The sequence below is a fragment of the Amphiura filiformis genome, chromosome 4, assembly GCF_039555335.1.
Source record: "Amphiura filiformis chromosome 4, Afil_fr2py, whole genome shotgun sequence".
NCBI classification, from domain to species: Eukaryota; Metazoa; Echinodermata; class Ophiuroidea; order Amphilepidida; family Amphiuridae; genus Amphiura; species Amphiura filiformis.
The window spans coordinates 83,819,596-83,960,356 of NC_092631.1; the positions used below are offsets into that span (position 1 = coordinate 83,819,596).

Here is a 140,761-nt window from a genome sequence, read left to right on the forward strand (position 1 = left end):
ACTCAATGTGCTGAACTCTGCACCAATGGGATTTGCATGGCTGAATGATCAAGAATCGATACACATTACAGTAAATGTTCACTTGGTGAGGAGTTTAAACTGCACTCAAACACATGGGGTTTTCCATTAGTAACAAGCCATGAATCAACTTTTGTGACAAGCATAGGCCTACTTTGTGACTTTTGATAAGGGCAGTTTTGCCTTCAATTTAGGCTCATTCAGCCCTGAAATCATGGAAATCTCTCATTTTCACACAGCACTTAGTAAACAGTCATATAATTATTTCAAAGTTAGTTTTATTGGTACAAAACGAAACCTTACAATGTTATGACGACATGTTCAGAGGGGACTTATTTCTTTGATGTGTTTACATTGCAAGAACAGTTACACTCAACAATTAGCCATCTACATTACTAAATGCCCATGTCTTCATGTAAGCTGCTCATATATTGGGCTATTCCACTTGAAATCCATACACCCCTATATATGACATGACCTTTATCTCCCACACAGTGTGCATTTCAAATAACGTTAAAAGGTGAGCTGTTGTAAACTGCTTATCCACAAAAATAGCCTGTTAAGTAAAATTTCAAAGTTTTAGGGGCCTGAGCTTTCGATCCTAGCAGGATCTTTATCAAAAGGCAGAGAATTTGAATTTCAAATAGGCGATTCCATTTGAAATCTACACCTTTGTGGGCTTATTCAGGTCATTTATCTCCCATTGGGACTCGGGGGACCAGGAGTTTATGGAATTCAACTGGGATAGCCCAATCATAACTGTCAATTAGCCACTGTCTGTTAATTAACCACTTGTTTTCTCCAACAATATTTTTCTTGACACACAATATTTCTGTTTAATTAATATATCATGAGCAGCTCTTTCCCACAAAACCTGATAAGTTAAGTAGAACCAGGAATCACCACACATAGCACTTATATCAAAGCATTAAATATCAAGAATTAAATGCCAACTTGAATCTCCTCTACACTATATATTTTTATATTAGATTTAGAAGTATACAATGTGGACTTTTGACCTTTTATCATGTATCAGAGAATCTTATTGTGCCAAATTTCTCAACATCATACATTCACTACATGGTTTAGACATATTACATAAGATGTGTCATATATCCCTGTTAAAACAAGCACTTTTACCAACAGTACACAATAACAAAACTTTACAAAAGCTAATATTAAAGGCCTGTGATCTGATCAACAGCCTCACCCCCCCCCCCTTAATCATATCCTAAACCAACATGGTTACCCCTTTTAATGGCAATCTAGTATTATATCACCTTTGACAGGTAACCTTAGAGAATAAACAAAACTGTTACTCTGTATGACACCAGGAGTCCATTTCAATAAACTTAACGAAGCTTCACAAGTCTCAAATCATTCAGTATCTTACTACGAAGTCGCAAGTTCCATTTCACTAAACTTACTTACGAACGGTACCCTTCATAAGTAATAGGGATTTTCTACAGGGGCCCTTCATAACGTTACGTCTAGTATTGGGTATTCGTAACTTTACGAGCAGTTACGAAGGGTTAAAAGTTTAGTGAAATTGACCCCATGTGGTTAAATACAAGACTGCCATATTTATATTAATTAACATCTAAGACCTGCAGAAGACAACATTTACAAAAGATGATTTGACATAAATATACATATATTTTATAATTAGAGCTCTTATATTATATAGGCAAACACACAAACAGATATATATTTTGTCCACATAAAATTTACATTTGGAATGCTAGTATAAAAAGTGTAAAACGTTCACAGACAGTAAGAGTAAAATGGAATGTTCTAGATGAAGATGTATCTATTATTATATTATTATTAGACTTGATTTCAACACAGTCTATTAGTGTATTTCAAACACATGACAGTATAAACTGGCAGGAATAAAATTTGAATCTCTAACATCAATTCATTACTGTGCAAATATTAAAAAAATTATGTTCAAGCCTACGGCATGTGTACATTCTTTAAATCTGCAGAGAACTAGAAACGTCGCGGTTTTCGATGCAAGGCGTCGACTGGGATGCCTCCACCATGGGGCGATTTAAATTTATTATAACAGTTATTAAATCCTTGGATACCACCAATACATGAGGGTACCCATAATGCAGCATTGACCCAAGTTTGGTTGCATTAGGAATTAAACTGTTCATATGAGACCAAATTTACAAAAGAAAATCCCAAAATTTGGCCCTGAATGTTGTCTGTACCCACCAAGTTCGGACACGGAAGCTCGGACATTGCAAAAACAGTATGCCTCGCGGTGGAGGCATAAAAATGAAGAAAATATGCTTAGTGCATTAAAATTGATAATCTGTATATTTACAAGCACTGCATGTAATACATTTTCTTGTAAATCATTGCAATAGTACTGCTACTGGTTCCAATTTTCTGACCCATTCAAATTAATGAATAAATTAATACTGTCATTGGTATAGTTTAAGTATATTTACCTTTGACAAAACTCAAAGCTCAGACTAAATTGACTTGACCTTGGAAAAATCTAAAATACCCACTCACTCATCCAGAGCTTGACCTTCCTCGAGTCACTGTCAGTAAAGCAAAATCAAAGTTACCAAACAAATGTGCATGTTAATATTTTAAGATATTTAGTAAACAGTTTTTTCACAGTTCTGTTACAGCTAAAATGTTACATTAATTGGTAAATAAAACTACCAAGATACTCAATTTAATTAGTTTGAATACTTTTTTGTAACACACAATACAATTAAAACAACACACTCATTTATTTTTTTTAAGTAGGATATAAAAGGGTTACAATTCTGATTGGCACACTACACTATAAGTATAGGTGGCACAACTTAATACAAAATCACTTTGTTAATTTTTTTTTTGAGTGAAAATGCTGATATATGGATTCTGTGTTTCACTACCAGAAGTCAGTCAGTACAGAAATTCCTTCCCACAAAGTAATACACCGCATACAGCTATTGCCTTTGCAAAAACTATGAGCATAAAATAGGAGGTTTCATAGCACTTAACTAACCATAATAAAACCAATACAAAAGATACATAAAAAATTTTAAAATAGAAAATACAAGGAGAAAGCGAATGCAAAAGTAAAATGAATAAGCTCAAGAGTTAATCCATCTCATTCGTATTACAACATGCATGTTGTATTGTGGGAAGGAATTCTGGTCAAATTGAGTTCCAAAGGAGAACCGCAGGATCCACATATTTCTGAACACAATATGCCTTTTGTTTGCAGACAAGGGCGACATAGACACTATTGCTGTTTTTAATGGAATTAATAAACCAATTTAGGTTACTCCTTCATGTAATTATACACAAAATTAGGGTTAGGGTTAGTTTAGGGTTAGGATTAGGGTTAGGATTAGGGTTAGGATTAGGGTTAGGATTAGCTTACACGAAATAATTACATGAAGGATCGACCAAGTTTTATGTAAATTGCTTACAATTGATTGGAAGTCATAAATAATGATGACAAGTCCCTATATTAATATATTAATACAACTACACTAAAAGGGAAGTGATTACTCCTTAACAAAGGAATAAGCAACACATATAATGAAAGACAGAGATAAAAAGACTAGTTCGCATCTGAAATTCTGACAACCAGACAGAAAATGCAGTACAGTGCAGGTCGGCAACCAATCACGGAGCGCCTTTGCCATTCCATCAGATGCGATTTAGTCTTTTTTATCTGTCTTTCATTATAACTGTACAGCAATAATTGGAATTGTTTTACAAGTCATGTGTCATCATTTCTTCACTGGATTCTAATCTATACTAAGTATTTCTTGGCCAAACTGGAACGCTATAAACACTGTTGGTGCCGCGATAAACACACACGAATATAGCGCGGTACAGAAGAAAGCATACACGCGCCTTACATTGCGTACACGCTTAAATAGTACGCTACATGGATGCAATGCGCATGTTCCAGTTTGGCCAAGAAATACTTAGTAGTTTCCATTTGCAGCTGAATGCTTCCATTAAACACACACAAAATTATACTTGACTTTCAGAAAACTGCACACCTATAGAGTTTTCATATAATTAGTCCCTTCCAGCCATTGATGATGTTTTGGCTAAGCTAACTACAATTAGGCCAGATCAATTAGAAAAGTGGAAAACTGAGAGCAAGGCAAAAGTTGTTAGTTTCACCTTCACAGTATTCAAAGTTACTTCTATGCAGATTAAAATGAGCAAAACACTGAATGTAAATTGCTTGCATTGTACCACTTTGATATTCCTTTTAAGTTATAGTTACTTGGCTAAGTAACTTTTGAATACTGTGCAAATGTAGTTTGCGCAACTTTTGCCTTGCTGTCAGTTTCCGCTTTGCTAATTTCAGCCTGATTGGAGTTAGCAGAGCCAAAATGCCATCAACGCCAGGAAGGGGTCAAATGCCAATTATATGAAAACTCTATAAAATAGTAAGTATGATTTATGCAGCATATGTATACATGTACATAATATTACTCTTGTAAATATACAAAAATTGAATTCATGTAGGAATTACATTTTCAATTTTTCATCAGAATAAATCGCAAATAATTAGACAAATTCACTTCCACCAAATTCTGCAGCACATCAGATCTGCCTGACTAGCAAGCAATATTTAAAAGTATCAATGTATCGTACAAGAATCTTAAAATGATGCAAGTAGATTAAGAACATTTTAGGAGAATCTAAAATGATGCAAGTAGATTAGGGATGGGGTATGAGCGTTTGGACAGTATTTATTGTGGGACATTAGAGCACATCAGACATATCGAATTGCATTCTGAATACATAGAATGTCTTTCTGATATCAAATAATTTTGATTTTTTAAAATTTGCAATGTAATACACATTTTATGACAAATGATTAAAAATTGATATTTTTGATATTTAACAGTACTCGAAGTAAACTTTATAAATCTGATGATTTATACTTCAAGTGTATGTTAGTGGGATGAAAAGCCAACGATCAATTGAAAATTTTGACCTTTCGTATTGAAGATATGGATTTTTTTCCCAAAACACCAAAAAAATAGGTCTTTTTGGGGAAAAAAGCCATATCTTCAATATGAAAGGTCAAAATTTTCAATTGATCGTCGGGTTTTTCCTCCCAGCTACATACACTTTACTTAATATATCATTAGATTTATAAAATTTACTTTGAGGACTGTTATATATCGAAAAAGTGAAAAATATCAAATTTTAATAATTTGTCATAAAATTTGTATTATATTGTGAATTTCAAAAATGAAAATTATTTGATATCAGAAAGACATTCTTCGTATTCAGAATGCAATCGATATGTCTGATGTGCTCTCATGTCCCACAAAAATACTGTCAAAAACGCTCATTCCAGATCCCTTAAGAACATTTTAGGAGCATTTAAAATGGTCCCAATGAATTTCAATTTTATAATTTGATTGCACTTGACATGCCAAAATATCAATTTTTATTATACAAATGTAAATAAGAAGTATTGCAATTATGTTAAAGTAAGAATTATGGAAAAGATGTGTATGCATTTTTCTGGAGATAGACTTAGTAGATAAAATCTGTACATTTTATTGCATATCAATAATTTGAATTTTTTGTTCATTTGGGGAATTATTTCTTGGTGTCTTTGAGAACCCCTGAGAGCCAGTCAAGCCCTTCATATAGACCGTCTCCACTGGTAGCACATGTAGCCTGGATGTACCATTTACGATGTCTCAATGAGTGCAGTCCTAATTTGTCAGTCACTTCAGCAGCATTCATGGCATTTGGTAGATCCTGGTAGCAGATGAAAAATATGAATAGTTAAATAGCTTATCAAATTATGATTTGAAACATCTTTGTGTTTTAAGAACTAAACTTTCCTTTTGAGACAATATCAGAGGGCTGAGCTTTCCACTGATACTCTAAAGACATCATCGGTCCATAAAAGGTCACCCCATAACAATGTTGATCACCCTCCACCAATATCAAATCAGCGGCGTAGCTGGGAATAGACACATTTTGCCAGGCTTATTGATAATAATCGTATGATATTGCATATATCGTATGGATTCCCCATCTCTCTGCCCTCCTCTCCCTCTCTCTCTCTTTTTCCTCTTTCTCCTCCTTTTCCTCTTTTTTTTCCTTGCACTAGGGGCGGGGCATAAATCGGCAATTGCCCCCCCCCCTGCAGCTACGCCACTGTATCAAATTCATTCATCATTGCATTATAGGTACTGCAGTCAATAAATGAAATTTCAGTCAAAATATGCAAAATGCATGTAACATAATATTATTGTCAATAATCATATGCAGATAATATAATACAAACTATTCAGCAACAGAGGTCATCATACTCTATCACCCTACAAAGTTTGAGATTAATCCGCTATTGATGAAGGAGGAGAGCTATGATGTACTTATTGACACATGATGAAAATTATTTATTATAATTTACAAAGTACACTGACATTTTCTATATGTCACAAATAAAAACATTACTTACTAGAAGTTGGTTTCATTTTTTCAATAATCATGTTTTTCATAATCTTTAAAGTTTCATGTAATAATCATAACGATAATGAGCCTAATATTGTATACATGCAAATCGAATGATCCTTTAAACTTAAATTTGCATAATATGCAATGTTAGGCACATTCTCATTTTAGGATATTTAAAGAAAGATTTGATCTTTCCCACTTCACTATACTTTGATCAGCTCGTAATCGGCGGGAATTTTAACATCGCGGATAAATATCAACATATTTTATTTTGAGAATTGTCTTGTGACACCTCGCCAGAAAAATCACAAATTATTAATTCAAGTCCTATACTTGTCTACTTTCTTTAACATGCACATTTTAGATCTTCCAGATGAAAAAATATAACTCTTAACGTGGATCTACTTTTTCGGCGTAGTGGCAAAAGCCTAACAATTCCTGCCGATTACGAGTTGATCAAAGTATAGAGAAAGATCTTAGGCGATCAAATGTCATTGTTTTTATTTTAGACAAACAAAAAAAGAACCACAAAAAAAACCCCAAGATATTCACAAAAGCTAACCTGTTTGTTGGAGAGTACTAGAAGGACAGCATCTTTGAGTTCATCTTCTTGCAGCATTCTGTTGAGTTCATCTCGGGCTTCCCCTATTCTCTCTCTGTCGTTACTATCTACCACAAATATCAAACCTGAACAATAAAAGAAAACACATAACAGGTGAATGCTTGAATATCAAGAGTGTCCAACATTACTTTCACCATTGTGCCAATCATTGAGCTGAGGAACCTGCACACCATTTCTTGTCAAATCTCATACAATAAATTATTAGGGCTATTGTCGACAAGGCAATGTTATGAGTCGAACAAACTTTAAGACTCACCCCTTAGGTTATGCAGGGTGACAACTTATGGAAAGTGGAGGCCTACATACCTGGCCTCACTTTCCTAGGACAGGAAGCAGTGAGTCCAGGTATGTAATAGAACTGAACTGAAGCAGTACATTCAGAAATACTTGACATTGGTAACAATGAAAAGTGCTAGTAGTAGTAGTAAGCCCCATCTAATCATTAAGTACTGTGAGGATATTACTCTTAAAGGAAATCTGTACCATAAACTAATCAATGGCTATATAGTTGCAGTAATAATAAAAACAACAAACAGTAAAAGTTCCAAGCTTATATACGTCCAAATAAATTCCTTACGACGATCAGCGGTCAGTTTACAATCCATGGTGGCTGCCAGATGTATTTTTTATTACGCTGTAACGGAAATCCGTGCCACAAGCCTCGTCCCTCGTGAACTTTGGTGACACGAAGCGAATACTACCAAAGTTCAGATTTAACATTTGTTCAAAAGAAAACGCAACAATTTTTACCTATAAAACTACAGAAGAACATAAAAAAATGTATTTTAAGTAATATGATCACTGATCATTTGATCAGTGTAAAAACAGCACTAAAAACCAAAATTCGCTGTGGGGGTCGCGAATGCCATAAGGCAACACACGCTCGAAGGTAGCCGAGGGTCTGTGTGAAAGGTTACACTACCGCTTGTGGCAGAAAGGATTCGCAAGCAGCTATCATGGTGGCTTCCTTGAATCGCAGAAACGAAGGATTAATGGTGCTTTTTCTTTGTTAGGACTTAGGAATATTCCTAAATTCATATAGACCGCCTGGTATGTTTAATTTAGGGGTACCGGGTATATAACTATATTAGCCATTGATTAGTTTATGGTACAGATTTCCTTTAACCTACCTTGTGTGTTTTGGAAGTAATGTCTCCATAGCGGTCTGATTTTGTCCTGACCACCTACATCCCATACTGTGAAACTGATGTTTTTGTATTCCACTGTCTCCACATTGAAACCTGTGAGGATTATGAGGAATAAAAACATAATTTAATGAAGTCATTCAGTCGTTTGGGGGAATCGATTATGGTGATCACTTGTTTCTTAAGCATTTTAAGGTATCTAGGACAATTAATTTTTGAGGACATAGATCTTATTAGTGCATGACCAATATGTTTGAAGCACATATTTGCAATTGAATGCCAATTTTATGAAAAACAAATTGCATTTTTTTTTACCACAAGCCTAAATCTGAATAAAAACTGAAGTAGTGCCCTCAAGTACCACTCTCTCCATAGACTAGCATGTAAACCGTGACGTAAAACCCATTTTACAAAAATGCCTGCCCATCTTTGTTTTCATAAAAACTGCAATATCATGTTTTTCAAACATAGGGGTGTGTCATGCGATTTAATTCTAAAATTAAGACCTTGCCCAAAATTATAACTTTGAATTCAACAAAAGTTTTTGTTTGTTTGTTTGTTTGTTTGGTTTAAACGGTCGCTCGTGTGGAGACACGCTTGGGTCCTGATGGGACCAGGCTCAAACACAATGTTCAAGCCAGGCTAAAAAGCCTATAGCATGCTGGCCTGTATGGAAAGAGAAGTGAGAAACAGATTTGAAGACAAAGAACAAGGAAAAGAAGGCTACTCCCAACAATCAAGTTAACAATTTTACTGTCAGCCTTTGAGCAAGAATTTAAGCAAGAATTTAACGTAGATCAGAGAAAAGGGACCTTGAAAAACTCTTTCAGTCACTGTACCCTTCTCAGCCAGACAGAGCTGTATAACTGCTACACTTGTGCAAACATATTTGGCTACACAAACACTTACCAATGGTTGGGATGGTGGTGACAATTTCTCCCAGTTTAAGTTTATAGAGGATTGTAGTTTTACCAGCAGCATCCAAACCCACCATCAATATCCTCATCTCTCGCTTACCAATCAAATTCTTGAATAAACTACTGAAGATTCCTCCCATGATGAATGTAATTATTTACTTGTTGTTCCTTACTATAAATCTATAAAAAAAACAGTGAAAGAATTTTTCAATTTTAAAATACAGCAGAAGCAATACCGGTAGTCCCTGGTGGGGTTGTAACCTTGAATGGTGGTTATGCAAAAAACAAATTGTTTGGTTGCCTTGAGTACACTTCTGTCAGGCCTTGCTGTTAGAGGTGAGCGATCGCTCTCACTCGCCACCGCTCGTCCATACTCAATTTCTAGCGAGTAATTTTACACTCGTCATAGATACTAAATATCGCTCGGACGCTCGCTGCGAATCACAATTTTACCCAATTTGCATTCAAGTTTTAGCACATCAATATTATTCATTTGGTATATATTGTAATGAATGAGCCTTAATTCCTGAAGAAGAGGTTAAATTCAACACCCGTATTTCATATTGGTATGAATGATCTGTCAGACTTAGAGAGTGATTCTACCACTACATAGTACTACAGAGTGATTCGACCACTCGCCTAGCATCATGCTAGCGAGCGATTGACCACTCGCCTTTAAAATCTAGACGCAAGGCCTGTACTATACCTGGTCCCATGTACCCATACCTAGTGTATGGGTACATGGTATTACTATACCTCATAAATATTTATTAGGTAATCCAGACATCTTATTGGTTAATAACGCCAGCGTCCGAGTACGGTATTTTGACTACTTCCGGAAGTTCCCGCGCCTGTGCAATTACGCGCACGTGGGGAAGTAGTAAAAACTTCCGCACGCCTACTACCACACGGTATCTCGACCCCGCACGTCACCGTTCCTTCAAACGTGGCATTATGCTACACAACGGCGATTCTGCAGATGCGTTTATCATGTTTATCGTGAAAATGGCGTCTGCTGCGGTTCTTTTGCCGAGATTACCGATGGATAATAACACGCGAATTTGACGTTTTATGAAACAAATGTTATTTATGGAATATTAAAAGGAAAATTAGAATAATATAGGTCAAAATGTGAATTGATGACACAGAAATCCTTCAATAAAATCAGGTAAGCAAAATATTAAGCTCATTTTACCATGCCGGCCGCGCCGGCACGTTGACTGGTGTGTGTTTTGACTTTTGTTTACAATTTTACCCTGATAGTGAAAATATTTATGAGGTATAGTAAAACAAATTGACGCGTCGGGAAGTAGTCAAATCATCCAACACCTCGGGACCAGTAGTTTTGACTACTTCCCCGAAATGAAACATGTTGTATTTGTATATAACCATGCATTCAAACAGCCACGGATAGAGCTGTCAAAGAGTGTATATTTCAAAACATGATAACTGCACCAGTTATAAAAATTCCCACACACATACCACTTTTAAAATGCACTCAAAGTCCTTATTCCATATCTGAAAAATATGATCCCCAGTTTACTTTATTGATAAAAGTTTAAATCCACATGACAAATTCAGCTGTACATGTCCATTGTATATGTTCACAACATGACCCAAAATCATAACCTTTCAGACCTTAGACACATGCACAAGGCCTTGATAGCACTGCCATGTGCAGTCAATAGCCCAACATGCTGAACAAGAGACTGGTTGAGAGTCCACGTGTTCATTGACCTGCACATGTCAGCACATGCTTCAACTGCTGATGTGTCATATTTAGCAATGTCATGATATCAACCTCATAGTCACAGTCTCTGACCGTTCTGTGGGGTATTGGTAGAATAACACATGTCTTTATGAAAGGTCAAAAGTTAGGGATTGTTTTGTCAGACATTTTGAGAGCCAGATTTGATCAACACCATTTGAAGCATGTTGTAGCTTACAAGCAGGACACATAATTTCAGGATTGACTACAAATTTGGACCAATAAATTTCCAGAGACATAATAAATACAACCACACCAAGGAAGCTTACTTCAAAAAGTAAGTGAAATAGTTAGGGAAGAATACCTTGGTGTACATTTGAAATGTAATTTCTGGTTTTTGTACATGGACTTCATGTCTCCCTATTCCACACATATAGTACTGTATACATGTAGGCCTGTACTGTGGAGGATTTTTTTTGTTAAATTTGTTGGTACTTCACAACATGTAAGTGTGTAACCGCCCATGAAACTCAATTGGAATGCTCAAAAAGCCATACATTGTAAGGAGTGTGATCGGAAATTAGGTAACATTTGGCCAAAAACTAAAATTGTTATAAATTTGTGCACATTGTGCATAATAATTATCTCAAAACATCATATTTTACTAATCCAAAAGAAAAAGTAAAATTTTGCCGTGACGTTCTCATGTAAACGGAGTCCTTAAAGTTAGGTCAACAAAATTACACTGTGAGGGACGGACATCACAGTACATATTTAAAAATAAAGCTTTAAATAACAAGAAGAGTTCCTGTTGCTTATTTTGTTTTGCAAATTAACAACAATACACTTACTATCAATAATACAATTTAAGTGAATAAAAAATGTGTCCCTGTTAAGGAAGAAGGGATGAAGTTGACGCTATCAAATTTTGTCCGTCCCTCACAAAATTAATCGTAAAAAGTTTTTTCTCGTAAAAGTTCTTGAATAAATTACAATAACACATACCCCATCTATTGACATTGATGCCCAGGTATCCTGATATAAAGTTACAAAAGTTAGAAACATTTCATTCCAGAGTTACGTAAGCTTAATTACATAAAAGTGTGAGGGACGGACATGCTTTTTTTTACCAAATTGAAAGAAAACAAGCATGTCCGTCCCTCACACCCAACTTGTCCGTCCCGAGTGACGTCACGACTTCGACAGCAGATGAGCAGCTAGTACTGTGCTCCGTGCTTGCACCCTCCATCTGGCGATGTTAGCACGATTTTATTAAAACAAGTTCTGTCAAGTTAATATAGAAGTTCCAGAGAACATTTTGGTGTTAAAACTGTTTCGTCAAGATGAGTCCTAAGCCGAAAAGACTGGATTCGAGTCCAACAAAATCGCCGTCAGCAAAAAAGCAAAAGCTTAAAGGCCCACGAGATACAACCGAGGTCGAAGGTCAATCGGATCAAAACATGGATGCACCCATGGGTCCACGTAAACGTTCGCTGTTGTCGGAACTAGATGCAGCGAATGCTATTTCTCAACAAGACAAGAACTCGCCGCCACAGTGGTTCATTGAGTTTGAGATGCGTTTGGATAGTCGTCTTGAGAAATTGAATTCCTCGATTTCAGAGAAGATAAAATCCTTGGATTTTGATATTGAAACTCTTCGGGAAGATATTACATATTTGAAAAAGGAGAATATTGCTTTGGTTGATAAGTTGGAATAACTTGGTCATATTTGGGGTCCCAGAACCCACAGATGGTGGTAAAGAAAGTTGTTGGAAAACTGTTGAGACTTCTTCAAGTTTGCTGAAGCTGAAGAGCAGGATTTTCTTTGTTTGGAAAGATGCCACCGTACTCCAACTTATAAACCAACTAATCAACAAGACAAGCCAAGGATGATTCATGTGAACTTTTCATCATTTGTTGCAAAGGAGAACATTCGGAGAGCATGTTTGCAGAAGTTGAAAACTGAGCAATACAAAGGTAAAAAGATCTTCGCTGGTGATGACTTGTCTCGAGAGTCCAGGATATGCGTAAGAAGAAGATGGATCAATTCATCAAATTGAAGAAAGAGAACAAGAAGCCCTTCTTTGTCTACCCTGCCAAGATAAAGTATCGTGACCAGCTGACTGGTAGAGTTACTACTGTTGATTAAACTTTTATCTAGGCCCTTTTAAGAGCATGGTTCATGGAGTTGACTGACATTGACTGTTTAAGAAAAATGAAAACACTTTCTTACCATGCTTTTCAAGTCTTTGCATTACAATTGTGTTTGGCTCAAAATGTAGATGACATTTTGCATTTCATCTCTGGACATTGACTTTAAGTTTTCAAGTAAAATGACATTTGTGTTTTAAAAAGAAAAACAATCCTTTTTGGACTGTTAATCATGTTGAAGTTGTTTTCCATCACACAGGACTTTGAAAACAAATTTGGTATATTGCAATGTTTTTACATCGCTAGATTTTGGGTTGCGTATGTACGATGTTGCCATCTTTTGCAGCGCCTGTCTGGTCGTCCCAATTTGCCAGGTCTGGTTTTCTGATCTGAAGGCTTGGCTTTTGTTTTTGGTGCATCGCGCTCAGCGTTTTCATCGGTTAATCATGTCGCTTTTTGTTTTTTCTTTTTCCAATCATTCCAATCACTTCCAATTTTTTGGCAGCATTTGACACTTTAAATCTAGTCTTTTTCTTGGGTATTATTATACATGTGCATGTTTTTATTTATGAATCCAATTGTGTTTCAATACATGATCATGCAGCCATATATTTACTGTTCATATTTTTAATTATCGGTATAATTTGTAGGATATCTGTATGGTGCGTCAGTAAGATTATACATGTTGTGCATATTTATATTATGTATGTTGAGTTTTGAATACACTGTACATTTATAATAAGAGTTGCCATGTGTGGGTATTTTTGATACATTATCATGCCGCATAAATTAAGTACTTTTAATTGTAGAGGGATCCAAGATTATGCTAAGAGAAGAAAGGTGTTTCATTATTTACGTTCTATTGATTGTGATATTATCTTTCTTCAAGAAACACACTCTTCTGCTGATGATGAAAACATGTGGAAAAATCAATGGGGCGAGCTAGCTTGGTTTTCCAGCTATGCTTCGAATAGTAGAGGTGTTGCCATTTTAATTAGTAACTCTGCATCCCCTGTTTTTCATTCCCATTATAGTGACCCCAATGGCCGTTATTTGATTGTCGCAATTGAAATTAATGGCTTATCTTTGGTTTTGGTCAATATTTATGCCCCTAACACTGATGACCCAGATTTTTTTCTTGAAGTGTTTGCCAAAATTGACCAATTTAATTATTCATCTTTAATTGTGGGTGGTGACTTTAATGCTGTGTTGGGTCCAATGGATTATCAAGGTGGTAGACAAAAACATTCAAATGCTAAATCTAGTGAAATGATTTCTGTTTTGATGGAAGAATTTAATTTATGTGATATTTGGAGAAGTTTCCATCCTAATCTAAAACAATATACCAGGCACCAACGTAGCCCAAAAGTTTTATCCAGGCTGGACTTTATCCTGATTTCTGACAATTTTATGAATAACTGTCTCCATTCAAAAATTGTTCCAGGTGTACAATCTGATCACTCGATTGTTACATTGCAATTTAATGATGGTCATCCTATTAAAGGCCCTGGGTATTGGAAACTTAATACCTATTTTTTACACAATGATGCTGAGTTCATTAAATTGGTGAAAGAGAAAATTTAAGAATTTAAGAATATTCATCAAAATGCAGAGTGTAATCCTAACATTTTATGGGATACTCTCAAGTGTACAATTACAGGTGTCTGTATGGAATATAGTGCAAGGAAAAAGAAAGAGAGAAATGCTCAGAAAACAAAGTTAATGGATGAAATTGAAAAGGTTAAAATTCAGATTAATAATACCAATAATCCATCCAATGATTCCTCTTTTATCCAGTTGGAGGATCTTGAAGCTCAATTAAATAAGATTTTGGATTTTGAAACGAAAGGTTTGATGATTCGTTCCCGAATTCGATGGGTGGAAGAAGGTGAAAAGAGCACTAAATATTTTTGCAATTTAGAGAAAAGATCTTGGGAGAGAAAAAATATTCATAAGATTAAAAATGATTGTGATGCCTTCATTTCTAACCATTCTGATATTATGAATGAAATCCAAAACTTTTTCCAGAATCTATATACCAATCAAACTGTTGGGCAGAATGTTGACAATGACACCGATAAATTTCTTGATAGTATTGAAATTCCTAAATTGACTGATGAATGTAAACAATTATTAGAAAATCCTATTTCAAAAAAAAGAATTGTATGATACTCTTACTTCTATGAAACATAATAAGGCTCCAGGCTTTGATGGTTTTCCTTCAGAATTTTATATTGTGTTTTGGCCTGACCTTTCTGATATGTTGATAAACTCTATTAATTTTTCCTTGGAGAGTGGTCATTTGTCACAATCACAAAGAAATGGTATTATTACATTACTCCCTAAGAAGGATAAAGATCCTCTCTTGATTTCAAATTATAGGCCTATTTCTTTGTTGACTGTGGATTATAAAATTCTTGCTAAAACTTTAGCAAACCGTATGAAAAAATATTTGACCACTCTTATTGACCCGGATCAATCCGGGTTTCTAAAAGGGAGAAATATTGGTACTAATATTAGATTAATTATCGACATTATTGAATATACCGAAACTAACAAAATACCAGGGGCAATTCTTCTCCTAGATATTCAAAAGGCATTTGATAGTGTCAACCATGTGTTTCTTCTGCAAGTATTAAAACGCTTTAATTTTGGTGATAACTTTATCCATTGGATCAAAACACTTTACTGTCAAAGAAAAAGTTATGTTATGAATAATGGTTTTCTTACAAAGGCCATTGATATGAATAAAGGTATTTTTCAGGGTTGCCCGATTTCGCCATATTTATTTTTGATGGTGATTGAAACGATGGCGATTGCTATTCGTCAAAATGGAAATATTAAGGGCATCCCCATTGAAGACAGAGAATTCAAAATTTCTTTGTTAGCAGATGACTCAACCTGTTTCTTGGATGGCTCACCCGATTCTTTTCAAAACTTGTTTGATACCTTAGATGCATTTGCCAAGTGTTCTGGCTGTCATATTAATCTTTCTAAATCTGAAGCAATCTGGATTGGCTCCAAAAAAGGTTCCCAAAATTTTCCCCTTTCTGAACAAGGTCTGTCCTGGAAAACAAATCAATTTAAAACCTTAGGTATTAATTTTTCCCTGAATATTAAATCTATGTTTGATCTCAATTATAAAATTAAACTTAAGCAGATTGAAGGGACTTTAAATTGTTGGAGAGGTAGAAACCTCTCGATGATTGGCAAAATTTGTGTCATCAAATCTCTCCTCCTCCCGCAACTTCTTTATCTTTTTTCAGTTTTATGCATCAAAATTCCAAAATATTATTTTAAGGAGCTTAATAAATTGTTGTATAAATTTATTTGGAATGGGGGCAATGATAGAGTCAAAAGAAAATGTTTATGTAATGATTTTTCAATGTGTGGCCTGCATGATTGACCCATATATACTTTTTTTGCTTTGGCGCAAAAAATGTCCTGGGTTAAACTGTTGTTGGATAATGGGTATGTTAGCTTATGGAAAAAAATTGAATTATCTGTAATGGATCATTATGGTGATATGTTATGGATTTCATATGCTCCTGAAAGTATTTTAAATAAGTTAAATTGTAGTCAATTAGCAGATTCTCTTAGAACTTGGTACATGTACCGTGAAAGTGCTGTGAAAGTTAATTTTGATGTCAACTTTTTTGACCTTGGTGCTTGTCAATGTTTATGGTATAATAGAAATATAAGGTCAAAATCTAAGCAGTACTTTTATTATGAAGAATGGTGTGACAAAGGTATTTTGCTGGTAAATGACTTACTTAATCCCCCTCCCAGGTAGTAAACTTTATGAGGAATTAATTTTGGATTTTGATATTTCTCCTCGTGGCAGACAAAAATACAATTTTCTGATGAAAAACATTCCCAGTTCTTGGCTTGATAATCCAAACATTGGAATTTTAGATGTTTTCAATCGTGTGGTTGATAATCTTCTCAGTTTTCAAAAAATTCCAAAACATGCTTATTCCATCATGATTGAAAATGTATTCCTGAGAAGCGTATTGGTGTTTGGAATTCATTGGTTGATGATTCGCAGGACTTGGACTGGGAAGAAATCCACTTACGTAATTTTAAAAGCTCCATTGATTCTCGTCTCCGTTCATTTTACTTTAAAATTTTTCATAATGCAATTGCGTTTAATGATTTTCTGTACAAAATTAAAAGGCAGGATTCACCATTATGTACTTTCTGTGAAAAGATGCCTGAAACAATTACTCATGTTTTTTGCGATTGTGAAGTGGTTCAACCTATTTGGAAGGATTTGCTTATCATCATTAGAAATAAGCATGATATTAATTTTTCCATTTCAGTTTTTGACAAAATGTTTGGTGTCCCTGATGATCAATTCTTAACTTATCTATTTTTATGTGTTAAGTATCATGTTTTTGTGAGCAAGTTTCAAAACAAAAAACCAAATGTTATTAGCGTTAAGGCCTACATTAAGAATAATAGGGAAACAGAATATTTAATTGCGAAAAAGAAAGGTAAACTCAGCTCCCACTTCCGTAAATGGAGATTTGACCTGTAATACTTTCTTTTATGTTAGGTAATGGCTGCATGATCATGATATACATGTATATTTTGAATTACCCAACAATGTACAGATGTGTACATCCATATCGGGGCGATGCGCTTGTCGGGTGCTGCATGTGCCTCATTTCGCATGGCGGCTGGGGGTGAGTGACGGACTCGTCTCGGGTGGGGGACATTTCAGGTCATCCCCAAATGACATTGTTATGGAATGTTCTCTGTATTAATAAGCCATGCGACTTGGGGATGAAGTGGGGTGACCCCCGCTTGGGATGACTCTGGTATTTGTTACCGGTTGTTGTGTGGAGTGGGGACGCATGTGGCGGCCGACAGAAATCCTTTTGATGTGGATGTGCGTAAATGTACTTTCATGTTAAAATTTGTTGTCTGCTGTTGTTTTTTTTTTTTTTTTTTTTTAATTTTTTTTTTTTTTGTGATTATTGTAATTTGTTGATAATTGTTTTTCTCATAATAAAAATCTAATAAACATTGAAAGACAAAAAAACTTGTCCGTCCCTCACAATCACTTGCTATGGTAATTTACACACACTAAAAATAATCAAAGCAACATTATATTAGTTAAAATAATACTGTAAGAGGCCAAGGGACAGATTTTGAGGCAATTTGAAAAAATTCAACTAATTTCAAAATGGCGTCACATTTTGTCCGTCCCTCACGCAGAAAATGTCCGTCCCTAACGTAAAGTTTATGTTCCGTTTAAAGAACCACTCAAAGTAAATTTCAGCTGTTTCTTGTATTGATATGATAGAGGCAACATTCAAATTACATATTATATGTTACAAGTGTAATTTAGACCAAAAGTTTCAATAGAAAAAAGAAAGATGTAACTATTGCCATGGTTTATCAAATCTATTGATTTCCGTCCCTCACAAGCCAAAATGCGACATTACGACAAAAGTACATGTAACACCTTTAATTCATTCAAGTTTAATGGAATGAAAATACTCCTTAACTTCTCAGGGCATCTATTTATCTATTGATTTCCGTCCCTCACGTGAGGGACGGATTCTGATCACACTCTAAGTCTGACTGCAGAGATGTTGTCATGTGTAATTCAAGTAAGAAAAATAATTATTAAATATAAATTTTAAAAACTTTGCCATGTTGCGCTGCAAAATTTATAAGGCTTGTGTAATACGGTTTTTAATTAGGCCAATTTGTAGGTATGCTAGGTGAATTCAAATTTGCCATCAAACTGCATCATTTTATATATCAAATTAAAGCCCTCGAGTAAACAAAGCCAAAACTGAAAACCCTTTTTTCGTAGCACTTTCCGTAGCAAAGTCAAATCTTGTCAAAGATTGACTTTCATCAAACAATGTCAAAAAGATTCAGCTAGCAAAATTCCCCAAAACGGCATTTCGGGGGTGTTTCTAGATCTTTTGTCTCATTAGACATTATGATAGCAGCTTTTTTTAATGGAACTGCTATCAAAATCCCTCTAAAATTCCATGAGCGAGTGTCTTATCACCATAAAAAATCATATATTTGGGTCAAGTGAAGTATAGAAAACATATTTATGTAGGTTTCCTTCTTCGCCAGTTGTTTTAAATTTCTACGTAAAAATGCATTGACATTTTCGGCGAATTTGGCTGACTAGCAAATGTGTTTGCCTGGCATACCTACAATTTGGCTGACTAGTGACTAGCAAATGTGTTAACTAAGGTTTGCCTCTCCCAAACACTTCAGCTAAGATACATAAATGTTAGCCAAGCTAACACATGAACAAGAAATCGGATATCATTGCAATGCAGGAGCATTGGCTCTTTAATTATGAGCAGAGGGTCTTGGATGAAATTGATCTCCTCTTCAACTCTTCTGCCCGCTCCGTGGACGACCTGCAGCCTATTAGTCCTTTTCAGAAGCCCAGAGGGTATGGTGGGACAGCTTTTGTTTGGAGGAAGTCCTTAGATGATAGGATAAAAGAACTCCCTGATGGCAATGATAGAATTCTCTGCATTGAAGTTACAACCAACTCTAAAAAGCTTTGTCTTATCTGTGCTTACATGCCCTGTCGTGGAAGAGGTATAAACAGTGAGGCAGACTTTCATGAGGCTTTGGATACTCTACATGAAATCTACATCAAATATCAGGACTCTCATACCGTTATTCTTATGGGAGATCTTAATGGCTCCATAACCAAGGAGATTCCCAATACTAGGGACATGTCACTTACCAAATTCTGCAGTGATCACAATATCAATGTCAATGTTCCAAAGCAAGACACCTTCTTCCATGTCAATGGGAAGGACTCCAACCAGACTGACTACATACTTTTTAGGAGTGATGCTCTTCTGAAATTTACTAGCTATTGCACATTAGATTATGACTCCCTGTCAACTAATGTATCTGACCATGTGCCAGTCAAAGTATCCATTGATGGTTCACTCAAGAGGAGAAAAACCAAGACTAGATCCTGTTCTTTTCACCAGAAAATCTCATGGAGAAAAATTGACACTGGGAAGTATAGCAGCATCACTTCAACTCCGTCAGCTACAGATATTAGAGACAATTACCAGCTCTCAATTGCTGTTGACAACCTTATTGATCGACTCAACGATGCCACTACAGACAGCTACCTTGTACCTCCAAGGAAACCAAAGAGATCAAATAAAGGACTTGACCTATGGTCCCCAGAAATTGCAAGGCTGGTGAAGGCCAACAAAGAAAGTAATCATGCCTGGGCACAAGCGGGAAAGCCTAGATCTCTTGAACACCCAACGGTTGTAGAAAGAAAAGAGACCAAATGCAGACTCAGATCAGCTATTAGAAAATCAAGAGCTATCTCTAGGAAGAGGGTCTATGAAGAGATCATGGAAGCTGATGCTGATAACAAGCTATTGTTCTACAAGTTGATAAAAAGGCAGAGAGCAGCAAAATCTACTGATACTGACACCCTTATCTTAGATGGTAATAGTCCCAAACAAAAATGTTTGGTAGACTCATAACCGGTGCGATCTTACCTTTCCGATGTTGATTAAGATACTTCTTGCATCGATCCGAGATGCGGAAAAACCAATAGTCATTTTGTCCCACATAAATGAATAAATAACAAAAACCCCGATCCCCGGTGGACTCACCCAAAAGGTGACGTCACACCATATGATCGCCCCTTATCCGACTTGGGATCCCCTACCGGACCAAACTTGTAGGGGGTGGCCGGGGTCCGGGATAATCAACATCGGAAAGGTAAGATCGCACCGGTTATGAGTCTACCAAACATTTTTGTTTGGGACTAGACTCAGTACACCGTCGATCTTACCGCTTCGATGTTGATTAAGATACTTCTTGCATCAACATCTGAAAGATCGATCTAGCAAGTAACCGACGGATGGAGGTACAAGATTGGTCAGCATCTGATCAGGATCGGGAGCGGTAACGATGGTTTTCGCGAGGTCAGAAAATATTTTCCCCAACGGTCGGGAAACAAAAAGACCACGCGATCACAGACATAAACCTCCTTACTTAATAAGTTTGGTGGTTAAGAATAGCGACACTGGTTCTTACCATGCTGAGTATTCTGTATAGTCTGAAAACCTGGTACCCGACACCACCGTATTATGATCGCCCGGACAATGTCCCGGTAAACCTCCCGCCCCGTCTCTGATTACTAACGTAAACGGAAGTATCGTAGAGAAGGGCGAAGGTGGCTTCCGGGACACCGCCTGCTAGATCTCCTCAAGGGACAACCGAACGGTATACCCAAGATGATGAGATAGCTCGTGTCGAGTGGGACGTGGGACGCGAAACCTTCGCGATCCCCCGGACCCCACCAACACCCGGACCAGCCATTGCGACAGCGGCTGGACCGAAAGGCTCTGTAAGGGTGATGAATGCGGGCGTGAGACCCTCGCAAGGCTTGTGTTCGGAAGAAATAGTGCTGCAGCGCCTTATCGGACACCCCAGCCTATCTTTGGCTTCAGCCGAACCTTGCCCAACCCTGGGGATTGGAGAGGGACGAATGTCGGTATGCACCGCGCCCGTTCAGTAGTCACGAGAACAGAGCGCCCGAAACAGTGTCGCCCAGTGTTTGTGAACACGGAAGCTAACCTCGAGACCGTGTGCAACTCAGCACCGCCGTCCCGAAGCCAACGCCAAACCGGAAAGCCATCTTGAGAGTTACGTATTTAAGCGCCGCTTTTGACGGAAGGTCAAAAGGGTGACCCTTAAAGTAATCTAAGACTGTGTTGGGATCCCTTAGGAGGATCACTTTCCTTTTTGGTAGACACTCGTTGAACATACCGTCGAGGCGTAGACTAATAAGGTAACCATCGGCTATGATAGTCGACCCCGGTGAATGGAGAGGACAGCTGACTTATAGCTGGCCCCAGTGGCCCGCTGAAGTCTTGCTTGGAACTTTTCTGTCAGAAACTCCGGAACTAGCAGCACAGAGGCTTAGCGGGAGAGCTATTTGTCTCATTGCACCAAGCGTAGTATGGAGCCAGACTCTGGCTATACGCACGGAGGGTAGACTTCCGTCTAGCCCGGCGATGAGAAAAACAGCTTCTGATGAAAAGTATCCCTCCGCTGCGTGTTCCCTGGTAAGGGCCATGCAGCTAACTGCAGGTGCTCTAGTGATAGACTGGGTACCTCCGCTCCGGGCATCCGGAGTAGATCTGGTACTGGGAGTGCCAGCGGCCTTGCCGCTAGCAGAATGACAATGCAGTCTTCCCACCCGATCTTGGCCACCACCCTCATGAGTAGTGAGATCGGAGGGACTGCATAAGCTGTCATCCTCCCCAGTCTATGGACAGAGCGCCCACGGTGAATGCTTGGGGTCCGTGACCCTTGAGCAGTACACCGGCAGTAGATGATTGCGATGAGATGCGACCAGATCTTTCGAGGGGTGGTACATCCCCTTGAAGATCGTCTGAGCGACCTGCGGAGCAAGGGACCATTCTGCTGGTCCCGACACCCTTCCTCGTGACAGATTGTGCGCGAGGATGCTGGTGACGCCCGCGATGTGTATCGCTCTCATCGTAATCTGCCTGAACCTGCACCACCCTATCAGGTGTCGTGCATGCAGGCTCAATCGTGGCGGCCCGGAGTCCCCTTGTCTGTTGGGGTAGGCTACCACGGTTGTGTTATCCGTCAGGACAACGGTATGTGATTCCACGATCACCTCCTCGTAAGCGAGGGAGGTTGATGTGAAACTCTGTCTCTATGGCCCCCATAGGCCCGAGACGGAGTCTCCGTGGATGTGGACCCCCAGCCCGTTTTGATCGCTATGGTCGTCACTACGTGACATACCGGGGTGCAGGAAACCTGACACCCTGGGTCAAATTGGGCTGATGGGTCCACCACCAGAGTTCCTCTCGCGCGATCTCCGACAACGGAACCGCGAGGGATATTGGTGACGACTGGGCCTGCAAGCAGGCTAGAAGGTGTAGTTGGGTAAGCCTAACGAGAAACGGCAGTACAGTACGAGGTCTACCATACTGGCCATTAGGCCTACCACCTTCATCCATGCCACAGCGGGTTTTGCCCGAGACTCGGCCAAGAGTCAGGCACACCGCACCATGTTCGTCACCCGCTCGGGTGAAAGCACCGTGAACCCCTCCGTGAGGGTGATCTGGGCCCCTACAAATAGTGGTGACTGCGTCGGGACCACGCTGGACTTTTTGAGCTGATCAAAAAATCCAGGGTCCGCACCCCACGGACTATCAACCCCATGAGACCCGTAGTCTTCAGTGGAGTGCGTCCAAGATATGAGCCAAACGTCCAGGTAGCAACTGATGTTGACACCCCTGTGCTTCAGGTACGCTGCCACCGCTCTGACCAAGAGTGTTAAACACCCTGGGAGAGATGGACAGGCGGATGGCGGTATCAAAACTGGTAATTTTGATCCTGTACCTAGAAGCGCAGATGCCTCCGATCTTGAGAGGCGATTGGCATATGCAGATAGGCGTCCGAGAGATCTAGCGATGCTGTTCCCATGCCCCTGATGGAGCAGGCTAGCACCGAGGCGAGAGTCCCCATTCTGAACCTCTTGGGCCTGAAGAACGTGTTCAACAGCCTGCGGTTCCGGATGGGGCTCCCGTCGCCGGTCTTCCTTGGAGCCAATGGCTCCAAGATCACCCGTAGAACGGGGGGTAGACCGGGACAATCGCCCGCTTCGTGAGAAGCTGTGTGATCCCTGTCAGTAGTGCCCGACGCTGGGGGCCGTCTGACGGTACTACTGTGGACCTCTGAAATGTGCAGACGAATGTGGGGAGACTGGGTTGCCAGTCTGTAACCCCCACTCACCACTGACCATACCCAGGCGCTCAAAGAGATGGTTTCCCACCTCTGGGTGAAAGCCATAAGCGGTCGTCACTGGGAGATCCCCTGTGGAAAAACCGCTGAGCCCCCCAGGAATGCTCTGCCTAGCTTCCCTTGGAAGAGCGCTTGCTCTTCTTCGGGCTTGCCAGCTGTTCCTGTGCTACCCTTGCGCCCCAGAAATGGGTGCTGCAGAGGTAGTGGGCGGGTACTGTTGGTGGTGCACGGCCTGCTGAAGTCGGAGCTCCTACCCATGGTAAGGGCAGTTTTCGACCTCTTCAGAGTGCTCCCGTTGGTAGCTTCTTTGCACGGTCCTCCACCGTAGCGCAGAAGCATCCAAAGAGAAAAAGGACCCTGCCTTTCCATCGCGTTGAGCGATTGGAGTGGCAGGCCCCCCCCCCCCGGCGCTGAGTGGACACCCTATGGGCTAGGCCCATGGAGCTCTCGTTGAGGCTAGCTGTTAGCACCGCTAATAGGCTCACCTCGCGGAAGAGCTCGGATGTTGTCTGAGCGTGATACGCTTGACGACATCTGGGTCCCTCTCGGATCCCCTCAGGTAGGTCCCGTGGTCCTCCCGCGTTACACGCAGAGGAAGCGTGCAAGCACGCGCGCCATAGCTCTACTGAGCTCGACAGCCCCACGATATCTACCCGTGAGGTTTGCCGGGAATGAGAGTGCAGGCGCCCCTGTGAGGAAGCAGCAGCTGAGCATCCTACTGAAAGGATCCCTGGTCCTCCTCCATGGACTCCCCTTAGGGGGTGTCCGGAGGAAGATCAGTGCTGTTGCTCCCTCGCGGGCAGCGGGGAAGGAGACTGTAGTGATGTCACTACCGGACTCAGCTTCCGACTCCTTTCCTCGCCCACAGTATCCGTATCATGCTCGATGATGACGGTAACTGAGGACGGGCATCTGAAAGCGGGTAAGAAGGCATAACCACTGTGTGGCTCGCCGACTACCTGCCAGCAGAAGAGGGAGTACTCCCGCAAGACCCTGAGGTATCCGCCATGGCACCACTGGGTCCGCATGCTCTCGCAGCCGTCGTCCTAGCGCTAGCAGCACGGGCCTACCCTGATCAAGATCTGGGTTAGCTCCATGCCGGCTGGCCTGGTCAACAGCTGATGTTGGTACTGCGTGGCCATCGCTAGGCGACACTTGCCACGGTGCTAGGCCGTGGAAGAAACACCCTGCGGCGGGTACCACGGGCATACCCAGCCGGCAGCTGACCCTGAAAGGATCCGCCACCAGGGTAACCCCATGGTACTGCAGTACCAGCACCGCCTCCCCCTTGTTGCCACAGAGACTGTGGCGACTAAGCGAGTGCTGCGGTACCGGTGCGGTATCAGCGTGGGTACCCGTGAGGGTTCCCAACTGTGGACCGCTGTACCTCGCCACACTGCGTTCCCTGTTTGGGGGATCAAGCTGTGTGTGGGCGTGGTACCTGCGCGGTACTAGCGTAGGTGCCCGTGAGGGCTCCCGGCTGTGTACCACTGTACCCATGCCTCACTGCGTTCCCCGCAAGGGGATCAAGCCGTGTGTATGGGTTCCCCGCTATCCCTGCTGTCCCTCGGCTAGAGGGAGCTTGCCTAGTACCACGGGTAGCTGAGCGTGCATGCCCCCGATCAATCACCTCGCCACCTGAATAGGCAGCGTCAATCAATGGAGCTATGCCCTGTTGATTTGACAGTGATCGATCAAGAGAGGGTAATTGACCCATTGACGGTAATGGATCACCCACGCTCCGCTGGCTCTCGAGGACATAAGTGGGTTGTTGATCAGCTAGGCTGTTCAAGCTACTTACTGTACCCTCTAGAGCTTCGCCTTAAGGTCGCTGTGTGTGGCGGACCACTCACGGCAGCTATGGGCGGGTGCATAGCGGCTACCACTGAAGTCAAGCCGTAGCTCGCCTTTGTAGCTGCCACCGAATCGCACCTGGGTCGCTGTCCCGTGAGAGACTGCGAGCCCAACCCCTGAATAATCGCCAGCCAGTCCCTGTGGACAGCCAGCAGCTATTCTAGGGCCCAGGGTATCACTCGGGCGGTCCCGCCATGGAACGCTGCCGTGTGACAACCCCAGTTGGTTCTGCTAAGACTACACCCACAGCGTTAGCAGCGGTATCGCCTCTGCTGAACCCATGCATGCTAGGGTTCAACCCAGGCAAGCCCGGGTACCTTTTTGCATGCTGCCCGTCGCTGGCTACTACTGTGGCTGTTTGAGCCTGTAGATATGCCTGCAACAGACGGGTGTCCTCCTGCTAAAAACCCGTGAGGATTTTCGCTAGAGGACTGGTATCCTCCTGCTACAAACCCGCTAGGGTTTTCGCTGGTGGTTACCGCTCTGCTGCCTGCTACTTTGCTCCGACGTATAGTCAGTGCTTTCGCTGGCTGCTGAGCCTTTGGACGCGCTAGCAGTCCCCGAAGGAACCGCCTGCTTGTCCGGGGACCGGAGCCCCTTAAGCAGACCTGCCATGACCCATAGGGGCTGTCACAGCAGAATCTACCGTGATCGACTGGTATCCTCCTGCTGCAAAACCCGCTAGGGTTTTCGCTGGTGGTTACCGCTCTGCTGCCTGCTACTTTGCTCCGACGTATAGTCAGTGCTTTCGCTTTTTGTTTTTAATGATGCGGCGCCCGCCGAGAACCGCCTGCTTGCCCGGGGACCGGAGCTGCCTGTTGTTCACGGGTCATGACCCATAGGGGCTGTCACAGCAGAATCCACCGTGATCGACCTTACCAGTGCCCTTGGTAGATTTCTTCTTCGCGTCTTATGGCGATGGACGGAGCCTATCCAAATCGTCAAGCTGGAACTCGGAGAGTCCTAAGCAAAAGAAAGACATCTAGAAGATCGTGAGCACTCCCTGTGGGTGAAACAGAGCGGTGTGGGTCCCGCTCCGTCACCAGGGAAGGGCAAGCCCGACAGGGCCGAGGCGAAGCGAGGAGAAAGGGAGGGGGCACTACCCCCCCAACACGCCGACTCAAGCCCAGTAAGCAAACCTGAGCACGGAGGCTGGTCGCTAACGTTAGTGGTAAAGTAAGGACTGGCTAACTTTATTACTAAAATGTCAGACGGGTCCCTACCAATCCCCACCGTATGAATATCTGATTAACTTCGTCTTTATTGGACGGTAATGAAGACATAACGATAGAGTAATCACCCTAACATAGCAACAATAACCTACCGTACATGAAATACAATGTGTATGTACAAACATCTATTGTAACTTACAGGCTGCAATGGTTGTTTTACGTGGGAAACAAAATGAATGGCGCCAACGAAGCGGCCATTTTGAATTGCTCGTGTGTCCCGTATACAAACGGAGGCACGATATGTAGCTAAGTTTTGGATCGTTTTTTGTCACTTTTTCGCCAGAAAATGCAGTCAAAACTATCCTCAGCCGAACAATACCGGTTTGGTTTTACCTAAGGTGTGAAACTACAACCGTATATCTCGCCTTGGTCGAGAAATTGATACACAGTGCTATGAACAATCGATAGGCACGTCTGTGTCAGTCGGAGACCAAGGAGGATAAGGGACGATCATATGGTGTGACGTCACCTTTTGGGTGAGTCCACCGGGGATCGGGGTTTTGTTATTTATTCATTTATGTGGGACAAAATGACTATTGGTTTTTTCCGCATCTCGGGATCGATGCAAGAAGTATCTTAATCAACATCGGAAACGGTAAGATCGACCGGTGTACTGAGTCTGTGATGACTGGCGATGAGCAAGTGATGATGGGCTTCAAGGAGTACTTTGAAGACTTGGCTGTACCGAAGGTGAATGATGATTTCTGTGAAAGCTACAAGGCTAATGCTGAGTACATGGGAGTTCTTCATCATGATATGTATCAGGACACAAAGAATAAAATCACCATTGAACCACTCAATCTTGACAACATCAAGAAAATTGTGAGCTCATGTAAGAACCAGAAAGCTCAAGATAGTGATGATATAACAGCTGAGCATTTCAAATATGCTGGCAACGGGGTTCTTCAAGATTTACTGGTCATCATTAACTCCATTCTGAAATCCAAATACAACCCACCTAGATTGATGCATGGAACCCTTACACCAATTCTGAAGAAGGGTAAAGATAAGACAAATCCCTCTAACTATAGAGGTATTACTGTGACATCAGTGATTGGAAAGTTGTTAGAGAAAGCATGGCTTCTGAGAGCTAACCCTATTATCATGAGCAAGCAGAGCAGACTCCAGAGAGGCTTCACTGCTAGATGTTCTTCTACAAATGCAGCCCTTATGATCACAGAAGCGATTGCTGAGTCCAAAGACTGCAAGAAACCACTGTACATCACTTTTCTTGATGTGACCAAAGCTTTCGATGTTGTACAACACTCAATCCTCATGGATGAAATTCACCGCATGGGAATCCGAGGTGATCTCTGGCTTGTACTGAAGCAATTCTACAACAGACCTACTACATCACTGAAGTGGAAAACATCAGTCTCAGAGTCGTTCACAATACAGCAAGGTGTTCGACAAGGTGGTGCTTCGTCGGCTCCAGTGTACAAATGTTACACAAATTCACTGTTGAACCAGCTGCAGGAACACCATACTCATAGGATTGGTTCGGTGGATGTGTCAGCACCCACATGTGCAGATGACATGGCAGTGCTAGCTAATCATCCTGAGGATATGCAGGCAGCCATCAACACCGTCAATGTGTATGCAAATGAGTATCATTACGGCATCAATCCCTCAAAGAGTGCTACCTTATCATATAATACTCTGCTTCAAACATCCTTCTACATGAATGGAAATGCTATCACCTATCCGGAGGAGTACACCCATCTAGGAATAGTAAGAAACCAATCAAGCATGCTGAATGTTGATGAGAGAATACAGCTTGCTAGGAGGACAGCTTATGCTCTCATGGGCGCTGGCTTTCATGGTAAAGATGGTCTTTCACCTCAAATTTCATACCATGTTTGGGCAACTTATGTTATTCCAAGGATGCTCTACGGTTTAGAGGTTGCTACCTTCAAGGAATCTGACTTATCCAAGCTGGAAGCTTTCCAGAGGAAGACCCTGAGACAGATACAGTTCCTTCCAGAGAAACCCACTCCTAGTAATGTAGCTGTTTATGGGCTACTTGGCGCCAAATCCATTAGAGCCACTGTTGAACAGTTGATGTTGATTCACTTTGGTAACATTATCCGAAGTGAAGGTACTATAGAATGGGATATTGCAAATAGGCAGTTAGCCATGAAGGATGGCAAAAGCAAGAGCTGGTTTGTACGTATCAAGCATCTCCTGAACAAATATGACCTTCCATCTGCGTATGAATTACTTGAGGACCCACCAAAGAAAGCAGAATGGAAAACTCATGTGACTACATCAATCAACAGGTACTGGGATGAGCAAGGTAGAGACGAGGCTGGAACAAAGAGTTCTTTGAAGTATCTCAACACAGCTACTTTCTCCACTGGTGCAGTCCATCCTGTATGGGGAACACTATCTGGGAACTGTCGGGAAATTGAAATGGCGGCAGTTAAAGCTAGACTGCTCACTGGATCTTATGTTCTTCAGGCGAATCGTGCGAAGTTCAATCAATTTGAAGTGGACCCAACATGTACTATCTGCAATGATGGACCTGAAGACAGAGGGCACTTCATACTTGGCTGCAGTAGTCTCGTGAATACTCGCCGTTACCACATCGGAAGGATTTTCCGCCTGCTTCAAAGAATATACTCTTGCAAAACAGCCGAGACTCTCATCAGAAACCAAGACATCCTTCTACAGATTATACTCGACTGCACACATGGATTGTTGACTAGCCTGGAGATTCAGCCTCCGCTCTCAACATTGTATGAGGATATAGAACCGATATCCAGAAACAGAATTATGTGCTTCAGTCTTCACATGAAGAGAGCATCCTTGCTCAATATTTTTGTGAGATAGTTTTTGCATCAGTTAACGCGAACCTGTACCAACTGCTACTGACCTTGTTTTCGCTGCAGTTTTTTAGTATGTGGCATGTGGCATTTTTGTGGCATTTATCGCTAGCTGCTTTTTGCATGTATATATTGTGGCTTTAGAAACTGTGCTGTTTATATTGTGGCATATATGCAGTCTAATGCAGTGATCTTTTTGCCTGCTGTGGCATGAACCTTTTTTGCATGAGCTGCACTGAGATCTGTATATATTTATTTGCATTGGATACATGTGTGGTGGCGGGAAAGTGCTTCATTGAACTTTATCAATGGAATCATCATTTGTGCTATCAGCTAGTGGTGGTGGGAAACAGATGTTAGATGTACCTTAACTTACGCTTTTATGCGGTGCGCCTGTTTACAGAGGCGGAATTTCCAAACCAACCAACCAACCAACAGTGATGCCAACGCCGCGCCTTAGGCGCACAATTGGGCTACTTGGCGATCACTTGCCGCTACTCAAAAAAGCATGCCGCTACTTGTCTAAAATTGGAGTTATGTACGTCATCCACCAGTGGAGCTCCTGCGCCCCTCTGCAGAACTTCCGGTAGTGGATGTTCTGCGCTCGGGGGCGCAGAACATCCACTATCGGAGTTGATGCGCCCGGGCGCAGTCCCTTATATGTAACGGTGGATCATTGCTGCGCTCGGGTGCAGAACATCCACTGTCGGAGTTACTGCGCTCGGAAGTAAAATAATAGATTTTCGTATTATAATAACGGTGGATCATTTCTGCGCTCGGGCGCAGAACATCCACTGTCGGAGTTGCTGCGCCCGTGCGCAGTCCCTTTTATGTAACGGTGGATCATTGCTGCGCCGGCGCAGAGAATCCACTGTCGGAGTTGCGGCGCTCGGAAGTAAAATAATAGATTTTCGTATTATAATAACGGTGGATCATTTCTGCGCTCGGGCGCAGAACATCCACTGTCGGAGTTCATGCGCCTGGGCGCAGTCCCTTATATGTAACGGTGGATCATTGCTGCGCTCGGGCGCAGAGAATCCACTGTCGGAGTTGATGCGCTCGGAAGTAAAATAATAGATTTTCGTATTATAATAACGGTGGATCATTTCTGCGCTCGGGCGCAGAACATCCACTGTCGGAGTTCATTCGCCCGGGCGCAGTCCCTTATATGTAACGGTGGATCATTGCTGCGCCGGGCGCAGAACATCCACTGTTGGAGTAACTGCGCTCGGAAGCAATATAATACATTTTCTTATTATAATACTGGTGGATCATTTCTGCGCTCGGGGCGATAACATCCACTGTCGGAGTTGATGCGCTCGGAAGCAAAATAATACATTTTCTTATTAGGCCTATATTAATAAATATACATGCGTATAATAACTAGTATTAGGCCTATTATAACTCCAAATTGAAAGCAAAATAATACATTTTCTTATTGAAATTACGGCGGACCATTGCTGCGCTCGGGCGCAGAAAATCCACTGTCGGAGCTTCTGCGCTCGGAAGTCAAATATTTTTCTTATTTTATTAATAAAATATAATTATGCATGCGTATAATAACTAAACTCCGAGAAGTTTATTGCTATTAGTATAACCGAATTGACAGCAAAATAATAGATTTTCTTATTATAATAACGGTGGATCATTGCTGCGCTCGGGCGCAGAAAATCCACTGTCTGAGCTTCTGCGCTCGGAAGTCAAATAAATTATTTTCTTATTTTATTAATAAAATACAATATGCATGCGTATAATAACTAATATTTTCTTATTATATTAATAAAAAATAATCAAAATAATAGATTTTCTTATTATAATAACGGTGGATCATTGCTGCGCTCGGGCGCAGAACATCCACTGTCGGAGTTGATGCGCCGGGCGCAGTCCCTTATATGTAACGGTGGATCATTGCTGCGCTCGGGCGCAGAACATCCACTGTTGGAGTAACTGCGGAAGCAAAATAATGGATTTTCTTATTAAAATAACGGTGGATCATTTCTGCGTTCGAGCGCAGAGAATCCACTGTCGGAGTTGATGCGCTCGGAAGCAAAATAAATTATTTTCTTATTATGTTAATAATATATTTTTTATTGTAATAGCTCTACGGAGAAGTTTATTTCTATTAGGCCTATGCATGCGTATAATAATAACTATAACTCCGAGAAGTTTATTGATATTTACTATTAGGAGCGCATCAATGATCCACCGTTATTATAATAAGAAAATCTATTATTTTGCTTCCGAGCGCATCAACTCCGACAGTGGATGTTCTGCCCCCGAGCGCAGCAATGATCCACCGTTATTATAAAAAGAAAATCTATTATTTTGCTGTCAATTCGGTTATACTAATAGCAATACACTTCTCGGAGTTTAGTTATTATACGCATGCATATTATATTTTATTTTACATAATAAGAAAATAGCGTTTGTGATTTCCTTGATTCGTCTATATATCGTGAGGCCTTGGTGTAGCCTAGATGCGGCGACATGAAACCACGTTTATCGGTTCCTTTAATCTCTAACCACAAAATAACGGCGCATAATTATCCTCTGCCGTGGATTTAAAATTGACATTGATCTTCGCTTATGCTAATTTTTGGACCCCCTCCGCTTGTTTGGGAATCCAATGGATTACACCTACTTATCTGTTGACTAACAAAGGCCGAATTGCAACTGGTCATGTGTCAATCAGAATTATATTTGAATAGGAATTATCTGAAATAGCATTTGCGGTTACATGAAAAGTACCGACAAGGAAACGTGAACGGCAAAAAAAGGAAAGAAAAAAAAAGACAAAAGAAGAAAAGAATGTATATAGATGAAAGAAAACAGAAAATAAATGTAAAATGAGAAAAAAAAACCAAAGCAAAACTAAAAAACATATTATATTATACTCTAGACTTTTTTTTTTACTTCCGAGCGCAGTTACTCCAAAAAAACAAACAGTGGATGTTCTGCGCTTGAGCGCAGCAATGATCCACCGTTATTATAATATGAAAATCTATTATTTTGCTGTCAGTTATTATACGCATGCATAATTATATTTTATTAATAAAATAAGAAAATAATTTATTTGACTTCCGAGCGCAGAAGCTCGGACAGTGGATTTTCTGCGCCCGAGCGCAGCAATGATCCGCCGTAATTTCAATAAGAAAATGCATTATTTTTGCTGTCAATTTGGAGTTATAGTTATTATAATAGGCCTAATACTAGTTATTATACGCATGGATATTTATTAATATAGGCCTAATAAGAAAATCTATTATTTTACTTCCGGCGCAGTTACTCCGACAGTGGATGTTCTCGCCCGAGCGCAGAAATGATCCACCGTTACATATAAGGGACTGCGCCGGGCGCATCAACTCCGATAGTGGATGTTCTGCGCCCGGCGCAGAAATGATCCACCATTATTATAATAAGAAAATATATTATTTGCTGTCAATTCGGTTATACTAATAGCAATAAACTTCTCGGAGTTTAGTTATTATACGCATGCATATTATTTTTTATTAATATAATAAGAAAATATTAGTTATTATACGCATGCATATTGTATAGGCCTAATAAGAAAATGTATTATTTTGCTTCCGGCGCATCAACGCCGACAGTGGATGTTCTGCGCCCGGCGCAGCAATGATCCACCGTTACATATAAGGGACTGCGCTCGGGCGCATCAACTCCGATAGTGGATGTTCTGCGCCCGAGCGCAGAAATGATCCACCATTTATTATAATAAGATAATATATTATTTGCTGTCAATTCGGTTATACTAATAGCAATAAACTTCTCGGAGTTTAGTTATTATACGCATGCATATTATTTTTTATTAATATAATAAGAATACGCATGCATATTGTATAGGCCTAATAAGAAAATGTATTATTTTGCTTCCGAGCGCATCAACTCCGACAGTGGATGTTCTGCGCCCGAGCGCAGCAATGATCCACCGTTACATATAAGGGACTGCGCCCGGGCGCATCAACTCCGACAGTGGATGTTCTGCGCCCGAGCGCAGCAATGATCCACCGTTACATATAAGGGACTGCGCCCGGGCGCATGAACTCCGACAGTGGATGTTCTGCGCCCGGCGCAGAAATGATCCACCGTTATTATAATACGAAAATCTATTATTTTACTTCCGAGCGCAGTAACTCCGACAGTGGATGTTCTGCTCCCGAGCGCAGCAATGATCCACCGTTACATATAAGCACAGAATTAGAGAAGGAGAACCGGGCCTCCCTATACCGCCACGTACAATCGCGCCGTCAGCTATGGGGAGAAAATTGGGGGTATTTGGGTCCTTGCCGACCGTCTTGCGCGAGACGAACGAAAACAATCATGCGTCTCATCTGAAGCGTTTCGTACTCGCGTGCTGGTCGCATCAAGTGCGTCTCTCAAATCGCCCATCATCCATGTCGGCGCTTGCATGACAACGAATGCCTCGGCGCATTCCGAGGGAAACCGAATACCCCCAATTTTTGCTCCATGCCTGTATCAATATGGCGGTCGAGTCCTGGTTCTCTGGTTTTAATTCTGTGCATATAAGGGACTGCGCCCGGGCGCATCAACTCCGATAGTGGATCTTCTGCGCCCGAGCGCAGAAATGATCCACCGTTATTAGCTGTTATTATAATACGAAAATCTATTATTTTGCTCCGGGCGCAGCAACTCCGACAGTGGATTCTCTGCGCCCCCGAGCGCAGAACATCCACTACCGGAAGTTCTGCGGAGGCGCAGGAGCTCCACTGGGATAAGGGCCTGCGCCCGGGCGCATCAACTCCGATAGTGGATCTTCTGCGCCCGGCGCAGAAATGATCCACCGTTATTAGCTGTTATTATAATACGAAAATCTATTATTTTGCTTCGGCGCAGCAACTCCGACAGTGGATTCTCTGCGCCCCCGAGCGCAGAACATCCACTACCGGAAGTTCTGCGGAGGGGCGCAGGAGCTCCACTGGTGGATGACGTACATACATGAAAATTGGGCTACTTTTGCCAGTCTCAGGCCGCGGCAGTAATTTGATGTATTTTCCTTTCAATTTAGCCGATTTATAAAGGTTTCGAGTCTTTGAAGCGCCAAATTGAAATTACAATGGGTTTTGTGACCATTTATTGATCGGTCAGTAATTTCACAGGAAGTACCGGAACTTAGTTTCAAAGTCAAGTGGCTTTCCGCCCAATTGGGTGTTTTGCGTTCTAAATTCGGGTAAATCCGCCCAAATATCCGTATTGGGCGCTTTTTGGAAGCTTAAAAATTGGGCTACTTGAGAATCCTTTACCGCGGCCTGGCGAGTCAATGCGCCGCGCCTTGACGCTGAAAAGTTTTGGCAACACTGCCAACCAACCATGGCTAATTGAACTTTGAAGCCAAACTGTACAATCTAAAAAATTGTTTTGCTGCGTTTTAAAACTGAAGACGCTACGATGACTGACCGTGTTATATCAGCAATCTCTATCTTCTATCCACAGTGTGAACCACACATTAACTATCGTGTCGTCGTGGATAGTAGATAGATTTCTCGATCAAGGGAAGACATGTGAATCCGGGTGAATGCATGTATACATGCTGTCGAATTCTGCTACATGTACATCGTCTTCGTCGACTTCGAGTTTTCAAGTCAAAAAGTGACGTTTAATCATCATCATGTCATATGAACAAGTTTGTGGACAGACGAGTTCAAACCACATATAGCTATCTAAAGTATCGCAAAAACAAAAATAAAGCTGATACATATACTCACTATTTATTCAAAATAATGTACATGACATACACATGACATATACAGTCACGACATCAACATATTGCACCAGTAATCTCGGTACCGGAACACACACACCGGATCACCCTGACGTGGAGTTTTTTTCGTGGATGACCGCTTACACAAGTTGCTTCATCCACGCTTTTTTTGCAGTGGTATAATTACGTACGGGAAACAGTCATTGTGTGATGAGTAAACAAAGAAGCGAGTCGGCGAGGGCAGGGTGCGGGTTTTTGGCGAGCCCAATTGTATGGGGTTTATTGTGCAATAATTATGTGTAGGCCTACCCCCGGGGTAGTGAATTCTCAAAGTGGTTTGCCAAAAATCGCCTGGCCCTTTGGCTGTGCCAAAAAACCTTTGCCCGCCCGTGCCAAAAAATTTTTGCCCCCCCCCCTCACTCTTTGCCTACTGGGGCCTAAGTTCCAGCCCCCCGCACCATGATTAGGCCTATTGAGGTAATCGGATTGTTAGCTATTGTTATAGATTAGGCCGATGCACGCTTCAGGTTACGCGCCAGAAATGGGGGGGGCCTTTGGGGCAAAGCAAATTTCGGGGGGGGCATTGACAACTTTTGTACAAAAATGTCACAAAAAGTGGACATTTACGTAATTTTGGGGTTTTGCCTCAAAAGGGGGGAAACTGGGGGTAACGGAAAACTATAGTCTCCAAAACTATATGATATTTAAATTGGGGAAGAATTCCCCTATCATCCCCCCCGTAGCGCCGCCAATATTTTTGGTATAGGCCTATGATATATTTTTATGATCCCAAGTATAGGCCTATTAATACTAAAAGGCCTACTGAACCCTGACATTCTAAAGCGAAGATAACGACAGCCCCTAAAACCCATTTTAGCCCATGTTATAAGGGAAAAGGGAGTGTTCATAAATACTTTAGTGGGTGTGGGCAAAAATGGAGGGGATCAAAAAAGTTTTAAGTCTGCATGCAGTCAAAAACTTGAGTTTTTGCTCTTATATTGGGGGGGGGGTCAAAAAGTTGTTAATTTTTTTTCAAAATAATAGTACACAGACAAGATGATGACTAGAAAAAGTACCGGTACAAAATAGATTTTATATGCTATTCACATAGACCTAGTCTATGTAACTCAAGTGCTCTCGGGAAGGGTGTCAAAAAATTTTACGGTACTGTGAACTGTATTAAAAGTTTAGAACAGCTACAGGCCTACTTGATTCTGCAACATCAGTAGGCCTATGGTGTACGGTATAGAACTATAGGAATTTGGGTCTTGGGAGCAAAAGTTGCCTGGGGGGCCTGGGGGTACTCAATCTTTCACTGTAAATACCGTAAAATGGGGTAACTTCGGTCAGCGGGGTAACTTTGGTCGGTCAAATATATTTGTTTAAATGGTCATATTTTCGTACAGCAATATTGTTTTTAGTCATATTTGGTGTCAATTTGTTAAGAAATATGTTTGGAAGAAATAATAGTCGCTCATGTGTAATTTCCTTGAAATTCACGAAAAAAGCAGGATTTTGACCAAAAATCAGCATTTTTTACATTTTTTCAGAAAAAATAAAATCGATATTTGTGAGCAAGGATGTGTGTTTGATTAATTTTGCAAGGTGTCAAATGTCACAAAAACAACAACTTGCCCATATTCAGCGAAGATCAATTTTTTGATTTTTTTCCTTCATGGAATGTAATACTGTGACCAAAGTTGCCCCCAAAGGTCATTTTGAACCCCTAGGGCACCCTTACAAAATTATTAAAAAATCTTTTTCAACTTCAAGGTGTAGAAGGAACCCTAATGTCACAAAAAGAGTTAATTAGAAATATAATTGGTTTTGTTTGGAAGCAGTGGTTTAAAAACTCTGAAAAGTGCCCAAAGTTACCCCTTTTTACGGTAGGCCCCTACGTGGTGTGACATACAGCATATATCCCCCCCCCCAGTGGCGGCGCCAATGCCCCGGAAAAAAATTCTGTGGCACCGCCACTGCCGCCCCCACCACCACTGCGTGCTCCGACTGCACTGGGCCTCATCTGAGAGCTTCTGAGACTAGTATGGGCCGGATTGGACCCATGGCCCCATGAATTAGAAATCTACAAAAAATCGGACAATCCACCTTTAAATTGTATCGATAAAATAACGATTGTGTAAGAGACTGCTCATGACATGCCCACATAATGACGTCATTAGCAGGATTGCCTAACAGCTTTTTCTATTGGCCCAATAGTTAATTGATAGAAAACTGACCAATAAAATACGCTGTTAAAAAGTGGGTCGGTTTACTCAGCCACGTTCGCCATTTTGTAGAGGAAGAAGTGTGGATGGTGGTTTCGTCAAAAGTGGCGTATTGTTTTCACGAAATTTGACCAATATACAGAGGAAAATCATAATTTGTTACAAAGGATTGGTAAGCTTGATATATTTACAATGTACTCATTATATAATGGTATCGCCATTTCGATCGCAATCGGGAACATAAAGGCTCCGTTGGCCAGCCGGAAAGTTGCACTCTCTCTATCTGCTATCGATATTCGTGCACGAACAGTGCATAAATGTGAATCTGGAAGTGTGACATATTTCGTACGGCTGTCGAAGTCGAAGTGGAAGCTAGTTTTTATACTATTGTCGATGTCCATTTCCTTGTAATTTATGTTTAACCCCGAGTTCAGTCATCAAGTCAGTTAGAAACTATATACTTCCGTGACTGACACTGACTGACTCACTGCACTGGATTATGTTTATGGTCTCGGTACGGTTCTACATGTATCCATATCACTGACACTGATATCCAGTGTACTTACCCATTTCTCACGGCTGTCAAAGGGTCCTCTCGAAATCCGTATTGGTTTATACAGGGCCTTTCAGTTCCAGTCAGTTTTCTCCGCACAGAAAACACCAATTTGCTACAGATTTGCTTTTCCCTTTGTAATTTATGATTGGGAGCTTGTTTAAGTTGTATTCCCTGTCCTGATAAAGAAATCAAATTATTTTTTGAATTTATTCGTTTTCACCAAAAAGAAGGTTTTTATTAAATTATGACATGTTTTGTGATTTGAGAACAACGGTGAGTATCCCATTTGTGTCCAAGTGCGCAAGATGGAACAGCCGACTGACAGAATGAGAATCATGACATGATATATAAAATTAAATTAATCATGAGTGACATTGATTTGTTTAATCTCTGATGATGAAGATGAATTGAATTTGAACAATTAGCAACACATGAACTAATTGCACAACTACACGATGCAATGAGTTGTTTGCGCATGTGTACGGGAACAGAATTTTGGCAAGAATCCGAGAATCGATTCTCCCAAAAGATTCTGGTAAAACAAATTTGTGTGAATCTTAGACCTAGTTGATTTACAAGAATCAAATGATTCCCACAAATTTATTCTGCAAGAATCAAGATTGATTCGTGTACAAATACTGCAAAACAAATTCTGGCCCTGGTGTACCCCTATACGCGGAAAATGGTATCAATTAACAATCCACATGGAAAGTAGGAAATCATGCTTTCCATGACATGGCCATGTGCATCAGGTTTTTTTTACAACAAGTTACTTACTCACCAATGTCTTTTGTTGCTAAACTTGATAAGGAGAAGTCCTTCTGTAAAAATATCCTTTTAAAATAACAATTTGGTTGAAATTTGTTGCCAAAAATGATGTATAAATGTTTTAATTCCATCACATAAATTCTTCTGATCAAACTTGCCACCATTTTCATTTGGCAAACTGCAGCCTGTAGGCCTTTATGTACAGCATGTTGCCTAATAGTCTGTATCAAGTCTTTTGAAACAATTTATTTCTTTGATGCACTTCACCGAACATGTGCTTTTCAATACACTGGTAACAGAGATTTCATACTCACTGAAAGAGCTTGGCTTAGGTCTACCATGTTTATCACATGTTTGGTGTTGGCCAATTAAAACATGACATGCTGTCATCTAGCCTTGAGAAGATTAAAGGTGTTGCTGGGTCATGCTTCAAAACACATTATGGATGGGGAAGAACAGCCTAATCTATAATGTGGTTGGTCAAACTGACTTCTTGTAATATCATTTGCTCCACATGAGGGGTTTAGCACTGACACTTGGGTGCAATATATGGAAACATTTATCAGTCTACAAAATATAAACATTCTGAGACATGAATTTGACAAACTGGAATTTGGTTTTTGCTGAACAAAAGTATAAACATTAGGGATCATATTTTTCAAAAATGGAATATAGGGTTTCAGTGTATTTTGAAAATGATGGGTTTGTGTGAATTTTCATAATGGGCGCAGTTATCCTGGTTTTGAAATGTGTAATTTTTGACAGCTCCTCCATGGATATCCATGTGCACTGTCTTTGGATACTACTTATTTGTACCCATGCTGTGCATGGGTACGAAGCATTTGTATAGTGTACCCCGGCCCCGCTAGTTCAACAAAGTTTCTGTCAAATCTGTCCTTTTGTGAACATGAGTGAAATAGTGAAATAAAATCGATAAAAAATGCGGTGTATTTTATTTTCATTCTGAAGTACCGGTAGGTAAATAATATTCTCCTACTTTATACTCTCTCATTTATGAAACATTTTCACCAATTTTCATGATCAAACTTTAGCGCAATCGATCGTGATTTGTGCTTCGGTGACATCTCGACTTCTGTTTACATTCTATTTTTAACCCGGAGCGGGACTCCTTGAGGGTTATCGCAATTGAGCACTAGCGGGACCCCTGAATAATTCCCATGCAGCAGTAAGCACTACACACGCTCTTTCTGCTATATTGCTGTGTGATGTTGGCCAGAAGAATGATTTGGGGTTTACCAATTTGGATTTTCTCTGCTTGTATTTACGCAAAATATTTCAAAGTAGGCCTACATTGTACATAAAAAAAAATTATCGAAAGAAACAACGAGTCCCGAGCTATCGAAGAATACCGTAGTAGAAGTGGATGAAGCATGACACCATGTAAAGCAATGGAAGTTTATAAAGTAAACACAGCGGATCATTGTGGCTGATCGCATCAAAAATGTTACTAGAATTGCAGTCTAAAAAAACTTAATTGTAGTCTGTCCAAAATATATGGGCAACCTTTGCTAAAAAGAAGCAAAACGTTGACTCATCAAGTGATGAAAATAACTATCATACAAATTTAAACATCATCACCTATCATGTGCAAATTCAGAGCTGTCCAGAGTTCTTAAGTAACCAGTAAGCACTGCATAATTTCTGAGTGACATATGTATACTACTTGTACCATACAGCATATCCCTATAAACTGTAAATTTTCTGTGATGCTCCCCATATGCCATTAATTGACTCTGATGCTCCCCTCTTAAAGGTGACCAAAATGGATTAAAAATCAAGGAAATCCTTTGAAATCAACCAGATTCAAGATGGGTGTTAAATTTTTTTTTTTTATTTTTATCAGAAGGTTTTCAAAGTTCAGAAATTTGAGGCGGCTCCTAGGGATAGTATAAAGTTCAAATTTTGCACCAATTGAATTTGTTTTGTGACAGCTGCATGTTGTTGTTTTCGGGAAAGGGTCACTCAAACATAAAAGTGCTACAGATCATGTATCCATGCTCATTAATTAATCAAACTTCAAAGCAGAACCTAAATGACGTAACAAAACGTACAACATTATACTCAAAAAGGGTCACTTTCAAATCATGATTGTATAAAAGACTATTTTAACACTTGGTATGTTTCAGTCTTAGAAGAGCTTGCAAAGATTTTTAAATAATTGTCACAAACTTATTAAAGTGAAATCACACTTGTTCCAAATGTTTTGTTACGAAAACCAGAAAATGTAAACCTAAATGGCAATTTTTGAGGTTTAATAAAACATAGCAAAAAATGGGCCCTAAACGGTGACATAGCTAAAATGTAAACTCTGTAATTTATATGCTCAAAATCCTACCCTTTTTCTACATTTTAAAACAAGGATGCATAGCACTTTTATATTTGAGTGATCGCTCATCTATGGTTTTTGGCTGCAACAAAAATGTGCCGCAGTGAGAAGGACAAATGCCACAAATATTGCAGCCAATTGAAAAATTGCAGTGCCCATCCTGCAAAACCAAGAATCACAACTGAGTGTGAGCACTATAAGGAAGGCAAAAAAGTGTTTCAAATGCATGCACAAACATTGGACTTTTTACTGCCCCCTATGTACATGTGTGCAATGAACCAGTTTGAATCCTCTCTTTCCACCCCCATTCTGCATAATTATTTATTTCTTAGCGAGTTGGAAAATAAAATTGTAGTTAGTAGTGTAGAACTATAGGTTAAAATACTAGTGCAGGGACATAGTTCAGAGATTAGTTTGCAGTTTGTAGCAAAGTAGTATAGATTTAGTGGTGTGGTGGTGAGAGTTTGCAAAGTCTGACATTGCCATGTGATCATTGATGACCCCTCAAAATTAATCAAACTTTTGAAAGCATTTTGTTGTGATTATTAATTGCAAGACTTTGGAACTAACATGCAAACTACATTAGATTTAATTTAGCGAGGATAAGAAAACTAAGGAACTTGACTGCAAAGATATGCAAGTTGCATAAAGACATTTACAAACATAACTTTCAACTTGGAAATACAAAATATAAAGGCATCATGCGACTCTTGAAAGCAGAAAAATTGTTGATGTCCAGTTCGGGGGAAAATGGCATCATAATGAGCTTGAACCGTTAAAAATTAACAGTGCGCTGGCAGCAGAGGCAACATTCAAGGAAAGTGAAAAAATTACTGTGCATTGGCAGTGTGGAAGTCGCAAATATATCCTATCTTGGTTTGACTATGAAAAGGCTGGTAAGTTGAAAAATAAATTTGACTTCAATTGTTTGTGTCGCATGTGTTTGATTCTAACTAAATCTAATTGAACTATGTAGATGTAGCATGCATGTTAAATCTTTTGTCACTGAGTAATTAATAACTTTTCTTGTGTGTTTGATAGTAACAACTTAACACTCCATCTCCATACTCATTATTCATTGAACCGACTTGATGTGACTCCTGTTAGTATAAAGTGTATTTTCACCACCATCTCTCATCACCACCACCACCATCACCAACTATCAAATCTGTAGATGTTGCACACACACTGTACTATGAATTCATATAAGCTCTTAAATGGTATAGAGTCTAAACTTATAAACTCTTAAATTATTTTCTGTGGAAATTGCCAATTGGATGGGCTGGTCACAATAGTTAACCCCTGAGTTTGTGTGTAAATTTGTTCTCTCAAGTTTTCTCTTCATGCTCAGGGCTCAAATGCGTATGTCTGTGGGCTTTTTTTTTTTTGAAGGAGTCATAAATCCAACATGTTAATGGACCATATCAAATATATTTGTACTGATCAACATAGTCTTGGAAATTGGAGGTCTCAACTCAATCAAGAGTGTGTTGTGGGACTATTATGCTAGTATATTTAGTTTTGAAAGTTTGAGTGATCTTGATCATTTGATAAAGTCTATAATAAACTTAAAACTTTACGTGTTGAGTACTAGTTTACAGTTATTGAAAGTAAAATGAGTATTAACAATGAGTTAGCTACCTGAGCACTGAGCAGTAGTCACACATTTTTGAAATGAAAATATGGATGTATCATTTATATTTTGTGCAAGGTTTCTTGTACATGGTACCTTACATGAGTATGAAAATACTTTGTCTATATCTCTCTATGTTTGCCTCTTTTTCTGTGTACGGTATGTTTATGTGTTGAGACAGCACATTTTGTTCACATTGTCGCTGATCACATTGTATCATTTCTATCTTACAGTACTTTACAGCAAAATTCATCATAATTTTGAGATACCTTAATTTATAACAATGGGTGGAGCATTCACATCATTGTTTTCTAAATTGTTTGGGAAGAAAGAGATGAGGATATTGATGGTTGGTTTGGATGCTGCTGGTAAGACAACAATTCTCTACAAACTCAAGTTGGGTGAAATAGTCACAACCATTCCAACAATAGGTGAGTAGACCTGACTTTTGTGTGTCTCCCATTAATATTCCAAGTTAAATTTCAACTCTAGAGATGTATGTACGGTCATGCGCCATGATTTGGGGTATAGGAAAAGGTGGCGGTGTTACATTTTTTTATTTTTTCACAAACATTTTGTCACAGATCTCAAGAATGGATAGGTGTACTGAACTGGTTTTGGTCTTATTTTCTAGCTAATTTATCTGGCTAAAATTGTGGAAGGTAAAACTTTTATACTATTTGTACTTTGCGAGATATTGCCAATCAAAGGATGTTAAGTCAGGGGTGGTGGAGCCTACGGATGAGGAGCCTACGGATGAGGCATGTGTTAAAGTATAGGGAATATTGTCTTTTGGTGACTCTCAAATATATTTTTACTGTAACTTCATAACCCAGCATGGTATTGAGATGGATTATGTACCATTGTTTTGGTATTTATGTCTAGTAGGTAATGTGACCAATTTTACTTTAAGCTAGTTTAATTTGTTGTAAATGTGCTGCATTTTGTGTCATGGGTTCTAGGCTTTTCCTATACGTTACTGTACTAAGCATGCATTTATGCTCCGAAATGTTCTGAATGTCATATTTCTTGAATAAGTTAGGCTACCCTACTTCTGTAAAAGATATCATTTCTTAGAAGGAAATTTGATGAGGAATTCAAATATGCCATTGGTTTTTGTGAAGGGCATGAAGGAAAAAATTTTTGATTGAAAATATAATAAAAATCATAAAAATTTTGTACAACTTTTGAACACCCTGTATCTCAGTAAGGCAACATAACTCATCTTTACAAGTTTGCTTTTTTTGAAAGTCTACAATGTTATTAGCACATCTAAAAAGGTTTTAACAGACCAGGTGTTTGTGTTAGTAAATAAGAGAGGAACAAAATTGTATACTTTTTGAACCGAAATTTAACTTGTCCACCCTATATGACATTTGCGGCACCCTGTATATTGACCAAATATTTGTATGTGTGTATTCCTGGTACTCTAAGCTTTACAGTGATATATAATTTTATAGGGTTTTGATGAACGGAATATGAATTAGATCAGTTTAAGTACAAAAACATGTAAATTGTTGAATTTTTTAGTATGTAACGCATTTGTCCCCCAATTCATGGCGCACGACCGTACATGTAAATTGAGTTACAGCACCAAATGCAATATAGCTTGATAGTAATTTATTCTTGAGTACGAACAAGATGTGATATGCAGATGACACTGCTATTGAATTACTGTTAAGTCTGTTTTCCTAGCATTTTGATAAATGTGGTGTGCAGTGGTATACTGCAGTATGAACCAATGACAATGAAACTACATAAACTTTAACTCAAAAATTTTGTTTTTATAATGCCCCAAAAAAAAGGTTTGTCTCAAAGCTTGCGCGCGCGTTTGTAAAATCGCACGATTTGACAAAAAAGAAATGCGGAAATTTTTTAATAGTTTTTCCAGAAAAAATAGGTGAAAATCAGAGAATTATTTTCTCAAAATACCATGAAAAAAAGTCGGAATAAAAATAAAAAAATCGCATTAAGCGTTTGTTTTTAAATTTCTCGTGAGCTTTGAGACGAACCTTTTTTTTTTTTTTTTGCCTAATATAAATTATTTTATTTTTATTTTTTTGTTAAAAATTCTCCAACCATAAAATTGTTTCTTTGTATCTACAGGTTTCAATGTAGAGACAGTGGAATACAAAAACATCAGTTTCACAGTATGGGATGTAGGTGGTCAGGACAAAATCAGACCGCTATGGAGACATTACTTCCAAAACACACAAGGTATGTAAAAAGCGCAAATAGATTCATCAGGATTGTCCATTAACATTATATGAAAATGTTCTTAAACAAATCCAAATAAAGATGATGTTAACATACCTCAATGACGTTTCGTGCTGTGTCGCAGGTACTCATTGGTGGTGATATGCACATCCCCTTATGTATTGTATAAATTGTTTTAAAGCTGCACAGTACCTTGCAATGAGGTAGAATCAAAGAATACCAACTTCGCCATGTTTCACAGGTCTCTATACGCTTGGTTCAAAGTGTGTGGTTTCAATATAATGGTTCATCACAAAGTTTTACCTGCCACTAAAGTTTGTTTGGCTTATCGCGAAAGACTCAAAACACTGTGCATTGATATAGAATGGTGTGCACACTGTTGGGCGCAGTGCTTACGCTAGTTGTGCGTTGCGTAATGCGTGACTAGGGCACACTTATGTGAATTTACGCAAGCGTGAGTTGGGACTTTATTGACACACACAGTAACAAAAACAATTTTATGTGTGTTTTGTATACAGGTCTGATATTTGTGGTAGACAGTAACGACAAAGAACGTGTGGGTGATGCCAGGGAGGAACTGATGAGAATGTTGAATGAAGATGAGCTCCGGGATGCGTGTGTTCTTATCCTAGCCAACAAACAGGTATCAATTTTATGTTACCCATAAAGAAGCTACTTTAATAGTTGGAACTTATAATTTTCACACACATTATCTTTTCATTATTAATATTATGGTATTCTGTTCTGCAAATTGTGGTGTGAGGAAAACGACTGAAACATTAAGTTTCTTTTTCGAAATGATGTTTCCTGACGAGTCATCTTTGTGGTAAAGTGGCTTGAAGGAAACTCAAGCATACTATAATGCAGCGCGAACGAAAGTTGCACTTTGCATACCCTAGGTAAACTGTGTTTTACTGCTCTGCCAGTTATATCTCATAAATTATACTTATAACTTGTCAAATTACTTGATAGGAAGGACCTTGCTCAAAGATATCAACAGTGAGGTAATTTTTGTTAATGATCTCTTAAGAAGTGACTGACACCATATTTATTTGTTTCCCGTTATACAGGATTTACCCAATGCAATGAACTGTGGAGAAGTGACCGACAAACTTGGCCTCCACACCCTTAGAGGACGCACATGGTTCATTCAGGCAACCTGCGCAACAAGTGGGGATGGTCTTTACGAAGGCCTGGACTGGCTTAGCAATAATATCCAAAAAGCCTAACTAACTCTTTATTGTGTGGCCACTTATGTGTGGTCTAATGTCCCGTTTCTTTCATTCGTAAATAATTACGTGCTGCATAGAAAACTGTTGCTGCAGGTTGATTGGTTGGTAAGCACTTCCACCAGTAGCTGAAGATAAAGATCAATTTGGTGAACCAAAACTAACAACAAAAATGGTGGCTTTAAAGACTGAAGATTTCAATGGTTTTGTCACCATAACATGCTTTATTTAAGAAGGAACAATAAAATATAATGTACTTGACAAAATTGTTGAAGTTTTTAATGAAATTTGCAACTAATAAGGTTATGAATCAATCGCCATTAGTTAGGGCCAGCATATAGTGTGATGTCTTGTCTTGTGTGTTTTCCACAAGTCTTTGTAAAAGTGCAGCTCTTACATTCTACTAGTATACTGATGGACTCTACATGTATGTGACAATGAAGAATGCCTACTGTAGGATGTATTTTACACCCACCATGACTCACTGGCGGAAAATTGCATTCAAAACGTGCAACTACAATGTATGTGTACTCGTCCTTGCCAGATCTCAATATATTTTTATCGGTACCGTACTTGGGCAATTTTGAGCAGATTTGACCAAAAGTGGCCAATAATTGCCAATCGTAGATTATCGGGGACTATTTTATAAAATTTTTAAGGCAAATTGCCCTTAACCTGTGCACAGTCTGTTTAGGTTATTATTATTACAAAAGAAAACAAAGAGAAAAGGTACAAAGTTCTGTGCAGCAAGGAATTATTTGAAAGTAGTATGTTCTATGTCAAGGATGTATGTGTATTGTTTGTATTAATCAGGGTATGAAGAAAGTATATTTAGACCATAATAAGTGCAGTGTATGGTGACTACAGCACTTGGAGGAATAACCATTTCAAACAGTGAAGAGTGATGTTTGCCCTACTACTACATAAAGGCAATTGTAACTGACAGGAACATGGTGGTAATCAACATAATCCTATACTTGGTGCACATGAGTGTGTTAAATCAATTTTTTATTACTTCATTGGTCTGTGCTGTGCGCCGAGCATACATGAGCGTATACACAGACGTGATAAAAAATCACACTGATTGGCTGATCAACAGTCTTGACAACAAGACGGTTGACCCAATGGTCGTCCGCGCATAGAAGGGGAGGAGACCTAACCAATTCTATGTGATTGCCAATCACCAGCGCGTACCCGGAATATGGAAGTACTAAAAAGTTACTTAAGTTTGAAAAATAGATGCCCTAGTCCAAAATTTTGGATCGGTGTTTCAGTTATTTAGGTTTATACTTGCGGGCCTAGAAACAATCTTATCTAAAATAGATGTGAAAACTCAATTGGGCAAAAACACTGGTTCTGCTCTTTGTGGTGGTAGGACAGCTTCACTCCATGTAGGTTTTTCAATTATAATATTTGTGCCGTAATGATTACTCAGTGGCATCTTTTGCGCTATAAATTTTTTATTGCTTTGCCAATCGATTTCAAACTCCTTCGCTTGTTTTTAAATTTGAGATTCTACAATCTACATTTTGTACATTGTTAGCTTCCTTAAATTGTGAAAGGAATATATTTCGGCATTGTTATTTTCATTTTCAAATAAGACGTTTTTAAAATTCACTTGAATCACTACTTTTATCCAAGAGTGAAATCGTGGGCGGGTTAGGAAACCCAGTGAAATAACTCAGAATTAAAATGTAGTAGTAAGATTTTCCAATTCTTAGTGAGGTCACAGTAATACATGGCCCTGTATTCAAAATATGATGTAGCTATTATTTTTCCTGTTCCCGTTGATGTGATGCTCAGTTGGTTACAGCGTACCTTCTCATCATGTGAGCATGCCATTGTCTTACAGCTCAAATGTACCAGATGCTTTATTTGTGCACAAGAGTTATTCTGGTAAAACAGGCTGATGGCTGTTGAATGGACTTGAACACATTGTTTATTGTGGTACCAAACAGTAGTAAATTAAAATTTATAATTATCAATCTACTTTTGGGGACAGCAGGTTGGGATGGTCTTGATTTTGGGAGAAAAAGAATGCCTGCTAATATATTTTAGACTTATATTATTTCTATATAATGGGGATTTGTATTCAGATTGTGAGAGATACATAAGACAGGAAGACCTGTTTGTTTTTTAATTTCACAGCAATGATTGGATGGATAAAGTATGAGAGAAATGTTGGAAACAAACAATTATACTTTGCAATCAGCATTATGTTTTTCTATGTTGTAAATACTGTTCTATGTACTTGGTATGATTTAGTTAGAACCCTGTAGGTATCGTGATGTCAGAATGTGTTGTCCAGTGTGTGTATGTGATTATAAATATATACGGATATATATACAGATGAACAAACATGAGTGTGGTACATGAACATGTGATGTAAATTTGGCGCCATTCAAGAATGCCATGAAATGGTGTGGAATCTTGTATTTATGTACCATGTTCAGTTTCGTTCACGTACATGTAGTGCAAATGTTTTAGTCCCCATTTCCTCAATAAATGTACAGACACAACATAACTAAAATTTTGTGTTAAGTTTAAAAGACTTTCGATTAGTGTTAGTGTTAGCAAAACAAAATGCTTCATAGTAAGTCTTCAAAAATGGACCAAGGGTTGAAATATTTGCAAAATATGTGGACACTTTTTTTTTTCTTATGTCACACATACAAAAAACATGAGGCTTCTAATAACACTGGGTCATAAACTATAAATGTCTTTGAACCTAGAGCTGCTTTCCTAAAGGCCCTGGATTTTTTTTAAATTTCACAGGATAAGCCATATTTCATTGCAAGATCTATATAGCAAAATTAAAAAATTCCCACCATTTCTTAGATGTATAGTTCTTATATGGGGTTCAAGTAAAATATCCATCAAAATTTCCCCAGTCCCAAATATCTTAAGTCGCCGCGTGCATAGTTGTGAATGTGAAAATAGTAGTTCTCTTTATAAAAAAGAACTAAAAGCAATATGATAAACAAAGAAAGTATCCACCTATTTTAATTACCTGTATGTGCTTTATTGCAGATTAATTATATTATATGCTGCACATGTATCCAAGACTAGTGTATCTGTAGGCATTAACAGCAAGGTTTAAATCAGGGGTTCTCTATTAGGCGGCTTGTGGGCCAAATTCCTCCCTGCCGCCCAATGTTGTTTAGTCCTTAAATATGCTCGAAACTTAGAAGTGAGCTGCAGAAGCCTGATTTTGGGTCATATCATCAGAATCTGCCAGATACACTGTACCCCTTAATTTGATAGACATACCATTTTGAGGGGGAAAAGGACATTGGTGTGAGGGCACTTGGCCCTCCGGCTGCTTTGAAATATGTTTGGCCCACATGGCCCTTGAGCATTTGAGAACACCTGTTTTTAAGTTTGTTGTCACATGTTTCTGCTGTAACTATTTATGTGCCTTGTCTGATTGTCAATCTGAAATATCTTGTAAATATGGTTTTCAAAATTTCAATCAAAGTGCATTGGTGTAAACTTAATTGAAATTAATTGAAACAAATAAAAAGATGATGGGGCTCATCATATGCTCAATATAATCTAAATTTGTATGGTTCTTAGTTTTGAGAAGTTTGAATTTTTGTAGTGGAATACTAATGGAAATAGTGCATGCAATTGTGTTGTGGATGTACATATCTAATGTGTGTTAGTCAGTTCTGATTAAGTGCTTACAACATGATAAATGTGGGTATCATGCATAGATCTTGCTCAGGACTAGAAAAAGTGGGGAATATGGGAAGCTCTCTGCTCGGAAAGTTTATTCTCGCAAATGAAATTGTGGGAAATGTTTCTATCTTGTAGGAAATGTTGCTTCTCTTCCTGAGATATTAAATTAACACTTGATCCAGACATGTATTTGTTACCAGGGAGGGGAGTGGAGGGTTTTGATGTTGTTTATATTCTTGTCTACCAACTCGCAGTTTTAAGTGATTAACCAACTGTGTTTCAATCAGTGGTGGCTAACATGCATGCATGCCCGCCCGCCCAGCATTAAATTGATACAAGTTGAAGTCAAGTCACTCTGTAATTTTGGCCACTTGACCAAAATGGCAGATACATTTTAGCAGTCACAATCAGCATTTTATGAACAGTGATTTGATACAGGCATCAGTTTCTGAAGACATTTGCCTTTTACTTTACATTACCATAAGTGTCCCAGCATTAATAAAGTTGGTATTTGGCCAAGAGGATACATATACCAGCCCAACTTGAGATCTCGGAAGCTGAAAGCTATGTACACAAAATTGACAATAAGTTTGTCTCCTGAGAAAGCAATTCACTTTGAATGCAAAAATTTCATGGAAAATTGTGAGCATCCATTGGTCTCCCTCTCTATTTCAACTAATTGTAATCAGGGATGTCAGTATGTCGGTCGGCCACAGCCAGCACTCGGTGCTAATGACAGGCATTTGGCCGTTTGTGAAGCCTTCCAGACCAGCACTAATTTGGCCAAAACCATGCCTCAAAATACCTTTTTGATTATGAGGGCTATTTATGACAGATTCCATGAAAAATAGCCCGCAGGTCATGTGTGTATTTTGCCATTGACAATTTTTTCCATGGGGGCTATTTAGGGAAATTTGGGGGCGAATCGCCCTTCGCCCTGTGAATTTTGAACCCTGGGCCAAACATATGACTATTTGATTATTTGGTCTAGAACTCTTCAAATGTAGTACTTATTTTGTGCTTGAGACATGGACATTTTCAAAAAGCTACAACCAAGACTAATATTTCACCTGGTGATTGTAATTAGTTTCAGAAGGTCCAATCTAAAATTAAAAAGAATGAGATCTAAACTGGATCTTGCTCTCTTTTAGATCGTGTTTCAGCGATCTGATACCTCAACTGTACGTAGTCCACATTCCGACCAAATAATCAACATGGGTGGAGCTTTCACTTCGTTATTTTCCAAATTGTTTGGAAAGAAAGAGATGAGAATATTGATGGTTGGTTTGGATGCTGCTGGTAAGACAACAATTCTCTACAAACTCAAGTTGGGTGAAATAGTCACAACCATTCCAACAATAGGTAAGATACTCCATGCATCAACTATATTTCATGTTCTCATCTTTTGTAATCTGTGCAACTTTGCATACTGGTACACAATGACACACATAGTAATGTTGAATCAGTCTGATAAGATAAGTTCAACAATTATGTGTGTCATAAAAATTGCATTCATTTAAGCATGCTGAATTAATAACTGAATACACTTGGTTGTTTCAACCCATGAAGTGTCTGAAACATTTTTCACATGTAGGCCTGCTTTTTGAACTTCAGAGAGGCCTACAATATAATTAAGTACATTTATCGGTATACAAACACTTTTAAAGGCCAGAGTAATGGAAGACACATTCGTCCACGCCGAATTTGAGATTTCTTGATATTTATCAACACTAACATGTATTCTTTCACTTGAAACTGATAAAATACAACTTGCTAATATTTACTCGAATTTATGCTTGATTATTTCACTCTTTTCAACTCTAAAAAGTCACATGGCTCAAGACAGCTTAGTAAATTGGCGGGAAATAATGAGTCAGAAATGCGCGAATGCGAAATATTGTGATTACGCACGCATTTTGCGTCGCGTGACGCGTATGTCCAACGCAGTCAAGGCGCATTCGGTATGTTGTTAAAATGTGGTGTAAACAAAACAAAAATTTGCAGTCAAAATGCCACTTAGATTTTTTAATTATTTTGAATTTTTGAGCACTGAAAGCAGACATTATAGATTCATTGGTGCAAAAAGATGCATATTTAGACCATGCACCAGATACAGCTTTTACAAGCCTGAAAGCCTTACCGTTTTAAAATGTAAGGATAATGATGCTCGAAAAGGTCCATGTTCTCTCCCATTACTCTGGCCTTAGAGATGAATTTGAAACAGCCTTGTGTTTGCATTTGAAGTGAAAAGGCACCTACTGCATGCCATGATTGCTTCTACATGTACTTCAAGCGGCATACCTTGTATTGAAAAGCAGAATCATATATTCCTCTCATTTCAAGCTTCCCAAACCATGTTGGTATTTCCTTTTTTTTTTTTTTTTTTTTTTTTTGCCTTTATAAAATCAATGCACTTCCAGAATTGAATTTGAGATCTTTAGAATGTGTGTGTAAGCTACCACTAAATCTTGGTTATAACCTGCAGAAAACAATAGCTGTAAATGTATGGACAGTTTATGAAAAATAGACAAAATCTTGTTTTTATGAGAAAATCCTGGTTTGTATCTTTGAAAACACCTCATTCAATCATCCATCTTACAGCTGCAACCAATCATTCTTTATATAAGCCACAATGCTTTGCAGGGAATGCATTTTTTTTTTTAAATTGTTTATATTAATAATGTGATGTGATATTCTTTTGTGTATTTTGCTCACAAATCTAAAGCTTCATTGTAAAGCATGGCATGACCCCTTATTGCTGCCTACCAATACATACTTTCCTGTATACCGGTACCTACATGTAAAACTAAAATGCCATGTGTGTTGTTTGCAACCTCTTGCATCCATGTCTGCATGTACGGCTTTAATGCCGATTATTTAGCTTTGCAATAAACAGATCAAATTATCAGATTAAACAAACCTATTTTAAGGTATTTATTATATTTAGTCAGTGAATCTACAGTTATGTTGCAATAAAGAAGATGCAAAGTGAAATCCCTGTTGATCTAAATAATAACATTTTGATATGAAGATTTTATTACTTCCCAATCCCATCCATTCAGATTAGGGTTGGAATATATTGCAAACCAACAAATTCTGGTAAAAAAATTTGAGTCGGTTGATTCTCTCACACATTTTCAAAATCCAAGCATTAGATCTGGAATTGGCAAATTATCAAATGATAATCAACTAAATTAGTGGAAAAATAATCAGTTTTGACTTCCAAACAGGCCTCAAAATCCTTTTTTGATTACGAGGGCTATTTGTGACAGACTCCATGAAAAATTGCCCTCGTGTGTATTTTGCCATTGACCATTTTTTTCCATGGGGAATATTTTGGGAAAATTGGGCGAACTGCCCTTTGCCAACTATCATAATCAATGAAAATCACTCAATTTGTTCCTTGTGACAGGTTTCAATGTGGAAACAGTGGAATACAAAAACATCAGTTTCACAGTATGGGATGTAGGTGGTCAGGACAAAATCAGACCACTGTGGAGACACTACTTCCAAAACACACAAGGTAATATGACATGCATGATCTGCTTGATACATTTACTTGTACAGATACGCTGTGTTGCTTGACAATATGAATTCCTTTTCAGTTGTGTCATTTTACTAGTCACATAAATAGCAGTGTAATGATCCATGACGAATCATATCTTTCAATTGGTGTAGCAAAAGACGCAGTGGTGCAGTCAAAGGAGGTGGGCAGGTGGAATTGCACCCTTATTCTCTGCCTCAAAGTGTTTACTTCAATGTCCATTGTTCCAATAAATGAGATACAGTTACATAGTGTTATACTTTTCACAAGATCTATTATTAATTTTATCTGTTTGCAATGGGTTTAGTTTACCCGGCTCTAATAATAATATATCTGGTTAAAAAATAAAATGGTATTGTCCTATATTGCATCCTTAGTCATATTCTTTAGCGGCATGTTAAAGTCATAATGTACGATCTTATAATATGAATTCGGTTAATTTTTTTCAAACCTGATTTTTTTGCATATTTGTAATGTTTACACATGTCACAACTTGCACCTAAATGGAATCAGCCAAATTTGTTGTGTTTGTAGGTAAACAGAGCAAATTCGACATAAAGTCATAATTCAAGAAATTATGACTTTATGTCCGCCCATAGAACTGCGTGTTCAACGGCCAAAATAACAAGCAGTGTTTCTTTCACGTTACCCCGTTATTTCAGCTCAAAATGGACAGAAACCATTCCCCAATCATAATACTAGTTTTATTTCAGCATTTTGAGTATATACATGTAATGACAAATTTAAAATTGGAAGGAAATCGTACATTAAGCCTTGAACCAAATTCTTATTGAAAATGGATGACCTAGCCACAGTTTTGAGGTTGAATAAGAATCTATTTGATATAATCCCAAATAATTATAATGATATCAGTACATTATAAATTCTGATTTTGTTTTTTGTGTAACCTCTTGAACACAGGTCTTATTTTCGTAATTGATAGCAATGACAGAGAACGCATAGGAGACGCCAGGGACGAACTGATGAGGATGCTTAATGAAGATGAACTAAAAGATGCCTGCCTCCTAATCTTTGCAAACAAACAGGTATTGATCAAGTATTTATTGTTTATTGCAATTGGCGTAAAGCACAGGCAGAACTTACTAGTGCTCACAGAGCAGAACTTACTAGTGCTCACAGAGCATTAAATTAAAGGGAAGCCCTACATACAAATTAAAAGCGAACAAAAATAAACTGAAAAGGGAAGCAAAAAACTGACAAGACATAGAGGGAAGTGATCTTGAATTATAGCATGTGAATTATGTGATGTCATCTGCATCCTGTCCTTAACTGAAACTCATGTACTGTGTCTGTTGTAAGAAGTTTCTTGACATGTTCTGCACGTTATGCGAACATACATGCTGTTATGGTAAACTGGTGATCATACACAAGTTTATATTTTGAGTAATTTGCCATTGTTTACAATAAACATCAGCTGAATCATTTGTTCTTTGTGCCCAAATAGTTAGTGATATTTGTCAGAATAGATGACAGGAAACTCAAGGTCACATAGAAAACATTTTAGAAAATATTTACATCATATATCTCCCGAGTCTCCATTCTGAATATGAACATTTGTACATACATGTAGTGTATTTAACCTTGGTGGTCAAGTGTGAGTGAGACAAGCAGTTAACAAATTCAGGAAACTATTCAACGCAGTAAACAAATGAGAATTCCATCTTGTGACAGGAAATCGCACAGCAAGGGCCAAGGCTCAATAAGTGAATTGATATTTTCATGAACATTCTTTTGATGGCTAGTTCCAAGACTTCTACCAAAATATATGCTTTAAAAGTTACTACAGGAGTAGGTTCAGGGAGGTACAACAACTTATGATGCAAATGTAGCATGGTTGTAATTTTGGTGTAAGTCTGTTTTAAGTGGTTCCCACATATTCTATTAATCAATGCTATTGCTAATTCTTACAAATTTCAATTGATAAATTAATTAGAATCAAATGATTAATAAATTCATAATTAGCAAGAATCAAGACTGCATCTCGTAACTTTGCTATGAAACCTTAACCCTGTGATGCAGGATTGGATGAAGTCATCAATTTCTTATGAGCTTATACATTGATCAATTGATAAGAATATAGACAAATCCAATTTCACTCATTCCTACACCTCAGTGGCAGATTTTGACAGGGTCTAATCCCACCTGAAATGTGAAATAATGCAGGCTTGGCAGAGATTTTAACTGCATTCCATCACCCATGTTACATATAGACAAAGGAGTGATGAAAGTTTACAATGCAATACAATACAAGATTTTTAAGCAGCTTTCATCCACCCTATTGGGCAGTCACAACACCAGTTTGGTGCGGATGGACCCCTGTAATAGATGAATGAATTCTGACCATCATTTGGCTTGTTGGATTTGTCTATATTAGTGAATAACATAATTGAAGGAACGCCCCTCATTTATAAATATTTTCTTTGGTATTTCATTTTAACAGTATCAACATTTAATTATAAAAATTTTGTTCATTTTTTTTTTTATTTAACTCTAGGATTTGCCTAATGCTATGAACACTGCGGAGGTGACAGACAAACTAGGCCTTCACAGTATGCGAAACCGGGACTGGTACATCCAAGCAACTTGTGCAACCAGTGGAGATGGACTCTATGAAGGGCTGGATTGGCTTAGCACACAGCTGAAGAAAGTCAACTGAAAGGAGAATAGAATGGCAGATTTGTGTTCTTTGTTGTCTTTTTGTTTGCAGGACTTCTTCCATTATGCAAACTGGCCTCACAGAAATCTTGGCATAATTAGAGAATGCCCTTAGCACTCTATTTTTTAGGGTTTGATTAAGATTTAGGAGTAGGAATTAGGGTTAGGATGTAGTATAGAATTAGGGTTAGAATTTAAGTAAGGATGTTAGGGTGCTAAGGGTATTATAATGCTAGTCATGTGATGCCAGTTGATTCAATGTACTTACATGTACAAGTTTGGCTTGCTTTAAGCATATGATGTAAAAACTGAAATCTTTAAAAGTCATAAGATTGCTTACTTTAGTGAAAAGAAAATCATTACGACTTGACAATTAAAGTGTTTGGACATACTAATGCCAGTGTCGGTAATCAGTGTTTGGGCCAAACTCAACTCTGCATCTATACAAACTTTGGTGAGTGCAATGATATATATTGCACCACAGAAAGCATGACATTTGAATGTACATAGAAATTCAATTATAAAAGGACAATCAAGTAAGGTTTTGTACAGAGGGAATTGCAATTGTCCGAATGCATCAATTGTAGGTTGCCTTGTACATTGTAGCATAACTTCAGCAATATCTTCTTGGTTTTTGGAAAACTTCCAGGAATTCAGAAGTTTTCATTTTGTTCACATTAAATGTTATTTTCTGTATATAATTATTTCTATCATATTTTAAAGTATACATCTATGCCTAAAAAAACTTAAGTGTTTTTTTTTAAATAAAAGGCAGGTGCCCTCCACAAAAACATTGTGAGTTTGAGCAACTATATTACTGATACAGGTAGTTGTACAAACAAGTATTATTGTATGACCAATCTATTGTAATGTTTTGTGGAGAGTGTCTGCCTTTCATCTCTTACATAAAAAAAAAAAAAACCTGCTCATTAGACTCATTAGATGCAAATATGCATGTATATAGATTCTATGGTATTAAAAACAACTAGTTAAAAAGATAAGAATGAAGATGAACTTATCTAAAGTAACCTGTGATTAAGAGGACACTTGCATACTGCAACATTAATTTTGTGTTGAGGTTTCCCATTCATGAATAATTTTTAATCCAAGAAATGTATATGTCTGGTATATTATGAAAGGCGCAAAAAGGTCATACTCATAAATGTAGTGTTATTACTAGGCACTTTCATCATCTTGTGATTTGTGATAACAGTTTCTAGAAAAAGATTTTAACTTAAACTTCATATTCTTTCTTTCTTTCAGTACTTTTTTTTATTAGTATTTGAAATAGATAAAGAGGAACAGATTACATACGTTGGGTCCAAATTAATAAACTAATCTGTTGGCTGTAGTATTTTTACTCTTGTTGAGGTCTTGACGTCAATATGTTGAGACAGCTGTGTGTGTGCATCTATGTGGCGTCTTTAAACTTCTGCGGGTGTATGTCATTACAGCGAACGAACACAATTTGAAGATGGGCCAAATGGAACTTGCACAGATTCGCCAAGAGTAAATATGCTATAGTGATGTAACTAGATATGAGTTGAATAAGTTACAATGCAAACTTCAGCAATTCTTTGAAAAATAATGCTTCAGAACTGTAAGAATATCACCGCCTGTGTACATTGTTATGGTTTCTTTTAGTTTCAGAAATGTTGCCTCCAGGTATGAATAAATAAACAATTAACAAACAAACAAATTGGATATCCTTGTATGCTACGTAGCTTATCAAAGATGATATGCATGCAGACAATTGAGTGGAAACTGCTTTTCTAAAAAGAAACATAACATTCTAACCTTACGCCAGTGTACATCGACTAACAACTCTTTTGACTTGACTCGTAATTCATTGGCCAATAAATTGCATGTTAACTCATGCTGTGGAATGTACTTGAATTTACATTGCTTGTAATCATTTTCCTGAGGGAGAATTTGTTCTGTTGGAACCTGCTGCAATGAACATGATTAGTAAATAAACCTCTTGTAAAGAACCAATGATTGTGTGATTTTAACTGATTTGATTTAAGGGGGTACTACACCCCTGCCCAATGTTCGAGGTCCAATGCCGTTATTAACCTTTTCCCAACACTCCAATAGAATCAATTATAATGGTCTGCATACTATCATCACAAAACAAACTTGAAAATGAACTTGTAATTATCATATTTTGACACATCTTCATATTAAAATGTCTTTCACACCATTATTCTCAACCTTATATCTGGGCATTGCATGCACAAACTGTGCACAATCCGAAATAAGATTAAACAAAGCATACAGATTCACTACAACAGTGTTCCATTAAGGGGGTACTACACGCCTGACCAATTTTGAGCCTATTTTTACATTTTTCTCAAAATTATAGCGCATTGGTGACGAGTAAGATATGTATATTATAGGGGCAAGGACTACAACTACTGCACTGAAAATTCAGCAACTCAAGGCAAGAATTTATTGATTCATTGATCAAATATTGGTTTTTCCTCATTTTTGACTAACTCCATAACTGTTGTCTGTGCTGAAATAAAATTTCCAGTGCAGTAGTTGTAGTCCTTGCCTCTATAATATACTTATCTTACTTGTCACCAATGCGCTATAATTTTTGAGAAAAATTCAAAAATAGGCACAACAATATTGTACGTACAATACTCGGAGACTTATCTCTCCTCAAGGACAAACAATGAACAATCATAACGCTTTACAAACAACAAACTATTATAATCCATTAAATAGTTTTGATCTTTTCCTAGCTACATTATGTGGAGTCTCATTGATAATTGCACGAGATAATTTGTCATGCAGTTTGGTAACTTGGTCCAGTTGTACAGGTATTCATGTAAGTACACATGTATGTACATTGTATGAGTGGTTTATGATGATTGATGAAGTGAAGTCATCTATAAAACATGCATGATATTTTCACAGAATTTTACTAAATTTGAGCTGCCATGCTAGCTTAGTGGAAGAATTGTGTTTGTAAAAGGTGGGGCATGCCCAGCTGATTGCTGTAGTATTTAGTTGATGGAAAATTCACTTTGTTTCTGTCTTATTTATATTTTTCAGATAACAGCTCCTAATTTGACATAGGCGAGGTTTGCATATTATATCCCATTCTACAGCAACCCATAGCAAATCAAAATGGGTAATTTTATGAATGTATTTGCAAAATTGTTTGGTAAGAAAGAGATGAGGATATTGATGGTTGGGTTGGATGCTGCTGGTAAGACAACAATTCTCTACAAACTCAAGTTGGGTGAAATAGTCACAACAATTCCAACAATAGGTAAGAAACGTCGGGTTAAACTGCATTTCTCTCTGCCAATTTGTAAGGGCTCTTGTACTAAAATTTCTGATAAGCTAGAAAATTTACTGGGAAATTTTGCTTAAAAATTAATATGGCTGTTGCCATGGAAACTGCCCTACTAACTTTGAATTATCATAATAGCTTAAAATTAAAGAAGCCTTATTAATAATATTATGAAGTGTGATACAAACTTTTGTACTGGCAGAAATTGCAACAACAACATATGGAAAAGGGTCCATTTTTGGCCCCTTCATGAACTTCAAGAGGTCATAAGGTCAAAAAACATAGTTCACATAATATTGACTTGTGATCCAAACATCTGCCTCAATAAATTGATGTACTTTTGAGCTGGTCCCTCAACTTTATTGATTTGTCCATGAATTTAGGTGAGCTATCAGCTATGGGACGAGAACACACACTAAACGAAGGCTGCATGAAATCAAAATGATCAAGTGGTTCTAGAACAAAGTGTCAACAAATTCATGTACATGCACACACAGTATTATGATATTGTAACTCCTATTGTGAAAATGAATGATAAAATATGACATTTATCTCCATATAATTTATATCTATGCACAGGTTTCAATGTAGAGACAGTGGAATACAAAAACATCAGTTTCACAGTATGGGATGTAGGTGGTCAGGACAAAATCAGACCGCTATGGAGACATTACTTCCAAAACACACAAGGTATGTAAAAAGCGCAAATAGATTCATCAGGATTGTCCATTAACATTATATGAAAATGTTCTTAAACAAATCCAAATAAAGATGATGTTAACATACCTCAATGACGTTTTGTGCTGTGTCGCAGCACTTTCTCAAATTGATGTCAGCTGCTTCCTATTGGTAGCTGACGTAAATGGCGCTGTCAATAACTGATCAGTTTTTGACAGGATTTGGTTAAGAACATTTTCATATAAAGGTATGCAAGATGGTCTGGTGAATCAATGGTAGGAAGATGAACTGATTATCTGTTTTAACTGTCTTTATGTTTAAAAGCTACCAAGTTTTCATATACTTTTACCTCAAGTTTGTGTAGTGACATCGGCGATTTACAGTGACTGTGCTGTAAGCGTGCCAACAAACCACCCATTTATGAATGTGTAAATGTTCTGTGGGATTAGGTCTGACAGCGCAGGTGATTTGATACTACAACCAGCAAAATACACGCCTAGATCAATACTAAATATTACGCACCTAAATCAATACTCAAGGCGAAATAAAATTTAGACATCGCGAAGTAGAAGATGACCACTACAGTATTTTGCAAGGATGATTCACACTGACCGATATGGCGCTGTTTACAGCATAAAGAGGAAGTGGGGTTCTGATTGGCTAATTGAATCCCCTCACCTTATCGGCACCTTGTTCGCCGAACAAGCTGCGTAGTATTGGTCGGCCAGAGCAAAAGGTCTTTGCAAAATAGTTAGCATAGGTTCAACTTGATGACATTCACAGGCAGAGTCTTAGCCAGAAATCAGAAACCACCCGTCCAAGCAGATAGCAAAATTTGACCCTCAAATATAAAACAACTTGTCTATACCCATGGAAGGGTCACTAGGGTCAAATATGTCCTGATTTGGCCTTTACATGTCACTCTGAATTAGTCTCAAGTTCATACAACCTTAAAATCATCTGTTTTAGAGCTATCACATCTGTAAAATCCATTAAATCCACCCGTCTAAAATTAGATTAGGCCGTCTAAAAGACAGGTGGACGCATGGCTGGCTAAGACCTTGTTCACAGGTTTAGTTATTTCAGGTGTAACATTATAATTATCTGTAAGTATCTCCCCCATAGCATGTGTGAGGCAGGTGATAAATATCATGCTTACCACGATACCCATGTATCCATACTCCCTGACAACTGATTGCTGAAAATAAGTTGTCAGCTGAGCTGAGGGTTAGGGCAATTGATATACCTAATCTGAAGTCCAAGCGTATGCTTCATATAAGTCTACATGAAATTAGCCTATTGTCAACACTTCTGTAAACAAGATGCCAGCTTGTCTGAAATGAGAGGTTTTCAACCAATGTGTACTACCAGCCATGACCTATGGAGCTCATACTAGAACAACACTGTGAAGGCTTACTTGAAGGCAATACTGAAACCCTACAAACTTATTTTATAAGCTGTCTAATAAAGACAGTCTTTACCCATTACAATGAAATAATCTTTGTGTTATGGTAAACCAGTGTTCTCTCTTTTAAAATGGCCTCGATTTATTTCACAGTGCATTCATTTATCTCTTCTCCATTGTGTATACCACCACTATGCAGGTCTCATCTTTGTAGTTGATAGTAACGACAGAGAACGTGTAAGTGATGCGAGAGAAGAACTGATGAGGATGCTTAATGAAGATGAACTAAAAGATGCCTGCCTCCTAGTCTTTGCAAACAAACAGGTATGATTCCGTTGTGGTAATGAAGGCCAGCATGTAGTTTACATGCATTTTGCCCTTTGCGTCAAACACAGTGGCAAAATGACTTTTCTACAGTATCAAAAGTCGGGGACAAAAGGTTGTGAGGAAGAATAAAGCCAAAACATTGTTAAATCATTTGAGCCTTAATTGTGGCATTTATCACCAAAAACATGTGATTATAAACTGGCCCTGATTATAGGGAACAAACCGAAGTTTGATGGCATCCTATAAATGAAAGTGCTTTCGTTAGAAGGCTGACCCCTCCATGAAATGTAAGTGTGAAATGTTGAAAATATCATCCCAGGAAGATGAACTGTGACTGATATTTAAGCTATTTTTTTCACAAATGTAATAAGATTTACCCCCCCCCAACTTCAGTTTATAGAACATCATCAAACTAGGTTAGTTCACTAAGAAGTTCGTGTCATTTAATTCAAAGTGCCAATTGATGTCTTGTCAATGGACACACACATGATTTGCTAACTGCAAAACTAGCACTTTTGTCTGTTTGATAGAATTTTCAGTGTTGACAAAACTCAAATCTCAAAATCTGAAGTTGATTAAGCAATACATAACTGGGGGTAGCGTCAACCCTAACCCTGCTAAATCCAACATAATCCAACATCCAGGGTGCCTTCCCTTCAGTGACACGGAGGGTGAGCAGCACGTAGGCCACCTCAAATCAAACCACCTCTAGGGGATAAGGAAGGGTATTTTGGATTTGTTCCTGACACTGAAGTTGTTGTTTTTTCTCTCCTTCCAGGATTTGCCAAATGCAATGAATGCCGCAGAAATCACAGACAAATTAGGCCTTCACAGCCTCCGAAACCGCAACTGGTACATCCAAGCAACATGCGCGACGAGTGGAGATGGTCTTTACGAGGGTCTGGATTGGCTAAGCAATCAGCTGAAGAACGCAAAATAATCACACTCACCACCCTCACTAGGGGAGGGGGATTTATTAATCACATGGCATGTAGTCTTTGTGCAGTCCTTTTTTACATTTTTTTAGTATCCATTGCAAGTAACAAGGAACATAAGAAAATAAGATGTGATATAGGTGATGTTGGTAATTTTTGAGATAATTATGGGAACTCAGTGAATGAGATAAACTTCCAAGATTTCTTTGTTAAGTTTTTGTTTTCTATTGGAAGATAATATTGCTACTCAAGTACACTTGGTGTTATGAACATCACCCTTGTCACCTGTTACAAGCGCTGTTTGCCTGAATTCCTTTGACAAAGCAGATGCACTCGGCATAGATTATTAATGTGAATATATATGTGTCAGAAGTGTGATCATGCAGTATTACAATTTTATAGATGATTGGCAAGTTGTGCATGCTAGATTGGCCTTCTAACATGATGTTTTTAGTGCGATGATATTGGAAAAGGAATTGAGGTCAACAGTCAAGACTGCTATATATTTTGTTCTTTGTTAATTGCAATGTTCTATACAGAAGAAAATGTGTTGGTTTGACGGCATATCACACACTATTTAGAACTCATTGTATGTAACACTTGTATAATAACCAGAAGGTAACACAAAGGAGGGGTGTAATATCAGACTTGAAACAAGTCTATTATAAACCAGAGGGTAACAATATGGGAGGGATGATAAATAAGACTTGAAACAAGTCTTAATGTGAAGATGTTGGTTTGTATCTACAGCACTTCAGGTTCTTTGTAAACTTCTATTCCGTTATGTCATTTATTTGTTATTTGTAATTTTGGTTCTCTGTATTATTGTTGCAAGTTTTTTTGTTATGAGAGGAACCAAAATTAAATATTGTAACATTAATTGTGAATTTAGGTAATTTTATAGTGATATCTGACAAATGGTAAAAAATAATAAGTATTTATTTTGAGAAACATTACAGTCTTGTGAATTTGTCACAATCCTTTGTTTGCTTCCAGCTTTTAGTACAAAGGGTTTTGTAACAGGGTATATACTGCTTGTAAATGGGAACCAGTTGAATATTTTACATAATTGGGATATGATTTCTTGTGGAATTAATGCGGGCAGGGTGGGTTTGATTGTACAGTGTCTTGTTTACAACAAACTGTATGGTTCTTAACTCATTGCTAGTCTTCTAATCTAACTCAGTTTAGATTTTAGTAGAGTTTTGTTGTCCATTTGCAGTGGATTGCAAGTTCGGTCATAGTGAAGTCACACGCAGTAAACTGATATTGGGCTATTCCGGTTTAAACCCACAAACCCTGTATGGAAGACATGACCTTAATCTCCTGCACAGGTTGCAAATTGATACTCCCTGTGTGGACGATTAAGGTCATGCCTTCCATGGTGTATGGATTTAAACTGAAATAGTCAATTGTTGATATTAACAGTGTATCAGAATGTGACGTAACATGATTAACCACCAAGTGGTAACTCTTTGTTTCTTTGACAAGGTGGGAGCTCCTTTTTGAGATATGGATAAAAAAATGTGATAAATATCATGTATGATAACTGCTGGCTGTTCTTACAAAGATTCCCAAAGCATTGACTGCCTAAGCCCATTTTTAAGTCCCCAAAACTTGTAACTTATTAGAGGCCTTATAATGGGGCTAGGCAGTATGTGGCAAGTGATTGTAATAAAGCCCATGCTAGTTGTGATGTTTTCTACAAAAGATGCATAATTATGAAGCATTTTGTTTGGGGTTTGTAGCATATTGAGGGTGTTTTCTTTATTGTAACCAGGATGATAATGGTTTCACATGTTGTCACAATCAGTGTCAAGTGATTTACTTTATAGACTTTGAAAATATATGAGAAGAAACTTGATTCACACAAATCTTTTTTACAAGAATCTTGGCCGAAATCTATTTTCTGACTCCACCAAAAAGTCTGATAGGGCATTAATAATCACTGTTCCAAGTTGCAATCCAAACTAAAATTCATATGTCATTTTGTATCATTTTTCTTAGATAACTAAAAAGGGAGCATAACATTACTAAATATGCAACTCCATTTTGAAAGTTTCCATGGTTATTTTGTTTTTAATTGGGCAAATTGATAACATGCCCCAATATGCTGCAAACCTGCAAATCAGCAGCCGAGTAGGTGATTACAACTGTAGAATAGATGTGGGAGATTTTAGAAAATCTGGTCTTTTTATTTATAGAAAATGAACGGAAATAATTGGGGGAAAGCTTGTCGTACATTGTGGAATATTGTAGAACTATATAATCTTATTAAGGGGTACTACACCCCTGTCCAATTTTGTGCCTATTTTTGTATTTTTCTCAAAAATTATAGCTCATTGGTGACAAGTAAGATATATATATGATAGGGGCAAGGACTACAACTACTGCACCGAAAATTCAGCAACTCAAGGAAAGTGGTTATTGATTTATTGATCAAATATTGGTTTTCCCTCATTTTTGACTGTAACTCCACAACTGTTGTCTGTGCTGAAATAAAATTTCCAGTGCATTAGTTGTAGTCCTTGCCCCTATAATATACATATCTTACTTGTCAATAATGCGCTATATTTTTTGAGAAAAATGCAAAAATAGGCACAAAATTGGGCAGGGGTGTAGTACCCCCCTTAAAATAACTTAAATTGAAGTTTGTATGAAATCAGTATGTACAGTGGGTTCTTTTTGTTGGATGTTGGGAGAGGCATGTTGTGTTTGTGTGAACTATCAATGCACAGAATGGGATATTTAAAGAAAGTTATGTAACAAAAATCTTGAAAATGTTCTCTGCAAAATGTGTTGAGAACAAAAAAATAAAAACAGCATAATAAATTTAATTAATTTGGATGGGCTCTTAATTCTGATTTGGAGAGCTGGAATTATATGCTATTTTTTGTCAGATTTAAATTTTAATTATGCACTAGATTCAAGAAAAGAAGTTTATAGGTATTGTTAACTTGTAATACTTGGCCAAGGTGGAACTTGCCTGTTGCATCCATGTAGCGTACTATGTGTATACGCTGTGTAAAGTGATCTTCTGGACCATGTTATACACATGTTTATCGCAGAGCTACAAGCATGTTGAGTATTCCACCTTGGCCAAGAATTATTTTGAAATGCATTATAGTGTGTATCATGTTAACCCCAGAGGTCCAGGTACACACATGAATTTAAATGGGTTTATACTGCCTTATTAACACCTCATCATTGCAGTGAACTTGGCAACATGGTATGTGCTGCAAAGCACTATTTCCCAGCTTGGGTCAATACATTAAAGTTACGGGGGTGCATTATTAGCAAACCGGTTGATGTCACATCCAGAAAGAGATTTAGTAGAAACTAGCTTTCGCAGTGCCTCATAACCAGATGTTTATTTGCAAGACTTGTACAGTGAAACGGGAGGGAAATTGTTGTATAATGTATGGATGGGTGTGATAACAAAATTAATAACCACAATGTTGCATCAAACCTCAAGGGTCATTGATAATTTACACATGGATTTGAAAACAAATTACGATTCAGTTATCTGTAAATAGAGTGTTCATTTGTTATTTTATTTTAGACATTCCCATTGTTCTGTATTAATTTGATATAGCAGTCATAAAGGTAAGGGGGGATCGTGGCATGTTGAATAAACAAATTTCGGAATGGAACTTGTGGAATGCTGCTTTCAAATAATCCAGTTCATTTACACTGTTCACTTACATCTTTAGGTAAACCTCATAAGTACACAATTTTGAAAAGATAAAGAACAATCAGCATTGGTGCTTTGTACAAACCAATGATTTGATCTACGTGTAAATACGGGATTCATATTTGGACCAAAGATGATTATTATGATTGGATTTCCTATATAGCACAAATTATGCTAGACAAATTATCACATTAATCTGTTATGTGTGGACACAATGGTGGTGCTAACAGGTCCAGTCTTGCAAAAGCCTTTTCAAATTTCTTTTTGAAATGTGTTTACAATTACAATCAGAATTCCTATCATAACATTCACAGTTATTAGGAATACTGATTTTGCACAAGTGAAGAAACATCAGCTGTTTTTAAATCAATTAAATGCAGAACCAGAACCTGAATAGATAAATGTAATCTAGTCCATGGTCGCTCTGACTGAATCTGCAAACATAATTGAGATGTTGATTATCAAGTCAGAGAAAACATACACTTGTAAATTCAGGTTTTTTGACGTACTGGCAGAGTAGCTGAGTGAAATCATGACTAGGTCCTTTCTTAATAAATTGTGAGAAACAACTTTTGATTTTTTTTGGGAATTTTAAATCATTGTGGCCAGCACCACCAAAGTAATGTACCACACAGACATTTTTTGATCAATTTGAATATATTTTGTTTCCCTGTGACCCCACATATTTATCATAAATATTGTTTTAAGTTATCAGCCTCAGTGCGCAAGTAAAAACCTGCATACATATCATAGTGAATGTTACTATTTGGATGGGGCCAATGTTTATTAAATATTGTATTGTATCTGATTAAACCTGTGTTAATTTACATACCTAGAATTGTGGCTGAATTATGACATGGAAATAAATAATGGGACAGGATGAAAGATTTTATGTTGTGTTTCTTATTCTGGTGTTATGAGTGTGAAGTGTTTCTTATTCCAGTGTTATGAGTTTGAATGGGTAGTCCTGGAATTTTTCACATTGAATCTTCAGGCCAGTATTCATTCATTTCCAATGTTATTCACATAAGGGCAAATTAAAACAAATTTCTTCTGATGTTGAAAATCTACAGAATGCAGTTGAGTTTTATTTTAATACACTGGCGAAGTTAAGTAATAATTGGATTAACTACCATAGCAATAGGGTCAAACAATTTTTGAATATATAGAGTTTATGCAATAAACCAATCGGAACGGTATAACAATTGAAAATGGCAGCCATGCTGGAGGACAGTTCTAAGATAGCTTAAGATAACAGAGGGGCAGGTCTCTAGATCGATTCCACAACCGTTCATACCTACCACACGTTTTATTGTATTATCATGAAAATTTTCCCGTGGTACCTTATGGAGGGCAGAATTTTATTTAAATGAGGATGAATCTGTTATGACGTCGTATTGCATACCCTCTATACCGTGCTGCACTGGTATTCAATCTATGATTGCAGACATCCACAGGTGATGATAGCAACCTGCTTGTAGTGCTGCGCGATATATTCAAAATTTGTGATTTGTTACGTAACTTTGCCAGTGTATAATTCATTCATATTTTGATTATTGCAGATACCACTTGCAGATTAATAAATTTGTGCATTCGTACCGACAATGGGCCACAAAATGAATCGGACTACCGATACAGGTGACAATCTTAAGACTGAAAAAATTCTGGAAATTATATTGTGGATAGAAACTACTTTCTTGTTTTGAATGGTGAAGAATTAAAATGAAATAAATGCTTTCTGGCAATTTCGGTGTGAATAACACAAATTTACTAATGCCTGCAGGACCTACTAATTTAATAAGTGTGGTCTAATTGAAGATAAACACCACACAAGATAACATTCGTCAAAACAGTTAAAATATACTCATCAAATGATTTATTTAATTCCCACATGTATACAAATTTTAAAAACCAGCAGAAATGATACGAAACAAAATAGCAAACAGGAAAGCACAGTGCAGTACAAAGTTCCTATTACTACACAAGGGAAACAAGTTGGCTTTTACACAATTAAGGTATACAAATATTTTGGGTTTTACTATAGAGATACAATTTTACCACAATGACACATATCTGAAACAAATGTGATAAAACATCAAGAAGAACAAGCCTTGACCAGAGTCAATTACAAACAGTTTGGAACAGCCATATTAATTCTGGGCTAGATATTGCTTCTATGCAACTTGTGCCCGTAACATGTGTAGATGCGTGTCTCTTGCCCAAATCATTATACACACAGCAAAAGAATTAAGGTACCAGTTATGTTCACACACGGTCTGTATATAGTAAACAAAAACAAATATGTGACCGGCTCTGACAAAACCAGGAACATGTCGCATTTGTAACATTTGTTACATTTCATGATTTGAATAAAAATGCAAGCACATATAGACAATAAGCTTTAAAATGATACCAAAATGATATAAATAAAGGGTTCACAAATAATAACTCCCCCCCCCCCTAAAATAACCAGACATTTCTTTGCATAACTTGACATACATTTCGTTGATTTGAAAAATCTAAAAACCTGTGAATAAAGGAATCATTTTTCTACCCTCCCAAAGTTTTTTCTTTAAAAAATCTTGTTTTGGCCAAAAATAATCACATTTTTCAAAAATGATGCTTTCAGAAAAAGTTGCACTTTTTCACATCCTATACATTTAATGTACAAAAACATTCTCGATATCAATGTTTTGATTTACTTAATGGTGTTTTTGTTTTCTTTAATTTTTTATGTATACGATTACCCAGTCACCCATGCATTCATCTTGCAGTATAAAACAATGGTTCATTGACATGTACAGGGTTTTTCTAGAAGATTTTATTGAGCCGGTGTTTCAAAAATAGTAAAATCAATTTAGGAGTTACAAAACATTTCTTTGCATAACTTAACATTCATTTTGGTGATTTGAAAAATTTAAAAACCTGTGAATAGAGGCATCTTTTTGCTACCCTACCAAAGTTATCCCTTCTCAAAATCTTTTTGTTTTGGTCAAAAATAATCAAATTTTTCAAAAATTTGCACTCGTCAACCTCCCATACATTTAATGTACAAAACTTTCTCGGTATCAATGTTATGATTGATTTAATTGTTTTGTTTTCCTTCACCTTTTTGTCTCTGAACTCTTAGTCACCCATGCAACCATCACGTAGTGCAAAATAATGATTTGTTGAAGCAAATTTTGACATAAATGAGGATGTTGAAAAGTGCAACTTTTTCTGAAAGCATCATTTTTTGAAAATGTGATAATTTTTGGACAAAACAAAAAGATTTTAAGACGGAAGAACATTGAGAAGGTAGAAAAACGATTCCTTTATTCACAGGTTTTTTAATTTTTCAAATCAACGAAATGTATGTCAAGTTATGCAAAGAAATGTTTTGTAATTTTAGGGGGGAGTTATTTTTTGTGAACCCTTTATATCGTTATGAATTCGGCAGAGTGACGAATCGAGAATTTTGATCAAATTGAGTTTTTGTATGCTTATGTTTCAGGTTATCTTTTATTTCCACCAAAAATTAATGATAAATCTTACTCACCAACATAGTTATTGAAATTTGGATTTGGACGAATCGCGCCTAAGTGCGATAAATGAATTCGGCAGAGAGACGAATCGACGTATACTTAGCTGTACAAATCATGTTGATCTATAGTATTGTATAGCGGGAAACCCTGAATTTTCTATATTGCATGTCGTATACTAATATATTTGATACCAACGTATAGCTGTAGGTATCTTCTATCCAGTGATACCAAAATAAGTACAAACATTTCCCACATGATATTGCTGTGGTTTAATAATGTGAGTGCCGGCCCGTGAAATTGGAAAATCCCGGAAAATCATACGCAAAATATACATGTAGGCCAATATTGTTATTTTTGCTTTAAAATTCTTGAGTTTTTGCTAAATATTACAGTGATGACTATTTATAACTTATATAGCAAGTTAAGTCTACGTAGCCTTAGGACAACCAGTAATTTCTACACAAAAGCCCCAAATCAAGAATGTGTGCTATGGTTTACACGTACATGTAGTTCTATGCGTATTCGACCTCTTTCTGCGCAGTGGTAGAGACATTTTGGATACAGCATAAAGCCGAATAGCTGTTAAAACGCATTTGGGGGATATATCGATTATTTCAGAACATGCAAGTATTGCCAATAATTCATGTACATTCACTTCTATAATATACACTTCAAATGAGTGCTCACGAATGTTCTAAATTTTTAGAAGGACCAATGGAATGGTATCAAGATTTTCAATCGCCGTTTACTCAGAACAGCAATTTTGCGTATTCGGCACTCTGCCGTATTCATAACGATATGTAGCATCCATACTTTTCAAGATATGGGTAATTTTGTAAATCATACCTTGATATTTTTGCCAAATTACTATTCTGAGTAATGGGCCAATTAGTTTTCTGCCTTACACAGGATTGAATAGGGATTATCATAGTTCAATTGTTTCAAATTTTTGATTAAATAAACCTTTCTAAATAAGTACTTTCGAGAGAGAAAAAAAACTAAGGACTCAGCGGGGATTGAACCCCGGTCACTGGATTACGGGTCCAGAGTCAAACTCTGGTAGTACAGTGGTTAGACTCTGGACCCGTAATCCAGCGACTGGGGTTCAATCCCCGCTGAGTCCTGATTTTTTTTCTCTCCTCAAATTTTCATGTCAGTTTGCCCGAGCCCCAAACACATCATTTAAATCATAATTTCTCAGGCTTGCATTGTTTATTTTACGATCCTCGCATCTTAATTTGTGTCTCGCATTGTCTTACACCCTGCTAGGGTGAAGCATATATAGGCCACCATTATTTTATATTTACTATTAATATAGTCAATTATCACTTGAAAACTTCTATATAGGCACTTATATTAGGGACTAAACATACATGCATGTACAACATAACAAATTAACTGAAAAAAATAAAAATCCTCACCAGCTATACAATATTTTTACAAAAGGTTGGTTTTGTGCTTTTCTGACAACAAATAAAATACAATAATTATAGTAACATATAAAACAGTACAGAATAAACAGCTTTCCCTTAATTTTGCAGGTTATCTGGCTGACTACATAATAAAATCACATCTTGATTATACAAAATAGTATTTAGATATTTACAATTATATATGAAAATATAATTTAATACCACCAATCATTCTATATAATTTTGCTTATAATATTTTACATAAATTTTATATTATTTTTCTTATAATATTATATCACTGAATAGATTCATCAGGTTTGTAGATATACAGATTGAATAAATTTCTTTTGTACAAAACCAGAAATAACTCACAATTGACGGTTTCGTCTATCATGGTCGATAGACATCTTCAGAATGATGATGGCAGATCCTCACCACTTCCGGTTTGCCGAATCCTGACCGTAGATAGTCAATAGGCAATATAAAATTTATGTATGAAAAAGAGCAAGAGGGCACCATCCGTTTCTGGACACGCTTATAGTAAGGAAAGCGGATGGCTCGGTTAAGCTACTCGTTTACAGAAAGGTCACACATACAGACCAATATCTTAATTTCCAGTCCCACCACCCGATACACCACAAATTAGGTGTAGTCTGCACTCTCCTTGACAGGATGAACAGTATTGTTACGGAAGAGGGAGACAAGAAACAGGAAGAGGAGAAGATCCAACAAGCGTTAAGCCGGTGTGGCTACCCCCGTTGGTCCTTTAAACAGGTCAAAGAGAAAATGGCAAACAAATAGGTTAAGCCAAAGACCAAGAAGGACAGTAATAACAAGTCAAAAGGTCTTGTGGTAGTCCCGTACGTGGGACTGTCACAGAAAGCTAACAGGATTTTCCGCAAACACGGCATAGCCACGGCAATGAAACCAAATAATACTCTTCGCAAGATACTTGTGCACCCAAAAGACAAAATCGACCCCTGTAACACTACCGACTGTGTCTATGAAATTCCGTGCACAAACTGTAACCATTCATATATAGGTGAAACCAGTCGCAAATTCGAGACTCGTCTCAATGAACACCAGAAAGAAACAACTAGGGTGTCCAAGACCAAGCAAAACTTTACTCGTCAAACTCGCAAACAGTCAAAATCGGCCATAGCAGATCACGCCGTGCAACAAAACCACATCATTAATTGGAACAATGCCAAAATCCTTTGCAAAAGTGTGACCCCAACTCAAGACACATAAAGGAATCCATCTTGATCAGGAAAAGGGGAGCCAGCGTCATGAATAGAGACGAGGGCGCCCACTTCTTAAGTCACATCTATGATCCTCTCCTGGCTGATACACCATCTACGGTCGGGATTCGGCAAACCGGAAGTGGTGAGGATCTACCATCATCATTCTGAAGATGTCTATCGACCATGATAGACGAAACCGTCAATCGTGAGTTAATTTCTGGTTTTGTGCAAAAGAAATTTATTCAATCTATAATATTATACAAAAGTGTTAAAATACCACCATTTATTCCATATTATTCACCATATACTGTTTAAGTGCCAAGTGGTAATTTTTGCGTACAGTTATTTTCGCGATTAGGAGTGCGAGTCACAGTTTCGCGAATGTTATTTTCGCGATTGCCCAGTTCTTCCCTATACTTGCAATACATTATTGCATATATTCGCGAGGTTTTATTGTTGCGGTTGGAGCTCTAATCGCGAAAATAAAACTCTCGCAAAAATGACCACCTGTACAGTATTCCATATTATTCTGCTATTTCATATTTAGCAGTCTCATACAAATACTTTCAGAATACTTGTCACTTTGAGATTGGTAGTGATGTCACTACAATCATATTCTAGTTTGTATAGCCTTGGAACAACGGCATAATACCCTCGCATATAAAGCCGACATAATCGTAACATTCACAGAGACCCATCATATTATGATGTCGCTTAAGTTTGTTCGGCTTATATAAGGCGGAAAAATAAGACTCATAACACTATGTATTGATATAGAATGGCGTGCACACTGTTGGGTGCAGTGCTTACGCTAGGTGTGCGCTGCGTAATGTGTGACTATCGCACGCTTTTGTGAATTTACGCAAGCGTGAGTTGGGACTTTATTGATGCGCGTTGGAACAAAAGCCGAATAATTTCCGCTTTATATAAACCAAACAAACTTTAATTACCAATCTCAAGGTAACAAGCATTTATTTTCAGCCTGTAGAATTAATTTATTGCAGTTTTTTCAATATTTTACTTCCATTTGCACAATATGTAATGGCGCACATGTCACTTTACCCAAGGGTTATTGTGTCCAAGTCCCATTGAAATCCACCCAAGTATGTAGGACAAATCAATAAAAGCAGCCAAGGTTCAACATTTTTTGGCCAAAGATAAACATTTTTTGGCCAAAGTTTAATTTTTTGGATACAGGTTAACATAATTTTCTGTGCATACACAGAGCTCATTTTGGAGTCCTTTTTCAAACTTTGTTTGGCAGTGACAAAACCAACGTCACCAACAGGAAACACTTGTTTTTTGTTCGGCCTAACCCCAGGTAAAATATTTGAGCCCAAAATGTTTCCTTAAATGGTATATGAATAAAAATGTGATAGCCTCATCCCCCATGGTAGTACCACCCATACTGTTCTATGGGCTCTTTTGAACATGTAATACATTAGGCCAAATAAAAAAATTAATTTGTTTTGCATCTGCGTCCCTCCTCACTTTCTGGGATCACAGTCCATATATTTTTTTTTCAATTTTCATGTTACATTTAAAAGTTTTTATACCGTACTTAAATAAACAATGAATGAAAGAAAAGTTTAACCAATTTCTCACAACTTACTTGTTTAGCTGTGGTGGCTACAAGTTTATTAGTCAGCATGAATTACTTGCAAGTATTTTTGTGGAACTCTAAGGGGCCTAACCCCGCATAATCTTTAAAAAAAAAAGGTCTCATCGTTTTCCTGGCATATTGACTGCTCAATGCCAGAAGCGGGTAAGTGCAATAGATGTGTAGATGAGTATAATATATTGTGTGTAAATTGTCAAATGTTCACAGGGCAGCTATTACACACTTCTGGCAATGAGCAGTCGAGATGCTGAAAACTGCTAGAGGAAATATCTCTCACACACAATTGGCCTGTCACACCATAATGCAAGTAAATTTGAAATGACAGCACAAGTTGTCATAACAACATGTTAAGAATACCAACACATGTTAAGAATCAGGGGCGGATTTAGGGGGGGGGCGCAGCCGGCGCGCGCCCCCTCTATTTTATGACTAGCAAAGGGGCGCTGTAACTTAAAAATACAAAATTGTAAGAAATTAAAAAAAAGGAACAAATTCGCCATGAACAGCAAACAATGGGCCAAAACCGTTGAGTTTTCGAGGGGGGTCGACCAAAAGGCGCCCCCTTTATTAAAAATTCCTGGATCCGACCCTGAGAATGCCTGGCTTATTGCCAGCACATGTTAAGAATGCCCGTAAGTTGTCCTTATAAATGTATTTTGATGAAAATTACAAATAAAGTAACACAATGGCTCCATTCAAATCTCTCATATTAGAAAAAGTTTTGCTATGTAACAAGGCAAATCACCCAATATTTGAACTGAGCTGATGCATAGCTTTGAGAGGAATGACCATTAAATCAGAGCAAGCTCATTTGATGTAAGAGACTCAGAATATATTAAACCTTAGGTCCTGTTCAACAACATACAGCTATGGTATAAAATTGGATCAATTGAGGCCAAATTTATTGGTTGAGTATAGGAGCTTTAAAATATTGGACAAGACATAGTCGAGTCCAATATTTTTAAGCTCATAGGGAGACTTGTAAATATTGTTGGGTGTAAAGCATCCAATTTTATCATTATTATACACAACCAGCTACCTATTATAGCTGCCGCCCCCGATGTACACTGCTGCACAGCTACTTCATTGGTACTGAAGAGTACACACATTCAGTATCACATGCACAGTACACACACTAGGACTGAATTGGTACTGCACCAGAGTAGCCACAAAGTAGCTGAGCAGCAGTGTCACCTCTGGAGTCAACAGCAATAGGAATCTGATAGTGTATGTTTTGGATCCAATATTTTCACACACATTGAGATTCATCAAAAGATTACAATAATCAGTAGCGGATCCAGTGGGTGTTTAAGGGGGTGTCAAGATCATACAAAATCAACCCGATTTGGATAATTTTTGAGTCCTAAAAGTTCCTCCACGACCCATACTTGTGACCATTTTCAAATTCTGGATCCACCACTGATGACAGATAATAAATAGTTGTCTATTTCTATATCAATATAATTGCATTGATGTTCATTTATTTAAAGTGAATACCATGTTTAACGAGTTGAAAAGATAATAAATACCTTTGAAAGTATTGGTAAACACTTGCAGCATATCACTCATTCTATTTTCATCCGGTGAGTAAATTAAGATATTTACTTTCAGGCAAACAATTAATATAGATTGAAGCTTGAATAAAAATGTTCCCTTTCACATGAATACCTATTGGTAACAGTTTGATCCAACCAGGATCAAGGAGGCAATTTGGACAATCGAGTTCAAAGTTTACAATTCTCATTATAAACTTGTCAGTAACCTAGGCTGGTCTGTAAGGGAGCATGCCTGGGAACATGGAAAATCCATGGTCCAGACCTAAGCAAAATGCACAAGCCAATGCTTAATTAAAAGAAATGAAAAATACTAAGAAATAGAGAGAAGTCAAGAAGGCCACTCCCAACAATCAATATTACAATTCTGCCCACAGTAATTGCTGAAATCTTTACATACCTAGTATCACAGACTACTAGTGATGAATCACAAACAGTCAAAGTTTCAGCATCATAAAGAGGGCAGATCATTTCATGAAGTGCAACAGATGAAACTGCATGCTATGCACATACTGCATATTTTTTACAGTCTTTCACATAAATGCGAAGACACGCAATGCTCTATGCACGCAACGCTGGGGTGACATGCACAATAGAATGATCGGCCCTCATGAATATGCGAGAATTCACAGCATACAAAGCACTGGGACTTTGACTGTTGATACATAATCTGTAGTAGTCCTTGCCTATTACATGTATACCTTAGCGTTACCTTCATTTACATCAATGGCAATTATATTATTTTGCTCCCGGCCTATTTTGACCTGCATCTCAATTTCATGTTGCTACCTTGGGTCTGGTTGGATCAGACTGGGTCACATTTTATATCAAAATAATTCCAAATTATTTATAGTCCTGTTCTATTAATGTCAGGTACAGAATGATTTTATATACATTTAAATGACATTCGCCTCATCTCATCTGGATATAAACGAGCGATATCGACATTACAAATTCGTAATTCACTGACAGTTGGATTGTTATTATTGAATATATTAATAATTAATTTTATTAGTAGCAAATCATTGCATCTCAAATATTTTGTAAGCATAAAAAATAAATTTTTCTGACAGGTCAGAATTCAGCTGCACTAAAATGTGCCAAATCCATCCGACAATGCATTAGAAATCTGTAATACCAATATTGGTTATTTATTACCATTTAAATTAATAAATAAGCAGAACCTTCACCTTGGCATATACAAGACAAAAAGTTACAGTATACATTTTATTTTGAAAATTGTAAAAAAATAATATTCAGCCATTATTTATAATAATTATCATAAACATTTTGTATAGCACAAACGTTAATACAGCAAGTAGCAACCCCTCTTCAAACAAGTTTATTTTTTACTTTGAAGACAAAAGAGTACAAGATATATTTGGTGCCATATAGCACCAATATATGCACAAATGCCCGTAATTATATCAAGTGCATGCTAATTGATATACAGTGACTTAATTAATGGGGATTGTTAATTGGTCAGCTTGTGTCATCTACCCTCTGAGAAATATAATTTTAATTTTTTTATTTAATAAATTTGTAATTATAGTATTTATAATCCATCACTAGCATGGCAGCCCAAAGTATTATGTGGATCATATAACATCCAAGTAAGTGTACTAAATACTACATCAGTTGTTTGGTGTATTTATAAACCTTGAATAATAATAATAAATAATAATAATCACTCAGTGAGAATGCAAAATCAATGTGGACCCGGTCCCCTTGTTTGTGTCTACAGTGATAACATGACCTTAGACACCATGCAATATTCATTAACCAATTTCATGTACATCTAATAATTATTATATTCACAAATCATTAAATTGCAAAATGAAAACTCAAAAAGCTATAGTGTACAATCTTTATAGGGATGACCAATGAACCATCAACTCGATTAGAACACTCCCATATACAATGTACATGCAGGGAGCTCAGCTGTGCACAGCTTGCACATATATTTCTAAATTGAGCTCATTCTTTTATTTTTCAATATTTTTCTGTAAAAATTGGGAAAGTTAATGCCAATTATATTTTGTAACTATCTTGCAAATTACAGCAACATAACTTATTTCCTTTTCCTGTAAGTGCGAGTCAAAATTGGTCCATCGCCACAGTGCGCTTAAATACCAAAAAGTTCCTTCTCTGTGGGACTAATCTCCATAGTTAGACAGATCTATAGTTAGACCTGGTCTAACCTGTTTTGTGCATGTACAGACCTAAGTCCCCATAGAACTCTACGTTCAACCACTATGTCACATACATACCTTATATGCCTAGTGTTCATGTGTTAGGCAACAGCCAATCTTAGCCATTCACCTTATCTTTAGAGTTTACAAAAGAAGTATGGTCTCAGTTGTTTTATATAACAAGACTTAGGACTATACTCTGATCAGCTTGTAATAGAGGGGCAGGGCCTAGATTTCGTCTTGGTTTGCAAGAATCAAATCCATCATAGTCACTGCACTAAAGCGCTCCACAGACTCCGAGTATTGTACGTACAATATTGTATGCAACATAACTACGTTATTTAATCTATTGCCATTCTATTCCCAGTAATGTTTAAGTTCTAACGAATGTTTGATGACGAAAAATCGATAATATATTACATACAATATGTAGCAGAAATATATTATCGATTTAACGTCATCAAACATTCGTTAGAACTTAAACATTACTGGAAATAGAATGGCAATAGATTAAATAACGTACATATTGTACATACAATATTTTACGTACAATAAAAAGTCTGAATACTGCTTTACTGTATGATACAATGAGAGAAGTTGATTCTCGCAAGCGAACCTTACGAGAATCATTACGAGAATCGATTCTGTGATTCTCATCAAAATCTAGGCCCTGACAGGACTCATAACATCATAGATTGATATAGAATGGCATACACGCAGAACCTACACGAAATGTGCTTTGCGTATTGTGTGACTGACATGCGCTGTTGTGAATTTATGCAGGTGTAAGTTGGGATTTTATTGGCGTGCGCAGTAACACAAACCGATTAATTCTCGCCTATTACAAGCTGATCATAGTATACATATCATAAACTGATAATACTGTAAGGTGAATGAAGTACTAAAAGTAAAGCTTGAAAAAGATTCATGCCAGCACTTGACATTGACACGGGGTATCATCTGTGAACATCAACTTTCAAAAAGCACCCAAATCACATATAAGCATTGAACAGAAAATGCACCCCAGTGTCACATACAGAGGTGAAACCTTATATGCCCAGCACTTTTGCATTGGGCAATGACCATTCACCTTATTCACCAGTGCTCCTGCATAAAGCAATAACCATTCACCTTATAATAGTTTTTACAAGTATGGCATTCTCCCAAAGCAAGTACATCATCATTTTTTAACTCTAAACTCTGCATTATATAGACCACTTGACATGTGACGTCATACCCTATGCAGGAGTCACATTTTCTTCTAGTCCTCTCTCGCTCTAGTACATACAGGAATCGGGTCCTCCGGGTCTTAAGAGAGAATCCGTCGCCTCACACAGGTGTTGGTGCATCCCCATTAGCAGTCCCATTAGGTATTCTACCTCCACCATTTTGATGTGGATGACAGATGACAGTGAATTTCTCTGGATGAAACAGATGTCCACGAATCTTGTGCGAATACACAGCAAAAAACCACGAACCAATTAACACAAAGATCAATGATAGGATGATGAGGAAACCAAATGTTGCTGGGCAGGGAAGAATGATGACCAAGATGAAATGCAGCATGTCCATAGAGCATTCCAGAGAACGCTGGACACCGTTGAACACACCTCGCTCATTCTCCTTGATGTTCTCTTGGATGGATTGAGTTACTACAAGGTCAAAGACCCACAAGCCTGCAACAAACCCAATATATAGAGTGTAAAGTCATTGTGTCACATACATGGGAATTACCTCAAGTTTACATTGGGTATTCCTTTTTATCATGATTATAACATACATGATAGTCTTGATCAACAGCAATAATTATTAGGTGTTGTGAATGCATCTGGTTAGGCACAAAGACATGTTTATTTAGTCACATAGAACTCAACATACCTTTCCAATGACTAATGTGGAGTTGAGTCTTTGTGCTGCTGAGCTCTATGCTAATGTACAGTGGTAAATAGAGACATGTCTTTGTGGCTATCCAGAAGTTGTCACATCAGTTAATAAGCGACATCGGCATTACAAATTCCTAAAGCATTGGGGGACAGTTTTGGCAGTTTTGGAACAGGTTGAACTCTGACCTATTGGGGAAATTGCTTCATTATTCATTCATTTATTAAATTGTAATAATGTTGACAATATACCTCTTTGTGCAATCATCTAGTGCAGCATGTATCAGATGTAGATACATCTGCTTTTGAGCCCACCAAATAAAAATTGATACACAGAGGCCGGTTATGCCCATAAGCAAAAAGTAAGGCTAAGGAAAATTAATTTCCAGTTTTCCATCACCCATGCCAATTTTCAATTTTCTCAACACTTAATTTTTGAATGAAATCTACTTTTTTTGAAAACAACAAGTTATACCAATTGAAATTGAAAAATTGTAATTAATTTTTGCCCACCCTGTAAAACATTTTTGCCTTCTGATTCTGACTCTCCTTGCTTATTATTAATATATCTAATGTTTATTGGCAGAAACAAACATGATTTACTCACCCATTCGCTGTAGTATCTGGCCTCCAAAGAAAAGCACAGCTGTCCAATAACTATGTTCCACTCCTATGTAGTCCACACACTCTGTAAAACCAATTTGGTTTGGATTTGAATCCGAATTATTCCTTGAAGTCATACTTGCTATTGTAGATGTGATGATATCTGTCGGTGTGGTAACGAATGATGAGGTGAAAGACGGAGTAGTAACTTCTGTAACAATGTCTGTAATTAAAGTACTGTTAATCAAATCTAACAAATCACCCCTATTTTGTAGTGTACTAGTCTGATCCACATTGTCAAATTGTGGCGTGGAACCTACCACATAGTTAAGAGGGGTGCTTGCATCAATAGTAGGAGGTGGCCCACTTCTCTGATAATAAAATGGATCAAACAGGCTACCAGGTGCCCAAATGGATCCAGTACAAATACATAAACAAAGAATTACCATTGTCGTTGCATACAGTCCAGTTCTTTCTAAGCCGATTCGTTTGTGAAGAAAAGGAAATAAAAGTGTTCCTATGATTCCTGAAATAGAGCCAAGCGCCCTCATGATACCAATCACATATTCAGGAACTCCTAATGAATATGCATAACCATTTGTAATGGAATCAAATCCCATGACTGTCATATAAAACATTGCAATACCCATTCCAGCCCATGATACCGTGTAAGATTTATAAGTTTTCCACGCTTCGTAAGTGTTGGTAAATGACTTTAGAAATTTCCGATGCCAGCTGCAGCAGCCTTTGGATTCCTCCACTTGGTTTTGTTCTCCTGTTTCATCTTGAGGTGATGTTGTTCCTGATGTGCCCACCTTGTCTGATTCGTCTTGTGACTGCTGATTATCTTGAGATGGTAACATTACATCTTGTTCTGTCTGAGATGTTTGGCTTTCTGCTGGTTGCTCATCTGTAAGAATTGAATGGAAAATACCATTTTTGTTAGTAATACATTGTAGCAACTGCTGCCTTCTTATGTATTTCTTTATCCAGAAAAGCAAAATTTCCCTCCAAATGATCAAATTTCCAAGCAAGGAGGTTGTCAAATTACCAATTTCTTCCAGGTCTGATTACAATTATGATTAAGAATAACAAAATAGGTTAGGTAAGTGGTGGCACCCACTAAGTAAATTATAAATTTATTGCTTCATTTGTTTTGTCATTTATCTATATAACAAAAGTTTCCAAAACTGTATATATAACTGTAATTGACAAACAGTATCATTGGTCTATAAATTCATTATCATCAAGTGACCATTCATTTGGGAATCAATACCAAATCCAATCTGATTGGCTACCTGCTACAACAGCTATTACATTGATGTTACCAAACCTCTGATTTGATAGCTCAATTTGGTGATGTTTAATAAGGTGATCCTGACTTTTAGACCACCCGAGATCAGGTTAAAATGGCTAATTTATCAAATTAAACTTTCTGAACAAGGTTAAAACTTGTTTTCAACTGTACAAACATACCGTTTATTCTGTCGGAAAAGCTTTATTTTGTTCCAAAATTCATGTTTTTATAGCTATTTTTGATGTAAAAAGGTTGATGCAAAACCAGTGATGCTTAAGATATATGTGACAGCTTAGTAACCGTACAATATTTTTTGGACACTGGATAATGTATTTTAGGCTGTTTTTGCTCATTTTGGGATTTTAAACGCTGAGATTGAAAACAAGAGCACCAAGGGTGCTGTAGCTCAATTGTTATTTGAAATTTGACGTAATGTTCAGATATATGTATAACCGTTGAATATATCAAATTGGGTTTGTTTAATATACTGGTATTTAATTGTGTTTATAACATTTCTTTATTTATTTATGTCAAGAATATTGCTAGTTGGTTTTATAAAAACGAGTTAACTCTCAACATTAACAATAAAACTAAATAATATAGTATTTGGTGCATCTCACATTCTTACCAAGTTCAACAATATGACATGCTTGATCATACAAATGAATTCAAGTATCTTGGTGTTACATTAGATCCACTTCTCATGGTGGGGATGTGAAACAAAATTTTAATTTTACGTGGCATAATGTACATGTATATAAAAAAGGTCATTTATGTGTAACAGGGCCCTCCACCTTTGTTCCATAACCATTAAAGACTTAATGTACGATTTCGTCAAATTTTAATTTTGTTATTCTTTATTCAAAATGTTGAAATAATATTAGTACCGGTAATAACTGCCGGGAAGGGTTGCTGTCCGTTTTAAGTTGAAATAACGAGGTAAAGTGAAAGAAACCCCATTAGTTATTTTGACCATTTAACATGCAGTTCTATGGGAGGACATATTATCATAATTTTTAAAATTATGATAATATGTCGAACTTTGCTCTGTTGACCTACAAAGACAACAAATTTGGCTGATTCCATTTAGGTGCAAGTTGGGACATGTGTAAACATTACAAATATGTAAAAAAATTCAGGTTTGAAAAAAATTAACCAATTTCATATTATAAGATCGTATATTAAGGCTTTAAGGTATAGGAAATTTTTTTTTTTTTGCTATAGCCCCCGAATGAAATGTATTTAATTATGTTTGTACTCACTAAGGTAGCATTGTGTGTGTGAATTTTACAGCCGAACTAAGTGCTATTCTTTTTTATGGTCATTTTAGTGACTAAAATAGCCCAAAATGAGGGTTTGTCAATATTGCTGTCCATTTCTAATCATCACCCCCATAGACTTTACATGTAAAATAAAAATGCCCATAAAAATTGAATAGCACTTAGTTCAGGTGTAAAATTCTCACAAAATGCTTTTGAGTGATTACAATAATAATTAAATACTTTTAATTCAGGGGCTATGTGGAAATTTTTTATTGTATTTCTTGTGCAATGACATATAGGTCCTTTCACAATAAAATGTCCATCTGAAACAAAGGTGGCCTTAGGAACAACAGCATAGCCAGCATTTTAGTGTAAAAGGGAGTAAAGCCAAACTCTGTCCCCATTTGTCAATTTTTGACCTTTTTCAGTCATTTTAATGACATACTCCGATCCCCATCCCCATTTTCATCACTGGAAATTTCTGTGTTGGGGATGCAACTTTCCCCCTAGCTCCCAATGCCACTGCTCAGGAGGGAGGCAAGGTGCTGAGGTTATTCTGCATATAAATTGTTAATGAATAATAAATAAATGAATGGGCACCAAATATCTTCAGGTATAAACTGACAGGAATATTAGCAGTAATAAATATTTGTCTTTAGGCATGTCCAGTCCACACAGAGGAATTTTTGCTTGAGCATAGTGGCTCTCGGACAAAAACTTGGGGGGAAATCTACCATGTGAACGCTCTCAAGGATTCCAATTACTAAGTTTACCCCAAATTTATCTGTGTCTGTTAATTAGTTAAATAAATGTAGGCTTCAAGACATCCAAATTGCACCTGCATTGCTGAAAAGCCACCCAATTTTTTTCTTAACCATCTGTTTCTGTGGGACAGGAAATTGTTGGAAGTCTCAGGGAAAATCTTCAAAAGTAACCCATTTGTGCTACCAAACCATGAGCTTGGCAACCCTGATTACTTTGTCCTTGTCAAGCACTTGAACAAACACTCTACTGTTGACATTAGGTTTTAGTGGTTTATGCATATTTAGGGAGCTTTAGAATTTTACAATCTCACATAAAAAATAATTACTATGTAAAACTATCCTCACAAATATCTGAGAGGTCTCTGCAAAAATACACATGCTCCAAATCTAAACCTCCATAAAACACAGTAACATCATTGGCAAAGCTAAAATGTAAACATGTAACAGATGACTTATATTGGTTAAAACACCAAGGTTAAACCTGGTGTAGCATGTAAGAAATCTAGGAATGAGATTATTCTTGTGAAACTGCACAATTTTTTCGTGACAAATTGCTCGAAAAAGCACACTTCCTGTCCATTTTTTCCCAGCAAAATAAGTAACTTTCATGAACAAACTTGCAAAGATCGCCACCTCAAATTACCAGCTCCATTACTCAAACGATGTAGCAAGAGAAAGAAAAAACATCGAGAATCCGGATCATGCCTATAGTTCAATTTTGCTTCGCAAATTGAGCTAAAAATGAGGTGAATATGCAGCGTAACTCGGTGTATGACTTGCTTTTGCAAAAATGCAATTTGCAAATGCATCACCACTTTTCGAGTTTTTATCGCAAAAAGTTTTCCAACTCTGTAATTTATTATAGATAGCACTTACCTTTGCCTTTTCTTGCTAACGCTGGCATTTTTTTATAAACTTTTAGCAACAAAAAGTACTCTGCTATCATGGAGCCTACATTCCAAGCAGCTATATACACAGCAGCGATTGTCATGCCAGCAAAATTCATAATGAGACCAACAATGATCGGTGCCAAGATGTTAACTGACAAATCAATGCGACGAATCATGGCGTTCATTGCTGAAACAGTAAAAAAGGCGGTCAAAAGATCAGAGTAATTAAGAAAGATTTTGGTCTTGCAAATCAATTTGCTGAGTAACTAACTAAAAGGCCTAATGGGAAAAACCACAGTATTTTAATAACTTCTTAAATGAATTGGTCCACCATGCACATCACAAATGCTAAAGCTGGATTCCAGCCAGTCCAATACCAAAAGGGACTTTTCCAAGGCCAATAAGAAAAGGGCACAAAGCTGTTATTAGTTGTGGGAGACAAGCTCTTAGTAGATGCCCCATGTGTGATGCCCAGGGTGTGATATTTAACATTCTTGTTACATGTTTAGGTTGATCCTTCATGTAATTATTTCGTGTAAGCTAATCCTAACCCTAAACTAACCCTAACCCTCTGAAGAAATCCGACTGAACAAGACGGATGAAACGTCAGCTGGTGAGTTATTAAAATCTATTCACCACAATATATTGGTTTTGTAAAAACAATCTGTAATTATTTGAACAATAACAAACCTGATGAATCTCTACAGTAACCCTAACCCTAATTTCGTGTAAAATTACATGAAGGAATAACCCATGTTTATTGGATTCAATCTCCTCGACCATGTCCCACATAGTGAAATAAGTTAACAAGGTATATTAACCATCAATCCATATTCAAGTTGAAGTTTTCTCATCTCAACAATAACAACAAAAGCAGTGATTTATAGTGCACTATGCACATTGCACAGGTGTGAAACCACAAGCCTCAGCACACTTGCTGACCATTGCAAGACACATGTATAAACCATGTAGCAACAATCAGGTATGTGCAGCTAAGACGTACTCACCCTACATATGACACAATAAAAGCAAAAAGGATCAACTCCCCAAATTCTTGTACGGATAGCAGAGACAGGTAGCGGTTAGGTCCAGGTGAATTTCAAATTAGCTCAATTAGTTCAAAAGAAACAGAGACTGTGTCAGGCTTGAACTTGCATCGCCGAACAACAATTAACCAGAGTCAAAATGCTTCACTGATTGCTTCAAGGTGAATGCTTCACCTTGACTGCTACAATCCCATATAACTAATGGATCCTTGCTTTTTGTTATACTGACAGTATGTGACATTATTAATTTTTTTAAATGCATTACAATGCAGTGCAAAGCTGTCTCACAGAGGGGGCACTCGCATGTAAAGGTGGTACGGGTATGTGCGGTGGTCAAGAATCCCTTTTCAGGGTCTCCGGTAGTTCCATAAGACCCACATTTGGATCATGCTCCAGTTCAAACTCTGACAATTGTAGCTCTTTAGCTCAAATTTAGAATTTAAAAAAAATTAGCTCCGTAGCCTATAATTTGGCCCAATTTTAGTTCACTAGACCCGCTCAAACGGTTTAAATTTCAGTTCCCCAAAATCAGTTCTTAGTTCCAATAACTCGGCGCTCCGTGCCGTACACCCATACCAAAAATTAAATTACAGTTTCATGTGCAGTTTAGACGACCGATGGATTTAGTCTAGCCTTTGCTATGTTCACTATCTGAACTCTGAGTATTGCACAACAGGGATGTATTTTTGTCAGTATGCATTCATAAAAGATAACCATTCCATGAATACTTACCAGCTAATCTGTCTTTGTTGTTGCCTGCCAATACCACCACCCAGTCTTTTTGAATACAAATCTTTTGGGCTAGACTGAACAGGTTGGCTATCACACCAAATAAAATCACCAGTAAACATAGTAGGTATAGGCCTGGATACCATGCTGAAAAGAAAACATATAATAACTATAGAATAGATAATGCAGCTACAGCAAAAATAATTATTTCTAGCTTCAAATATATCCTTGAACTCAATGACTTCTCCTACAAATCACATTAGTTTAATATTACCAAAATATTTGCAAAGAAAGCCTTATGTTTCAATAATGTGCATATCATCAATGCACATACCCAATAAGTCCAATGTGTGCAATTTCTTATGCAAAAACAAAATTTTGGGAAATACTAAATGGTCTATCACGCTGGCGGTTACGTAATTAATCGGATTAATTACCATAGCAATAGGTGAAAACAATTTTGAACATATCGCGCTGCACTACAAGCAGGTTACACTCATCACCTGTGTATGTCTGCAATCATAGATTGAATACAATACTGGTCTTTTCAAAGATACTAATCTTACAGGTGCAAGTGATCAGCACGATATGGTTCAATGCAGAGGTACCGCGTGAAGGTATCAGTGCAGCGCGGTATATTCAAAAATTGTTTTCACCTATTGCTATGGTAGTTAATCCGATTATTACGTAACTTCGCCAGCGTATTGTAATTTTGAAGTCATTCATGTTTGCCTGTTGTTCATGATGGTAGGTAAATAATGGAATTCAGGTCATACAAATGATTTCTTCATTATAGCACATTAGCACTCATATTGCACAAACACAGAAACTCTCCAGAAATATAGCAAAATATCTCTTCAACTCAACACTGTTTTTTCGAGGAAAACGGGGATTGAATGTTGTCTTTGAAGTTTATCTTATGGTTTGTTCATATCAATGATGCACTGGATGATGATGATCTTTTTTATAGTCAAGAAGACAATAGTTTGATAATGAAATGAAAATTTAACAATGCTGTTTATGAGACACTTTCTTTACCTTGGAATAATTGGTCTTTGTATCGCAGAAGAAATAACAATATGATGGCACAAACAATGACAAATGAATTCTGGCAAAGCAAGGCAGTTCTTACGGCTGAAACAAAAACAAAAACATTAAAGAATTAACTTCTGATCAACTTGGCACATTGTTTTAGCAATCACTTCATGAAATGGATATTACGGCTGTTGTTGAGTAACACTTTCATAATTCGTCAACAATCATCAAATCTCAAGATCCGACGTCGACAAAGTAATAAATCAATAAAGGCCAAATATTAAGTCCAGAGACCATGTTATGCTTTTAATAAATTAACAGTATACAAAATATCGGAGTTCATATATTATTGGAAATATACCAATTTTGACCTTGCTCCACATGCTTAAAAATGAAAATGGTGATTGTTGCAATATGTACCTTATTGACTCAGACTGGGTCACAAATAAGGGGATTATAAGGGGGAAATAAAGTGTGTATAGGAGGGGAAATCTACGAGACACCTGTATAACCTGTAATTTATTTAGAGGAGCTCAAGGAAGAGGGCTTGGGTCATGACAGAGTGGACTCAATCCTCCCCCCCAATTTATGCAACTAGCCAATATAATGCTTTATTATAGATTTAAAGAAAGCATTTGATACTGTAAATCATGATATTCTGATTAGGAAACTTAAACAATATGGGGTATGTGGGGATGAATTATTATGGTTTAAATCATACTTAAACAACAGAGAACAAACTGTTAATGTTAACTCAATTTTTTCTGACTTTAGGCCAATTGATATTGGTATTCCTCAGGGCTCAATTTTAGGTCCTTTACTGTTTATAATTTTTGTTAACTGTTTACCTAATGCTGTGTCTGAATGTAAAACTGTAATGTATGCAGATGATACCTCTTTAATGTGTAAAGCTAAAAATGAATCTGATCTTAAAATTCAAATGGAGTCATGTCTAAGTAGGGTAGCTGAATGGTTCAAAGTAAACAAACTCACTTTAAATGTTGAAAAGAAAAAGTTTATGATCTTTGGTACAAACAAAATGCTTGAAAAGTTCAACAATGTACATTTAATATATAACAACAATGATATTGAAAGAGTAGATGAGTTTAAATATCTAGGTGTGAAATTTGATAGCAAGCTGTCTTGGTCAGCTCATGTTGATAATGTTAGTAAAACTATTTCCAAAAGAACTGGCATAATAAAACGTATAAAATATTTCCTTCCATACAAAACCACTGTAATGTTAGCCAATGCTCTTGTTATTCCCCACTTTGATTATGGAAGCATGGTCTGGTCAAATTTTAGTGTAGAGTACCATAATAGGCTTCAGGTACTTCATAATAATTTAGCTAGAATAATTCTCTCAGCAGATATAAGGACACCAACTAATGATTTAATGAATACATTGCAGTGGGTTAAACTTGATCAAAGATGGCATAATACTCTATTAATGACTGTTTTCAAATTTTTAAAGAATGAATATCCATCATACTTATCTTCTCAATTTGATTTTGTTCATGATAACCATAATCATATAACTAGAAATCATACTTCTAATACATTGATTGTACCAAAATTTAAATCAAATTCAGGTCAACGTTCTTTTCATGTCAGGGCAGCCTATGCATGGAATTCTTTGCCACCGACAGTAAGAGCTCAGATGGAAAATATGACTTTAGGCCAATTTCAATCAAAAATTAAAGAAATTTAGGCGGTCTTTATCTATATTTTATTCATTTACTTGCTTGATTTTTGTATATAAATATAATTATTGTATTTCTGTATTTTGAATCATGGTATTTATAATTATCTTGTAGTTGATGATACCATTATACTTATTTGTAATATATTGTAAATACATTGTAAATACTGTATGATACTTTGTAAATATTGTGTATCGTAATATATTTTGTTGCTATATAACATGTATCAATGAGGGCCTGCTTGAAAAGCAGTGCTTGTCACTGAAGCAGTATAATTCTCAATAAAGAAAGAATAAATAATAATAATAATTACACCTCATACATATTCATGAGATAATGACACCAATTTATTGGTCAATTGGAACTTGACACAACCCAAGTAAATTGACCTATCCGCAGTGTGACCCATCTTACCGGACAAAAGTTTTTCCCCTATTCACAATATCATCATCCTTAGAGACAAAAGTTCGTACTCCCTTTCATAAACGTGTTTTTTCGATATGCGAAGGTATGATAAAACTGGAAGCAACAACAAAAATGGCAGCATCCATGGAAAGAAGTCCTTTGCTCTCCGAAGCAGATATTGCAGAACTAATTCTGCAAAAGGATGCTCGAAACACCCAACTTATGATTCATAAAACCATGAAGCTGTTCAAGATATATTGCGAGGAGAAGGGAATTGCGTGTGCAGAGCCTAGCAAGGCTCAGCCTAGAAGAGCTCTCAAATCCGAAGCTTAACTTCCAAGTTTTCTTTTTAACCCTAATACCCTCGCTGCTTTTTGGCAAGGGGAAGGAAAGGAGGAAGGAAAAAAGAAAGAAGAGAGAACTTTTTTTCTCGGGTGCGGTTTTGAACCCCGACCCCTCGGGTGCCAGACACGTGTACGGGCCTACCTTGCCACAGGGGTGTAGCTTGCCCGGCCAAGCTTTCCGCGACCATATGACTGTTCGCATGATGACGCAATCGCATCATGTGGGATACCTGCCTGATGCTTTGTGAACTGTGGTTTTTTGTTGTTTAGTACGGTTAGGGTTAAATGTTGTGAATTGGTGTCATTTTCTCATAATATTTTCTGAGGTGTAATAAAAATACCAAATGGTATTTTCAGGAAAATAGGGTCACTATTTTCCCCTATTTCCCTTCAAACCATGTAGTATTTGTATACTGCAACCTACCTGTTAATCTTGGTGTTCTGTCTACCCATCTACCAACAAGAGCACCAAACAATAGTACTGATATAGCTAAAGAAAACCCAAAGATGGCTGTTAATCTGAGTGAATTATCCTCCAAATCTACCAGGAAGAGAGCAACAGCAAATGACCACATTCTGTCTCCCTGAAAAATCATAAGTGTATAGTTTTTAACTTGTCAAGAACTATGAGTTTGTTGAAGGAACATCGCAACACACTAATAAAATGATGAAATAAATGTAAACTTGGAATTTACAAGCATTAACAGTAAATATCATCATAATCCTTAAACTGGAAGATTCTATAGTAAAATATTTAGATATATGGGATTTAGTCGCACCTGGTGATTTGAGAAGTGGGCACTTTAGCAGTTGTTGCTTACAAAATTCTGTGGGGTGCTCATCATTAACCCTAACACCCATAAATACCACAAAATTTGCCAGCGAAGTGTTACCTGTAATCCGATTATCACTATGTCAACTGGATCAGGCTTTTGAGTTCTGCATCATGATCGAAATGATCGCAACACAGTCTATGGCATATACTACCAATCCAAAAGGTGCGTGATCCAGTTACCAAGGAGTTCTGTAACCACTTCACTGGTGAATACCACAATGAAAACCATTGCGCATGCCTGAATCCCAGGGTCTGCGATGACGCAATCACCCTAAGTGATATATGCTCACGGAATCGCTGCCTGAGGCAGCATAACCCGTGTGGCTAACGGTCCGTGATCGTGTGCTTGGCATTCGGGGGTCCAAGGTTTGAATCCGGGTGCCAAGTGACTTCTTTGTTCATCTTCTCTCTTTTTTCATTTCTTCTTTAACTTCTGATAGCATGCATGTTAGCAGGGCTTCAACCTAACTCTTACAAAAATATAGGGATAATATAGGACCATTTTGGGAAAAAATATAGGGATAATATAGGAATATTTTGGGAAAAATGTAGTTAAAATATAGGGCAAACGATGGATATGTCCGTAGAATAGAGGATATTTATCAACACAGTTGAACAATATTTACTGTATTTAACAGTAACTGTTCCTTCTTACTAGTGCGCGCATAATTTGCACAGGTAATGGCCTCCTCCATTTCCCTGCATCTATCCACCACTCAAGAAAGCATATGATCATGTGCAATGAATTGGGATAAATGTGTTATATACTTGCTTATATTTTTATAAAATTGTTTTTGTTTCACACAAAAGTGTCAGTACAGTAATGCATCTGTCAAAAACATACTAATTATTTTGTTTTATTTCTAAGTGAGACCTTACACTTGTACTTTTGTACATGTATGTAAAACAGATAATACGACAAAAATGTAGAAGAAACATGATTTCAGTTAACATGATGTCTGGAATGACACATGAATTTGTTGGAATATTCTACTGCACAGTATCTTCACATTATATCTTAAGTATAATGGAAGTGCAGTGAACCTTTTGGTTTTATCACATACATGTAGTAAATTACACTTATTGGGGCCTTTGCTGTTTTAATCTACATCAATGATCTGCCTGACAACCTGTCTTTTGTTGAGAGTGAGATTATTCGCCAATGACTGCATTGTGTATCAAGAAATCAAATCTGCTGAAGATTCCAGGATTCTTCAAAATGACATAAACCATCTCAGTCTGCAACTGGGAAACCAACTGGAAAATGGGTTTCAATCACTCCAAATGCTTTTTAGTGAGAGTCAGGCATAAAAACAAGCCAATCTCATCAAACCTTGCCTGGAACAGACACATAAATCAGATCGCTATACATGTAAAACCATGTACCAAACAGAACTTTGGGGCTTCTCCAAAGAAACTTGCCCTTGTGTAACAAGTCAACAAAGTAAAAAGCACTTGTTTGCCCATTGTAGTCATATTGTCAGACAATATGGGATCCTCACCAGAGAAACAATATTGACACCCTTGACAAGATTTAGAGACATGCAGCCACTGAGCCCAGTTTGTCCATGACTATTCAAGACAATTTGAAAAGTGTTTCTGACATGTTGAGACACCTTGAATGGGAATCAAGATGCACCAAAGCCATCTATGTTATGTCCCATGAAGCAGACTCGTGATATCATACACAGTAACATATTACATCTCATCCAAACCAAGACTAAGAAAACTACATACTAGGCTGTCCTCAGGTCATCTTCTAATCTACATCCACACCAGAGCCACAAAAATGACATTGCAGTCAATATATCCACCCTAGAGTGGAACATGCTTCCTGACACCAACAGATGCGGTGCAACTCTGTCACATTTAATTTTAAGTCATGCTGGACAATGTGGACATGAACTATCTCACCAAATCTGCCTACATCAAAATTTTAATTGCCTGCAACCAGTGGCCATGCTAGCCTAACCTGTATGAGATACTAGCCCAACTGTTGGCATTTGGGCAGTAGCAAGCAGATGCAGATACAACCAAAGTACATTATTCCCTACTTTCCTATCTGTTCCAATTCCAGTGACACCTCATGTATATAGGTTATCCACTTGACTCATGTGTGACTTCTAACAAATGGCGTAGTATTCCTCATTCAAACCAATTCAGTGCACAACCTCGGAGTTACCTGCATGACTTTGGCGGGCTATTTTGAAACAGTCATGGTTGCACATGCAGGTACTTCTTTTGAAAATCCTAAAGAAGATATAGCAGTCGCTGATAGGATATGCAGCTTATAGAACACAGTGTCCTGGGTAAGATTAGGCCAGGGTTCATTGGAGTGACACAATAACTGGCATTACAGAGCTATAGGTAATAGGGAATAGATAATAGTAAAATGTCACTGAAGCATGTTGGAAAATGTAACAACTCCCGCTTTTTCTCTGCCTCAATTACACATGACCATATTTAATATGACCGTTATTAATATTATAATGTTTGTTTAAAACACATTGGACCCTCATAACTCAATTAAGCAAATGTATAGTTATCTATAATATAACATAACAAATCTGTTTGTTGCTCTTATTGAGAAATTTACAGCTTTCTATTCTTGGCACATGTATCCGCCAGTGCATGTAAAAATAAATACGTACATTTTGAAAAAAAAATATAGGAATTATAGGGCATTTTACAACTTTATAGGGAAATATAGGAAAAGTTCAAAAATATAGGAAATATAGGAAATATAGGGCCAGTTGAAGCCCTGTGTTAGGGTTAAGGGAGGGGCCTAATTAGTTCGAATGCGATATACTAAATCTGAATACACTCAGTTACTGAAATTTGTGACTGACTTTAAACTAAATGACAGGGCATTTTCTGTTGTACTTGATCTCATTTATCTAAAGTAAATTTTTCTCTGTTATATAAATATGGGACTGAGTGTATATAAAGCTTAAAATAGGGCAGCCGGTCATAGGTGGCTTAAATGTCATTGATAAAATACATCCCATACAAATATCATTATTTCACAATACTTTGATTGCTTAGAATACAATGATATTTACTCAGACCTAATCAGTATTACAAGGTCTAGTTATGCCACAGCATGGACACATATAAATTGATGCACTGTAGGGTAGTCAACTTTGGCTGAGTAGAGCAAAGCAAAGTTTATGATATTATTTCTTCACGATTTCAGTCAATAACAATTGCTTGAAAGTAATATTTCACTGTTTTGAAAAGGAATAAAAAAGGTTTCTTGGACTAACATGTCATAGTGTAAGATTTGCATGATGGGTGAGATTGTAGTCAAAAGAATGAGATTTTGGTGGCTTGGCATGTGTGAGAAAGACTCATGGGCATATCATACAAAGCAATCACTAGGACCATAGCATTTTTCTGTCACATAACTTCTGTCGTTTAAAACAGAAATGGGATATCTGATTGATAAATCACTGGCCACGACTGGACACTGGTAGCGATTGTGAAAACGCTACCAGCATTTGATTACTAGTGTAAATACAATGCTCTTCATGCCCAATGCGCGAGGGTGACTATCATGAAGATGGGGCCAAATTTTGCACTCAAAGCCCAATTAAACACATTCTTGTTTCAATCTTGGAGGAAAATCTCATCATAAAAGGCCTAGTCATACACGTCCTGTCATGATACTTCATGTGGACTTAGTCTTAACCCAGGTCAAAGATCTTTTGACACATTAATGTTCCTAATGAAAGACACCGTGACAATAATTCCTATCACAATGATCTATTATAATAGCTTACCCATGCTGATAATGCTTGACTACTGTAGATAAGACAGTCTGTCTGTTCAACCCAACAACAAAAGTGACCTGTAGATAAAAGAAATGCAAACAACACAATGTCACATGTATACATACGTGATGGGGTGTCCTAAAAACTTTTTCCTGGTACTAGCCAGTTTAGCAGGTTAACTACAATGTTACTTTTCTCTACCAGACATATAGCACAAGGTGCTATGGGTGATTTTTGAGTTAGCATTTAGTTTTCCTACATTAGGAACCAATGTTTTATGGCATCCTTACACCTTGAAGGATAAAACTAAAATTGGTTCCATTTTTTTCTATATGCCCCCTATATACATGTACTTCCCATGAGGGTTCGATTAGTTCAGGAGTTATAAAGTAAATAAGGTCAAATGTAAAATATCTCATGCACAGGGCCGTTCCGACCATTAGGCCAGGTAAGGCGGTCGCCTAGGGCGGCAAACGCAGCGCAGAGGGGCGCGAAAAACAGAAGAAAAGGAGGCGAAAAACTAAAAAAACGGGAATGGAGAAAGAAAAGGGAAGAACAAATGGGTGCGGATAAAAAGATAAATTGGGAGGAAAAATAAAAAAGGGGCGAGGTATATGCTTTGGTGCAGTGGCGTTGCGACGGGGGCAAGGGGGGGGGCGTGCCCTGGGCGCAACCCTTAGGGAGGATTCTGCGCCCCTCTAAACTGCGCAACTGTTTCACGGATGGGCGGGGGCGCCATTATGTATCCTTTATTGAGCCCTTGGCCACAACCCCTGGCTAGTACGCCACTGCACTGCTTTGGTAGGGCGGCAGGAAGAGACTTTGCCTAGGGCGGCAAAATCCCTAGGAACGGCCCTGCTCATGCACAGTCACGGTACCCAGCCAATTGGACAACTCATGCTACTGTAGCACCACTGACCAGCCAGTTATTCATACATGTTTGCAATGCTAGCCAGTTACCAGCCACTGCCTGCCAGGCTCAGACTTGTTTGTGACAGAGATTAATGACTGTCTATTTTCCTGTCAAATTACAGACATTGGTTCTTTTGTACTGAAAAATATGAACAAATTTGATGTCAATGACCTCAATTTATCGTCAAACAGGACATGATAGTCTAGCTGTTATCATTCATAATTTATTTCTATGACAATAGATAGAGGTCAAATACTGTTTACATGAACTATTAAAATGTCAAAATGATAATTCATCAATGCATTATGAATTTGCCAATATCAACAAACACAACAAGTACCTTAGCCTGTCAGGAATCTACATGAGGAGGGGGTGGGGAGAGATGCTGGGCTAGTCTTTAAAAGTGAAAGGGTCAATGTGCAGCCACTATGCATACATCCCCGTCTGTCAATTTCGGTTACCCTCCCAGTGGCATGAACACAGACAGATCAGACATAATCAACTTTTCGGATCAGAATGCATTAGAATCTGGCAGACTGCAAACCATCACATTTCAAATCCTCAAGTCAAATTCAGCTCTGTTGTATAATAAATTGTATGTACGTTTCATACTTATTTGTCCATGTGTGCACATGTGTTTGTGAACCAACCACTTTCTTTCAAAATAATCAAATATTTTATAAAAATCTATTTTTGTTTATAAAATTCCAATCACACCTATATTTCCATACCTTTTGATGCCTCAGCTTCACCACCCCCAGCATCATCATCATTCTGTTGATCACTTTCATCAGCCCTCACATCTGTAGCAAGCTTACCAGCAGTCCCATCCACACCATTATCATCACCAGCAACATCATCATCATCATCAGTGGGGTCACTTTTGCTTCTTTCAATAGTTTCTCCCAAACTTGGTTCTTCTGCTGGCAGTTCTTCAGAATCGACTGCCTCGTATTTCACGGATGAAGCTTCCGAGGTCATTTTGTCCTGATAAAATAATCATACAAATAAAGATGTCATTAATGTAGAGAAATATAACATTGAGTCTCATAAATGTTGCAGAGTTATTTATAGGTTAATAAATGCGTATCACTTGTTGAAATTGTACAAAATAATGCACACGTACTGAGATGTTGATGCGTCTAATGCACGAGCCCCGAAGGGGGGAGTGCATTATTTTGTACAATTTCTTGAGCAACAAGTGATAAGCATTTATTAACCTATTTCATACACGAGAAAAAAGTCCAGTGATTTTTGCTATTTTTATAACAAAATTGTCACTAAAAATGTTGGAAAATGCAAGCAAATATAAATGCATCCACTCGCAAGAAAAATGAACGCGTCCGGAAGCACTGCACGTACTACGCGGAGTGCGCGCCCGTGCAATTATACAATATTTATGCACGGCTAGTAATTTACTAATGTGTGCTCTGATTGGTTCTCACTATCTAAGAGTGTATGAATAAACATTAAGTCCACAAAAATCTTTTTGATATAATTTTTGATATAAATTTTTAGCATTTGGGCCTGGGCCATTTGGCACCAATGTGTGCATGCAATGTTGTGGAGGGTTGAAGTGCGTACACTAGGCATGGGAACGTTAAACGCATATGTACCGTTAAACACACGCATGATCCGTTAAACGTTTAGCAATTGTGATAAACGTGTAACACGCAAGTCATTTTCAACCTTCAATTTTCCATTTTTCAATGCTAATCAGCTCAGTGTAAATTATAAGCTGAAGACGACCTTAATAATTTACATGAAACTTGCTCAAAACATTAATTATTTGACACTAATACGTCAAAATAATGCATAGTTTCTGACATGTTTGGGCCGTTGACTTCGCAAATTTTACCTTGTGTATATGGCGGCAATGGCGCCATTGATACTAACATATTCTGTTAGAAATTCTGGTTTTACGAGGTGCACCGCACCTATCGTAGATTCATGAAATCTTGCCGCCAGACGGGGCTGGATCAATGTGTGTTAATACATTAAACGCACACATCACTGATGCGTTAAATGTGTAGGAAAATAAACGGAATAACCCATCCCTAGTGTACACCCTGGTGGTGTATGCAACAAAAAATATGACATAATTTCTGTCTGTCAAAGCTTGGATTGAGTAGGGATGTGCAGCTGGGATTACCAGTACCATGAACATGGACAAACAGACATACATGTTATCAACTTTTCTGATCAGTATGCATTTAGAATCGTACCGATTGCAAACCACCACTACTTCATAAATAATTCCTCAGATGAAAAGCCAACTTATGAATATACTAACAAAAATATATCATCAAGAACACATGTGTAGTTCTTGTGTCAATACACAATTGAAAGATTGAAATATCAGTCTCTGACTGTGTTTAATGCCAAAACAAATTTTGAGTTGAACTTGTTCTTGAACAACAAATATCATGTGAATGATTATTTATGATAGTGTATCCGACTGTATTCACTACATGTAGTAGTACTGTACTTCGACACTCTATCTGATTTTCGCCATCATGAATACCTATCAACAAATCACACCATGACCAACTGCCCAGTAGACTGTGACTTGTCACGTGACTGAAACACTTGTGACTTGACTTGCAACTTTCACAGAATGACTTGACTTACTTGTGACTTGGGCAAAATGACTTGGACTTGCAAACAATGAATTGTTACCATCTCTGCTATACCACTTGGGACAAGATTTCAGAATCACTACCCCAAAAGATTAGAATTCGGGTTACGTTTCAGGATCAACGTTAGCTTATTAGGATTAGGGTTTGGTAAACATTACATAGGGTTATAGGTTACAGTCAGTTTGATGATGTAGTGATCTGCAAACTTAATTTTTAAGTTGCTACACTACTGTATAAGTGGTAATTTTCGCGTACAGTTATTTTCGCGATTTGGAGTGAGAGACACATTTTCGCGAATGTTATTTTCGCGATTGCCCAGTCCTTCCCTATACTTGTAATACATTATTGCATACATTCGCGAGGTGTTATTTTCGCGGTTGGAGCTCTAATCGCGAAATTCGCGAAAATAAAACCCTCAAGAAAATTACAACTTATACAGTATCAGATTTTCTAGGGGTGAAAGCAAACACAACACTGCTTCATACTGTGCTAATTTGACTGCATAAAAACTTACCTTATGGCCAGCCTTGTGGGTGAAGTAGAGTAATATTCCTATAAAGCACACAATATAATCCTATGAAAAGCTTTCCAAAGTCTGTATTTCACATGACCAGACAGAAAACACCTTGAATGCTTGGCTTGGTGCACATCCTGAAGTGTCTTGTAACACAATGAATAGTGACCGGTGTCAGTGAATCAAAATCTGATACTTTGAACACTCCAGACAGATCTGTAATGTAAGCAAACAAACAATGTTATCATATTACGTATCTTTTTAAACTACGTTTGGGCATGCAACATTATTACATAATTATGATACCAGTTGCAGCAAACAAATCTGTCTTGTACAATGTAATTAATAATCTTTCATAATATGCAGAATTGATTCTCTAATTGCAAAAAGGAGGTCATAATTACCCCAGTTTCCCCTAAATGTTAACTATATATATTTGTTAAAACAAAGTTTGCTATGGACATCCACCTGTCTTTTCTTGTTGATTGGCTGCAAATAAAACCTTCCTAATATGTATATTCCAGCAAGGCAACTCCTATTGCTTCATACAGGGCGTCCCTGAATGAACTGTATCATCGGAAATTTAATTGTTTGTGTATTTTAACGCCACAACTCAACATAACTAAATAACTGGTGTCTCTCTCTCTAAGGTCACATTGCATACACATATGCAGGTGTGGTTCGTATGAGAGTATGCCATCAAAACTCCCTCATTTTCAAACCTTTCCACTTATTCAAATATCAGATTCAGATTCAGATTCAGATTAAATTTATTTCAATTCGTGGCCCGGAGGCCAAATTACATGAAATATTACAATTATAATGACATAAAAACATAAAAAATTACATTGAAAAACTCAATAGGATTATTAAAAGAAATTAATTGCACTTACTGAAGCACTTGAATACATCAAACACATATTAAATTTACATTGAATTATAAATCAAAATTCACAAAACTCAATATCCACACGCCCCTGCAAACACTCCAAATATAAGCTCTCTCATGTGCATACATAGACTCACCCTACACACACACACACCCCACACTTCCGCACAACCCATCGAATTTCTACAACGCTAATATACTCTAACATTCAGATTATCAGCCCTCACACACAAATAAACACAGGCATTAAGAACTTCATTCAATGAAGTTACATTCAATTCAATGAAAAACAAGATATTGCACATAGATTGGACCAGCCAAATTGTAATAAAACTAGGTAAAAATGCTGCTACATAATCATGATTAAAACACACCGCCAATGAAAAACACTAATGCACAACCCCCCCCACCTCACAGAAAAATTAAAGCAACTTAGTCAACACACATCAGAAAAACCAAGAGAAGATCAGATGATTTAAACACTGATTACTGATGGTTAAGAAGCCTTGTGAGGTAAGGAATGGGACTGTTACCATATCTATTGGTCCTGTACCTTGGGACATGGTAAGTGCTGGATCTTCTAAGACACATACCATGGGAACTCTTGTTGAAAGGGAACAGGTGAGTATATTTCTCAGAGGTGGTACAATTCTTTGCAAATTGACAGCAAAGGTGGTGACGCCTTTCTTCAAGCGATTGGAGACCCGTGAGGGACAATGCATCTGTGTACGAGGTATATGTTGAACCAAGAATGATGCGGCAGGCCCTTTTTTGGATTCTTTCAATCCGTTGAGTTTGCTGGATGGTGATACTGCCGTGCCATACAGGCGAAGCATACTCAACAGTGGGACGAACATATCCCACGTACACAGAAACAAGGTCCTCCACGGTACTCCAAAACGCTTCAGTCTGCTTAGCATGTAAATTCTGCGACTGCTTTTAGAAATCATACTGTTGACTTGTAAGTCCCAGCATAGGTCTGACTGAACAGTAAGGCCTAGAATCTTGGTTTCATTCACCAACTCAAGCTTTTTTCCAGCAATAACAAGATCAGGTGGGTTGGGCGGCTGCCTTTTGAAGCAGATTTGCATAACCTTACATTTGGAGGGATTAAGCTTGAGGTGGTTCATGTTGGCCCAATCATCCAGGTTCTGGACATCCAAATCTATCTGAGAAGGCTGGTTGGCAGGACGGACTTCCGCAAGGCTCAGGTCGTCGACATACTTGAAGCTGCACGCTTTGGCATTTTCAGAAGCATCATTGATAAGAGCAATAAAAATAATGGGACCCAGTAAGGTGCCTTGTGGCACGCCACATGAAAGAGTCTCCCACTCAGATAGTGAAGATTGATATTGCACTCTATGACGCCGGGATGTGAGGAAATTGGCAATCCATGGGATGAGCTCACTTCTAACACCAAGGTTATACAGCTTCTGTATGGCCAGGGTGTGGTCAACGCAGTCGAAAGCCTTGGAGAAGTCCGTCACCACCAACGTACCGACTGTGTTAGCTTTATCAGTACCCTTGTAGAGCACATCGAGAAGTTCTATCATACAGTGAGTAGTTGAGGATCCTTTAATGCTCCCATACTGATTACGATCAATTGAGCTGGAAATATCCTCAACTATCCATCTGGATACAAAACTTTCACTGACCTTAGCCAGAAGAGCAGTTAGGGAGATAGGCCTGAGCTTAGCACTTGTTGCTGGCATTTCTTTAGGGATAGGCACAATAGTGGCATCCTTCCATATTTGGGGACATAACTCTCAGCAAAGGATGCATTAAGTATGTCAGCAACGGGGTACTAAACTCACATGCAAACTCCTTTAAAAGTTTACCTGGCAGTCCATCAGGACCGGCTGATTTCTTAGCATTCAATTTTCTCAATTCTCTATACATCTCCCAGACATGAATTTGAGGTGGAGGTTTGGAAGGCAAGAAAGCAGGTAATTCGCCATGATTGACAGGGGCCTACTTTGTAAACGGAAGCAAAGTTCAGGTTAATTGCTTCAGCAATTGCTTTCGCTCGTCATTCTGGGGAATGCCAGGAGCAGAGATAATAGAGCGCTGCCTGTTCTTGTTGCAGATCATTTGGATGCCCTTGTGCCAACCTGATGGATCACTGTTTTTGAGGTTCTGGAGACGGTCTCTATAATAGAACTTTTTGGCTTGGCTAATGGTACGAATCACTTTGTTGCTAAGAAAACGCCATAAGTAAGTTTTGCCCTCTGTAAAAGCAGCTTGACGTTTCTTAATGAGGTTTTTGATCTCAGGAGTGATCCATGGTTTATCACTAGAGTGGAGTTTCACCACTTTAGATGGAAAATGGGTATCAATGGCTGAACTAACAGTGGAGTAAAAAGCATCAGTCTTGTCCTGAGTGCTTTTAGCATTAAGAACCTCCTTCCAGGTGTGATCAGTGATCCATCTCCCAAATTCATGCATACAAGATTTGAGCAAAGGTCTAACATTTCTTTTTGCACTCTACCTCCTATCACTCTACTATTTCTAGGAGACCAGTAGATGGTGTTATGGTCACTAAGACCTACAGGAGAACTTAGAGTAGGGATTTTGTACAAGTTCTTAACATTGGTAATTATCAAGTCTAAGATTGCATTCTTACGAGTTGGTTTGTTTACAACCTGACTCAGAGAGTGGGCTCGACAAATGGGGTTAATGTCAGTCCTATTGAAGTCTCCTAGGAGGGCAATGCCCATGTCAGGATGGTTAATTTTGAGTTCATCTAGAGTTGTAATTATGTGGTCGACCAACATATCACGATGTTCTGATTCAGGAGGGATGTAGACTGCGCAAACCGCTATTCCAGATACTTGACGTGGTAATCGATAAGGGCGAACCCACAACCAAATACACTCTAGCTCATCAGGAACTTTGATGTGAGTTAAAACAGTTACTGGGATATTGTCTCTTGTGTAAACTGCGACTCCACCTCCACGTTTGACAGCTCTTGTTCTGGTAAAGAGATTAAAACCATCCAGTGCTAGGAATTCATCTGGGATCATGCCAGACTGCCAGGTTTCTGTTAACACAGCAATGTCAATCTGGTCGAAATCTGTCTGATGGAGAAGAATATCCAGTTCATCTGTTTTGTTCAATGCTGATCGGGTGTTGGTTAGGAAGAATCCAGGTAGGGTAGAATAATCAAGTTTTCTGAGTCAGTAATGGATTTGTCAGTTCTGGACGAACTGGGGTCAGCACAGAAGGGGGGCGTGGCATATGGTGAGTTTTAGAGGGTCTGTGTCCCTCAATGATAGTGATTTGTTTCTGGCTTAAAGCGTCCTCCACGACAACCACGTTTAGTTCTTTTCAGATATTTCTGGATGTCATCACATTGTTCTTGGATATCGGGGCTTGGGATTAGACTGGAATTGTTCAGGCTTTTCAGGAAACTGGGTGTGTATGATAACCTGGCCATATTAAGTCATGTATTGAAAGTGCGTTATACACAATGTTAAGCATGTAGGCGAGGGCTACGACGTTCTGCACAGGGCTGACATTATTGCCACTATAGATGTACGTGGATTCCAATTTATAGATACGGAAATAGTAATGTCACCCTTATGTTAAATAATACGCTACAACACAGTCAGATATGTGTACACGGTAAAGCTTACGAGTTCTGTAGTAGTCAGAGCGGCAAGATTATCAGCAAAATTACACAATTGATGTAGTTCTATAGTTACTATGACGGTGCAAGATGAGGCACAAACACATAAAAACAGCAGCCACAACACGATGAATAGAAAATAATGGTGTAAAATGATGTAAAATAACTCAATAATGCAGGAACCAAATTTCCTACGTCTTGGCAGCTGATTGTAGCGCCCTCATATCGATGATCTGTATTCAGAGTTCTAATCACTGCGCTTCATCAGCGCATGAGACGACTATTGTCACTGAAAGATATTTTACTCTGTGGAACGAGTTACAAATAGGTAGTTTTGTAAAATTCTTTTATTTCAAAGCGGAGCAGGTCGCATGTCATAAATAGGTCACCCAAAAATGGAGCAGCCGTAACATGAAAACGCTTTCTTCACACTTCAAGTTAGGTTTATTCTAAAAGTATAATACCTATTGTAGAAAGTTTGGTGTCATTTTGTAGATAATTATGTTCTTTTTCAAATACAAAAAACCCCAAGTCAATTGGACAAGTTCTTTGAGATTTATACCTCAATATGTAAGATGTGTCAATGGAGCAGCCGGTTCGGGAGAGCCGGTTCGGGAGAGCCCCATAGGGTTAGGCCCATGAAAGTCAATTCCGGGTTTATCGTCCCTTTTTTTTCCCAGGTTGGTGAGGTGACTTTTTAATTTTCATTTTCATTATTTCATCAGATTTCATTATTGACCTAAAGTGCGTGTTGATTTAAAGCCAAACTCATACATGTTATTTATAAACATGTTTTTATATGGGTAGGGACTACAAAAGTTAGAAAAGAGCCTGGTTTTGGTTCCAAGTTATAAATTTATATGTTTTACAAACAAAAATATATGTTTCCAATTGCTAAAACTGGTGAAAACACTGATACTTTGAAAATAATGAATTATTTTGGCATTTTTGAAAATTTGACGCTGGTGTTTTTGGTGTCCAAAAAGTGACGCGGGCGGGGGACGATAAACTCGGAATCGACTTTCACGCGCCTTATACACAAAATTGTGAAAATATGGCAAACTTCAAACCTTTGTATCTTGACAAGTACAACTAGCATGGACCTCAAATTGCACATATATCATCCTGGATTGTAGATCTACCTCATAGTACATCAACTGTAACAAAAGATGTAACCAATTAATTGCCTAATTAAATGCTAATTAAGACAGTTTTCCCTATATTTACTGTACAAAGTGTGCATACTATGCTCCGACATTTCTAAATGGACTATCTCTTGCCCGAGTCACCCTGCTTATTCAAAAGAACACATATTTTTAAGGAAATTTGATGAGGAATTCAATTATGCTGTTAGTTTTAATGTCAGAAATGGAGGAAAAAAGTTTTGATTGAAAAATGTCATAAAAATTGTGAAATTATTTTACAATTTTTGACCACCCTGTATGTTTAACGCAAGCGATACTAAGGTCTTTCTTCCTAATTTGTTTGAAGGACCCATGCAATGTCTTTCTGAATCCATATTTATTTTGAACTACATAGTTTTCAGAAAAGGAAAAATATGGGGTTCACCATGACAAGAAAGATGCTAATGTTGTTGTTGTTCCACCCTGTATATTTCTCACCCACCCTGTATTATGTTATGCTTTGTTGATTTGGCATCCTTGTAATATAAGCTTTCCAGAAATATATACTTATAATGGTCTAAAATGTATTCATTAAAAGTTGTGTTGAATTGAATCAAAATTGGTGATATTTTTCTCATTTTACATCATGTTACACAAAAGATGACCAATTCATGACATGCGACCAGCAGTCAATCAATGTCAAAATTCAAAAAGTATGTGATAGCTGATATATTCCTCAACCACATCAGTTATTTAGTTATGTTTGGTTTATCCGTCAAAATACCCAGAAAATTCAGTTTCCAACGACACCCTGTAAATGTTTGGAAAAGTGCACTACACTGTATACCTAAGTTTGATTTTGTGTGCATGTGGGGGTATGTATGTGTGGTATGGGTGTGGGCGAGTATTAAGGGTGAGAGGGATTACAGCGTGGGGTGTGTGTGTGTGAGTGGGTTGTGTATCTTTTATACATTACATTACATTATTTTATTTTGTATTATTGTTTCCTATGAGTTGTTGTTGGTTGTTTTAAATGTATTTCTTTTCTCTTTATATGAACGCACCACCAATTTAGGTGTGTGCTGCTGATACAAAAGCGTCCGTTCAAATAACTTACAAATAAATAAGTAAATATTAGCGGATTTAGCGTTACTAGTTACTAGTAAACAATTGACGTGTTAACCTATTTTGTGACTATAAAATGAAGCCCCCGTTTAGGGAATTTTGTAATACTAATAATAGATTTGCCCCAGTGGTGTAGTTGCCACCTGTCAACACGATCAAAACATCATAAAATAGAAAGCAATTTTTACGATATATTCATGGAATTTATGGAATCATAAACACCCTTTAATATGATGGAATATATGCTAGTGGTACATGTACATGTAGGGATATCAACTGTACTGTCAACACATTTTATGCTAGAACAGTTTCCCTCATTGTATGTGAGCAATCACCCATGTATTTTCTATGCAAACAGAACAACACAGCTCCATGCACTAAGTGCCATAGCTGATAAATGGAGCACAGTTACATGTTGTAGTCAAATTTAGACTTAAAACATTTTTAACATGAGCTAGCAGCCCAATATAAAACTGTGACACTCGAAAGGCCATCTCTGGAATGAAACGTCCAATTAAGATTATTTAAATGCCAAAATGTTTCTTTCATCAATTCCCAGCCAATAAGGTCTGAATCAATTTAAAACTCTCACGCATTGGCCGTGAGTCTCACGCATTTGGTCATTTTCTCACGGTCTCACGCCAAGGTAGTATAATCTCACGCCTAGGTAGTAAATCTCACGCAAAGAGCTGTCAAATGAGTAAAATCTCGCGCATCGTAAAAATAAATTGTTGTCCCTCCCCCCCCCCCCTTTTTAGACTCAAAATGAACATTGTAGTTGGCAAAAAATAATTCCGTCCCGGTACGACAGTGTCTCACGCCTAGCAATTCCAAAAAGTTGACAGCCCTTCAGAAGTCCGAATCACAATCTGTGCAAATATGGTAGCGCGCAATCAGGGTTTGATTTTTGAAGGGTTTTACATGCACAGGTCCCGGGGGGATCACTCGCATACCAAAGTGGTATGCATGCTCGTCCCAGCACCTCAAAAATGGACCCTAAATGGCGTAATCAGTGTGGAAAGATTTCACCCCTTATTGGCGTAAGGCTCTGAAAATCTTACCCCTAACATATGGCATAATTCGGTGTAAGAAACTAAAATGGACCCCTAAATGGCGTAAATTCTAAAACAAACCCACTGAAGTTGAAAAATATACCCTAAATGTCGAAACTTTACCTAAAAAGCACCCTTTTTTCTAAAAACGTTGACGCCGCCACAAGGCCAAAAATCAACCCTTTTTCGACGTTTTTGGGGACAAGCATGCGTACGACTTTGATATGTGAGTGACCCCTCCAGGGCACAGGTGCATGTAACATTGGACATTGGTTAAAATATTGAAGGCGAAGCGTAGCAAAAGAAGCTCTCGCGCTTCGCACTATCTTTTTAGTGAACGTTAGGGATTGGGGAATAGGCTTTGAGGGTACCACCACTAATTTTTTTTTTTTGTGAGTGCGGATGGCCAGAAAGTGCCGGACAGCCCCGTCCGGCGTAGTGACAACCCTGTGTGCATGTAAAATTTTGCCTGGTGCATGCAGAATTTTGTGATATTCAGCCCATATTCAAGGAAAAACTGAAGTGGTGCATGTAACTTATTTTCTAAATCGACCCCTGCGGGCAATCCAAATACGGAGGACAGCACTCTCGCAATTTGTTCAATGCAAAACACGGCACGCGCGGAGGTATATTAATATTCACGCTGAAGGCACGGAGGTCCACTGTTGAAATAGTAACTGCGTTCAGCGTTTGCGTTTTGGCAAATATCGCGTATACCGTAGAATGGGGTGAATAGGGACACTTTTGGCACGCTCTAGATTGTAAAATGTAAATTTTTTCCTGTAGCCCCATCATGAGCCAAACTTTTGAGGGCATATTATGTCCACCCATGATGCCTTTAAGGGAAGGGGTATGAGCGTTTGGACAGTATTTATTGTGGGACATTAGAGCACATCAGACATATCAAATTGCATTCTGAATACGAAGAATGGCCTTCTGATATCAAATAATTTTGATTTTTTGAAATTCGCAATGTAATACACATTTTATGGCAAATCATTAAAAATTGATATTTTTGATATTTAACAGTACTCGAAGTAAACTTTATAAATCTGATGATTTCTACCTAAAGTGTATGTAGGTGGGATGAAAAGCTGACGATCAATTGAAAATTTTGACCTTTCCTATTGAAGATATGGATTTTTTTCCCAAAACACCAAAAAAATTAGGTCTTTTTGGGAAAAAAAAATCCATCTTCAATATATGAAAGGTCAAAATTTTCAATTGATCGTCGGCTTTTCCTCCCGGCTACATACACTTTAAGACTATATCATTAAAAATATAAAATTTACTTCGATGACTGTTATATCTCCAAAATGTGAAAAATATCAAATTTTAATAATTTGTCATAAAATTTGTATTATATCGTGAATTTCATAAAATGAAAATTATTTGATATCAGAAAGACATTCTTCGTATTCAGAATGCAATTCGACAGGTCTGATGTGCTCTCATGTCCCACAAAAAATGCTGTCGAAACGCTCATTCCATCTGATGATTTCTACCTAAAGTGTATGTAAGTGGGATGAAAAGCCGGCGATCAATTGAAAATTTTGACCTTTCCTATTGAAGATATGGATTTTTTCCCAAAACACCAAAAAAATTAGGTCTTTTGGGGAAAAAATCCATATCTTCAATATGAAAGGTCAAAATTTTCAATTGATCGTCGGCTTTTCCTCCCAGCTACATACACTTTAAGACTATCATTAAAATATAAAATTTACTTCGATGACTGTTATATCTCCAAAATGTGAAAAATATCAAATTTTAATAATTTGTCATAAAATTTGTATTATATCATGAATTTCATAAAATGAAAATTATTTGATATCAGAACGACATTCTTCGTATTCAGAATGCAATTCGATAGGTCTGATGTGCTCTCATGTCCCACAAAAAATGCTGTCGAAACGCTCAAAATGCTCATTCCAGTTCCTGTAATTCACCATTATAAAAAATTGAATATATACATGTGGGGGTATATTTTTTTTAAATACAATTTTGGTGTCCCTATTCGGGGTAAATAGGGACAGCACTGGTCTTTATAAGGAAATTACAACTTTGAAGGAGTGTACTTGCATTTTTACCCCCACATGTAGGGAAAAGGGACACCAAGTGAGTTTTAAAAAACAATAGAAACATTTCTTGACAACGTTGATCATGCTCGTCAGTACAAGAAGAGGTGGGGTAGGATGTGATGGGGTAAGGGTGGCTGGGGTAGGGTTCTGGGTGAGGGAAGTAGGTGGGTAGGGTAGGGTGTTGGGGTAGTGGGATCAGGGTGGTTGGGTATAAGAAAAGGTATTGTGGTGGTAGAGGTAGGGTGATGGTGGTGGAGCAGTGGATAGGGTGGTGGGTTAGGAGATAGGGTGGTGGGGTAGATGGTGGGGAAGAATGGTGGAGTGCTGGGGTAGGGTGTGGGGTAGTGAGTTCTGGCTGGTATGATAATTAGTATTAGGGGTGGATGAGGGTGGTAGCCTTGGTAGGGGTGGTGCGGTAGTGGGGTAGGGTGGTGGGGACGGTAGGTTTAATGAGGCTAGTGGGGTCAGGGTGTGGTATAGTGATTTAAGGGTGGTGGTGGTAGGGTTAAGGTGGTGGGGTAGGTTCATGAGGGTAGTGGGGTAAGGGTGGAGCAGGGTAGGGTGTGGTTGGGTAAGGGTGGTTGTGACAAGGGTGTCCCTATTCACCCCGTATTAGGTGACATTTACCTGAAAAATATTTTAAAAATTGTTATAAAAATTCCTGTCAAAATTAATAAATAATCTTTTAGAGAAAGTTGTAGGACCTTTAAGGCTAGGTCCTGGTGAATTTCCAGCACATTTTCTAAAATAGTGGCAGTGGGAGCAGGAAGGTTTTGACCACCCCATTTTTTAGAACTTTTTTAGATAATTTTATTTTGGACACCCTGTATCCTAAATTTATTCTTTAACATCTGCTGAACCATTTTCTAAACACTGTTTGATTGCTCTTTCAATCTGTGGAAAAAAAGTGTTAAACCAAATGTGAATAAATAAGAGATATCAAAAACTTTTCTCATTTTTGTCCCTATTCACCCCATTCTACGGTATAAAATGAGAATATGAATTGATATTGTGTACCCCATCCCAAAATGTGGAGGGACATGCCCCTCTCCCCCCGGCCTCCGGAATTGACGCTCACGCTTGTCATTATACCACAAATCGAATAAACTTCTTTATCAACTTTTATCATTGACACAGTGGCGTAGCGTGGGTCATCATATTGGGGGGGCCCGACCATGATTGGGGCTGGCACCGGGTCTGATTGGGGGGTGCACAAGCCGTTTTTCGTCCATTTTTTTCCCCAAAATTTCAGATCGATTGGGGGGGGGGCATGTGCCTCCCGTGCCCCTATGACGCTACGCCACTGCATTGACGTTCATCACCCGGCCAGCAATTTTATACTTTTAATTTTAATAAAAAACCATTTCCAATACCAACTTTCCTAGTTCAAGAACAATCAAAATTTCACTCCTAATGATGACAAATGAAAATCGAAGTACCGTAACACTGTCATGACTGTATTAAAGGAGGATTTCGTGATCCTAGCATCCTCTTTTTATGACATTTTTCAGTTGGTATCCACGAAAAAGCTTATTCCCAAAATTTCAGTTGATTCCGATTTTGCGTTTGAGTTTATGTATGATTTATATCATAATACTAATCACAGAGTGCCCGTCCGTCTGCGAGCTATCGCGTTCAGCGTCCAGCGTTTTGCGTTCAGACGGTGCACTATCGCGAAAAGCAGGTGTTGGGTAATTAGCACGCGATAGTGCACCGTGCGTAACGCAAACCGCGCGAACGTGATAGCTCGAGAACCGCCCGATTCGAGAACCGCGAAATCTAGTACATTATATTTATACCAGAACAAAAAATATGATGATATTTTTGCTAAATTTTTGGTACGGTACATAGTACAATGTAGCCAGAGGTTTCCAGTGGTATAAAATCACAACTTTTTTTCAGAAAAGTGGGGGATTCGAGGTTGTGGATCACAAAATGCCCTTTTAGGGACCGTTCACTATTACGGCAGGAGGTGAATGGGTGTTTTAGAAAAAATATCGACAAAAAAAATCATGTTCCCCCCTTGCGTCCATTCAAAATTTTCGGATTCCCCCCTTGCTTTCCTGAATTTCTCCATTTAAAACTTAATTTGTTCAATCCCCCCTCCTAGTTCAACATAAAATTTTGCGTTCCCCCCTCAAGACCCCAAAATAATTTCGGGTTCCCCCTTCAAAATGCCCATTCCCCCCTGTCGTAAATAACGATCGCTCCCTTAGGGACCGATCGTTATATACGGCAGGCGGGGTAATGGGCGTTTTGAAAAAAAATATCGACAACAAATTTCGCGTTCCCCCTCGCGTCCGCTCAAAATTTTCGGATTCCCCTTGTTTTCCGAATTTCTCCATTTAAAACTTAACATTCCCCCCTCTTGGTTCAACGAAAAATTTCGCGTTCCCCCCTCAAGACCCCCAAAAAATTCGGATTCCCCCCTCAAAATGCCCATTCCCCCCCTGTCGTAAATAACGATCACTCCCTTAATTATCAATATCATGAAGTTACACCTTTTCTTCAGACTCAAGTGACACTATTCCTTTTTTAAGGAGTTTTTATTTGTGTTTTTTTTATTTGTTTCGTTGTTGTAGCAATTTTGCTATAATTTAAAGTTACATATATACACTATAATAATACTTACATCGTACTCTGAGTTGCTGTTTAGCTATCACCTTGCAAACAGGAATGAGAAATGTATGTGTAGGCCTATACAGCTAGAATGCCTGAGAAGTCAAAGCTGGTATTGTAATCACGACGGGTGTAAACCAAAAAAGCTGATACGTCAACGAAGCGTTAGCCTCTTAAATTAGCAAACTTTCCTCTTGGAAGCTATAGGTACGATTCGGAGGGGCTATTTTAGTCATAAAGTTGCAGTAAACGGTAATAATTCGTTCAATTCACACTAACACCAACTTGCGCTGAGTGTGAATGAATGACGGATTCTGATGTCAAATTATGGTTTGTGTGGCGCTGGAGCTTTAGCACCCTAATACTTTCACACCCGTACGATTTCGTACATCTTTCACTTTCGTCCCCTTGTTTGAATTAGGGACCACGTTCATTATTAATTAAGGGGGGTACCTAAACCCTCATCGTGGATAAATTTCACATACCCCTGTTATTTTAAAACTGAAATAAAATAAAATGAAATCACATAAGGCCAATGGAACTCGATTATTAGTTTCCGATTGGATGTTTGAAAAAAGGACGAGGTCGCTATTTCATTATTCATTATTCGGTCTCTTTTCATTATCCATTATGTCAACAAAATCAATGATTTTATGAACAGCTTTCTCCAAATTTAGGTACCCCACCAGTACCAAAGTATATATTGTTGATGAAAGACCATTTCAAAACAGGTATTAATGCTTAGATCATCATTACAGACATTTTGCAACAGATTGAGAAAAGATTTTTTTTTATTAATTAAAATGAAAAGAAATTTTTGTAATCACCAGAAACATGATGAGGTAATCCGTAAATTTCCATTATTTACCACATCCTCTACCCCTACAACTAATAAAAACTGCTGATTATGATCAGCAGGGTATATCGAACATTTTGAGAGTATCAATTTTGATTAGTTCCATCTCAATTTTCAGATAATTGACTTTTTTATAAAAAATAATGAAAGTTTTTGTCAAATTGAAAAGGTGATGCGGGAGGTCAATAGGAAACTAACAATCGAGTTCCATTAGCCTAACCCCCAATCAAACTATTATTTCAACAATTCCAACTAGGCCTACATCGTCCAGACACAGACAATGTATTAGTTGGAATGTGTCTCTGTGATTGAACAAGGGTTTGATTAAATCTTGTCAATTTAAATAGTTACTTGTTCAAATAAAATGGAAACTATTTATTTAGATAAGATTGTCCGTTCAAAGTGATAATCAAAATGAACAATAGGCCTATATCTCCTCAAAACGAATGGTTACGGGATCAAAAAAATATTAAAATGAGTAGGGCCCAGGGGAGTAGGGATTCTATTCAGAAAAACAAAGTGTATTAACAAAAATTTTAACCAATTTATCAGAGGAAAAAACACAACATCAACTTGTATGGTGCCTATAGACGAATCCAAATACACGCATTCCTACACCTGACTAGCAGCCTTTGGTTGGGTCCCCGTCGGCTACAATGCATCCAAAATGTAAAATGATTCGGCCTTGGCGGAAATTTTAAACTCCATCACCCGTTTTACACCTTCCGCGAAAACACAGGTAGACAAAAGAATGATTAGTTTACAACACGATACAGTTCCAACAGTTGTGCAAATAAAAGCCGCCTTACACCTAGAGAAGGTCGAGGAGCTGGGTTAATAGAATAATACAATAGAGATAATTCCGCAGGTAATCCTGTCGCATCTATTCATAGATGTATATACAAATGGATGAACAAAAGTACTATGTATGAATCATGAGATGCGACAGGATTACCTCTATCTTAATACTAATTACGGCGTGTCCGTCCGTCCGTCCGTCCTCTGTCCGCGCGCTATCGCGTTCGCGTCCGCGCGTTTCGCGTTCACGCGGTGCACTATCGCGTGCTCGCGGTGCGCTATCGCGGAGTATCAACGGGAGTGTGCGCGGAATACAGTGCGCGCATCGGAAAAGCATTACAGTGTGACTAACAGGTGCATGTCATCGGACCAATAGGCCTATTTTCAAGACAGGATTAACATAAAATCACCAGTTATGGTATAGCCCGTTTGCGTTGAATTTCGGGGTATTTTGGGATCCTCCAATGTGGTAGCAGGACAGGGTTTGAAAGAGGTGAACGATGGGTTTTCAGATTATGGGTACCGAAGTAAGCGTCACAGCTACAAAACAGAGTTGATTAATCATTGAGCGACGCATATCGTAGTAGTTTGGAAGGTTAGGACAAGTATTATGGGTAACGGGTGTTGGGTAATTAGAGATAGGCCTATCACGAGAACCGCCCAACCCGAGAACCGCGAAATCTAGTTGTATATATTATTCTATTAACCCTCCTCGTCTTTGCATATTCTCTAGGTGTTAGGCGGCTTTTATTTGCACAATCGGGCGCTCAAAACACCAGGTTGGTGCTAGCGGGAAACCAAAGATGGCCGACCAAATCCTGACCATGACTTGGCTCGTTGGATTCGTCTATAGGCATAAGTGTTGTAATACCATGCCATGAGCACAAAGCATGTTGCCCGGGCATGAGTCAGTAAAATAGTACTTCATCCCTGGTTAGTGGTCAATGGACCAATATTGGACTATGACATGGGGTTGGGACCGTTCAAATAGTTAATGTTTTAACAGTCAAATCTATGGTGATAGGTAAGGTAATAGGTTCATTAATCTATTCTGGGTTTATAATGTGGTCGAACATGTGCAGAGAAAAGCTGCAAGATTTTGCACAGGGGATTACCAAAGAGAAAGTAGTGTCACTCAAATGCTGGAAGATCTCGGATGGGACACTCTAGCTGTCAGAAGGGAGAGAAATCGTTTAGCTATGTTTTACAAAATCCAAAATGAGTTGGTAGGAATCAACAAAGAAGCCTATATCCAAACTTCTTCTGCTGCGGGTTTGAGAAGAAACCACCACCTACATGTTGAAATTCCATTCATCAAGAAGGACGTCTATAAAAACTCATTTTTCCCAAGAACTGGAAGGGCATGGAATTCCCTCACTCAAACCACTATATCAGCCCCATCTTTAGATATATTCAAGAAAAACCTCTAGCTTGCAGGTCACCAAATAGTTAGCGATTTGCGGTTTTCGCCCTGCTGACTACAACTTCAGAAGGTTCAGAAGGCATGTTATGCATGCAGGAACTGAGGTATTGATTATTAGGCCTATAATAGGCCTTTCTCACCGGATTTCTCATACATCTACTTTTCAGTGAATGTTATTATGAGTATCACTACAATGTTTTATTTGTATACTGCGCCAAAAAAGTATCCTTATACTTGGAAAAATAATCACAATTTCAAAACTGAACCATATTGGGGTAATTGTTTTTTAATAGATGCACTATCTGATGATTCTGCACATTATGACACCACAATGAATCCAATGTGACCTCGAGGCCTCAAGAAGCAAAGTTATAAGCAATTGAATAAGCGAAGTTCCAGTTTTAAAAGTGACAAATTGACCTATACAAGGGCGCAAAAAGATGCCAACAAGCGCAACAAAGAGGCAACACAGTTTCTTCAATGAAGCTTTATTTAGAGCAGTTTTTATTTCAGTTTTACTTCTCTGTACTTTTCATAAGGCACGCATAAATTAGCCATTCACAACTCTCAAACCAGATGTCTACATGTAGTCTGTGAAGTTTTGAATAGGCCAGTTTGTCACTTAAAACTGGATCTAATCAAATGCTTGTAACTTTGCTTCTTGAAGTCACATTGTGTCATCATAATGTGTCGGATTAGATAGTGCATCAAATGAAACAAGAAATTTACCCCATGCCTCAATATGCTTCATCAGGTTTGAAATTGTGATTATTTTTCCAAATGTAAGGATACTTTTTTGGCGCAGTATATATCGTCTTTCACACAGCCTTTGTCTATAAACCTCGGCCTTTATATTTATGTATAGGTTAAATAATGTTGCTAAACTTGCTTTTCACAATGTCCAGCTTTGCCTTTCCTTATCCACTAACTCGCCCGCTGTTCACCTTTTTCAGTTTATTGTTCACGGCTCCTTTTTGCCCACTATACAGGGTGTCCCAGAAAAAAATTACCGGGTGAATGAATTTGGGCGTAAGTCGAAAAATGGACATTAAAATCCAAAAATCTAAACATCAGCCTGTAGCCCATCTTATTGTTCATCTTATACGCCAATTTTACTGGAATCTGTTGACTGATCGCAAAGAAATGAGCGATTACATAACGCATGCGTCAATTCACTTCATTCCAAGTTTGAAAGAAAGATCATTCAATACAATGTACATTAGTGGTTAACTATGAATGTGCTCAGTCATATTTTGTTCTGTGAAATCCTTTTCGTTCTTTTTAAACAATCTGTTTCTTGCAAAACATTTAATTAGGTTTTGTTCAAATTTGAACTTGCATGATATTGAGAATGAAAGTTTGCATGTAAGCAGATGCTCGGTACGTGTAAATATATATTTTTTTGTTAATGTTGATATAAATGTTGCATAAAGAATTATTGCATAAAGAATTCCATTCCAGATGGCTTTACAAAATTTCACACACATAAATGTTTTTGGAATATTTCCAAGAAATTGTAATACACAGTTTTAATCTTTTAAAACGTCAACATTAATGTTGCATGGTATCAATCAAAAATCACACGTAAAGCTGTAAGCACTTGATTATTGTTATTCTTTGGAAAGTTAAAATATAACATATTATTTGCACAACATAAAGAATTGAAGTTGGAAAGTTTCCAATTGCAGAAATCAAAGCAAAGTTTTCTCGCACAAACTGTTAATCAGTGAACGCATGTATGACAATTACAAAATAGATAATGTGGACTAAATTTAATGAGATACACATTAAACTTTAGGAAGCGGTGAGCTAGTATGCATAGAGCGCCTGTTGATCAAACTTGGAATGGACTGACTTGATGCACGCATTATGTAATCGTTAATTTCTTCGCAACCAGTCAACCGAATCCAATAAAATTTTCAAATGTGCTACGTTTTAATTTTTTGATTCTGATGTCTATTTCTCGACTTACGTTCAATTTTATTCGCTCGGTGATTTTTTCTGGGACACCCTGTATACTCTCCTTTTGCCCCTTGCACATTAAACATGTTAAAGCCATATTATAACATTTCTTTAAAAATAGATTAGTATTCATTTTCAATAAAATGTTAGCATTTACTGTCAGATATGTCCCCTTTTAATTTTGAGCCAAACAAGTGAGGTAAAGCAAAGAAAATTGGAATTTACAACTAGCGCCAATGCATGTTACTCCGGCCGTTGTAATATGGTACGATCCTGTGGCGTGTCTGTGTGTGTCCCGCACGCCGTGTACGTAGTACTGTGTTGACATCGCATACGCGTTCGAGTAACATCGTATATTCTTAGTCAGTGGGAGTGGTCTAGTTCGTAGACACATTTCTGATTGGACAATCGCATGATTTCGGGTGCCGTCTATCAGGCCGTAGACGACCCCACGTCATCATGAGTCTTGATAATGCGTAACACGCTTGTAGAGGTGCGAGTACGTATCGCGCTGTATGCGTAGACTAGTGCGGAATACGCGAACGCGCTAGCAGTACGCGCAACAGAATACGTGAAGTTGTAAACAAGTTTCGTTCATTTTATAATGAGGGAGTTTTTATGACGGTAACTTAGTTTTTGCTTTAAAAATTGTTTACAGTTATTAAAATAATATTTAACTGACTAAGAATGGGAATAAACGATAGGAATTTTTTTTGACTATCTTCTACCTATGATAGACGACAGGCAGGTCCAATATTTTTATCGTAGTGGATACCGGCTGCGCCGGCATCCACTACTCAAAATATTGGACCTGCCTGTCGTCTATCACACGGTAGAGGATAGGCAAAATAAAAATTCCTATCGTTTATTCTCTAAATAAAATGCTGAATCCGGCGGTTTATTGAAAATCTCGGATTTTGACAAAACTACAGCACCTTAAGTCTTGACTTTTGCATAGAATCTTTGTTTACTAAAGTAGGGTAGCTGCAGGTAATATGGGACAGCAGGTAATATGGGACACCTGTTTTCATTTTAACAAAAAGTAGCTTAGAGAAGGTAAACACTTTAAGTTGATTTGTTAAGTGTTTAGAGACATCAATTGTGCTTCTAGAAATGCAGTTTTGGAGTCTGTGTATCAAACTCTTGGAAATCAATGCCAAAAGAGTGAAATTGCCCAAAAATTATGTCGTTTTTTTGGCCTGATATAAAATCAATGACGTCACATTTTATGATTGTGTATCCAAAAACTCTGGTACTGAGGGGCATTTGTCATTTTTATGATCTTTAGGTGATGGGTTAAGCTTATCAGCAGGTAAAATTCCACTGACAAGTGGCACTTTCCTTTTATAAATGATTATTTTCTCTGATTTTCAACTGAATGGATGCAGGTAATATGGGACACATAGGAAATTGTGTGCATTGTCAATGCGAAAAGCAAAACTATTTAGAAAATTGAATTTTCTTGTAGAAATTTGCATTAACCATTCAAAATCATGTAACAAAAATGTTTTTAGAACAAAAGAGTGATTTTCTGAACTTTTTGATTTTCACCATAGAGATAACACAGTGTCCCATATTACCTGCACATGCAGGTAATATGGGACACTGTTTGACGATGACGTCATTTTGACGTCATAGCGTCAAACAAACATAAAAACAAGGTAACATTGCCTGTTTTATTAATCTTAAAGGACAGGTTGTTCATCATAACAATCTCTTGTGGGCATATCTTCTTTAGTTTTTATGCAAATAAGCTTAACGTCCTTAATGGTCCCATATTCCCTGCAGGTACCCTACATTACAATCGTGTAAAAACCTGACTTTAAAATTTTTTTGAGGGCGTTCTTTTCAGCAAATGTTATAATATGGCTTCAAGTCTTTTCAACTCACCGTCTTTCTACTAACCCGCCTTTCACCCTTGTCCACTAACTTTCAGTAACCTATCAATATCATGATTTAGGCCTAAAAAAGGCTGTGCAATAATTATGAGTCGGGGGGGGGGCAAAATTTTCAGATGGCTTGCCAAAATTGCCTTCCCTTCCTCGGCCTGCCAAAATTGCCCCCCCCGTCATGCCAAAAATCTTTGTCCTTCCCTCCTTACACATGCCAAATTTTTGGGATCCTGAAATGGGCTAAAGTATGTTGCAAGCGCAGCGAGCAGGAAAATTTGCATATTTAAGCGTTTTATCCATAAATGTGTGCCAAAATTCCCCCGCTCGGCTTGCCAAAATTTGGTTGCCCTCTCCCTTTTGGCTAGCCAAAAAAATTCTTTCCCCCAATTCAATTTTACTCTCCCACCAGGGCTCATAATTATTGCACAGCCCCTTAAGCATAATTCTGTACAATTGTTATATGATTTATGGCCCGTACGTCACGTACCGATACACCTTTAATTTATACCCCTAAAACAGGCTAAAATTGTTTTGAAATCAGTCTTTTTGAATAAAATAAACACACTATCTGTGGTCATCTTGTGACTTTTCTTTCCAAAAATTTATGACCCCCTCCGCACCCCCGTATATTTGGGACCCCTCGGGATGATAGCCCCTTAATAAGTAAATAAATAATAGCCCTTGGTTGCTGATGGTTTTTTTTTGTATGTTGGAGTCCTCGAGTGAATCACAAAGTGCCCCTGTTCCTTTCCCGGGTTCCTTTATTAGAAGGGACGAAAGTGTGGTTACATACAGCAGAACCGCGCGAAAGTGAAAGTGCTTGGGTGTGAAAGTGTTAGGGTGCTAAAATGATAGGGTGCCGGTGTCATAAACAAAAATGATGTGTCAAGTTGCGTTTATACCTGATCGCCTTTGTGGATAAGTGAATCGCACTTTATGCTCCGTATCCAAAAACGGCTTCTTTTGTGCACACTGAGCATGCGCGCGACATATTTTTCTACAACAGCGATTAAGTGTAAACTGGCTGAGCGTAAACCATACACTTCAGCCTGCACTTCACAACGATGTTGCACAGTCGTGATAGCATGCATTCAAGAGAAACTTCAAGGAAAAAGAAGACTGAAAGTAGTCGTTGCAGTATTTCAGGTAAATGCCACCATTTTGTCACCTTGCCCAAGTCTCAATATTTTGCATCGTACATGCATAAAATACATACCCACAATCCCGTATTTTTATTAATCAGTCAATGTGGTATAAATCTTTAAGCTTAAACCATATGAGGTATTATCCCAGATAGCATGGCAATGGTGGCCCAATGAAGGGCCAATGTTTGAGTTCAATTGGCCCAACATTGGCTGACAGTATTGGGCCAATCATGTTTTGCTCATGGGCCCAAGGTTGGCTCAATATTGGGCTTGGGCCAATGTTGGCCCCAGCTTGGCCCAAACCTTGTCACAGTTATTGAACCAACATTGGGCCTGTACCTATTTCTCATTGGCAAACAATTGGCTGCCAATGTTTTAACAATATGTAATTTTAGTATTGGGCCAATATTGATGCAATGGATTACTTTAATTACTGTTGGACGTTATTGGCTCGGGAAAAGACGATATGTATCATCTCTTGCCCGCTTCGCGGTAAGAGAGGAACACTAGCGACTCATCACCGTGGTGTTGAATAGCCATCAAGAGTATTTGATAGCATGGTGACACGTACTTTAGAAATTATCTTTAAGGTGGCTGTGTACTCTCAGATATGCATGTAGTAAAAGTGCAATAACTTTGTAATTATTCGCGCAAGATATATAAAAGTATACATTTTTATGAAGGCAAGACATCAATAAATCTTAATATAAATACAGATTTGGGGTAAAACAACAATTATGAAGAAAATCACAAAAAGTGAGTTTTGGCAATATTTGTTAGGTACATCATAACAAAAAAACACTCTTTCCAAAATATTTTATTTTGTTTTTAGCTCAATCTTGAGGCTCCATTCCAAAAACGTTTTTTTAAATTTTTTTGATATTGGCCTTATTTTTTGAGATGTTGACCATATAAGGCATCAAATTGAACTTTTTAAAATTCACAAACGCCTATTTGCACAAAATGATGCCTAAAATCATAAATAGACCAAAATATAAAAAAATGAGAAAACCGTTTCTTGAGTCGATCATGCTTTTTACGATGATCATATTTGCTTACCTATAGATGCTGTATTTATTGAGTTATCGTGTACCTAAATCGTCATTTTACCGAGAAAATGAACATTGAAATAATGGCCGTTGAAGTTTAAAGTGGTCACATTATGCACTTTCATCGAATCTTACAGGAGAATGCGGCAGTTTTCGTTTTGCTACCTTATATAACGTGAACATCGGGTAAATCCACAGCCCCTTGAGAAGTTTGAGCGAAATCCATTCATAACTTGATATTTAAATCGGGGAAAGAACTTGAAAAAACCCACATTTTATCAGCTAAAAGCGGAGCCATTTGACCGCTAGGTTTTGTGAAATCAGTGCTTCCGCAGTGCTTCCATAAGATGCGCCGCGCATGTAGATAAGCGTTAGCATTATGCGTAAGCGATTTGTGCGTTAACAAATTGCGCGATCACGCAACGCGAGGCGCTGATTCTTGTGGCAGCAATGTACCCTGCTGGTACAACAAAGATTTTCTTTCCTTTTCAATTTCAAATACGAGTGGAATAGTGAAATAAAATCCTTAAAATATTGCAGTTGGAGTTTACAAATCTGGATTTTCATTCCTTGTATTTATAAAAAACATAACAAAGTACAAACTTATCAAAAAAACTCAATTTTGCGAAAGAAACCATGTCTAGAGTACACAGCCGCGTTAAAAGTATGGTCTTAGAATTGAAATTGCCGAAAATTCTTGTGTATTTTCTTTAAAATAAATAATCCGTGGTGTTAAATAGCGTTTGCCCTGCGTTTTATCATCCGTGGTTTTGTTTCCTATTATTTCAACTTAGTATAATATTTAGGATTTAAATAAGGTCTTCCAAACACTAGTACTCATCACAATAATTATTTGTTACCATATTGTTACCCAATTTGTTACCGAAATTGGTGTGATAACCTATATTGGCTGCCAACATGATGCCAATGTAAAAATTGCCAATTGAAAGCCAAGATTGGCCCAATATTATATACTGATGTAATGCCAATCAAACGATATAAAAGGCCAACAATAAACCAATGATTGGTTTATTATTGGCCCGAGAGCAACTGCCAATGAATGGTGAACCAATATTGGCCCAATATTATATACTGATGTAATGCCAATGCAACTTTTTGCCAATATTGGCCCAATAAGTATACCGTAAACGTTCGCCTAATGGCGCTTTTGGATTCTAAGAAATGTGAGAGCGCCATCCTTGTAAAATCTCAACAGCATTAAGGATACGTGTATGTTAAATTGAGCAACCTGGACATAATGCCTCAGAAAAAATATCGTGACATGACCCAATACTTTAGGTCACTAGGTTAGTTGCTAGAGCAGCAAATCTTTTGGGGTTTCTTCAGGTATTCATTGGACTTAATTTGTAAATCGATTCATACGTTATACCTAACTCATTTTGGTAAATCTTTTTATAACATTGTAATTTCTTCATATTTTTTAAATATTCTTCAGTTCAAAATTAAACCCTTCTATTGTCTGACCCGTTAGCTCAGTTGGTAGCGGGTGCGCCTTGAATGGTGAATGGTACTTGTTCGAATCTTGATTTCTGCCCCCACTTTTATGTGAAGAAGGGTCAAGAAATGTTTTTGGATTTTGTCCCCATTTTACTTAACGAATATTGTGATATTTTTTAATTTAATTTTAATTTTCTTATTTTTTTTAGTTTTCTTATTTTTTTTAGATAAAAAAATTCAGTATTATCTGTAATATAGTTAATGTAGTATTGAATTTATCTCGGTAATTTCTTGCATATTCTTGATCACAAAACAGGCTCTTTTGGTGTTGGTTAGGGTAAATATGGGGGGGGGGGTGTTTTGACATTTTGCGGTATATTTTGATGTTGTTGGGGTTTTTTGTAGGACAGGGGGTTCTTAATACAGGCCATCCGGCCTTCCGAGAACCTCCTCATTCAATGTATGTGTTTAATTGTTGTGCTGTTATATTTTATATTTGAATGAAATAAAGATGAATGAATGAATGAATGAATGAATAGGCACTGCGAACAAACGGCAACAAAAAAAATTTGCACCACCCGCTACCTATCAATGCGTGATATATTCCACTACATTTAACAGTTAAATGACCTTTGAAAAATAGAACGGCCTCAATGTTTCAAATAATTGTGTAACTACATTACTTTATTCATTTATGCATTATAAATGATCAGCTATTTTTTCTTTTCTTAAAAGGATCGAACCCAAGTAGATCAGACCATTGATCATATAACTATCAGACCACGAAGTAGTTACGTAACTCCGTGATGGTATCGGAACCAAGCACTGTTTGTATGGCGATCATTACGATCACGCTATTTTGGTATGCCTATTTTGTGTACTGATTGTTTCGATCGTGGTTCATTACTTAAGCGCGTGATCCCGTTGACATAGTAACATTACGTAACTTCGATACGGGGCTTCGATACTGACTAGTTGTTGAGTGCACATAATATGGAAAGCCATTGGGGTATTGTGTGCCTTCCAAAGCGCCTTATAACATGTTCTCATTGTGTTGTGGAATCCTAGCCAGTATTCAATGATAGCTATAGAGGCCTTGCGTTTATCGATTGGCTCCAAATAAAGGATTTGAACCGGTTTCTTCCCCGTAATCATGGCGCAGTGCAGTCCATTCAATCCAATGTTATCATCAACCTATTTGATCGTAGTGCATTTTGTTATGTGTGTGAGACGAACTGTCGCGGTAGATGCAATCATGCTTTTGTTGAATGCATTTGAGTAGTCCGCCATATTTACGAGATGATGCGTCATATGCACAGCCTCTATTCAGTTGGTCGTTGTATGATTTTGTTCGTTCACTCATTCAAATTTTATTTATATCATTTGAAGACTGAGCTTATTATGATACATCCTCCGTGGAACAGTTTCAAACAAATATAGCTAGGGATTATTGGGGCAGAGGTTATCTTTTGAATCCTCTTGGAGGACTATCATTTTTTTTCGGAATGTTGGTCCCAAATTTACAAAAAGTCTGCGTCAATAAAATTGCGCACCCTCTATTTCGGCAACAAAAATTTTATGATCCCAAACCCCAAAATTGTATTGAAATCAGTCTTTTGAATAAAATAACACACTTTCTGTGGTCATCGTGTGACTCCCTATATTTTGGTCATAAAACATTTTATGACCACCTCATATTATTCTTTCCAAGACTTTATGACCCCCGTATATTTGGGACCCCCCCCCCACAGTGTCATCGACCCTATATCTTCATGGCAGAAATCGCCATGGTAGGTTGAATCCACAGCCACGATTGGCCATTTGGTTCAGACCTTTGAAGCTCTTTGAGACGAATAATTAGTTGAGGGACATGACTAAGGCTACTCACAATAGCCGGGTATTGATCTTGGTTGTGCGTGAATAAGCTTGTATACCCCATTGAGGTCAATGGTCATCGACTTTTATACTGCCTATAGTAGTGAGTGCAGCTGTACTACACGCTGTCGCCATACTGGACCAACGCAATATAAAATTAGAGTTTTGGTTAGATTTTGAGTTCAAAGCGCACGGCCAATTTTCAAAGCGCATTCTAGCGACTATCATATCTGTTCAACACGTATTTTCAAGTGTATGAGACCAAATCTGGTTTCTTGAGAAAAAATCATTTACGGGAGATATTCATCATTTTCTAACTCGGTATCCGAAGATTTTCGTCTGATAGCAAAGTCGTGCATAGCAATTCACGTGTATCGATCCCGTGTATTCATTTTAGTGTCCCTTCTGCACCAAATAATTATTAGCCAGGCGGTGTCGGTGTGCCCCCCCCCTTTCGAATAAAATGATATACCTCTTATGACCACTGATGCATAGGCAAGGACACTCGCGCGAATTGAAAGACTTGTCGAACGCGACAGTTCGTCTCACACACATAACAAATGCCTGTACAATCAAATAGGTTCATTACAACATTTGATTGAATGGATTGAGTTACTCTAAAATGAAACGATAAAAACAAAGAATCATGAAAAAAGACACAAGATAAAATAATAAAATTATATAAACAATGTTAAAGATAAAATCAAGAAAATAGAGAATAAAATTTCCTCAAATCAGAAAAAAAACATTGACAGACATCATAATCTGTCAGAAATTACTGCATGAGATTCGAACCATCAATCTTCTCCACAAGTTCTCTTTATCCTCGCACTATAGTCTAATGCTCTACTCACTGGGCCACAACGTATCAGGTGAATGATTTACGCATTATCATGAACAAGTTTGTTCGATCTTGTTCATAATTGTATGTGTCGATAGGTTTCACCCTTTAACTACACGTACCCTTAATGATCAGTGATAATAGTCGGCTTTTACAGGGATGGCGCTCTCTTATTTCCATGAACTCCATAGCGCCATTAGGCGAATGTTTACGGTATGTTATCTGGGATAGACCTTTTTCTGATGACGTCACCTAATCGATATTGGGGTCTGAGATGTAAACAAACAACACGTGCGTTTCTCACGTGTCCACGGTGTAAAAACGCCAAATACTGCGTATTTTCTCCTCTGTTTTGTCATATTTCACTTTAGCTTCCATAAAATAATTGTTTAAACGGGAACTGTATACTAGTTATCTTTGTTCCAGCTTGTTTTGATGCCATAAAATACAAAAGATACGAAAAACCGCGATGCTATTTAAAATTCAATCTTTGTTTTGTTTCACAATTTTGTTTACTTTTTACACCGTGGCGAACTAAACGCGTACTGCGAGCTGGCAATTCGCGCATGCAGGACGCCTAGCGTGGCATAAAGTTGATCGTGGCGTCGGTATGGTATTTGCGTTTGGGTGCTGATGACTCGAATACTGGACCCCAATATCGATTGATTGGTGACGTCTGAGAAAAAGGTCTATAGAAGGAGGTTCCACAGAAAAATCCTAATCCACACAAGCGGCTAGGGGACGCAGGGGTAACCTTGTCAATCAAATACTTCATCTGTTGTGTCCAATACTTAATCCGATAAAGTGATCGATGTATATTGATAAAAATAGGATCAAGATCGTGGATGAGCTATGGCGGCATGCTTTAAAACTTTACGATTCAGCCAGGTATACCTCGTAGGCTGGATTCAGCAGCAGGATGTCATGAATTAATTTATTCTTTATGATTAGGATTTTAAAAAACACCGAAATAATAATAATAATAAAATGATGATAATATTATATACTACCGGTATAATAATACAGGATTTTTTTTTTTAATTAAAGAAAAACATTGTTTTTATCATAGGCCTATTAATTAAACATACCATTTCGTAACATCTTGTAGGCCTGGTAATGTCCCGTACACTGACAGAACGAACATTTTAAACTTGTTATATAACTTGAGAATCTGAGACGAAAATACCTAGGCCTACATCTCAGTTGAAAACGTTTATTTGGTTTTTTTAAAAAGCAGGATATTAAATCTTATGTGTTTTCAAATTTATAGAAATAGTAAGATTTCTTCTTTTTTAGTAATACATATTTATTTATTCTCATATATTTAGCGTAGCAGTATTATTGTTGTTATTATTTTATATATTGTTTTATTCAATTTTGAACTATGTTCAACTAGCATGGTCTTTCAACTTTCACATTAAAATGTAGATTATGTCATGTGGTATCTTTATACTATATGCTATAAATAAATGGCCAATGATTATTTTATTTATATTATAATAATGTGAACATAACTTTATAACATAAAGTTTGAAAGTTTACAATTTTAATATTTATTTTATATTATCATCATTATGATGATGATGATGATGATGATGATGATGATGATGATGATGATGCTTGTAGCCAATATTATTATTTTTAATATGTAGTAGGCCTATATGTTTTGTGATATATGAAATAAAAAATGAATGAATGAATTATTTTAACATTGTGATTTACTATTCATTGTTATCATTTCATTTTTATTTCATTTCAAATGGTAATATTTTATATTTATTTAACTTTTATTCCATGCAAGTTTATGCGCACGAGTTAAACTTGGTCAATTGCGCACAGTGGAGCTCTGCCATGCAGTCGATTTACCGTTGGTGGGATAATTGCCTATCGATTGGATTGATCATGGATAAACGTATCGGTGATGTCACCGGCTTCAAAGTTTGGCGGACAATAGAATAACCATTGATTGACAAGGTTACCCCTGCGTCCCCTAGCCGCTTGTTAATCCACTCAATAGGGTTAAGCCGATTACGCTATTCAACGCGAGTCATCACTTGAATGGATTTAATCAGTGCAGTCCCTCAAACACGGCCTTGATGTTTATGATCGTTATGCGACAATATCGATCATCTATTTTAAAATTGAATCTAAACAGACCCCCCAGGCCCAGGTGACCCGTACCGGAAATGGATGGTATTAGTGCCCTTTTGCATCGGTCACATGATCTTTGATTGCGTCATTGTGTTTCCGAGTTCAAGTTGATTTACTAGCGAAAACCTGATCGAATTCCCTCATTTCCTTCCAATGTTACGGTGAATTTATGTATTTTTTCTGATCATGATTAGCTGGCGGGTGTCTGCGGGACTTTTAAACCAGTGGAAATGATTTGGAAAGGTTTTACAAGACTGGCAATGTTGTTTCTATGATCCGCCAAGCTTGGCCATAAGAAATATTGGCGTTATAAAATTACCGGAAGTAAATTGTTTTCCTTTGTTTATGGTCACGGCCACAATGCTTTGTGGGTAAAAATGCCGTCATTCTGCTTAGAAGTAGCGATAACGGTGGTTCCCCTTACCAAAGTGTCAGGCCTGAATTAAACCTGAATTCAGCTAGAAATCAGGCCTGAAATAATGACTGAATTCAGGCCTGATTCTAACCTGAAAAAGGGCGAAATATTTAAATGAGATAAGCCAGAAATTTAATGTCAGGCCTGAAATTTTAGCCAGAAAAATTTAACCAGAAATAATAAGCCAGAATTTTAGCTAGAATTATTAGCCAGAAATATTAACCAGAAATGAAATCAGGCCTGATTCTAACCTGAAAAAGGGCCGAAATATTTAAATGAGATTAGCCAGAAATTTTACAAGGCCTGAAATTTAAGGGATCTAAAATGAGTGTTTATTGTGTTTCGACAGTATTTTTTGTGGGACATGAGAGCACCTCAGACCTATCGAATTGCATTCTGAATACGAAGCATGTCTTTCTGATATCAAATAATTTTCATTTTTTGAAAATCACAATATAATACAAATTTTATGACAAATTATAAAAATTTGATATTTTTCAAATTTTGATATATAACAGTCCTCGAAGTAAATTATATAAATCTAATGATATATTCTTAAAGTGTATGTAGCAGGGAGGAAAAGCCGACGGTCAATTGAAAATTTTGACCTTTCATATTGAAGATATGGATTTTTTTTCCCAAAAGACCTAATTTTTGTTGGTGTTTTGGGGAAAAAAATCCATATCTTCAATATGTAAAGGTCAAAATTTTCAATTGATCGTCGGGCTTTTCATCCCACCTACATACACTTTAAGTATAAATCATCAGATTTATAAAGTTTACTTCAAGTACTGTTAAATATCAAAAATATCAATTTTAATGATTTGCCATAAAATGTGTATTAAATTGCTAATTTCAAAAATCAAAATTATTTGATATCAGAATGACATTCTTCGTATTCAGAATGCAATTCGATATGTCTGATGTGCTCTAATGTCCCAAAATAAATACTGTCCAAACGCTCATACCCCAACCCTTAAGCCAGAACAAATTAGCCAGAATTTTAGCTAGAATTATTAAACAGAATATTAGCCAGAAATATTAACCAGACTTCACTCTTCTCAACTTTAGCCTCATACATGTGTAGATTGAAATTCCCCCAATTGCCATGATCGGAATGCACCAGTGGCATAGCGTCATAGGGGCATGGGGGCATGTGCCCCCAATCGATTGCAAAATTTAGAAAATCCCATAGGAAAATTGCCAAAAACCGCTTGTGCCCCCCCCCATCAGCCCCGGGGCCCCCAATCATGGTTGGTGCCCCCCCCCCCATCGGATGACCCATGCTTCGCCACTGGAATACACCTTTTATAGGATTGTGTTATCAGGACTTGCTGGATAACATCAGTTTATTTGAACTCCAAACCTGAAAGAAGTTCGATATTCATACTGTGCACTTGACCCTCTTTACAAATTAATGCTCTCGATCCTTTCTTAAATGTTGGTCACAACCTTGTCATTTTTGTTTTCAGTCTTTAACCCAGGTGAAAAGTGTTACTGATGTTCTTGGGGTGTTATGAAGTGGCGAGTTGTCAATTGCAGAGTTCAACTATGGTGAGTCGTCATTTGGAGAGTTCCAAAGTGGCATTTTGTCACCTTGAGCATATTGGAAAAGTTTTGTTTGTAAAGTTGGGATGTGGTGTGCTATGTCAATGTAATGGGAAGTTTCTATTTTGAAGTGAGGAGGGTAATTTAGAGAGTTCAAATATTCAGAGCTACCTTTAGCATATTGGAAGAGTTTATGTTTACAAAGCACATCCTAACGGTACTACACAACTCTCCCAATATGCAGAAGGTGACAACTCACCATATTTGAACTCTCCAAATGACCCTTCCCCCACATTAAAGTACAAACCTCCCCAAGACATCAACATGACATACCACATTGCAACTTGTACAAAATATAACTCCCGGATATAACTCTTTCAGTTCGGTGTAGGTGATAACTTGCTCATCCTGGTGCACTGAATTCTCCAAATGACCCTCCTCCCACTTCAAAGTACAAACACTCCCAATTTATGTATCAACAGAACACACCACACCCCCAGTTTACTAAATACAACACTTCAAATTTGGTGAAGGTGAAAACTCACCACATTTTAATAAACTCTCCAATGACCCTCCCCCCACTTCAAAGTAGAAACATCCCCGATATATCAACATTGCCCACCAAATCATCCCAACTTTAAAACCAATACAAATGTACCACTATGATGTGACATTAACCTTATTTGAACTCTCGCCATATTTGAACTCGCTAAATAACCCTCCCCCACTTCAAAGTACATACCGGCCAAGCTCAATAGATAAGAAGCTTAGCAAATCAATAGTGCACCATTCATACCTGATTGCTCAGTATCGACTCATAACGATCATAGTACAAAGGGAACTGGGTTCGTGAATTCTCCTTCAATTAATACTAGGCATGTCCACTAAAAATTGAAGTACTTTTAAATTGATTCAGACCTAACTTATTGGCTGGGAATTGATGGAAGAAACATTTTGGCGTTTAAATAATCTTAATCGGACGTTTCATTCCATATGGCCTTTTGAGTGTTACGGTTTTATATAGGGCTGCTAGAACATGTTAAAAAGTTAAAAGTCCAAAAAGGATTACTAACAGAAAGTGCAATTTTAAGGTACTTTTTCTTAATGTATTTATTAACTAGCGTTATCTGGAACATTATATTTGCTTATAACAACATGAAAATAAGATCATCCTGAAAATTTAATCGATTTTGTTGACATACAACAAAAAATATAAGACCTCAAAACCCATGGTTTGTTTGGTGAAACCGCAAGCATGATCATAGATGGTCGCCATGGAAAATATCTCCATAGAGGAGATGAACAATAAGTCCTTATTTCAAATGAATGGCGGTAGTCTTAAACATTGTTCAATCTTTTACGGTCAGCACATTTTATCTTCAAAAATTATTATATTTCATCATGGCATAAGTTTGGTAATATTAATCACTACCAATTTTGAGAAATTTGCTCCAACTCAAAGGTTATCTTTAATACATTGAGCAATACACTGTGTGTGCATTAGACTATGCCATAGTCGATTTTTGATAAATAAAAATGTTATTAATCATGATGAACGCATTCAGTTGAACTCGAAATTATACTGATGTTTAGTACCGTAAAACGGGGTGAATCGGGACACCGGGGTGAATCGGGACAAAACACAAAAAAGTTTTTTGACACCAAATTTTTCAAACCTAATTGATTGTTTTGTGTATTTCTCTTCCCATGTTAAAAAAATGGACTGTCAGTATCAGAATGGTGGCTTTGCACATGTGATACAGGAAATATGGAGCCCAGGACACTAAAATGAAAATTTCCTCCAATTGCGCCAAAAAAATGATGTGGTCAGAACTTTATCCCTCCCAGTGGAACCATTGGAGGAAATGAGCTGGAAATGCACAGGGACCTCACAAAAAGTGTCATACATGTGCTGTAAAAGTGAAAATTTGGTTAGTCCAAAGAAATTTTTAATTTTGTTGATTTTTGTACTTTTCAGATTTGAACTTTTGAGAACGGGGTGAATTGGGACACAATGTACTGTAGCTTTAATGGTATTAAGTTTGGATTATTCTCTATGTGGCATCACCTTAAGCCTGTAATAGTTAGTTGTCCTCTACCCGGTACCACCCACCACTAATTTTAAAAACAGGAAGTGAGTTTTTACTGTCCCGGTACAAAATTTTACCACACCTAATTTTCAGAATTCCAGAAATAATTTTTTGAAAGGATTTTCAGGTTTTAAATAAATACGTACTTTGTTTTTAAAATATTGTTATTAATTTGTTTGTATCTTTAATGGTATAACTTGTATTAGGATATGTATTAGTAAAACAGACCTATTTGCACCTTCATTGGGCACAGGTCATTGGGTAGCTCTATAATTTGACTTAGAATTAGAAAATTAGAAAAACAAATTTGAAAGCCACCCACCCTTAACCCAAAAAAGTTTTGGAGGACAACCATTTGAACTATAATGTAGTTAGTCTTATCCTGAAGCTCCAGTAATTATTGAGTTAATTATGCTTTGAATATTGCTGTTAGAGTTGGAAAATGTTTGCCAATGTTCAATTTGTTGGACTGATAGAAATCATTCGTGAGTTGTTTTTAACTGGTTGCAAGTTGGTACCAGTATGGTATTGCTAAATTGCCCATGTGTTTGGCCAAAGGTTGTTTTGCTTTAGGCTGTATGTACATGATAATTGTTATTGATGGAAAATCACATGCAAGTAGCAAGAACATTTAACAGTTGTCTGCAATATGTGCGAGTTGTTTTTGACTGAAAGTCACAGCTCGCTCGTTATTTTTTCCTTTAAAAATGACACATGATTATCGGTATTTTTTTTAATGTTTAGGCAGAAATGAAGTATTTATTTGGTAAGAAACACTGTAGTATTACCTTATGTAAGTAGTGATAAGAAAAGAACAATGAAAACTTAAGTTTTAACATGAAATGTGAAGGTCAAAAGTTTTATTACTTTTTTTTTGTTTTTTGTACAGTCCAGTTGAGGGTACCAAAGAACATCCAAGTTATGGCAGTAAACATGACATCAATTGTTGTTAAATTGTTCTAAATTATTAGAGAAGTATTTAAATACTTGTTTAATGTCCCAATTCACCTCATTTGTGGGGATAAAGGGTACAAAAACTAATTCAAACCTTCATCAAATACTATTTACTCTGCTGTCCCGATTCACCCCAAACTCGGGGTGAATCGGAACAGAAACAAAAATTAAAAAAAAAAGAGGTAAAGCACTTGAAATCCACTCAATCTAACATTACCAGTATGTAGATCTCATGTGTGGACATAAAATGCACCAATGACTGTGGCAATTGAAGCTACAAAGAAAAAAATGCAATTAAAGCCATGCCCAAACTGTCCCGATTCACCCCGTTTTACGGTACATCAAAATACTAGTATAAAATGGTTATGAAAAAGTTTAGGCTATATAATTATATTTGTGACAGTAAAAGTAAAGTATAGGCCCTACGTAGGCTTATTATTATTGAATGCAACATATCATAATGGCATAATTATAATGACACTTCAATACTGAACAATTCTAATTTTAGAAATCTGCCAGTTTATTATCCGAAAAACCGACTATGGACTTTCACTTTTAAGCAGAACTTTACTCCGGGACTCACACACTGTCAATCATACTTGTTTATCAATAAAATCTAACCACAAGACTAAGCATAGTGGTACAATACGCGCTAGATGCATACGTTCATCCACCAGCACAAAAGCGCCGCATTCCCTAGATAGTTGTGTACCATGTATAGTTATAATGGTACCAGTACTGCCGGGAGGATTTAAACAATAACGAGATCTGGGCGACCAATCACAAGCCAGATTCATTTTTAAAGATGCATTACATCATGACCCAATTTTAGTTAGGCCAGAAATTGGCCTAACTCTCAAGGCAAAGTCAGTAGTCCACTTGGGAAGCTAACAAACAGAGGGCGACGGTGACTGAAAAGATCAGTTGTGAAAATCTATCAATTGTGCACACATTAATTAAATCAGAGTTTTAAGCTTAAATGTAATAGCCAGAGTATGCACAATTGGCAAGTGGACTACGGAGAAGTCTATGTGTGCATGGAAGCCATGATGGATAGCATATGAAATCGACATGGTAGTGAGAAGTGCATGATTTGAGATGGGCCGCGGTAGGCTTAAACAATCTTAAATTTCTTAACATCCTGTACATTTTGTCTTCAAAAATAGTTACATTTTATGACTATGTAAGTTTGCTTGTCTGATTCACTCCAAATTCGGAAATAATTGCGTTTGAACACCTGATGCACGGAATGGTGTCACTTCAACCTGTTGTAGTTCTCATCTCATTAAATTTTTCATTAAAAAAAGTTGATCTCTGCATGGAGGAAGGTCCTCTCTATTTACTGACCAATCAGGAAAAAGTTTGGTTAATGTTTTCCGGTGGAATCAGGAATTTCTTGAAACACCCTGATATAGGCCTACATTTGGATCAAAAACAAGTATGTACGGTACGCCATTTAACAGGCCTGGGATTTCTTGTATCGATCAGTTTCTCCCTAGACAATACGTGTGTGAGTGCACGCACACAGTAAATGAAAAATCGTTCTAGTGGAAACTGTATGGACAGTGGGCATCCCTATTAATACCTACCATGCTTAAACTTTATTCAGACTAGCATGCAGCATTATTTATATGTGTACATCCATATCAAAACAACGCACTTGTCGGCTGCTACATGTGTCTTATTTCACATAATAGTTAGGAATAAATACCAGACTCATCTCCGAAGTCGAGGTCACTTCAAATCATCAGGCAATGTTAAATTTGGGGGGGGTTCAAGGGGGTATCATTTCTTCAATCAATTTAGTATCCTTTATATTATGGCATTGTGTCGTTATCATTATAGAATAAAAATTCCTTTAAAAAAAACAAAAAACAGTAAAAATCCTGTTGACCCTGGCTGGAGAAAATTATAAACGACTGCAATTTAGTCTATGAGTAAATTGTAGGTCAATGAATTATGCAAACCACACAAAATAACGTTGCACAAGCCAGTGATCTCCTTGCAATACAAACCGCACAAAATAGCGTACGATACGTTGGTTACGGTTCGCTATCTCTAAGGTTCGCTATCTCTAAGGTTCGCTATCTCTAAGGTTCGTTATCACTAATTACGAAATAGGTCCGCTATACCTAAGGTTCGATATCACTAATTTTGAAAAAGGTTCGGTATTTCTAAGGTTCGATATCACTAATTTTAAATAAGGTTCGCTATCTCTAATTTTAAATAAGGTCCGCTATCACTAATTTATTGAAGGTTCGCTATCTCTAAGGTTCGCTATCACTAATTTAAAATAAGGTCCGCTATCTCTAATTTTAACAATCCCGGTATCCCTAAGGTTCGCAATCTCTAATTTTAAATAAGGTCCGCTATCTATAAGGTTCTCTATCTCTAAGGTTCGCTATCTCTAAGATTCGCTATCACTAATTTCAAATAAGGTTCGCTATCTCTAATTTTAAATAAGGTTCGCTATCTCTAATTTCAAATAAGGTTCGCTATCTCTAATTTCAAATAAGGTTTGCTATAAGTGGTCCTTATTTAAAATTAGAAATAGCGGACCTTATTTGAAATTAGAGATAGCGGACCTTATTTAAAATTAGAGATAGTGGACCTTATTTAAGATTAGTGATAACGAACCTTAGGTATAGCTTAACCTTAATCGAAATTAGTGATAACTTGAACCTTAGAGATAGCGTAACCTTAATTAATTAGGGATAGTGAACCTTAAACAAAATTAGTGATAGCAAACATTAGGTATAGCGGACCTTTATTGGAATTAGTGATAACGAACCTTAGAGATAGCGAACCTTCAATAAATTAGTGATAGCGGACCTTATTCAAAATTAGTGATAGCGAGCCTTATTTTAAATTAGTGATAGCGAACCTTATTTAAAATTAGTGATATCGAACCTTAGAACTAGCGAACCTTATTCTAAATTATTGATATCGAACCTTAGAAGTAGCGGACCTTTTTTTAGGTATAGCGAACCTTTTTCTCTATTAGAGATAGCGGGATTCTGATCTCCATAGACTTTACACGTTAGTGATAGCGAACCTTAGAGATAGCGAACCTTAGAGATAGCGGACCTTAGAGATAGCGGGATGTCACCGATACGTTAGGCAGTCTACTTGTTCAAGGGTGGTTCTTTAATTTAAAAAAATGCCCCTTCTTCCATTGTTTTGCGACCCTAATTGCGGATCCTCATTTAGCTTTTCAAAACCACCCTAAATCCATGCTTTCTTTCACACGGATGCTTAAGTATAATTCTGAATGGACCCTGGGCCTATGGGGTGCTGTATAAATACATGCATATAATTTTATGCTAGTAATAACTTGCAATGTCCAAATCAACTGAAATTTTGGAAAAAGGCATTTTCTTGGATTATCTATTGAACCGTGCTCTAAAAAGAGGATTATGGTAAAATCATGAAATACCAAATTGAATACATATAATTGTTGTAAATCTTTTTCTTTTGTATATCAGGTTTACCTATGTGCAACTAATACAAATTGGAGCTATACATGATGTCATTTCATGGCCCATCCACCAATCCAGGACTGATGAGTTTCCCCAGTGCACATGATGCTGATCATGACGGTACACATTGGTTGAGTGAAGAGCACATAAATGGTATGAAATATGATTTCATTACAAACAAAATCATGTGACATGAAGTTGGTGATTATATGTTTATAGACCACTTGACATCATTGTTTATCCACAAAGACGAGGGACGGGTCTATCGATATGCTTGAACAAACCCCTACACTGTTCAATGGCTTGCTTGTACTATATGAAATATGGTGGGCAATTTAAAATGCACATGTGCCCTGAGCAAACTACAATGCGTATGCACACTGCAGGGCAAAGAACGATGGAAATTGCCATAATTCGCGCGCACACTGCAGGGCAATGATGTCACATGTCAAGTAGGCCTTCTTATTTCAGCTCCTCTCAGGATTCTTGTTCAATTTGGTAAAAATAACTAAAAAGTTTGTGTGCCCTTGCCCACTTGCATTAATTAAAAAAATGTTTACTTTGCACAAGAATATGGACCATCAGAGAAGATAGGCTATATCTCACACTTCCAACAATGCATTTCTTTCTTCCCTATACTATTCAGTGCAATATGGGTTGATAGTGACAAAAATACCTCAATAAACAGAGCTCATCCAGATCTTGCAATAGCAAATCAGTACACAAAAGAAATGCATTATGGTAAGTGTATATGTTCTCTGATGATCATGAACCATAATTTTGGAAATTACAGAAAAACATTTTTGCTGAACCATGAAATGGTATCAGCCTATATTAGTGAATGTTACTTACTTGCTTACATACTTACCAACCTTTTGGTCTGAAATGGATATATCTTTACATGCCACAAAGGTATGAACCCCCCAAGTGGTGTCAAATGAAAGAGGAAGAAGTAAAGAATATAATAAAAACATTTTCCCAGGGGTGGCACTCATAATAAGCCCTGGGTCAATATTTATATGGGTCCTTTTCATATCCAGCTGAAGACTGAAGGTTTCAATTTCACAACATTGGTCCATCCATCAAAAATAGGTATGTGTGGCTGACCAGATTTAAATGAAAATCTACGGTAATTTTAACATACCAGAATCAGATGAATGAGAGTCTGCACAGTTTATTTAATAGTCATAATCTTGCTGGTGATCATCAGTTTTTTCTGTTCTCAGTTCTAACTGTCTTAGCGTTAAGTGCAGTCAACCATTGTATTTTTGTTTTCTTTTGTTTCCCCCATGCAGTAACTTCCCAAGTACAAACATCTACCAACAAGTCATCACAATCACCCAAGCAAGATATAGCTACCATTACAAGAAAATATAAGTTGAGAAGAAAAGAAACTGAACTCAAAAGACAAAGAAAACCAATCAGGAAAGGGCACTTCATATGTGAACATTGTGGGCTACTCTCCAGATGCAGGACAACTATTCCAATAATAACTTCTGCAAGAAAATGTATCAGCAACAAGAACTTGCCAAGAGATCCACCCTCACAAGAGCAACCCATTAGTGACACTTGTGTAAATTTGAAGAGTAGAAAATTTAGTTTTAGTAATGAGAGTACAGCACAGGACATCAAGAGTATACAAGGTACATCACAAAATATGATCAGGGCAGGTGTGATTGAAGCAGAACTAAAATCATACTTGTGTGGAAAGTGTCATCAAGGATTTGATGATATTGAACTTCTAATTGACCATGTTAGAACCTGTAAAAATTATAGTGTGTTGACTGATGCAGGAAATGAAGCCAATACATGTAGGAGTGATGAAAAGGTCACATCTGAGGCCAGCACAGAGATCGAATTGTGTCTAGAAAAAGAATATGATGTTCAGTTAAAAACACAATCTGAGAACAAATCATTGTCGGTGTCTGTGGAACAATCAAGAGAATTAGGCAATGAAAAATTGGGAAATGATAGTGGAACGGGTATGTTGAAAACAAGGTCTGGTCGCAGAGCTGGATATTTGGTTGTTGGAAAGAGGAAGGTTAAAACATTTATCAAAAATAACAATGGGCGGAGAACTGGGAAAACAAATGAAAGTGATGAGGAGAATAAAGAAAGAGACAAAGGAATCGATGCAAATAATTTGTTAAAAGCAAAACAAAAGGAAGGGACAAAAGAGAAATCAGACAACAAATTGCAAGTTAATACTACAAGATCAAGACAGAAGGCCAAAGATTTGGCAGAAAATCAAAATGAGATTATCAATGCTATAGATAATGATGAGTGGTTTCCTGAAAACGATGACGGCAATACAATAAATGAATCAACGAAGACGGACAAATCAAAATTAAAAACAAATCTAACCAACAAATGCACTATATGTCACAAAACATTTTCACAAAAGTCTTCCCTTTATAGGCATTGTAGTCTTGTTCATAAAGGCATCAAGAAACATGAATGCAAGACATGTCATAAAAAATATCAGCAGAAGCACAATCTGACCCTACATAAATGTATAGGACAGCATTTGCCAGTGTCTAATTCACTTCTTTGTATCATGTGTGGCAAACATTTTTCGAGTGCAAGCTCCTTGAAACATCATGAAAGAACTTTACACGCTGAATCTAAACAGTTTAGTTGCCCCACTTGCGGACGAGCCTTCGCAAGTGCTGGAAACATGAGGGAACATTTAAAGGCAGTCCATAATGGAAGGGCGTACTTATGCGACCTTTGTGGACGGTCGTTCTCATTCAAGAACAGCTATAATAGACATCAAAGATCTCACACAGGAGCGAAGCCATACAAGTGCCGGCACTGCGATAGAGCATTTTCATCATGCGAAGGACGTCAATTACACGAGATGACGCATGTGACGACAGAGAAAGTTCAGTGTGAATACTGTGGAAAAAGAATGAAGAATTTACTGTGCGTGTCGTATCATATGAAGAAACATCATGGGAAAGATGAGAACAGAGGGTTTCAGTGTTACAAGTGCAGGACTAAGTATGATAGTAATATAAGCTTGGCAAAGCATATGGAAGAATGCCACAAAAATCAACTTGTATGTCAGTATTGCTACAATACTTTTAGTTCCAAATCAAATTTAAACCAACACATGAGAACACATTCTGTGGTGGCAGAGGAATCTATGATGTAGGCATATTATAATTTTGAAAAGTTTACAATGATGTACAACTATAACACGCCTGAAATATTTCTATGACCATGATAATTTGGTTTTAAAATATGTGTTTGCTTCACATGACCAATATTTCAAAATGTTGCAGATTCAAAAGTTTGTTTGCTTGTTTAGTCAGAGTGGATGTTGGCCAAGCAGTGCTCTTTTACAAGTTAATAAATACCCACTAGGTTTTTGTTTTAACTCAATTTACAATTACATTAAACATCAGTCTGCCTGTGTCCCATTTCTCTTTTAAAATGTAATTTGCCTAACACACAACTCTGCAAAGTAAAATTATTGTTTTACCATCATCAATTTTTGGTCTTAATTTCTCTTCTTTTCATTGCCTTGGGATACCTGGCATATTTTGCCAGGTATCCCAAGGTACCAGTATAACATTTCACATACTATGAGTTTAATCCTTTTATCATGTTAAACAATCTTACTCAAAAGATTGACACAAGTATCTCCTTTATAAAAATACCATGTCGAGGAAAATTAATTGAGCAATCTATCGAGTAACATTGTTTTTGGTATTAAACTTATCGCGCTGTATGTGAAACTATAGTGTTGCATCAAATAGAATAATAGATCAGTATGTAAGGTGACCAATGTTATGGTCGTTTACGTTTTTTTTTCCTCTGTTGCGACATTCCTCTCATATTTGCCATTGCCTCCGTCACAACAGAAAAATCCTGGTAAGGTGTTGAACTATAGATGAAGTGACATGTGATGGTACACCAAGGATTATTTGCCCGGCAGTATGCAGCGCATTCTCTTTTGTTTAAGATCCATGATTTTAAAACTCTCACCGAAAAGTGAAGTGGTCATTTGCTGCGCGGCATAATCGATAGATTACGCAAAAAATACATGTACATGTTGTATGTCTAGATTCATGCTCAAAGCTTGCAGAGATTTTAAAATTCAATGTGGAATACATTTTTTTTTTCATCAGAGCTGGGCTTATCAGGATTGCAATTTATACATATGTATCAAAATATTTTAATTATGGGGTAAAATTCTGAACATAACCTCAACAGCGAAAGACATGTGAAAATGGGATGTTAAATAATAAATTATTAAATAAAATGTTAAATACAGTCTGTAAACAAGTTGGTCTAATATAATGATAGACCTGGTCTAACTTTGGAGGTTAGACATGGGGAAGGGATCCTTTCCTTTTATTCTTTTCTTTTACTCCTAGTAAAGTACAAAGTTCAACTACACAGGCATCCATCTAAATGATATTTACATGACCTATAGAACTAGAGCGGTTCTCGACTTGCGCGGTTTTCGACGCAAAGCGTCGGCCGCAATGCCTCCACCTTGACGCGTATCATTTTAACTGGTGCAATTTCACTAGGAACTGGCCAACTCTAGAAAAAGTGTAACAAATGAAAGATCCTTGACCCATTTTGTCTTCATCAAAATGGTTTGATTTTGGTACCAGAAGCAAGGAAGTATTTTGATACTATCCGAGTGGAATGTAAGACCAAAATGACCTTCCAAAAAATTTAACTTTATATGTTGACTGTACCCACCAAGTTTCATGCCCATACGACAGTTTTAAGTTATTTGACCTCAGATGACCCCGGATGACCCCAAAATGACCGTCCAAAAATTTGACTCTAAATGTTGACTGTATCCACCCAGTTTCATGCCCATACGACAGTTTTAAGTTATTTGACCTCAGATGACCCCTGGGTGACCCCGGATGACCCAAAATGACCCTCAAAAAATTTGGTTCTAAATGTTTAGAGTACCCACCAAGGTTCATGCCCATACGACAGTTTTAAGTTATTTGACCTCAGATGACCCCTGGGTGACCCCGGATGACCCCAAAATGACCCTAAAAAAATTTGGTTCCAAATGTTTACAGTACCCACCAAGGTTCATGCCCATACGATGTTTTTTGCTAATTTGACCTCAGATGACCCCTAGATGACCTTGGGTGACCTTGACCCACTAACCAAACCTACTGGAATTTGAAGACCGCCAATGACCATCCCTCCACCAAATTGCATCACTGTACATCTTATCAGTTCCGAGATATTGCACCCGCAAGCTCGGACGGACGGACGGACAGAGGGACGGATGGATGGATGGATGGATGGACGGATGGATGGACGGACGGACAACCAGGAAACATAATACCTCCGGTGGAGGCATAAAGGCATAATAAGGTATATAAATACCAGAAAGTTACTTCTTTGTAGGAGTTATCTCCATAG

The 140,761-nt window shown here is 37.7% G+C and overlaps 3 protein-coding genes and 1 long non-coding RNA gene across 6 annotated transcripts; 2 read left to right on the forward strand and 2 right to left on the reverse strand.

Annotated features, from left to right (window-relative positions):
* Window positions 1-5,472: 5,472 nt before the first annotated feature.
* LOC140149956 (ADP-ribosylation factor 1-like 2) lies at window positions 5,473-35,618 on the reverse strand. Its single transcript, XM_072171964.1, has 5 exons — window positions 35,503-35,618; window positions 9,166-9,353; window positions 8,242-8,352; window positions 7,052-7,176; window positions 5,473-5,784 (listed from the first exon to the last, which is right to left on the reverse strand). The coding sequence occupies exons 2-5, from the start codon at window positions 9,311-9,313 to the stop codon at window positions 5,620-5,622; spliced, it is 549 nt and encodes a 182-aa protein (XP_072028065.1). The 5' UTR covers window positions 9,314-9,353; window positions 35,503-35,618; the 3' UTR covers window positions 5,473-5,619.
* A 2,111-nt stretch (window positions 35,619-37,729) lies between these two features.
* Window positions 37,730-67,605, forward strand: LOC140151549 (ADP-ribosylation factor 1). Of its 3 annotated transcripts, none has more exons than XM_072173934.1 (5): window positions 37,730-37,895; window positions 43,261-43,458; window positions 45,134-45,244; window positions 45,763-45,887; window positions 46,315-50,033. In XM_072173934.1, exons 2-5 carry the CDS (start codon window positions 43,311-43,313, stop codon window positions 46,471-46,473), a joined length of 543 nt encoding a protein of 180 aa, XP_072030035.1. In that variant the 5' UTR covers window positions 37,730-37,895; window positions 43,261-43,310; the 3' UTR covers window positions 46,474-50,033. The 3 variants fall into 3 exon arrangements, with proteins under 3 accessions (XP_072030035.1, XP_072030034.1, XP_072030033.1); XM_072173933.1 differs by lacking the exons at window positions 43,261-43,458; window positions 45,134-45,244; window positions 45,763-45,887; window positions 46,315-50,033 and adding exons at window positions 59,438-59,657; window positions 60,261-60,371; window positions 61,964-62,088; window positions 62,870-67,605 and having other exon boundaries at window positions 37,748-37,895; XM_072173932.1 differs by lacking the exons at window positions 43,261-43,458; window positions 45,134-45,244; window positions 45,763-45,887; window positions 46,315-50,033 and adding exons at window positions 51,306-51,516; window positions 53,567-53,677; window positions 54,620-54,744; window positions 56,214-58,369 and having other exon boundaries at window positions 37,751-37,895.
* Window positions 67,606-78,844: 11,239 nt separating this feature from the next.
* LOC140151550 (solute carrier family 40 member 1-like) lies at window positions 78,845-96,731 on the reverse strand. Its single transcript, XM_072173935.1, has 8 exons — window positions 96,477-96,731; window positions 94,842-94,909; window positions 90,649-90,808; window positions 87,776-87,871; window positions 86,741-86,884; window positions 84,949-85,149; window positions 80,754-81,659; window positions 78,845-79,942 (listed from the first exon to the last, which is right to left on the reverse strand). Exons 1-8 carry the CDS (start codon window positions 96,724-96,726, stop codon window positions 79,596-79,598), a joined length of 2,172 nt encoding a protein of 723 aa, XP_072030036.1. The 5' UTR covers window positions 96,727-96,731; the 3' UTR covers window positions 78,845-79,595.
* Window positions 96,732-119,399: 22,668 nt separating this feature from the next.
* LOC140149957 (uncharacterized) lies at window positions 119,400-137,149 on the forward strand. Its single transcript, XR_011858784.1, has 3 exons — window positions 119,400-119,490; window positions 135,356-135,502; window positions 136,645-137,149. It is a non-coding gene; the product is annotated as an uncharacterized lncRNA (long non-coding RNA).
* Window positions 137,150-140,761: the final 3,612 nt, after the last annotated feature.

Coding starts and splice junctions, on each gene's coding strand:
- LOC140151549 (XM_072173932.1), top strand. CDS start 51,369: ATGGGTGGAGCTTTCACTTCGTTATTTTCCAAATTGTTTGGAAAGAAA. Junction 51,517..53,566: donor CACAACCATTCCAACAATAG/GTAAGATACTCC, acceptor TCCTTGTGACAG/GTTTCAATGTGGAAACAGTG. Junction 53,678..54,619: donor CTACTTCCAAAACACACAAG/GTAATATGACAT, acceptor TCTTGAACACAG/GTCTTATTTTCGTAATTGAT.
- LOC140149956 (XM_072171964.1), bottom strand. CDS start 9,313: ATGGGAGGAATCTTCAGTAGTTTATTCAAGAATTTGATTGGTAAGCGA. Junction 7,177..8,241: donor TTACTTCCAAAACACACAAG/GTAGGTTAAAGG, acceptor TTTATTGTTCAG/GTTTGATATTTGTGGTAGAT. Junction 5,785..7,051: donor TAGTACTCTCCAACAAACAG/GTTAGCTTTTGT, acceptor ATCTGCTACCAG/GATCTACCAAATGCCATGAA.
- LOC140151550 (XM_072173935.1), bottom strand. CDS start 96,726: ATGACCTCGGAAGCTTCATCCGTGAAATACGAGGCAGTCGATTCTGAA. Junction 90,809..94,841: donor GTCAAGCATTATCAGCATGG/GTAAGCTATTAT, acceptor ATGATTTTTCAG/GGAGACAGAATGTGGTCATT. Junction 81,660..84,948: donor GTTAGCAAGAAAAGGCAAAG/GTAAGTGCTATC, acceptor CAATTCTTACAG/ATGAGCAACCAGCAGAAAGC.